Source organism: Sarcophilus harrisii, chromosome 4 (assembly GCF_902635505.1).
Source record: "Sarcophilus harrisii chromosome 4, mSarHar1.11, whole genome shotgun sequence".
In the NCBI taxonomy this organism is placed as follows: domain Eukaryota; kingdom Metazoa; phylum Chordata; class Mammalia; order Dasyuromorphia; family Dasyuridae; genus Sarcophilus; species Sarcophilus harrisii.
The window spans coordinates 157992646-158122897 of record NC_045429.1 but is presented as its reverse complement, the minus strand read 5'-3'; the positions used below and the strand labels follow the sequence as shown (position 1 = coordinate 158122897).

General features: G+C 34.9%; 1 protein-coding gene and 2 long non-coding RNA genes across 4 annotated transcripts; 1 reads left to right on the top strand and 2 right to left on the bottom strand.

Annotated features, from left to right (window-relative positions):
* Positions 1–13977: 13977 nt before the first annotated feature.
* LOC116423137 lies at positions 13978–65389 on the top strand. 2 transcript variants are annotated; one of them, XR_004233605.1, is made up of 3 exons: positions 13978–14120; positions 30215–30266; positions 65254–65389. It is a non-coding gene; the product is annotated as an uncharacterized LOC116423137 (long non-coding RNA). The 2 variants fall into 2 exon arrangements; XR_004233604.1 differs by lacking the exon at positions 65254–65389 and adding an exon at positions 30491–30559.
* On the bottom strand, positions 30445–32160 carry LOC116423136. Its single transcript, XR_004233603.1, has 2 exons — positions 32039–32160; positions 30445–30521 (listed from the first exon to the last, which is right to left on the bottom strand). It is a non-coding gene; the product is annotated as an uncharacterized LOC116423136 (long non-coding RNA).
* Positions 55447–86268, bottom strand: IFNGR1 (interferon gamma receptor 1). Its single transcript, XM_031964206.1, has 7 exons — positions 86084–86268; positions 75330–75444; positions 74425–74591; positions 62602–62810; positions 59642–59828; positions 58217–58347; positions 55447–57626 (listed from the first exon to the last, which is right to left on the bottom strand). The coding sequence occupies exons 1-7, from the start codon at positions 86187–86189 to the stop codon at positions 57057–57059; spliced, it is 1485 nt and encodes a 494-aa protein (XP_031820066.1). The 5' UTR covers positions 86190–86268; the 3' UTR covers positions 55447–57056.
* Positions 86269–130252: the final 43984 nt, after the last annotated feature.

The window sequence follows — 130252 nt, the reverse complement described above, 5'->3', positions numbered from 1 at the left end:
GGTGAACAATGAATGTAACAGGAAAAGGCTATACAATTTATATACAATTTATATACAAACTATACAATTTATAACTCTGTTACGATAAGTACCTTGTTACTGCTCGTTACTGTTAAAAGTTAATGTCAAACAGAAATGTTCAAATATGGTATATACATTAACCCTTGAATGTACACAGTGCCACCTGGAGACATCTGGTATTAATACAACACTAGCTTAATTTTGGTATTAATGTAACACTAGTTTAAAGAGTGTATAAAAGTATATAAACTCTGCCTTTGATATCAATGAACAGATTGCTCGATAGAATCCTGCCTGGCTCATGTGCTTCATGTCCACATTCATCCTATTCATTGGAGTTGGACTCTTATAAGCATCCTTTATTGCAGGCCCGTGTTTATCCTGGAAACCTGGCCAGTTCCTTGAGTAAACATAGTCCTCTTAAAGGAATGAACAGATATTCTCCTTGGTGGGCCTCTTGTGACAGAGCGTCCTGTACCTGGGAGACTGCTACACCTCAAGAGTCATGTATCAAATGAGAAAACTAAGCGTGATACCTTCTTTGTTCTCAGCCTATAAAGTCCCCTTAGTAGAAAGGGATTTTGAGGATTTAGCCTAGGAAGAATTGTACAGCTTGCCTAGCAGTTGGCTCCCACTCTAGACTCTGAATAGCTGTGACCATGAGTCCTCCCAGCCAGGGAATTCAGATGTCAGCACTTCCTTGGAATATTGATCATATAATATTGAATGCTGTTTGTTTGTTATTGTTATGGCAACCACTGTGTTTATTAATTATGTATTATTTTTATGTTTTGAGTTTCCTCTTCCCTTATGTCTTATTAAATCAAGGTTCTCAGCAGTAATAGATGGTACCCACCCTCTTTAAAACTATGCCTGCTGGGCCGGGAGATCATTATATACTTCAACAACAGTACTATATGATGACCAATTCTGATGGACCTGGCCATCCTCAGCAATGAGATGAAGCAAATCAGTTCCAATGGAGCAGTAATGAACTGAACCAGCTATGCCCAGCGAAAGAACTCTGGGAGATGACTAAGAACGATTACATTGAATTTCCAATCCCTATATTTTTGCCCACCTGCATTTTTGATTTCCTTCACAGGGTAATTGTACAATATTTCAGAGTCCGATTCTTTTTGTTTGGTCATGTATACTTATTGTGTATCTAATTTATATTTTAATATATTTAACATCTACCGGTCATCCTGCAATCTGGGGGAGGCGGTGGGGGGAAGGAGCAGAAATATTGGAATAAGAGATTTGGCAATTGTCAATGCTGTAAAGTTACCCATATAACTGTAAATAAAAGGCTATTAAAAAAAAAAAAAGACTATGCCTGCTGAAATGCAAATTCTGAACCTAGATTAATCTTACATAATCTTGAATGGCAAAACCTTCTGTTTACACATATTACTCACCTTTTTCATACATATGAAATGCTTCAGATTCTACAAAGGAAGATTCATTTTGTCCAATAGTAGCTTTAAATCTGGCCCAGCAAGCAACTTGTGGGATTTTGACGTGGTCAACTATGTTACAAATGTGATGAGAAATATTGGTGCAGACTTCATTTCATACTTCATATCTAGAAAGGAATAGAAAAAAACATGTTACATTCAGCTTATTAAAAAATTCAACCTCAAAAAGAAAGGAGCTCTTCAAAAAGAAAAAAAGCTTGAAAAATTTTATTTCATTAACCTAATGAAAGTTTTACTATAGAATCTAACCAAAGACATAATTATAAGTGTTTCTAATATCCATATAGAGTACAGGAATATGTTCTCCAGCATCATTAATTGGTTTCATGAAAAAAAACCTTTAGATGAAACAAGACTGGTGGGAGACAATGACAACCATAGGAACAATGTTATAGTGAACATGCTCCTGAGGAGGGCTTCTGAGGAGTGAAGAAAGAAAGCAAAGGGTCACAATAGAGCATGGGATTATATACTGATTGAGGGGCTGCAAATTTTAGGGGGGCTATATTAAGAGGAGAGTCTGGAGATCTACATAAAACTGACAGGAACAGAGGGAATGGAATAGTAGAGGCACTTCTGCTAAGGAACTACCACTACTAGTACATACTGGCATTTGCTTTACAATTTAAGATTTGAGAACAAAAGTGTCAAATTCTTGGTCCAGGCAAAGAGCCAGATTCTAATATAATTGGGAAATTTTTAAACAAAATAAATAAAAAAACACAACAGAGATAATGTTAATTTGTAAATTTTTATGTCACTATGAGGCCAGAGATTCTTTTGAGACCAAAGAATTAAAAAAAAAAAAAAAAAAACTGGTTAAAACAATAATACAGATACTTCCTCAACTGCACTGTGAAAGTAGGAGTTGGAGATGTTATCTGGTAATCCCAAAACACTTCAGGATTCAGATTATGAGATTTTATTTCAACATTAGTTGGTGTAGACACTGTAAGAGAGTCAGATATTTTAACTGAAAAATTAAGAAACTAATGCTAACAATTTAGCAAAATAAACATAATAGATTATAATATTCTTTTAAAAATTTATATTTTGTGCTTAAATAATCTGTATAAAACAATTCTCATTTTTCTTAAACCTCAGGTCAGCATGGAATTACAACTCAATTCCATATGATGATTTATAATTATGAGTCTGATGTCAATTTGAACTAATAAAATTTAGCAGTCATACATAAATAAGATAATTTTAGCATATGAAGTCCCAAAAGAATCATGAGATCATATATTTAGAGTTGGAAAGAATTTTAGTGATCATGTAATACTCCTTCTACAGAAAACAAAGACACTAAGAATTCACCAAATTCTATTTCTAAATCATTCTGTTCCTGAATATTTACAATCTTTAGTATGTGGCTAGAGAGTAGTTCATATGAAAATGACTAGGACTAAAACTCCAAAAGGGGTCAACATTATTTCATAGTAGCCATAAGTTAAAACAATTAATAGAAGTAGAGAAACTAAGAGTGAGAATGCTGATGGTACTACTTTACCTGCCCTGTCTAGACAGATCACATCTATACTGATGCAATTCGTTCTAGGGATCTCCATTTTATAAAGGACAGTAATAAAAAGGAATTTGTCTATCTACATAAAAAGGACCAGGATGATCTATTAAGATTAATTGGGATGATGAGAGAACTCAAGAATGCTTCACAGGAAAACTGATTCCAGAAATTCCAGAGTAAACATCTCTAAAAGATTTAAGCAGAATATAGTTTTTAGCTTCAAATATTTGAAGGATTATTATTCAGGAGGATTGGCATTTTTTTTTCCAATCCGTAAAATTATGGGACTCTAAATGATTCCTAAGGTTCTTTCTACTTCTTACACTTTAAGATTCTATTTTATGTTTTAATTTTGTCATATATATTAGTTTGTATGGGAGGATGAAATCTCATTATTTCAAGTAAATTTTCTTAAGTCCCCTGACTTTCTACTTAGTTAACCAATAAAATCTGCATCTATCTGAAGATGGATAATGTCTAAATATTTTTTGTATATTTCTATCTGTAAGTCCACACCTTCTACATAAACTTTTGTTTTTGGTGTGTGTGTGTGTGTGTGTGTGTGTGTGTGTGTGTGTAAATAACATTTTATTTTTTCCAACTACATATAAAGGTAGTTTTCAACATTCAATTTTATAAGATTTTGAGTTCCAAAATTTTCTCCCTCCCTTATTTCCTCCTTCTTCCCCAAGATGGCAAGTAATCTGCCATCTGATTATACACCTGATATAGATTATATACCACATTATACAACGTGGAAACCTATTTCCATAATTAGGTTGTTAAAGAAAAAACAGAAAAAGGAAATTTCACCAAAAAAAAATTGCTTCAATATGCATGCAGACACCATAGTTTTCTCACTGGCTACACATTTTCCATTATGAATCTTTTGGAATTGTCTTGGTTCATTTTATTTGCTGAGAAGACCTTAGTCATACTAGATCATCATAGTGTTACATAGTGTTGCTATGTACAAACCATGTTACCTTGGTTCTTCTCACTTTGCACAGCATCAATTCATGTTAAGTCTTTCCATCACCTAAATTGTATTACACCCTTTATTAATTATTGGTGCCTTCCATCTAGGGATGAGGAAAAAATAAACTGGGAATTCTGAGTCTTGACTTCTAGTTCTAATCACACTAGTATGTTACCTAAGTATTGTGACCTTACATAAGTCACTTACTATGATATTAATGATATTTGGTTCTTAAAGACAACCCTTTACAGGTAAATTAGCAAGTAAATAATCTCACTAGTTTTAGTTCTGGCTCATCCAGGTCTTTTGGCCCTGCTATTCTTTCCAATATGACCTCTGTTACTCAGATTTTTATAATTTTGTTCATGGTCTGTGTTTTCACTGTCCGAGGCAGAGATATGAATCATTTCTTTTTCTGAGATTAATTTATGTTCATGCAGGTTTTAGGATTAGTGAAAGAAGCTTAATGAATTAAAACATGAAATGTTTACTATGTGGCAGGCACACTGCTTAGACTATCTCAATCTCCACAAGCCTAATTCAAATAAGAGGAAAACAACATATATGGGGGAATAATGGCCAGGTAGGATGGTAAATTGAGTAAAAAATGTAACTGATTGACTTGTTTTTTTCCAAAAGCAATAGTAAACACTGGTCTACCATTTCCTAACTTCTTATATTCAACACTGTAGAGAATTTATTAAGAAGTTTATATGATATTGTATCCAAGATCTACTGTAACCTATTTAACATGTATAGGACTGCTTGCCATCTGGGGGAGAGGGTGAAGTGAGGGAGGGGAAAAATCGGAACAGAAGTGAGCGCAAGGGATAATGTTGCAAAAAATTACTCAGGCATGGGTTCTGTCAACAAAAAGTTACTTAAAAAAACAAAACAAAACAAAAATAAGTTTATATGAGGTGGTTTTTATATGGCAGAATGGATAGAGTATCGGCCCTAAGTTCAAACCCAGCCTCAGACATTTAACACTCCCTAGTTGTGTGACTCACCCTAAGTCATTAACCTCAATGAGCTGGGGGTGGAAAAGTGTATCAAAGTCATCTACTCTCCCAGAAAACGCCAGTAAGCTTTAAAAATGCTGCAATTAAAAAACAAGTCAGGATCCATGACTTCGGAAAACTATAAACGTATACTTCGGAAAAACAAAAAAATCTTTTTGCCAGTTCTCCAATCTTCCAGTTTACTGCAAACCATCGAAAAAGTTTAAAAAAAAAATGATTCCAAAGATTCTAATGCACACACACACATACATACAACACATCTTTCTAAGAAAGGTCAAGTGCACCTTCCATAAGTAATGGTCTCCTATCCCTCCACACCTTCAGTCCATCATACTTAAGTGTAATAACTTGCTGACAAGCAAAAACAGTCCTAACTTCCTCTTGTCCATTTCTGGGCAGCCCGCAGAAACTTCTTCCACCTTAGCTCCTACAGAGCACCTTCCTTCCCAAGATAATAACGGAGGACAACGTTCATCTCGCCCCCCAACATACCGGGCAGATCTTTTTTGTTCAGTTTTTTTTATTTTCGGGGGGGGGGCAGGGCATAGGGTGGCACGCATAAACAAAAACGAGGGAACCCCCAATTCTGGGAGACTTCCTCAAAGGAGACGGGCGCTCCATTCTCGCCGCATCTGGGACCACCCTCCTTTCCGGCCCTTTCCCCCTCCCGGGCCGCCTCTAATTTTTTTCCTATAGGGAAACACAAGCTTCCAAGAGAGAGGAAATGACTCGAGGCCACAGGGCCAGAAAATCCCAGCCTCCGAAAAAGGCTACCTGAGGGGGAGCGGGGCCCGGCCGAGAGGCGGTCCCCGGCCCCCGCTTTCCTAGCAACCAGCCGGCCACCGTCCCTCCCCGCGGGACCACACCCAGCGGCCCCGTTTAGGTCCCTACCTAGAGACGCTGCGGAATGCCGGGGTGGGGTCTCGGCGCAGCTCCCGCACACGAGGACAAAGAGCAGGAGGCGGGGGTCCGCCCCCGAGGCCCGGGAGGGCCTCATGCCTTTCTGCCTCCCTGCGGAGCCCAGCCGTAACCTCAGGCGCCGAGGGCCCCGGTCTCCGACCGGACATCAGCCCGGGCGCTAACCGCGGCAGCGGCAAGGACGGGGTTCCCCGACAGAAGCGCCCGGCCCAAACCACCAACCCCGGCCCGCGAGGCTTCGCGCACGTCACTTCCGGTCGCTTGCGGATTGGCGTGCTCGAGGAGGCGGGGGTGGGCGAAATACACAGCGAGCCACCAAATCGGACCTCTGGGCCGGCCTCGGCGCGATCTGGGAGACGGGCGAGAGGTCTGGGGGGTTTCTTTCCCCAGAGGGCGTGGCAGCCGCCGGCGCGGCTCTGACTCTGACTGCGTCCCTGGGCTGCGAACGGGCTCCTCCGCCTTTAGCGGTTAACCACGTGAGAAGGACCTTGGTCTCTGCTGGCTCCGCCCCCTTCCGTCTTCTCCCTCGCTTCTCGCCTCACCCCGGCTTTCTGGTCAGGTCACACCCAAACCGCTGCGTCTGAGAGCGCCTTTCTGCCCCCGGAATCCGCCGGTTCCTGGACGGACTCGCAGGCCCCGCCGCTTGTTCCAGAACCTCCTCCCTCTTGGGGACAAATGTCTCCGCCGCCGTCTCCTGTAATGCGGGATTAAGCGCTAGCCGGGCCTGCTTGTCTGGGGCCAGAACAATCGGGCCAGCGCGCACGTACGCCGGGAAGGTTTGTCCGGCTGCGGCCGCAGGCTTCCTCAGGTTTGCGAAGGAATCGGTAAAAGAATAATGCGCGTGTGTGTGCCTGCGCAATACTGGCACATACCTGCTTAGCTATCCGTGTGTGCGCGCGCCTCCATACATCCCTTACAGGTTTGGGGTGATCTGCATGACAGACACATAGCACACACACCTGTGTCTGTGCACGCAAAGATACCTCCATTTTTCCCTTCAAGGTGCGCAGCGATTGACACAGGACAGAGCCATAGTGTATATGCACAGGCAGAGAGAGATCCCTATATATTTATACTTATATGCATATATACACATACACATTCCTTCAAGGTTCGCAGCGATTGACACAGGACAGAGCCATAGTGTATATGCACAGGCAGAGATATATACCTATATATTTTTACTTATATGCATATATACACATACACACTCCTTCATGGTTTGGAGCGATTGACACAGTACAGAGCCATAGTGTATATGCACACGCAGAGATATCTACCTATATATTTATACTTATATGCATATATACACATACAAACTCCAAGGTTTGCAGCAATTGACACAGTAACAAAGCCATAGTGTATATGCACAGGCAGAGATATATACCTATATATTTATACTTATATGCATATATACACATACAAACTCCTTCAAGGTTCGCAGCGATTGACACAGTACAGAGCCATAGTGTATATACACAGGCAGAGATATATACCTATATATTTATACTTATATGCATATATACACATACAAATTCCAAGGTTTGCAGCGACTGACACAATACAGAGACATAGTATATATACACATGCAGAGATATATACCTATATATTTACATTTATATGCATATATACACATACACACTCCTTTAAGGTTCGCAGCGATTGACACAATACAGAGCCATAGTGTATACACACACGCAGATATCTACCTATATATTTATACTTATATGCATATATACACATACACACTCCTTCAAGGTTTGCAGCGATTGACACAGTACAGAGTCATAGTGTATATATACAGGCAAATATATACCTATATATTTATATTTATATGCATATATACACATACAAACTCCTTTAAGGTTTGCAGCGATTGACACAATACAGAGCCATAGTGTATATATACAGGCAGATATATACCTATATATTTATATTTATATGCATATATATACATACAAACTCCTTTAAGGTTTGCAGCGATTGACACAGTACAGAGCCATAGTGTATATACACTCACACACAGAGATATACCTATATATTTATATTTATATGCATATATACACATACAAACTCCTTTAAGGTTTGCAGCGATTGACAGTACAGAGCCATAGTGTATATACACTCACACACAGAGATATACCTATATATTTATATTTATATGCATATATATACATACAAACTCCTTTAAGGTTTGCAGCGATTGACACAAAACAGAGCCATAGTGTATATACACACACAGATATTTACCTATATATTTACATTTATATGCATATATACACATACAAACTCCTTTAAGGTTTGCAGCAATTGACATAAAAATAATACACACATATACACATGCACATACCTATATATACACAAAATGCATACGTTTATCCCTTTAAGATTTGCAAAGTGATAAATATAAAAATAATACAATAAACACAATGTGAATATATATATATATATATACATATATATAGTTTTATACCTTTACACATGCATACATTTATCCCTTTAAGATTTGCAAAGTGATTGACATAAGAATAATATATACACAGATACACATGGGTATATACATACATACATGTATCCCATGAAGATTTGCAACATTATCTACAAAAGATGAGAATAATTGTTACTCCTTTGTTTCTCAAGAGGATTAGTGGTATGATGAGTGCTGACTTGCTCATGAATAGGATTTAAAGGAGGCAGAGTTGCACAGAGCCATCAACCCAACTTTCTCTTCTTGGTCACTAAAATTCAGTGGCAAAGCAAGGATCTAGATGGAGGGCTGTTCAAGGCTATGGTTGAAGTGGATGACCTTGATATCTTCAATGTCTGACCAAGCTTTAAGTGCTCTGCAGCACCTGCCTCAGCTGTTAGGACTTCAGAACAAATTATTCTCATCTGTCCATCCAGCAAGAAAAGTCTTCATAGGCTTGGAGAAGTCATTCACTTAATTCATTGTGTGATTTGTGGTCTGTCCTGAAAACCATGTTCAGTAGTTTCTTGGAGCCATACAAACTTTCAAGTATTATATAAATACTATCTATTCTTATTGCATAGGGTTGTATGGGGTATTCTTTTAGGAATAGCACTCTGGCCACATCAAGGTAAAACCATCTCTGCGGATAAGCTAAACCAGGTTGAAACTAACCCACAGGCCTCAAAACCTTACCCTCCAGAAGTAGTTGATCCTCTTTGAAAAGCAATAACATATGATAATAGTATTTAAATAGGTTTTAAGCTTTATAAAACTATCTACATAGAATAATAATACTAGCATTTAAGCTTTAAGGTTTGCCAAGTGATCTAGGTAGGATAATAATAATATCTAGCTGGCTCTATAAGGTTTGCAAAGTGATTTACATAATAGCATTCATATGTGTTAAAGTTTACAAAGTGATTGATACATATGATAATTAGTAAACCTCTATTAAAGGCCTGCCCTGTGGCAAATGCTGTTATAAACAGTTATTAGCTGGTATTTATATGGAACACTAATAGCTGGTATTTATATAGTCTTATAAAGTTTGAAAAGCAATTTACATATGATAAAATTAATAGCACTTCTATAGGATTTAAGACTTACAAAGCAATCTACACACATTAATAATAATAGTTAGCATTTTTATATAGCACATTAAAGGTTGAAAAGCATTTATAATAAGATAATAGTCATCACAAATTATATACCTCCTATGTATCAGGTATGGTGCTAAGCTCTGGAGATACAAAAAGAGGCAAAAGACAATTCCTATCTTGAAAGACCTTACATTCTAATAGAGGAATCAACATATTTAACAAATATATTCAAAGTAGACTATATAAAGGATAAATAAATAATAAACCAGTTAGTATTTATAAATAGTATTGTTTCAAACTTTGCAGAACACTCTATATATTATCTTATTTGATTTTTGCAACAGCTGTCTAAAGTAGATCCTGTGAGTATCCACATCTTATAATTGAGGAAACTGAAATTCAAAGACATTAAGTGACTTGTCCAGGGTCACATAGCTAGTAATCATAGAAGGGAAAATTTTAACTCTGTGCCTAGTAAACTATGTGTAGCCTGGAGCAGCAGTAAAAAAGAAAGCCCATACTGATCAGATTGTAATAGAAACTGGCAGAAATGTTAAGCAACTCTCAGGACTACTGTTAGCCAGAAACTGGAAGATATTGTAGTAAAGAAACATATATAAAGAAACATTTATAATAACAAAGGGAAGTTGAAGGGCCAAGATGTGTTGAGGGAACTCATGTATATACTACTGGAAATAGAAAAATAAGATTGAAAGAAAAAAGTTCGCAGGAGAAGAACTGGCTATCACCTAATTCCCAAACAGTTCAATAGTGATACTTATAAAAACGGAAGGAAAAATAAATATCTAAAAAATTTGAAAGGATAATAAATCTCCTCAAATAGGTAGAGACTATGAAAGAGACAACTTTGGAATTCAGAAAAATTAAAATAGAAGAATTTTTGACAGAAGAGCAAGAAACAACACTAAAAGGATACATGACTTCCATACAACCCAATGTAATTGCTATTTAAGAAAAGATAAATAGATTTAATTTAAAAATCATAGCTCCCTACCCAGAAGCACTATATATATATATATATATATATATATATATATATATATATATATATAAATACTGACTACTATGATGCAAGAAAATTTATTGGAAGAAAACAGAGAACTTTTGAGTGTAGACAAGGTATTGATTGGTCAAATACATAGATTGTTTTTTTAAATTATTATAGCTTTTTATTTACAAGTTATGTGCATGGGTAATTTTACAGCATTCACAATTGCCAAACCTTTTATTCCAATTTTTCCCCTCCTTTCCCCCATCCCCTCCCCCAAATGGCAGGTTGACCAATACATGTTAAATATGTTAAAGTATAAATTAAATACAAAATAAGTGTACATGTCCAAACATGTTATTTTGCTGAAATACATATATTGTTAACAACGAAAGACCCAGTTGCTTGAAACTCTAAAGTATGAATCACAATTTCAATACCAAACAGTGAATTTTATCAGAACTTTTAACTGTGAAGATATATTCCCAGTTTGTTGCTTCCCTTCTAATCTTGTTTGCATTAGTTTTGTTTGTACAAAGGCTTTTTAATTTGATGTAATCAAAATTTTCTATTTTGTGATCAGTAATGGTCTCTAGTTCATCTTTGGTCACAAATTTCTTCCTCCTCCACAAGTCTGAGAGATAAACTATCCTATGTTCCTCTAATTTATTTATAATCTCATTCTTTATGCCTAAATCATGGACCCATTTTGATCTTGGTATACGGTGTTAAGTGTGGGTCCATGCCTAATTTCTGCCATACTAATTTCCAGTTATCCTAGCAGTTTTTGTCAAATAATGAATTCTTATCCCAAAAGTTAGGATCTTTAGGTTTGTCAAACACTACATTGTTATAGTTGACTATTCTGTCTTGTGAACCTAACCTGTTCTACTGATCAACTAATCCATTTCTTAGCCACTGCTGCTTTATAATATAGTTTTAGATCAGGTACAGCTAGGCCACCTTCATTTGATTTTTGTTTTTCATTAATTCCCTTGAGATTCTCGACCTTTTATTATTCCATATGAATTTTGTTGTTATTTTTTCTAGATCATTAAAATATTTTCTTGGAAGTCTGATTGGTATAGCACTAAATGAATAGATTAGTTTAGGGAGTATTGTCATGTTTATTATATTTGCTCGGCCTATCTAAGAGCACTTAATATTTTTCCAATTAATTTAAGTCTGACTTTATTTGTGTGGAAAGTTTTTTGTAATTTTACTCATACAATTCCTGACTTTGCTTTGGTAGATAGATTCCCAAATATTTTATGCTGTCAACAGTTATTTTGAATGGAATTTCTCTTTGTATCTCTTGCTGTTTAATTTTGTTGTAGAAGTGGGATTTAAACCCCAATTATTTGTCTTCAAAGTCATTGCTCTATCCATTGTGCTACTTTTTATTTCTTTTTCTGTTAACCTCCTATTATTTATTTAATCTTTCTTTATCACCATGTTTCTATTCTGCTTTTAAAAGATCACCTCTAAAGCTATAACATGAGTGTATAAGCTAGCTAGGAATAAGTCATTCTCAATGTAATGTCATTAAAGCAAATCAGATTTAGATAGGGAACCATCATCAGTGCCAGAATGAAGCCCTCATTAACAAAGCAAATAAGGATTTGTATATTTTTTACCTTGAGAAATTATCAATGCTAAACTAAAGTGCTTATGATTGAGGTCAAGGAGGCCCCAGAACAATGCCTGGATGAATTGAGTACATAAGGATAGCTATAAGATACTATATAACAAATAATACTATTAGAATTACTTCTACTAGAACTACTTCTACTGCTGCTGCTGCTACTGATGATGATGATGATCATGACTAGCATTTATGTTTGTGCTTTAAATTTATAAAATACTTTACATATGTTATATGAACTCATTTTATGCTCACAGCCCTGTGAATAGATGCTTTTAATTTTATAAATGAGAAAATTAAGGCACTTAATAAGGGGATTTCAGAATCCTTGGAATTGGAGGTTGTGCATTTGTGTGAAATGGTAAGATCAAGGATATGACCATATTTGTGTGTGGCTGAAGGCAGTGGGGGAAACAGACCATGTGAAATTAGTGAAGTGATGTTCTATGAAGTTACAGTGTTTGAGTAGTATCAAGCTTGAGTTTGAATTCTGTACTATGGGGGTAGGAGTTAAAAAGAAGAAAAAGACTATTGATGGATTCTATTTAAAACTGCACATGTAGCTAAGGAATACAGAATAAAAAACCACCTTATCTCCTGACCTGACCTCACTAAAACCTTACCCTAACTATCCCCAGGCTCCTTAGTTATCTTTTCTAAAAACTACATCCAGGTTTCTTCTCTATCTTCTTATCTGATTACATTACTGCAAGACACTTCATTAAAAGGTTTCTTCCCTTATGTATGCCTTGCTCTCTGCATGTAGGCTACTAGTTTGCTGACTGAAGCCCAACATTTCAGTATATAAAGCTCTCTCAACTTTTACTAATTACTGCTTTAGTTTTACCTTAATAAAATCTTTTGTGACTATCAGAAAATCTCTTTTGATTTCTTTCAAATCTACTACAAACCATGACTTTTGGATACACTATGAGTCAGGCACAGAACTGTTGAAAAAAAGATTTTGGTCAGTATACAATAGCTACTAGAATTTTGATTGGATTGTACATAGGAATTTCATGTATCTCAAAAGAGAGATTACTTAGTGATGGTAGAAGATAGAAAACCCGGAAGTTGTAATCAGAAGCAAAAAAGTATTCCAACTCCCACACCAACCAGAGCTGGACAGGGAGGTCATCAGAAGGAGGCAGATCTCCATAAGATGGAAAGAGTAGGAAAGGAAAAGAGTTAAAATAAAAGTAAGTTTGTTTCCTATGGAATAGGCATTCTAGAGAGCACAGTAGAAGGGGTGGGTAGCTTGGTTTGGGTTGAAAGGAATGGAAATAAGGAATCAGGGAGTGAGGAACTGAGAAAATGTTTTGAATGACATCTGAGTATGCAGAATCAGTGGACTGGGGAAGGTATGGAGGGAAAGGAGAGGCAGAGATCTCTCTGAGTCTTAGGTAATTAAAGCTAGAGACAGAATGATCTTTCTTCTTTTCCTTGGAAGGGGAGAATCTGGTTCTCTATGAAATGATGTTTCTCTTCTTCGAAAGGAAGTCAGGAGACTAGACTGGAAATCTGAATTGATGGAGACCTGACTTAATCAAATGACACTTCTCTTTTTTTTTTTTTTTTTAATAGCCTTTTATTTACAGGATATATACATGGGTAACTTTACAGCATTAACAATTGCCAAACCTCTTGTTCCAATTTTTCACCTCTTACCCCCCCACCCCCTCCCCTAGATGGCAGGATGACCAGTAGATGTTAAATATATTAAAATATAACTTAGATACACAATAAGTATACATGACCAAAACATTATTTTGCTGTACAAAAAGAATCAGACTCTGAATTATTGTACAATTAGCTTGTGAAGGAAATCAAAAATGCAGGTCAAATGACACTTCTCAACTTGCACCAAAGGCTGCAGACTGGTACCAGTGAAATGGCATTTCTCTTCTTCCTAATGGAGGCTAATTTAAATGTTCCCATCTGTTAAAGGTAAGTAGAGATTCAGTTAAGAATTAAAGTGTTAATTTATATTTTAATGTATTTAATATCTACTGGTCATCCTGCCATCTAGGGGAGGGGGTGGGGGGGGTAAGAGGTGAAAAATTGGAACAAGAGGTTTGGCAATTGTTAATGCTGTAAAGTTACCTATGTATATATCCTGTAAATAAAAGGCTATTAAATAATAAATAAATAAATAAATAAATAAAAGAATTAAAGTGTTGATATCTACTTAAAAGGATAAGAAAATAATATTATATAATTTGTGGATCCAGATATTTGAAATTTTTTAAAACTATGGATATATGTAAAATATGTGTTTTTGTACCCTTTTCTACCATATTTTAGAAGTATATGTGTGTGTATCTATATCTCCATTTTGATGATCTCTACCATAATAGTATCTAGATGGATGAATATCAAAGTTCCTGTTGTCCTTAAAGAGAAAGCAGGCATAGAAATCAGGAGTCACCTAACTGTTATGAAGCAAGTTCATTAACTAGGTTCCACTTCTTTGCCAAGAAGTTTTGGAGATTTCAACACTGACCTTTTTGCATGAAGACTAATTACAAGGGTTCTACAGAATTCACCAATCACATGCACCCTAGGGAACCAGCCTAAAGAAAATTAAATCCTTGGCAAATTGTAGAAAAGATTTTGAACTCTAAAACCGCCTCAGCACTGAACCTAAGGAAAATTTTGCCATTTGCTTCCACTTAGCATTAAGAACAATTAGATGACAGATTGACATATCATAGAACAAATGTTCAAAATTGTACTGCTGAGGTTTAGGCTACATCCGAACAGGAATCCTATTTATAGCAATTGATCATTTAGCCTCTTTTTGAAGACATCTAGAGATGAGGAATACTGTTATTTCCTGGCATTGCCCTTTCCATTTTGAGCCGACTCTCATAAGCATTTATTGAGCACTTATTTTGTACCAACTAGCATGTTTATAAGACCCCTAGGTGACACAGAAGTGAGAGTATTGAATTTGGAGTGAGAAAGATCTGAGTTCAAATGCAGCCTCTGACAGCAGTTATGTGATCCTGGAAATCACAAACTCTATCTGCCTCAGTTTCCTCAAGTGGAAAATGTGGAAAATAATAGTACTTCTTTCTAGGATTGTTATGAGGCTCAAATTAATTATTATTTGAAAGTGCTACATAAATGTTAGCTAGCTGGCTAACTAGGCATTGTGCTAAATGCTGGGAATACAAAGTAAAAAAAAAAGACAATCCCTACCAACAGGAATTTACATTCCAAGGGAGCAAAACAATAGAAAGATAGGGGGAGGTGGGAAGAGAGTAGGAGACAGGGCTCCTGTTAGGAAACTCTTCCTTGTATTAATCCAAATTTTGGAAACTTCCACCCATTGTTCTCAGATATACCCTTTGGGCTAGGGGAAATTTTCCAAGCAGCCTTTCAAATATTTAAAGATAACAATTTTGTTCTCTTCTTCAGGTCAAACATTCCTTCTTCTAGCATATTTTCTATTTCTCTTTGATTTTCTCACCAGCCTCTTTGATATACTTTTTTTTTTTTTTTTATCAATTTTTTTACCAATGTCTTTTCTAAAATATGGCATCTAGATTTGAATGCAGTATTTTGGATGTGGTCTGACATCAGCAATGTATAATAGATATATAGTATAGACTCTTTTTGTCTTTGACATTCTTAAGGCAATAAAAATTTAATTTCTTAATTTCTTCTATTTCTTTGAAATACTGACCCTCAGTGATTTGCACGAACAATTAAATAATAATTGTTGGTTGATCGTATTGGGTTTCAGCATCAATCATAGGAAAAAACATTAGAACATTAGTTTTTCTCCAACATAGTCTGTCTCCATAGTGTTATGCCACAGTTCTCAGTTTCTCTAATTATTCTGACCTGACTCAGTTTCTCTGCTTCTCAGTCCTACAAAACCTCCCCTCCCTCTTTATCAGAATATTTGATAAGGGTAAAAGATCTTATGTTTTAGAATATCAGAATGCCTCTCCCCATCCTAAGCTACCTGAATGTCAGATACCATCTTATCAAGATGCCTCTCCCCATGTCCTGGGTTCCTCCCCCCATCTCCAGTGGCTCACCCCACCCTGTCAGAGTCCTGTTTCCCATCTCAGCACCTGGACTCCACCCCTGCCTCAGTCTACCTCCCTGAGTCTGAGTCATGTGTATATATGTCATTGAGAACTCACATTGTTTGCTGGATTCTTGGAGACAATGGTCTCATTCAGCCCTGGAGCCAAACATGGATCCCTTTGGTCCCAGTAAATCTCTCCCATTTAATAAATTATTAAATACTCTCTAATCTCTATCTTGCTCAGTTTCTCCGGCATTACAATAGTCTAGAATATCCAGAATCCAAAGGAGGGTGAAAAAAAACAACCCAAACAGATCTATGAATGACTCTCATTGACCTTTTGCTCATTTCCAGTGCTAACCCTAGTTGCAATAGCTTGTCCAAGCCCCTGGCATCTTCCTGTGAGGAAATTGAAGATTTAGAATTTCCTCCTTTCTCTCCCTCCCCATCCCATGTTACCTCCTAATTTATGTTCAATCATCCCTCCCTCCCCATCCCATGTTACCTCCTAATTTATGTTCAATCTTATTATTTGCATTAACAACTCTTATTTCTTATGTTGTACACTAGTATTTCATAGTTAACTGGCTGAGAAATATTAGCAAGAACATACTGTCTCCCTAAATAAACTCTGACTTCCTGTTATGATGAAGTGGAAACCAGCCTCTTATCTTTGAAGGATGTTATGGTATGTACCTTTAAAAGTTTGAAAAGTGGTTTTGAACACGGAAATTGCGCTGGATTTTATTTTCATTCTTTTGTTTTTGTCAAATACCTAAGTCCTGTGAAGCCCCAAATTATTAAGTGTTTTCTTTATCTTTTTTTAATTAAAGACATACACATTACCGGATTGCACTCTAATTAGCAATACAAATTGTTCTCATTAGTCTTGATAGTTATAAGTATTCTTAAAATATTACTAACTCCAAAAATGAAGTTGGATCTACCAAGACTGTGCATGTGGTGTGTGTGTGTGTGTGTGTGTGTGTGTGTGTGTGTGTCCCCAGATAGTGGTAATGTCAGTGGCTTATTTCAGAGAAAGTAAACTGCAAAAAGATGCTGTACTTTGTGGTTTCTTTGCAGGTGCAAAGCAAGTATTATGCCACATAAAATATTTTGAGGAAATGACTAAGATGTATCCCACAGATGCAATTCATTAATTCAGAAATTCAGAATTTATTTTATATATGATGTCACGATTCCACATATAAACACACAGATGTTTATTTTATTCTAAACTTTATTCTAAAGTTAACAAAAGTGGTCTGATTCTTGGTGGATGGTTCTTTTGGAGTCACTAGATATTATAAGAGAAATCCTTTATCAGATATAGGATGAGATTCTGAAGCAGAGGGATTTTTAGCTGCCTAATCACAAATTGTAACAGATATATACATACACAAATAAACAAAATCTGGTATGTACAAAAAAGAGTCAAATTCTCAAGAGAGAGGTTTTTGTTTGTTTGTTTGTTTTTTTGCTGAGGCAATTGGGGTTAAGTGACTTGCCCAGGGTTACACATTCAGGAAGTGTTAAGTGTTTGAAGTCAAATTTGAACTCAGGTCCTCCTGACTTCAGGGCTATTTCTCTATCCAACTAGTTGCTCCCCTTTTTTTTTTTTGAGACCAAAACAATTATACATTGTTAGCTGAATTTTCGGTCACATTGTAATGCCGGAGAAACTGAGGCAAGATAGAGATTAGAGAGTATGTAATATTTTATTTGGATTTCTGAGAGGGAGAGCTTGTGCTGGGGGCGTCCCCAGGGCTGATGCCCAAAGATCCAGCAGAGAATGTGAGTTCTCAATGACTTATTCATACACAGTAGCTAAACAAAAGCAGGGGAGTGGAGTCCAGTCTCTGGTAAGCAGGAATCTCCAGGCAGGAACCATCAATCCGGTTCTGATAGGTTGGGGTTAGGACCATAAATTCTAACAAACTGGGAGTTAAGGATGTGTCCATTTTAGAGCCAGGAAGTTTGGAATCCCCCTTATCTTGAGTTTACACAATGACAATTTATAACCTCTGAATTATATCAGTCTAAATAAACCAGAGTGGGGGGTTTGCATCTAAGGGGATTGAGACAGAACAATTAAGGAAACTGAGGCAGGACAGTTTCCCTTAAGGCACAACAACATGAACAACAAGATGAAGAATTAAATATATTCAATTATGTCCATGATTTCTTGAACCTCTCCAAAACAGAAATTATGTACCAAAGATTGTTAATTGTCTTTACAAGCTAGAAAAAAACCAAACATTCATGAACTGACTCTCATTGATCTTAAGCTTGTTCAAAACCCTTTATCTTCACATGTTACACACAGTGCAGCTGTAGTAGCAGAACCAAACAGATAAACACAAATTGGGACTTGCAACAAAATCTAATCCCACGATTTGGTACCCCATTTCTCTTGCCAGTACCACAGATTGCACAATTCCAGATTAGCTTGCATAGGCAATGACAGACAGTCAGTATATCAGGCAGCAGCCCTTTAGCAATAAAAACCTGCTGAGAGTCACAACTTCATAGTACTTGTGGAAGCAGCTCGGTTGCTGGCATGCTGGAACAGATAATTCCATAGCACCAGTGTTGCAAAACTATAAACTTCAGGTTTGGGAGCCTATTACTTTATGATCTGAGCTCAGAGGGAGCAGGACAGGATAGCAGGATCAGGACACTTTGTGTGTGTGTGTGTGTGTGTGTGTGTGTGTGTGTGTGAAAAATAAGCACACATCCTGCTGGAACCATTCTAACTATTCCAAAATCACTTGGAACAAAGACATGGTGGTGAATCATGAATTGCCCAACATGGGAGGAGACTAAAATGCTTTGAGATCCAGCCTCCAAGTAGACAATAATTATAGGGGACAAAGTCAGAAAGGAAATAAGAGAAAATCAAGGAAGAAAAGACTGAAATCACCAAAGATCTCAGGAAGAGGAAAACTCAAAAACCTTAAATGTAAGCAGATAAATCAATAGGGAAAACATTTAGAGTGGAAAAAATGACTTTTAGATTTAGCAAATAAGTTCAGGGATCTATGAATAATTACTGTAAAATAATGAAAAATAATCCAACCTTATGAGTGAAAGGACCCTGTGGAATGTAAGAACATAGAATCACACTTTAGTGTTCCTGATTTAGCAATAGAGAAGAGCTTTTTATTTCAGCCTTTTTATATCTTACCCTCTTTCTGATAACTTATACATCAATCCTTTAAGCCATCCAAATTTTATCATTTCTATCATGACCCTCCTTTATTTACCCTGGATTATCTGGTATAATCCTTTTTTCTTCCTTGTTTTTTGTTTTCTTTGGTACCATTTCTATGTTCTTTATTAGCACATATAGAACTGTGATATTAGAATTCAAATTTGATGATTGTATTGTCTCTAGAAGTCAAGATAGATATTTGTTAAAAAAAATTGCAGATCTTTTCCATTTTTTCAAAGAAAATATAGCTTTAGAATATTATAATTATAAAAATTTTAAAATTATAAACTGTGTAAAATGTGTGTAAGTATGAAGTTTCTGTGAAATACACAGCAGGGAAAGAAATGTCTTCCTAGTTGTTTATTGAATCATGATGATGGTGACCAGTATTTTAATCTTCCCAATGAATCAATGACATTTTAATGGTGCAAATGTAATGCAACCTGCGTATACTCCTGAGGAAACTAGGATTCTTAAAAAAAAAGGCTTCATTAGTTAATGTCTTGTTGATTCTATCTCCACCTCATTTTTGGCATCAGGATCCTTTTCCTTGCACCAAGCTACCCACTCTAATTCAAGCCTTTATCACTAGTCTAATAAAATATCCTCCTATTTGATCATCTTGTATCTATCTCTTTCCAATCTGTTCATCTGAATAGATATTCCTAAAGTACATTTCTGATCATGTCACTTCTCTACTCCTAAAGGTTCTATGACTGTATTTTCTCCTGGATTGCTATTCTTTAGGTGTATAGAGTCTTTCATAATCTTGTTTTAGCCTCCCTACCTCTCTAGATTTCAGTCAAACTTTCCAAATTGTTTTTCCCTAAATACTACATTCTATCTGTCACATTTCCATTTATTTGCATAAATTGTTTCCCATGACTACTATGTACTCCTTACCTCTGCTTAGTTCCCCTACAGGGTCAGCTTCAATGACATTTTCCATGCAAGTTCCATACTGCTATCCCCTTACACTTCTCTTCTGCCTCCAGAAATGATTTTGTATTCACTTCATATAGATTTTACATTTCCTTACCTGTTTACATGTTGTTTCCCTTCTATAGAATGTATGCACATTAATACAAATCCATGGCATATAGTGGATATATATATATAGATATAGATATACATATATCTATATCTATATATATATATTTTTTCCTGAGGCAATTGGGATTAAATAACTTGCCCAGGATCATACAGCTAGTCAGTATTAAGTGTCCGAGGCTGGATTTGAACCTGACTTTAGGTACAGTGTTTTATCTGCTGTGCCCAATAGATACTTTTAAAAACTTATTGAGTGAATGAGACCATGTAAAACAGTGGACAAGGAACTGTAGTTGGAAACTGTTTTGTGTTCAAATCCTGCTTTTATTTTTATCAGCTTGGACAAACCTCTTAATCTTTCAATTTCTGCAAAATAGATGGGAAGGGTTAAGTGATCTCAGGTTTCTTCACACTCTAAATCATAATCGCGTGACTAATGCAGCAGACACTATAGGAACAGATTTCCTCACTCTGTACACAGTCACCAACTTGTAATATCCTTCCAAAATTGTTGAGAAGAATTTTATTGAATCATTAGTAAATTCGTTTGTCCCCACTCCAGTTTTGCTTTATATAATTTTAACTCTGTTCTTTCTGAGTAAGGGCAACAACTGATGAAAGTGTCAGGGGTTGATTTTTTAATCAAACTCCTATGCTTATTCTCTTTTAGGAATCTCACATTTTGGGGGATCATTTAAGCTTCTTTGATTTTTTTAAGCATATTTTTTGACTATATGAAAGAGGTGATTCTTTGCCTCAATTGCAACCAAGGCTTAATCATTGAATGGGTGCAACCTCAGTCAAACTAAAAGCCATTGAAGACCTTAGCTTAGAATGCAACAGTCTTCCACTGCATCCAAGGCCATCTCCAGTCATCCTGATCTCTCTCTCTCTGTCTTTCTGTCTGCCTGTCTGTCTCTCTCTGTCTCTCTGTTTCTCCCTCTCTATCTCTCTCTGCCTCTATCTCTGTCTGTTTCTGTCTATCTCTCTGTCTCTGTCTCTGTCTCTCTCTGCCCGTCTGTCTCTGGAGGAGAAAATGAGGGAGATGACCTTGCACAGCCCTCCCTCACTTAAATCCAGTTCACTTGCATGTCATGGCATCACCTCCCTGATGTCATGGCATCACCTCCCTGATGTCATGGTCCTCTTTGAGAACAGAGGACAAAACAGTAGCAAAGCAACAAGCATAAGCATTTAGAATGAGTCCAGACTTACAATTGGATGATCTTATATACTCATCAGAAAAATCTTTTGGTTCCAGTTTATTTTTAATTATTACTTTATTTTTATGTCTTTTTAAATTTTCTTTGGATTTAGGTAGACTTTAATAAGCACAAAAGCTGGTAGAATTTATAGGAACTTTGTAATATTTTGTTTGTATGTTAAATCTGTATTATTATGTATTTGGATGTGAGTACAAGCATTAGAAAGGCTGTAACTTGGGAAGTATACAAGAGCTCCAAGGACATTATGGAAATTCAGTGCATGTAACTGGGAAAAACCATTAAGAACTGTGACTAAAGGACAACTTCCAGAGTAATCCTAAATCATCAAGGAGGTATCTAGGACTGGTAATAAGGACTGATGCTCCTCAAAGCACTTCAGTTATATGTACTAGGACATCATCATCATCATCATCATAATTATCATCATCATTGTCATATTATCATCACCAACATAGTGCTAGTTATGCAAAGTTCATTTTGCATCAATTCATGGAATTCTTTCCACGTTTTTCTGAAGTCTGCTTGTCACTTCTTATAACACAATAATATCCCATAAATTATATATTATAGTTTCAGTTCCAGTTCTTCATTACCACAAAAAGAGCTGCTATAATTTTTTACACAAAGAACTCCTTTCATTCTTTTTTTGAAAACATGACAACATTTTGAAGACAAGATTTTTCAGAATAATGACAAACAACTCTTTCATATTTTCATTCCTATATTTTTAGCAATTAAGAGAAACATATATAAGGACAGACAAGTTATATTTTTGCATTTTGCTTGATTATTTCTTCCAGGCTTTTGTAATCACCATCTTTAAATCTGAGCAATTTTTAGGAATACCGCATTCCATCAATTTATGTGCTGTTGTCATTTCCGAGAGGATCATATTCTGTATCTTTGGAAAAAGAAAAGAAATGTTTATTAGTTCTCTAAATCCATATTTTTGGTGCCTTACACAGAAGATTCAAGAAAATTGTTCCTATTTTCTGCTCTTTGAGCTGCTAGTTCAGAGGCCAAATTTCTATTTATTTAAAAGAAACATCATGTAATAGGGAAGAGAGTATTTTCAAGTATAGTCCTTAGTCTATAAGTAACTCTATTACCATATCTTTCTTTTTCAATAATAAAAATTCTAAGTGGATGGCCTCAGAGTAATCTCCAGTGTTTTGTTTATTCATTCTTCCATCCATCAAAATTATTCATAATTTACTCTTTATTTATTAAATTCCTATTATTTTTGGTCTGTAAACCTAATTACCCAGGGCTTCCATTCCCTAAAACTAATTATTATTTAATTATTTTATAAGATTTAAAATACCCAGGATAAGATTAGAATGGCTGAGGGACTCTTTTATCTCTTTTCAACCATTTCCCCTTTAAGACCCAAATCTTGCTTGGCTATATTTTAAAAAATTGAATATTTGTTTCCAAAATATAAATTTTTATGGAAGTTCACACCCAAAGGCATTACCTCCCTGGAGGTTTGAAAACACTATTTCAAGGGAAATCAAAATTTCTCACTAAAGGCCTGGAAATATTTTACTTTGGATTGGGGCCCAGACTTTTGTTCTCATGGAATGCCCTAAATAGAAGAAAGTTGTGTTTTACTAATTCTAAAACAAAAGCAAGAATTAAAATTAGTCAAAAAGGAAAAGAAATTTAGAGAATCCATAAAATTCACAAATGGCTATTTGACCTAATTGGAAGGAGATTCTTGGCTTTTGATATAAATGGGCCCAGGGAGTGATTAACAAGAAATTCAATTTATTCCATCAAAACCAAAATTCAATCAAAACAATAACTTGTTATAGGATAAATAAGATTTAGAGAAGGGAATTTGAAATTATTATTCCAAAAACTTTAATAAGACAATAGAAAATAAGAAATTCACAAGAAATAAGACTTGTATTCCAATTAGAGGAAATTTGATAAGTTTAAGGGGTAAAGAGAAGGAAAGTATTTGAAGTTTTTGTTTCTTTACCTGAAAATCAAGTCAACTTCAAACCTTTAAAAGTACATAATATATCATAAATTTTAAAGGTTCCTTTATTTTATATTTAGCCATCCAACGATTGGGTTCTTGATCCCAAAAATTAATTTCTTGAAGAAAAAAAAGAAAATTAATATTAAGAAACAGTTTTTGGTCCATAATCTTCTTGGTAAATTAATAACCTTCCAGATTATCAAATTCTTAGAAAAGGTTCAAGGTTATTAGTAACACCCTTGTTTTTCTGAGAGCCTTTAGCCCTCAAATGTTTAAAATTTAGAGTAAAAGGGACCAAAAAAACAAATTAAATAAAATTTTGTTGTCAATTTTTAAATCAAAAATCATTTCTTTCCAAAATTGAGCCCAACCTTTTATTCCCTTTTTGGAAGGTTTTTTAAAATTTGTCTTTTTGCCAATTCCCTGTGTTTTTACAAATTGGAAAAAAGAGAAAGTAAAAGTTTTAGGCACATTTAAATGACTAATTAAGGGCTTGATTCTAGGCCAAATTTTAAAATATAAAAATTTTAATAAACCTCTTATCAGGCTATAGCTTCAAAGAAAAAAAATTATTCATTATTGAAGCTTATGAAACTTACCCAGATTAGGAATCTGTTTTTTTATACTCTCCAAAAAACTTTTAGTGAAATAATTTTGTTAAATAAAATTTTCTCATCTTTCAAACTGGTTGAGTTCACATTTTATTTAAAATGCCTAGCAAATATTAATTCTTTTTTTACCTGTTGACTTGTTTCAAATTTATTTAATTCTTTCTAAAAGTTATTACCATTTTGTATTTTATTCCAGTTCAGTGGATTTATTATCCATGTTTAAATGTTTAAAGACAAGAATTGGTTTGGGTTTGTTTTTGGGTTCGTTGTTTTAATTTAAATCCAATTTTTTTTTTGTGCCTTTTAGACAGGGGTTCAAGTGATTTAGGGATAATAGGGAAAATTGATTTAAATCCAGTTTGCCCTGAAACTAACTATCAGTATCCAAGCCTGAATTGTTCCTTTAATTGTCTTTAAGTTTCTGAAAATCCGAGATATTAATGTTGTGCCACAATCTTCTTTATTTCCTGACAGTTTCCTAATTGTCCCTGATGTTCTTATTGTTGACGATTTCAAGTTGCTTCATTCCTAATTTTGAAGTTTCCTAATTGTCCTCCTGAAGTTTCCCTAAAGTCCTCCTTTGGCCTGGAATTGTTTTCTGACTAAATCTGGCAAAATCCCTAATCCCTGTTCCAGATAAGGAAAACTTTATCTAGAATCACAGAATTTGGTGCTCTCCATTTGGAAATCCTAAATTATCAATTCTATTTGTCCCTACTTGTGAATGGATTTTAATTCCATGTTCCTACTCCAGTCACCTGGGAAACACAAGTAACTTACTTAACTATGGTTAAATTCTTTGTTCCAATTTAGGAATGGCCAACAAACAAAACTACTTGATAATAAGACTTTTAAGGAATTTATTTGGAGGTTAAAAGAACCGAATGAGCATTCCTTCTTTGGTTTCCAATTGAATTCTCATTCTAAGAAGGAGAGGGGAAAAACAACAATATATTGGCAAAGATGAAGTTTATGTTTTTTTTTCTTGATTGTCTTTTTCCTAAGTTTAATAGTAATTTTCAAAATTAATACTCTTAGGCATTCAGCCTAGATGATTTTTTTTTTTGGAAGGGTAAATTAGTTTCCCAATTCATAACCAAGGAAAATTGTTGTTATATTCCATAATCTTCTTGAGTGATAAAAATTCCTCAGATCTTTGTTGGGTTCAAAGACCTCAAGTATTGAGAGACCCTGTTTTCCAGAGCTAAGACCTGCGGATTTGGAAAGGGATAGAGAATTATTTGCCCAATTTATTTTGTTTTATTTTACAACTTTTAATTCCCTTTTTCATGCCTTATTTTTTTATAAATGATTTGGAATTTCATTTTTTCTCTGGCTATTTTAAAATGTAATTAATCAGTTTCCTCTTAATATTTGAGGAACATATTAAAAGTTTTGTTTGAGCCAAAGGAGAAAAGGAAAAAATAAAAAACATTTAGTTTCTCTATTATGTCCAGCTAAACAAATCCCTATTATTATATTTTAATCCTCAAAAAAAATTCCTGGGATTAGGAACGTTATCCCCATTTTACTTTTAGGTAAATTTTGTTATATTTCTCATCTTTAAACTGGAAATTTAACTTTCCTAATTCTAGTCCAATCTTTATTTCCACTGTTGTATTTTGTTTTATTTTTCTCAAAAGTTTATTTTCATTTTCTTCTCAATCTATTTTTACCAGTAGGAAAAGACAAAAGGTTTGTTGGATTGCCCAATTTTTAATCTATTGGTCTTTAGGCAGTTTGGACAGGGAAAGGATTGAACCAAAACCTGAATTCAAAAGCCCAGACCTACTTATATGATCCTGCCTTGCTGCCTTAATTCAGTTTTACGTGGAGAATGAAAAGAGAATGAATTCTTTTTCCAATTCTGAATCTTTAAGCTACTCTTTTTTGTTGCTATTTCCAAACCTGTCTTTTGTGTAGTTTAATTCCCTCCTTGATTCCTTAATTGTTTGGGCTTCCCAAAAACTGTGTCAAGATATAGGAGAAAACCCCTTTTCCAGACAATCCCTCAAATGTTTGTCCTCCTATCCAACAGAAATTTGGGTTGGCCTCTCCCCTTCTGTATTCTTTTATCAGCAACCCCATTTTTCCCTGAGGGATTGTAGTCCATTCCCATTCCACTCTAACTGAATGGAACCATACTTACTTTTCCCCATGGGTTATTAACTTCTTTCTGGTTCCAACAAGGATCCCAGAACACTTGCATTGTTCCATCTGAACCTGCGGGAACGGTTCAGATTGCAGATTTTCTTGGTTTCCAAACTCTTATTTTTTTTAAAAGGGAAAACAACGGCCTCACTGCAAAACCTTTCTTTTCATTTAGATTTTTAGGGTTTTCCCATTATTAAAATTTTCTTCTCTCTGTAAAATTAATAATTTTTTGCTTAATCCTTGAATTTTCTGGCCCAAGTTTGCCAAATGTTAATTCCATTAGAATTTGAATCAATTCCTAAATGTTTTTAAAGTATTTTAAATATTGTCTTTTATTGCTTAAAATTATTCTTTCTAAAGTTTCTGTTGGCCCTTGGATACAAGGAATAATTCTAGAGGGCTTGATGAAAAAATTAATTTTTGATTTTGGATTCAAAATTAATCTCTTTTTTAAAAGGTCTTTAAAAATAAAGAGGATTTCTAGTTGGAAATGTACAATTATTGTTTTCCTACCAAGAAAATTTAACCTTCTGGGGAAGGAAGAAGGGAAGGGAAGGAAGGAACTAAAAGAAATTTATGGTTGCAACCTTTTGCAACTGAGCAAGAAAAGCCCTACAAATTTTATTATTGTACAGAAATTAATCCAATTTCCCAAAGGAAATTTAAATGAGGGTACAGGCTTGTAAATACTTTAAGAATTTGTGGTTAGATTAGTTATTTTCTATCATTCACCATAGTTAGGCTCAGGAAGATAGGGGGACTTACTCCAACTATTTAAATGGGAAACCAAAAGGATTAAAGCAGGAGTTGGAATGATTCTAGCCTTTGAAGAGAGAGGCTTCTCTTAAACCATAGCTTTACATATAGAATTTATCTAGCTTTATCATTATTAAAATGAATAGAGTAATAGAAATACTTTCAATTTCATGAGTACAAGACACTTTTTTTGCTATTCACCTTCGGTTTCCCTCATCCTTTAAATGGCTTAAGGAAATGGTCAAAAATTAGGATCTTTCAAGAAACCTAAAGTCCTAAAGAGTTGGCCTAAGAGGTTATAACAACAAAATTTTTTAATTTTAAATTTTTTTTATAGCCCTTTTTCTGAGGTGGAATTTAATTAACAATTCCAAACTCTTATTAATTTCTTACCTCTTCCCCACCCCTCCCCAGATGTTAACCTTAATGTTTCATTAAATATAAATTGATTGCCAATGATAACTGCAAAACGGACCAAACCTAAAGAGGCTTTTGTTTGTTTTTGGTCCAACCATCTTGTTTAATTTTTAGTATAAACCTTCTTGTGCACACGGAAAAACACTTTCTCAAAATTAGGGTTCCTTATAACTTTTCTGTCCTGAAAAATTAAATAAACTTCTTAATTAAATTTTCTTCAACACAAATCTGGATTCCATTAATTGGGCTATTTATCTTTTTGAACTATTTTAAAATAACTTTAACTAATTTAAAATTATTCTTTTCTAAAGAAATATCTAGATTGGCCCTATAAACAAAAGGCTTTAGGGGCTATTAAAATTTTTTTTGTCATTCACAATTTGAGATTAAAAATTTTTTGAGAAAAGGCCTTTAAATAAGGAAAAATCCAACTGCCTGAGGTGAATTGGTATGAGAAACCGAAACAGTTTATATTCAGGACATGGGAGCTGGATTTTATGGAACATATTAAGGGAAAGTATTCTGATTTAATTTGGTAATTGAGAAGGTATTATTTGGGAACTTTCAAGAACAGTCAATAATTAGAAAGTAGGGAAAGGTATGAACACCAGTAATGGATAGATTACGAACACATCCCAAGAAAAATGGATATATGTGATTGCTGTAGTTCTAAGTTCTGTCCCAAAATATTTTGATCCTTCAAGGGGTTTCACTGATGTGTTTACTCCATACAATGAGGCAGATGGTAAACTTATCATATCTATTCATACTCTGCCTCCGTTGGCCCTGCCCTCTCATGGATTCTCCACTTGGGATCCACCCACTAAAGGTTAGAAAAATCACATGGATGTGAATGAATTCTATGAACTGTCTACCAGTTTTCTCTTTCTCATTATGTAACTGTTTCATCTCTTTTTTCTCTCCTGTTTATATATCTGACAGCATGATTTATTTTGCTTTCTGTGTAAATTTTCATTTAACATGTTAGCGCTCTCACCCCCATTGCATGTCCCTTTGTCTGTCCTCTGAGTGACTTGATTTTTAGTTTTTACAGACTGTTTTAGTTGATAAATTTTGATTTAACACAGCAGACAAATATAAATTTGCTATTTAAGCCCAGACAAGCCAGAAACTGGTCAGGTTCCATGAGCACATGGTGGGAGTTGGGACAACAACACACAGGTGTGTGTCTGGGCCTCTCCCCACAGGGACTAATTAAATGCTTTCTCTTTTTACCTGAAGATGTCTCGGATTAGTTAATTTGGAAAAGCGGGTCTTGTACCTGTCCCACACACTGAATCTGGGCAAACGATAAAAGGTTTTTGTATCCCAAGAAATGAAATTTGAACATAGTTGAATGCAGAGTCTTATTGGGCTATTCAACAGTTCTTAACCTGGGATTTATGACATTGTTTTATTAAAATTTTGATAACCATATTTCAACATATTTTAATGATCCTATGTATTTTATTTTATACATTTAAAAGCATTATTCTGAGTAGGAATCCATAGGCTTTACCAAAAGCCAAAGATATTTATGACACACAGAAAAGTTTTTGATTTCCTAAATTACAGGAAATGATGATAAACAATGAAGTTTTTTAAAATAGATCTTTGCCTTTTCTGAAACTGGATTGTTTTGCATTTATGGGTCTGAGGGTGAGAGGTAGAGTTAAAGGAGTTTCTAAATTTGAACCGCCTCTACAAGGCAGCCTGGAAGATGTCCATTACTTCCTAATCCCTAGGAGAATTTCCAAGTCACTGCTACTCCTCCTGTTTAATTCCTTTACTGCCAGTGAAAAAAGTGAAAGTTTACCAGGGGGTATATTCTAGTAAATGTTTAACAACAGGATCTCAGAAAAAGAAAAGCATATTGAACATACCTTTTAAGTTTAGCCTGTATCATTATCATTTTCCTTCATCACTTCCTTATATCTAGAAATCAATGAGACACTCAACCAAGCCTTGATTTATAATATTTGCTGATTTCTAAGGTATAAGTGCTCCCAATGAAAATTTAACAATCAGGTCTTATGGGTCAGTTTGAAGTTCTCATGCATTTCTGGTACAGGTCATTAAGACAAGTCCATTATCCTGTGAGGTACCAATAACTAATTGTATTTGTGTGAGATTTCCAGTAACTGTGAAGTTCACAAAGTTTGATCTCCTTGACAACAATCTGTGTTGTCAGGAAATAATAGCAATAAATGCTGACATTTGTTTAGGGCTTTGGGGTTTCATGACATGTTTTTCTTCTCTTCCTTATTTGGTCCTCACAATAATTCTGCGAAACAGGTAGTGTGAATATTATTACTTCTGTTTTACAGAGGGGGAAAGTAAGGCTCAGAGAGTGTTTTATCCAAGGTCACAGGGCAAGGGAATGACAAAGTTGAAATTTGAACTCTAGTCTTCTATGTTCAATGGTCTTCAATTGTATGATGGTACAATGTGACTCACAGAGTTTGCTGACTGACTTATGGTTAAGACTATAATCTCTAACTCTTTCTGACTTCGGTTTCATTTTACTTGGATTGAGGAAAATTCATCAAGTCTGGCCTTTTTTTTTTTTGTTTTGCAGATAAGAAACCCAGGACCCTGAGATAGCAAACATTTTGCCCACAATCATACAGGTAATAAATGATAAAGCTGAGATTTATATCCACACTCTCTCATCCATGCCCATCATTATTTCCTTGGCACTATAGAAAAGGAATTTCTTAGCCAGGCAAAAGTTAGATAGAGTACTTACATTTTGTATTGCACGAAATAGACTGTGTTACTGGGGTTGAAAGCACTTCCAGGATACCAGTGTAAAATACTCTGGAGATTAAGTGACTGAAATTCAACCTTCAAGGGACTCAGAGATTCCTGTACTGGTACGCTTCCTGGAACAAGAAGGAAAGGAAAAAAGCAGTAATAAGAGGTAAGCCAGAAATGGTTTATCTTTTTTTCAGTATATTTTTTTATTTTATATTTTCATATTTGTTTATATTTTATATATGTAAACGGAAACAAATAGACACTACTAAGTGTCTGAGGTCATGTTTGAACTCTAGCTGATTCTAGACCCAGCACTCATTTTTGTGCCATTTTATACATGAGATAATAAGCATAGAGAAGTCACTAGCATTAAGCATAATGAGCTGTTTCTAAATGGTGAATGAACATAATTGGTAAGAAGCTGAAAGTAACCTTACACTTGATCATTGTCTTTGGTTTTTACACCAAAGCTGCTCAAAGCAGATCTTTCATGATGGAGCCTTGAGCTGATGATATTCCCATCTGGAAAAAAATACTTAGTATCCCACTTTCCTCCTATTCACCTACTCCTCCCATTAGGATGCAAACTTCTTGAAGAATGGACTCTGTCATGATTTACTTTGCATATCTAATTTTTAACATGGTTCCTGGCACACAATAGGTGCTTAATAAATGTGTGGTTTTTTTAAACAAATTAATTAAATCCTGACATCTGTCAACAAAATATATCTCTATGGTTTTAACTCTTTGAGGAGGAGATAGAATAAATGTTGAAGGCAAATCCTCTTATATATAAACCCTTTGAGAATTACAAATTTTTAGGCTACATTATTCTTTGGCCTTCATTTTTCTACAATGCCTAAGATGTTGTTGTTACTGTTGTTGTTTAGTTATTTCAGTCACGTCTTACTCTTTTTGCCTGTGGTGTTTGATAAAAATGATCCTTTTTGTTTTTTATTGCTTCTTCCTTCATATTAAAAGATAACATAGCTCTTGGGAAAGAATCTGTGACCAAAACAAAGATTATTTTCTCACCTTGGTTCATCAAAGGATGAGAACTATTTATAACAATTAATAAGTCAAAAATTTCTCAGGAAATATCAGAGGTCATATCATGGAACCTTGAGGAACTGGGTAACCTAGAGGCAAAAGGTGCCTTGGTCTTTTAATATAACCTAAATAAATTATTTCTCTATCACAACTTGACCCTCTCCTTACTACACACTAGCACATCCCAATAAGATACTCTATAGACAGTTCTATAACTCCAGCAAAAAGACATAACTTAAAGCTTCCCCATACATTACTAACATTATAGTTCTACACTGTACTTACAGAAACACTTATGAAATTAGTTAAGTGAAAATGCTTTGAGAGAAGAAAAGTTCATTTTAAAATAAAAAATTACAAGACATCTAGATATAATCTGCTAGTTAATTTGTTAAATAAACATTTAGATATAACTTCCTATTTTGATTCATTTTAATTTGCTGCCTATCCTGAAACACATAAAGATGAAGAATAGACCATATAGAGATACAAAGAAAAGAGCTTGTACTGTTTCCAGAATATATTTAATGCTCAGTTTATGAAGAGAAAAAAGGATTACTTATAATAATTTTTTAAAAGTTAGAACACTTACCTCCTCCATGAAGCCAGAGGACTGTGATAAGGAAGCTTAGAAAGCAATGTTTAATCATCATGGTCAGACTATAAGAGAAACAAATAGTCCCTTCCATAAAAAAACACCTCTAACCCACTCACTCCAATTCCAGTTCCTTATATATATATAGGTTGAAAAGAGGAAGTGATACAAAAAGGAATTTTGTTTTAGATTCTTTCTTTTGTAAGTACTGACAAAAGAATTGGAAGGGTGGAGGCAGAGGAATGATCACTGACATTCTTTCTAGTTTGAAACCTCGTGATCTATGCTAGAAATATCACCTTTTTGTTCATCTGAGAAAACCCACCTGGGACGCACACCTGAATTAGTGTAAACTTTTCTAGAAAATAGCTGCTATTTTACTATTCTGCTTCAATCAAATAGCTGTGATTCTTTTGTTCATTTATTGCACTCTGGTGGCTTTGATCAAAGACTCTATATTAATCTTATAACTTCACCCTATCCGCGTTATAAACAAACTCTCTCTCATCATCTTCACCATAGCAATCTATACATTTGTATGTGTGTTTAGTCGTGTCTGACTCCTCTGGACCCCATTTGGAATATTCTTGGCAAAGATACTGGAATGGTTTGCCATTTCCTTTTCTAGCTCATTTTTACTGATGAGGAATTGAGGCAAACTGGGTGAAGTGACTTGCCCAAACTCACACAATTAGTAAGATTTTGAGGTTAGATTTGGATTCAGGAAGATACTTAGCTGTCCCAACCATCTGTATAGACTACTCTCAGCCCTGCCACTGCCACAAAGATCACAGTTTAGTCTCAAAGGTTTGCCTCCTAGAGCAAATATATGTAGAAAAGGACAGTTTCTCAGCAAGAGGATGTTTCAGGACAATAAATTTAGTTATAATGTGGAGGATAAATGAAACTTTAGGTAGCTAAATGTATAAAACATGATGAAGTAAGAACTATGGGGCTGTGTCTTTAGAATTGTGATTTCATTGGTGAAAGGAACTTCTGGTGAGGAAATTCCCTCAACCAATGAAGATCTGCATCTGTGATTTGTAGTCTTAGAGAGTTGTCTGGGACTCGAAAAAAAAAAAAAGTTATTTGCTCAGTAACGTGTCAGATACCGAATTTGAAAACAAGCAAGGAGTGTTCCCTAACCATGATTCCATGTTCTTTTGCAAGTTAAAGATAATGAGAACAAAAAATAATTGAGTGCCTGGAAGAATAATTGACAAACACAGGAAAATGCCTGTTTCAATGGTGGAAAGTTTCCTTTCGTAAGTCATACAAAGGACCAAGTCAGTGAGTAGATAACCCACAGAAGAATATCACCATTGAGAAAAATTGCAACAAAAAATAGTTAATTTTTTTTCAAAAATTACATATGGTTAATCTGAGAGTGTTATGCCAAAGTTCCCTTTTAATGGGATGACCCAGTTCCTCCAATTGTCCTATTTTGGTATTCTGCCTTAGGTTATAATGGTCTCCTCTTAATGTTTGAGATAAAGGTTTTATAGACATTCCTTAATATTTGATAAGATAAAGGTTTATCCATTTCAGATGTCATTAGAATATCAGTAATGTAATTGCCTTTGTTATTCCATAAATATCTTGCTGCTCCCATACTCAGGGCTAGACTCTTTGAGATGATAGTCTTGTCTAGCCCTGGAATCAACATGGATCCATTGATCCCAGTATTTCTCTCCATTTAATAAATTATTGAAATGATCTCTAATCTCTGGTCTCTAATCTCAGTTTCTTTGACATTACACTTGGAGGCCCAGCAGTGAGATAATTAGAAAAGGATTAGAGATGAGACTCTTGGGTGTTGGCTGGGAATCTGAATTCTTGGCCTGGAGAGGTTGAGTCCTCCTAGATTCCTTTCCAGAGCCTCAGGGAAAGAGAGCAATAGCCTGATGGTAGATAACCCCATTTTGGTGACAGGAGAGTAAGTTTGTCTGGGTACCTTTTGGGGTATGATGTGGTTATGTCTTAAGACTTGTTTTGTTTGTTTGGTTTGGTTGATTAGACTAACCGGACACGGATGCATGGTTGTCACTTTTGGGGTGCCCTTTTCTTGGGGTACCGGTTGGTTTGGTTGATTAGTGACTAACTGGACGCAGTTGTCACTTGGGGTGCCCTTTTCTTGAGGTACCAGTTGGTTTGGTTGATTAGTGTCTAACCAGATGCAATTGTCATTTGGGGGTGCCCTTTTGGGGGTACTTTTGGGGTGCCCTTTGCTATTGGTTGGTTTGGTTGATTAGTGACTAACTGGACATGGGTGCACAGTTGTCACTTTTGGGGTGCCCTTTTCTTGGGGTACCAGTTGGTTTGGTTGATGAGTGACTAAGTGGACGTGGTTGTCATTTGAGGTGCCCTTTTTGGGGTATCTGTTGGTTTGGTTGATTAGTGTCTAACCAGACGCAGTTGTCACTTTGGGGTGCCCTTTGGGGGTACTTTTGGAGTGCCCTTTTCTTGGGGTACCGGTTGGTTTGGTTGATTAGTGACTAACCAGACATAGTTGTCACTTGGGGTGCCCTTTTTGGGGGTGCCATTTGCTTGGTTGATGAGTGGCCTACTGGATGTGGGGGTCGCTACTGGAGTGTGAAATACGGAATTCTGGATAAGGTGAAAGACCTTTTCTTTCCTTATCTTGTGGTGGACACTGCAGGCATCAAGACTGCAGTCATTGTTTGGAGCTCTTAGGAGCTCTGGCACAATTCTTTAGGAATTGCTGAGGCTCTATCTCTAAAAAGAGATACAAGGGAGCCTGCAAAGATTGGGAAAACTAAGTTTTTACCTGTCTGACACTCTGCCCACCTCAAAAATCTTTTCCTGGAGCAGATGCTTTCCTTGAGGAAACACTTTTTGTCCAAACCCTTTTCCAGAGACAAAGGCCTGTCCTTTGCATTTCTAAGAGAGGTCCTCCCACTTCTTCCATTGAGTGGGAAGTATATACATTTGAAAATGGGACTCAGTTTCCCTGTTTGGGTCATCCTGTGTTAGTTAGAGTAATGCCGGCCCCTCTGGCTTTTGCATGGTCAGGGGGCTATCTACAAAGCCTGGGGGTTTGAAAAACGCCATTTGGTTTGGCTTTATTGGTAGTGTCCTACTGAATGTTGTAATTGGCAGTCTAAGTGTGATCAGCGTTCTGTATGTCTTGTATGTTATTAGACAGTGTAGTTGTGCTCTGTGTTCTATGTGATTTTGTGAAATTGTTTGTAATTTGTCTGTTTTGGTAACTTAAGAGCTCTGTTAAATTTAAAACAATGATCAAATTTGGAAATTGTTATTTCAATCTGAAACTCCAGCTGGTGAAAACATTTGATTAGGAATTTAAAGATGATTCTAAATTTGGGAAATGAATTGGTTTTCCTTAAGTATAAGATCTTAAAGGAACAATAGCTTGTTAAAGAAGTTCTGTTAACCTGCCTGAAAGAGGTCATGTGCCTCTAATTTTACCTGAAGTATGTAACAAGGACTTTTCTGAAAGGTTTCATCCCTGGCCAAACTGGGCTTAGGAGAAGTCCATTGGGAATGATGGCCACATGGGGCCAGAAGGAGAGAAAGAAACTATGTTGTTTTATTATTTGAAATGACATAGAAATGGATTATATCCAGCTCTGCTGGACATGTGGGTTTTATGGGATTGGGATTCCCCCACCCACCCATTGATTTCTGGTACTTTAAATGTTGGGTGGGGTAGGGATCTTTTATAAAGATTTAAACTTGCCCCCCACTGCTGCCACTAAAGCTACAGGAGCATTTATGAAGTTTAGTCCTACTTCGCTCCCCACCCTTGTCTCTTTGGAAGTGGAGTTGGGGGAAGAGTAGTCACATGGAATTCTATTCTCCCCCCTCCCTCTAAACTGTTCCAGACATTTTTTTTTTTTAAATCAAGTTGTAGCTACCTGGTTCTTGGTTAAAAAGCAGCAAACTGATAAGGTTACGGTAAATATCTGTTTAGGAATTGTTACTAGAGGTAAAATATCTTGAGTTTGTAGTTAATATGCACTGCATTTTTTCCCTCCTGTAACTGATTTCTATAATGGTCAATAAGAAATTGTTAATTCAATTATGTCATACCTTGCTGTTTCCATTCTGGTTATGTGTCCTCACTATATCCTAAACACTTCATCAAATAAGTATTTGGTCTGGTCATCTAGTGGTTACCAGATATTGTGTCTGGATATTCAAGTTTTTTAAGGTTTTTAACTAATGAAAGGCCACATCTTGTAGCAGTCCTTGTGGACCAGTCTTTGTATCTCAGACTGTTCTAACTTTTCTTTGTTAGATTTCTTTATATTTCTAGATATGGTCAAATTGCAGATATATTGACTTGCTTCTGGGAAATAGATCAAACCTTTTTTTGTCAGCACGCCACACTACAGACCCATCCCTCTCATGGACTGAGCATTGTCCCTGTTCAGCATGAAGAAGCAATTGACAGCCATTACCCACTTTTCCTGATGTAATTCAGACTGATAGGGGGGAGGGAAAGTGGTTGACTTGTTAGAATTTTCACTGTTTAAGGCTTGGGATGGAAATTGTTAAACTTGTGTAACTATTGTATCTCAATATGCTGTTATGCTTGAGGAACTTTTAGTCTGTTATGTATATGCATATGGGTATGATTTGTATGTGGGATGGTCATTTGATAATTCCTTTCCAAAAGAAAAAAAAGGGAGGAGAAGAAATAGGAAATTGGGAAAACTGGTATCTTGCTAGTTCAGATTTAATTGGAATTGGGAAAACTGGTATCTTGTAATTCAGATTTAATTGGAAGTCCTTTACCCTTGCTTAAATTAACTAGACTACGATTTGCTGGTTGTGCTTTTAACTTGAAACCCTTATCTGTTGAATGCCTGGCAGAATCAGTTTGGGGGATTATTTTTCAGAAACAACCAGAAATTGGATATCTGTCTTGAAACTGGCAGTCTCTCTGAGCTGTTTCTCCACTCCTGTTACCCCAGGTCTTTAATCAGTAGTTCAGTGTACTTAAAAGGACCTTGTTGATATTGAGGCCTCTAAAAGTTTGGGGTTGCCTACCTTGGTCTAACTGGTCATAATGTGCTCAGAAATCTGTATTCTAGTGGCAGCCCTGTTTGTTCCTCTGGGCAGGACAAGTGGAGCTGCTCCAAGTCTCACCCTCCTCCCCTGGAGTGGGCTCTCTGAATGGGCAACACAACTGCCTTGAGCCCTGCTGCTCTGTAAGCAGAGACCAAGTCATGCACAAATGACCACAGCTATCCATATGCTCCCCAATTGCAGAGGATCTGACAATTGATTGTCAGAAACAATTGAAATAAGGAACTTTGTGTATTGCTGATTAATTCTGGGGTTATGAGGGAGAGACTTGACCTTGCCATAAGTCCTTGCATTGGTCTAGCTTTATTTTGATTTTTATTTGGTCTATTTACTTCACATAGGGTTGTTCAAATTATGGTGCTAAGGCCTTCTACAGGAAGGATTAAAGATTTGTAGTTCAGAGAAAAAGGGGAATCTTTGCCAAAGTTTTTAAGGGATGACAGTTCTCCTTGTCCTATTTAGTTATTCTGCCTTGGGTTATAACTGTCCCCTCTTAATGTTTGAGATAACGGTTTTATAGACATTCCTTAATGTTTGGCAAGATAAAGGTTTATTCGTTTCAGATGTCATTAGAATATTAGTAATGTCATTGTTCTTGTTATTCCATAAATAGCTTGCTGCCCCAATACTCTGGGCTAGACTCTTTGAGATGATAATCTTGTCTAGCCCTGGGATCAACATGGATCAATATCAAAATCAAAAGATAGATTTAGTTGATCCATATAGACATAATTATCTTGTCCTTGTGGACCAGATACATAGACAACAAACATTTATTAAAGTAATTTGGAGAGAGAAAATACTAGTAACTGAAAGAAATAGGAAGGGTTTCAAGTAGAAGGTGGCACTTGAGCTGAATTTTGAATGAAACAAAAGATCCTGAGAGGTGGAGGTTAAAGAGGGAACCATGGGGATGAGCCAATGCAAAGACATACAAGGGAAATGGAGGGATGTGGTTTAGAAACAGTAAGAAGGCAATGTGGTTAGAAGAAAGGTTAGACTTTAGGAATGCTAAACAAGATTAGAAAGTTGGATTTTTAAGGAATTTTTAAATTGGGAACATTGGAATTTATTGAAGAGAGGAAAAAAAATGTATATTGGGTTGTTATAAAATTGGGTTGAAAAAGCACAGCTTGCTAATAAAAATAATTAGCTGACCATCACAGACATATAGATGTTGTTTAAACACTGTCTAATTGGACTTCAGGATCTTACTGTGTATCCTTTAGAATAAGATATAAGATGTCTTCCTTCCAGTTGAATCCAACTGATACATATTCTTCTTTGTAGATTTTCTTCCTCATACTCTCATCCATTGATCAATTCTTCTCATTTTCCAAATTTCCTATTACAAAAGGTAGAGATCAGTTTGGTTCCTAATAGCCCAAGAGTAGCTTCAAAGCAACAGTGGGGAGAAATCACAGAATGGCAGAATATGTCTTCTAGTCCCACTCCTTTATTTCATAGATGGGCAAACAGAGACTCAGACCTGGATAGGTAGGGAATAACAAAGACAACACAGAAACAAGATCTGATTCTAACTCCATTGCTCTTTGTACTAAACCATCCTTTCTCTCAAAAATTGAGCTTATCTTTATAACCTGTTCCTAATTAAACATCATGGGGTAGTGAGTATCATCACTTAAAGCTATTAGTATATTTGATAAATTCAAGTTGATGTAGTTTGGGAAAAGTTCTTTTTAAATCTTAACAGGCTAACTTGCACTCCATGTTTGGGGCTGGCCTTAAAAGTAACATAGCAGGTGTCCTGCCATTTATACATGAAATTTTGCCATTAGAGGTTCATTTCTTTGAATTGAGGTTTTGCTTCTCTTTATATCTTAAAAAAAGTCATTGGCAAAGGAAACATATTAAACCCTCTCATTCTATTATAACTGTGTTCTGTACAGTCACCAGTGACCTTCTAGTCACCATAATTAATGGTTTCAATCCTGATTTTTCTTGATTTCTTTACTGGTTCATATACATTCAACTCCGTACTACCAGATGTTCTCCTCTCTTTCAACTTCAGTGAAATCTTACTTTCAGAATTCCAAAGTAATTTGAAAATAATTTTTGAAGAAAAATTAAGCTATAAAACATGGTGACTACCAGGCATTGTAGATTCATCTCTGGCCTTATTCTCTGTTCTCTGTTTTGTTTGTCACCCAACTTTTCTCTTTTTTTTCTTCTCCTGGCTCTGTCTTTCCTCTCTCTCTGTTTCTCTCTATCCAACTTCCTCTAAACTCCTCTCCCCTCCCCACCTTGGCTGTGTATAGGTGTGTCATCCCTTGCTTTTTGTTTCTTATACTTGTATACTCAGGTTATTAATCTGTTTGCAAACCTAAGTTAACTAAAACCTATATAAGCTCTCTGCCTTAGTTTATCTGTACCCAGTGTTTTGGACAAAAGTCCCGTGAGGTCAGCTAGCTTAAACTCTCCACATTAAAGATTAAAAACCAATCTTGACTTGTCTCAGTTTCTCTAGTATTACAAAGTGAATTCCCTTTCAGTTCTAAAGTTTTAAGGTCCAAGTGTATGGATCTATGGTAGGGATTTTTGTTTTAAACACTTTTATTATTATTATATATTTATTATTACATGTGAAATAGTTTACATTTCTATGATGCTTAAAGGTTTGTAAAGAAATTTACATTCTGTATCACTTAATATAATTGTATTCTTCATTTTATTTGTGAGAATAATGTATATAATAACTTTAAACTCTATGTTTTGGTTATTATTTTCTTTATGTCCTCCATAGTTCCCTGATAGTATTCTTTCATTGTAAACTAATTGAGAGCTGGGAGGTGTTTTATTTTATTTTTTTTATAAAGTCAGTTCTAAGTGCCTTGCCCTTAACAGTTCTTGATAAATACTTTGTTGATTTGATAATTACAAAGGAGATACTCAGCAATACTTATTATTTAAAACAAGTTAAGTGAATAAATCTGAATACCACCTGTGACTAATTCGCTATGGTCAACCTTTAGAGATTCCACCAGTCCAATTCTAGCATTTACCTTTCTTCCTGTTTCTCAGAGGGTTTTACAGTCCACAGTCTCACAATTTCAGGAAGCAACATGCAAATGTCTTCTCTTTCATTTCCTTCTTCCTCAGTCCCCCTGCTTTGTTTTATAAGTTTCTTGTCAGCCCCTAGCCCTTTATCTCCTCTTTAGTTACCCTCCAGATTTTGATGAAAGAACCTACATACCGACTATGTCTGATAATAGATGTAATATTATACATCCATAGTCCTTTCAGGAAGGGAAGAAGGTATAATTAGTTCCTCAAATCTTCTCCAGTGGCTTGGAACTTTACAAATTTTACAAAGTTAGTTCTAATCCCAACTGTCCACCTTCTAGCTGCTAACCCTGAACAAATCAGATTTCTTAAGTTTCAGTTTTCCTATCACTAAAGTGAAAAGTTTGTATTTTACAATAAAGTTGATTGAACTTTATCACGGTTTTTAACTGTTGATCACATTCTTCAAATCAGAGACAGAGACCTAATTGACTACCAATCATAATGAATGCTGTGGTTTTAAAAATAAGGTTGAAACCAAGGTTTAAATCAAATAGAGTCTTGCAATGACTCAGACTTGGTGGATGGGAGCGTGTTAGACATGAGCTGAAGTTAGTGGGTTTTTTACTCTGGTTTTTACAGATTGCGTGAAAATAAATTTATTAAGCTTTTCGGGATTTTGTTGTCGGGGCCAAGGCTTCCATTGTTCTTCCTGTCCAGCTTTATTTCGGCATTCTCCACTGGAAATATCATTTCTACCTTCCCTCTACTATAACCTATGACTCAGGTACCTGAGTCTCTTTGGCTCTGATAGGTGAGTTTTTGCCTTATTTTGTTGGGCCTGGACCAAGGTCTGGAGACCACCTCCCACAGGTCTTCACACAATGCTGTACACTCTTATTTTTTATCTTCCTTTCATGTGTTTCTTTCTGGAATGAATTGTATACTCCTTCACAGGTAGAGCCAGTGCCTAGTACTATAATTGAGTAAGTAAATGCTTAATGAAAATCCTATTTCCCTGGGGGTGATAATGATGATTATATAGAAGTTTTTAGTGGAAAAGCATTTCACAGACATTATCTCTTTTGATCTTTACAACAACCCTATAAGGTAGGTAATACAAATATTATCTCTGTTTCTCTGTTTTTTTAGATGGAATAACCAAAGTTCTTAGAGATGGACTTACTCAGGGTTTCTCAGCTAGAAAGCAGAGGATCAATATTTGAACTTCTATCCCTTAATAAAATGGCAGGCCATTGAAGAAGTGATAAGAAAATATACCTCCTCTACCTCTGTTAGGAAGTGAGTGACTCTAGTGGAGAATATTGCATATATTGGTGATATTTTTGAGATGTTGGTTAGTTTTGGTGAAATACTTTTTTTCCTTCTTTCTTTTTTTAATCTTTGTTACAAGAGATGGCTCACTGGGAGAGGGGGATGTGAGGAGAGGATATATTTTAAATGAATTTAGTGTAAAAAGAAAATACATCAATAAAAATAAGACAAAAATTTAAAGTCTTGTTAATCTTGGTTATGGATGACTGATGACAAATGTATTTCTTCCTCTGCAAGAAGGTAATGAACTATGGATATGAAATAGGATTATATATTGTTAGACATGATCATGATATTGTATGCCAAGGTCACTTTTAATGGGGTGACCAGTTCCTCCATTTGTCCCATTTCTAATTCTGCCTTAGGTTAGACCTTCCTCTTAAAGTGAGATAAAAAGGTGTTATAGACATTCCTTAATGTCATTAGAATATCAGTAACCTCCATCTATGAGGTTATCCCCATCTAGATCTCTGCATTATGTCATTGTTCTTGTTATTTCATAAAAGGCTTGTTATCCTGATACTCGGGGCTAGACTCTTTGAGATGATAGTCTCCTCTACTGGATGATTGTCCTCATTTTCTCCATTCCAATAAATTATTGTTTTCTAATCTCTGTCTTGCTCAGTTTCTTTTGGCATTACATCATGTTTGCCTTGCCTTACATTTTGCTTGTTACAAAGGAAGGTTATATTAGAATTGTATTAAAAAGTTAAAATAATGTAAATACATTTTAAAAATGAAGTTTAAATGTTTAAATATATAAAGTTGACTGGATATTATTCTATCTTAAGAAAGTAGAACAATTGGTTAACTTCTTTTTTAAAATATCTGCATAATTCACCAATATAATCATTTTCCCAATTTTTTTTACATACAATAGTTGGAATTTTGGTGTTTGCAAGATCACAAAGAATACATCCACAAAATCCTTTATTGGGGTGTCTTTTTTCCCTTGACTTTGGGCAAATCTGCTGTAGAATGATGACCTTTAAGCAGTTCCTCTTCCTGGAAATAATTGGCAACAATTTCAAAAGTGTTTATGGGACTAAGTTGGGAAAAAAGGAACTTTAGAATCATACACAAATAATTATTTTAATCATTAGTCTCGCCACAAGTTTTTACATACTGCATGCAAAGCAGCCTATTATTTACAGCTTTCATCAAAAACTAAGCTAATTCTTTCATGTGGCAGATATACCCATTCAGATCACTATTAGCATTTCTTTATGTATTTGACAAATACAGAGAATCAGGGAAAAATTTACATGAACTGATGCAGAGTGAAATAAGCAGAGTGAAGAAAACAGTATATACTATATATTACACAATAATTACAACAATGTAAATAAAAGGAACCACAAACAGGAAAAAAATCATAAGTGAATGAATATAACAAAATTATAAAACATGACTCAAAAGAAACCCTCAAAATGAAAAGATTCTCCCAATCTGGGAACTTTCATGAAATTGGGAGGTCCACAAACATTTCTCATTGCATTTTGGGGGACATTATCAATGTATTCATTAATTGTGCTGATTTATTTCTGTCATTTCCTTTTGTTTTGTCTTAAAAATACTGTTGCTCATATGGGGTGACTCTCTGGGAAGGATACTGGGGATAACTATAAACAGAAGATATCAATAAAATTATTTCATTTTACATTTTTCAATCCTTCTGGCTGTAAGTTCACATGCTCTTCACCATCCTATCTTATTAATTTATAGAAAGACTTTAGACCCTTCTCCCCTCAAATCAGGAAGATTCTTCATTGTGCTAAAAAACTTGTTTTCAAAATTTTTAGTCTCAGGATTCCTTTAACCTCTTAGAAATTATTGAGAATCCCTCCCAAGCTTTTTTTTTTTTTTTTTTAATGTGGGCATTTTATCTCTTGATATTTATTCCTGAATACAAGGGGTGTATTTTATATTTATATTTATATTGTAGATAAGCTTTTCACTTGGAGAATTATTTTCCCTTCATGATTTTGTCTCTTAAAGAACAAGGGGAATTTTGACAGGGATAATAGAGCAGAGGATGTTCCAGGATGTGAGCTAAATTCTAGAGGTGATAAAATATGGAATGTAGAAGGGGCACAGAGAGTAGTCCCATTTGTCTTTTGTAGAAAATGTGAGAAGGGAATGATATGAGATAGTGTGGAAAAGGTTTTAAAGTGCCCAGATTGGAAGCCCTTGAATGAAAAATGAGGGAATGTGAACTTTAGTCTGAAAACAACAGAGAACCAAGGAAATATTCTGAGGAAAGGAAAGACAAAATTAGACGTGGGTATGAGGAATCAGTCACCCAACTGAGCAATAAATATTTATTAAAAAGTCTGCTTATATTATTAGATCCTGGACTAGGCACTGGGGACAGAAGAGAGATGTAAAACCAGTTGAAGTCTCTAAAAGTTTCCATACTAATAGAGGAGCCAATATGTAAATATGCATAATATGTGCAAATGCAAATGAATTTACTTTGTAAGTTGAATAGATAAAAGAGCTAAACGCTAACTATTTTGGAAGTTAAGAGACTAGGTGCTGAGGGAATCAGGACCTGCACATAGAGAAATGGTGATATTGAGTTGAGTTTTGAAGGAAATTAGAGATTCTAAAAATTGGAGGTGAGTAATGAGTACATTTCATGTATAGTGGACAGTCAAAAAAAAAAAAAAAAGTCAGGCAGTTTCCAGCCTGTGAAGAGATATAAAAGCTTTGATATTGGAGTTACTGAAGAGCTACTGGATCTTACTGGGAGGCTGGGGAGGGAAGAGGGTGATGATGATAGTTTATGCTTTAAAAAAATCACTTTGGTGGCTATGTGGAAGATGGATTGAAATGGGGAAAGACTTAGTTTAGGGAGACAAAATAAACTATTATGATAGTCCAGGCAAGAGCTTCTGAAATAAAATCATGAATATATGAGGGGTGAAGAGAGAAAATATTGAGATGCTTTGGAGATAGAAATGAAAAGATTTAGTAACTGATTCAATATTTGGACTGAATGAGAGTGAGGTTGCAAATCTGAGTGTCTAGAAAGACAGAGGGACTCTTCATAGTAGTTGAGATTTTTGGAAGAGGATTGGGGAAAGAGGGAGAGTAGTTCTGTTTGGGGTATGTTGAGCTTGTAATGCCTATGGAGACATCCAGTTTTAAACCTCATTTTCAGTTTGTGATGTGGGTCTGGAGCTTCTTAGAAACTATACTGGATACATAGATCTCAGAGGCGTTGGCAGAGAGGACCTAATGAAATTATCAAATGAGAATGTGGAGGGAGAAAAAAAGAAGATCCAGAACAGTCAGTTAATAATGGATAGAAAAGCAAAGAACTGAAGAAAGCAGTCCATGGTGAAACCAAGAATAATAAAAACCCTGAGAGAAAGGACTATCCAATAAGAAAGGGTACGGTAGTCAACAGTAGAGAATATTGCAGAGGATTCAAGAAAGATGAAGATTCAGAGATCAAACCTGTCAATTAAGGCATAATTATTTATATAGATTTAAATCCTCTTTCCCATTAGAATTTCCTATGTAAATCATAGAAATTATGGGAGGAAATAAATTGTTGGAAACTGTTTCAGAAACTGAATTTGGTTTCAGAATTCACAGTTAATCAGTAGCTCTATTGAATGGATGGGGAATCTTGTTTTCTTAAGAATTCTTCTTATACAAGCTTAGTTTATAAAACAAACAAAACTTATTTAAATTGCAAGGTCTGAGACTCATTTTCCATACCTGTTCAGTTTCTTTTAACTTTCAAAGAAGAGTTAAATAATTTGCATTGATGAGGATTGTTAATATTATATGGCACATTTAACTTATTTTTTAAATGTAAAAATACTGCTAAATGTCTATTGTAACACTTATGAAAAATATACTGGAATCCTCAGGAAAATAAATAATTTTGAGGTAAGGAAAGCACCTTTTTTGGACTTCTATGGACTATTCAAGTCTTTCCCAAACTATTTTATAACTTTTATGAGAAGTCTGCCACAATTTCCTCATTTTATATATATAAAGGTATTTTCCAGTTTTACTCAATGCCACTATTGGATATTGGTGGTATAAGTTTCACTGTAAATGTTCAGTGTTTAATAGGATCATATACATTCAAGGGTAATTGGCAATAAAACCCGGACAAGTCAATGAGTTAGTCCAGTTCTTTAATAGAAGGGTCAGATATTATCTTTATTATTACTGCACTATCTTCCTTTGAATCCATTGAAGGATTTTGTCCATCTCTCATCTCTCCACATGTGGGAAACTTATTATCGTGTTTATGGTACTTCCTAAATGGATTTTTCCAGTTGATAATGGTGCTTTTTTCTCCTTAGAAAGTCATGTATATGCTAAGTTCCTTGCATGTTTTGATTCTCTCCAACAGTCTTTCTGTCCTATTAGAAAGTTGATGGACTCAGAGTACAGCCTAAGTTACATATTTTTTGGAAATGGTCAATGAGGGAATTAATTTTGCTTGAAGAAATTAATCAAATTTGCTTAAATATATTTGTTACAAGGATTTTGTTTGTTTTTTTCTTTTACAAAAGTAGATAACCATCAGTTTAAAACATTTTATAGTTAAGAGAGAATTTGAGAAAAGGACTACAAATAAGGTCAGAGGACAGAAATAAGAGTTTTATTTTCTCTGGAGCAGATCACTAGCCCTACACTACATAATATTTGTTAAAATGACTAGAGACAAATATAGTCTAAGGAATTTAGATAATTTCCTTGATCCAAAAAGGCCTAATGGAACAAAGCATTAAAGTATGACATGGTAAGTCCTTTGAAGAAAGAATTATTGAGGCTTGTTAACTAGCTCATGGATCTAGCTTTTGTACTCCCTCTGTCCAGTTACAACTACCTAACACATAGCAAGCACGTAATAAATACTTTCTAAATGAATGAACTAACCTAAAGGTTCTCAAACTTACTGAAACTGTAGAAGAACATTCATTGAAAAAAAAAGTCAAACCTTGAATAAATTCTTATTCATCTATATATAATTTGATTCAGATCTGTGATTTCAATTATGTTGGGAGCCTTCCTCATAAGGAAACTCTTTCTACCAATATAGATCCACAATTGTTTTGCAACTTACCATCTTAGAGATCTGCCAAGCATCCAAGATAATTTTGTGATATAGTTATAATATATTACAGGGAAGTAGGATTTAACCTTTATCTCCAGGCTTTCTCTTTACCACATTGTTTGTTACTATGTGCAAAGATTATGAAATTAGTTGTAGAAGTGGAACTTTAGGGGCAGAGGAACACTTCATCTTAGAATTCATGTTAGAAGAGAGAAAAGCTGGACAGTCTAAGATATAGATATGCAAGGTCTCTAGCAATATCAATATGAATACATACATACACACATGTACACACACTTATACATGTATGCATATATCAACATTCAAGAAAAATTGATATATTTTTGTCACCAATAAATATTAAAGAGTAAGGGACATGAGATATTCATAATGATTTATTACAATGCTAGAATGATCTAGGATTCCTCTAGTGTGAGTATTCCCTCTTACAACCCACATCACAAACCCACAAGCAGATTGTTTTCCTAAATTCCTATGGATCCCAAACTCATCATCTCATGGCCAATCTGCTTGTGTAGTAAAGACCAGTGCTGGCTATATCATCAAAAGATAATACTTGAATCCCTAATAACTCTAATATTTAGGCCCCATGTAATTTTGGGCAAGCCTCTGTGCTTCTTTAAGGAATTAAACCAGATGAGCATTAGGTCTCTTCCAGTCTTGAATCTGATGAACCAATGGTGATGAGCCTTGAAATATCACAATACTAAAATAGTAGACTTTTATATTTTTCATATCTAACTAGTTAAAATAAGAAGGAAGTAAAAATATTAGGGCAGCTAGATGACACAATGGAAAGAGTTTTGGGTTTGGAGTCAGGAAGACCTGCATTCAAATTTAGTCTCAGATATCTACTAGGTGTGACCCCAAGCAAGTTACTTAAGCCTATTTACCTCAGTTTCTTTATTGGTAAAATGAGCTGGAAAAAGAAAATAACAAACCATTCTAGTATCTTTGTTAAGAAAGGGGATTACAAAGAGTTGGACATGACTAAAATGACGCAGTAGCAGTGACAAAATTAGAATAGTGAGACTGGAGGTAGAGGTTTAATAAAAGTTTTTTTTTTTAATCTTGTTTCTAAGATGGATCTTTAAAAAAGTAATATAATAAACAATCCATCTGTCTAGTCAATTTTTCTGTTTACTTTCCAGAGATTGCCATGACATCAGATACCTATTTTTAAATATAAAAATTATAGGCAATAAGCAGTAAGGATGATAAATTCTGCCAAATAGAGGTAAAATTCACATTAGAGGGATCATTGAAATGGGCTCAGAGAATGGGCTCAGACTGGGACATGTCTCAAAAAAAGTAAACTTTATTTAGAAGGACAGAACAGAGGCAACTAAGTGACATGGTAGATAGAAGTCTCATATGTATAATGTAAATAATAGCATGTATCTGACAGAATTGTTGTGATGATTAGATGAATTAATATTCAAAGTAATTTGCAAACCTTAAAGCACTACATAAATACTGTCATTATTGGACAAGTATGAATGGTAGTAAAAGAGCATTGATATTAAGAGGATATTGTGAGGCAATATAGGATCTCAAATGGGGAAGCATGGAAGAGAATTTTTGGATGAGGATCAATAGAGAGAGAAAACAAAAGTGATATTAGCGTCAAATTTGGCTTAGGAGTTTTCTTCCTAAACTTGAAGCCAAGAAGTGCTGGGTTCATCAAATCTTTTCTTTGTGCTTGCTGTGTGATCATGGGTGAGCCACTCAGCTTCTCAATGGACTAAGCAACACTTTAAAGATTATAAAGTATAGTTGCTAATTTGTATTGATAAATGGAGCTTTAATACTAGGGAATTCTCTATAATGATGGAAGTCATGAACCACATGTACATTATTAAAAAATTGATGAAGAGTGCAAGAATGAGATCATAAATCTGGCAGACAGTTATGTGCTATAGAAATGGAAGGGGACTCTGGTTTTCTACACATCTGCTAAAACTCTCCCTTTGTCAAAAGAATAGTCGACAAATCCTTGATGCCCCTTAATGCTAATTTTATCCTTAAAAAGCTAGAGAAAGAGACATGGGGAATGGAATCCTCAAGAAGAAGTAATCATTTCATCTTAGAATTCATAATAGAGAAGTAGAGAAAAGCTGGACAGAGTCTGCTGGATATGCTTTAGATTTGGGAAGAATGGATATCAAAAAGCTTAAAGTAAGGATAGGTAAGATTCAATGCTCTAAAATACTACAAAAGAAGTCAACCCAAAAGGATAGGAATACTAAAAATACAATTCTGAAGACAAATAAAACTGTTCCAATCAATTAAACATTTATGTTTAAATTAATCTTACTGATCTTTTACATCACTGAAATTTCTCCCTGTATTCTTTCCCCAACTCTTCTCAATGAACTATTTCATATAATAAAGAATATTTTTAAAGAGGAAGAAAAAACAATCAGCAGGATCTATCTAACCCTGAAAATATGTGCAATGTTTCACTCATTGCAAAAGATGGGGGGGAAGGGAACAGTTGTCGTCTCATATCTCTTCTTTGAGACCATACTTACTCATTGTTATTTTTGCAACACCTACTTTTGATTCTTTTGTGGTTGTTCTTTCCATTTTCATTGTTGTAATCATTGTGAATGTTGTTTTGTTCCCTCTGCTTCAGAATGCTATCTGTGCATTTAAGTCTTTCCATGTTTGTCTGTATTCTATATATTTGTCATTTCTTACAACAAAGTAATATTCCATCAGATTCTTTTATCACAATTTGTTTAATCTTTCCTCAATCAATGATCATCTACTTTGTTCCCAAATCTTTGCCATCACAAAAAGTGCTGCTAGAAATATTTTGATATGAATCATAGGGACTTGCTTTTAATTAATTACCTCCTTGGGATATATAAGTCTTATATTAGAATCTCTGGGTCAGAGAGAATGGATATTTCAATCATGTTATTTAGCAAGTACCTATCATTTTCTAGACATTATACCAGACACTAGTGATAACTGCATATTTTCTGTATACAAAAGCAAAACCGTTCCTATCCTCAAGGACTAAAAGGGGAAGACAATGTTTACATTCACAGGTATGTGCCAAACAACAACAACAAAAAATTGATTATTAAAGTAGCCTTGGAGGGTAAGGCACTTAGCAGCGGGAGGGGACCAGGAAAAGAATTTTTGAAGGAAGTACCAGAGGATGAGTTTTAAAGGGAACCTAGATTTTTAAGTGAGGAGAGAGAGATTATATTCTCTCTAAAATATTCTCTCTCCTCTCTCATATTCTCTCTAAAATATAGAGGTACACAGCCATATATTATGGAATTAAGCATAGGCAACTGAATACTGTGATTCTGAAAAGGATAGCATAACTCCAAGCCTATTGGATTGATCTGAATCACCTCATTATTTAAAAAATTCAAGTCCATCATAACTGATCATCACACAATCTTGCTGCTCTGTGTACAATGTTCTCTTGGTTCTACTCACTCCACTTAGCATCAGTTCATGTAAGTCTCTCCAGGCCTTTCTGAATTCATCCTACTGATCATTTTTTACATCCATCACATTCATACACTATAACTTATAGTTTCCCCAATTGATGGGTATCCACCCAATTTCCAGTTCCTTGTCATTACAAAAAGGGCTTCTACAAACAGTTTTGCACATGCAGGTCCTTTTCCCTTGTTTATGATCTCTTTGGGACACAGACTCAGTAGACACACTTCGGATCAAAGGGTACATACATGTCCTTTGAGCACACTATTTATCACTTTAAGGAAAACTCCATTTATTTCAATGTTCTTTAGTGAGGTTTTTTTTTTTTTAAATAGAAATGGGTGCTGTATTTTGTCAAAAACTTTCTCCACATCTTTTGAGATTATCATATGGTTTTAGTTAGTTTCGTTATTGATATGGCCAATTATGCCAATAGTTTTCTTTATACTGAACCAGTCCTGCATTCCTGGTATAAATTCCACTTGGTCATAGTGTATTATCTTGCTGATAAGTTGTCGTAATCTCTTTGCTAATATTTTATTTAAAACTTTTGCATCAATGTTCATTAGGGAGATTGGTCTGTGATTTTCTTTTTCTGTTTTGGCTCTTCTCAATTTAGGCTATCAGTATCATCTTTGTGTCATAAAAGGAATTTGGCAGGACTCTGTCTATTTTTCCCAAATAGTTCACATTGTATTGCAATTGTTCTTTAAATGTTTGGTAGAATTCACTTTTAAATCCATCTAGCCCTGGAGATTTTTTTTCTCAGGGAGTTCATTGATGGGTTTGTTCAATTTCTTTTTCTAAAATGGATTCTTTAGGTAATTTATTTCCTCTTCTGTTACTCTAGGCAATTTTCATTTTCAGAACTATTCATCCATTTCAATTAGATTGCCAGGTTTGTTAGCAATTGGCAAAATAGCTCCTAATTATTACTTTAATCTCTTCTATATGGGTGGTAAACTCATCCTTTTCATTTTTTTGATGCTGGTAATTTGGCTTTCTTCATTCCTTTTTGTAATCAAATTAATTAATTATCAATTTGTTGGTTTTTCCCCATAAAACCAACTCCTAGATTTATTAACTAGTTCAATAGTTTTCTTACTTTCTCCTTTGATTTTTCAGAATTTCTAATTTGATATTTAATTGGAGGCTTTAATTTCTGCTTTTTCTAGCTTTTTTTAGTTGCATCCCTAATCCATTGATCTCCTCTTTCTCTATTTTATTCATGAAGCTAATTAGAGATATAAAATTTCTTCGAAGAATTGCTTGAGTTGTATCCGATAACTTCTGGTGTGTTGTCTCAAATTATTGCCATTCTCTTGGGTGAAATTATTGTTTCTATGATTTGTTTGACCCACCCATTCTTTTTAATTAAATTATTTAATTTCTAATTGGATTTTTCGTCTAACTTTCCCTGACCCTTTGATTGAATGTAATTTTTATTACATCATGGGCTGAGAACATTTACTATTTCTGCTTCCCTGCATTTAATTGTTAAGTTTTTATGTCCTATTATATGGTCAATTTTTGTGTGCCATGTACAGCTGAGAAAAAGATATATTTCTAAATATTCCTATTCAATTTTCTCCAGAGATTTATTATATCTTAAGTTTTCCAAGATCCTGTTAACCTCCCTTGTTTCTTTTGATTAGATTTATCTAATTCTGAAAGGGGGAGTTTATGGTCTCCCACCAATATGGTTTTGCTGCCTATTTTTTCCTGTAATTGACTTAATGTCTACTCTGAGAATTTGTATGTTGTATCACTTGGTGCACATACATTTAGCATCAATATCACTTCATTGTTCATGGTGCCCTTGAACAAGTTGTGGTTTCCTTCCTAATCTCTTTTTTTGCTTTTGCTTTTTCTAAGATCAGAATTGCTTCCTCTCCCTTTTTTGCTTCGGCTGAAGCATCATAAATTGTTTCAGCCTTTTATCCTTACTCTGTATCTGTTTCAAATGTGTTTCTTGTAAACACCATATTATAGAATTCTTCTTTTTAATCCACTCTGTTATCCACTTTAATTTTATGGGAGAGTTCATCTCATTTATATTCAGTTATGATTACCAACTGTGTATTTTCCTCCAACTTATTTTTTCCCCTTTATATACTTTTGTTCTCTTTCTACCCAGTCCCTTCACAGTATTGTATTGCTTCTGACTTATCCTGCTCTCAATCTGCCCTTCTGTCTATTAATCCTCTTCTCTTCTCTTGTCCCTTTCTGCTAATATTTTTGCCCTCCCTCTTATCCAACTCCTTTTCTTTCCCCTTTCTCCTCCTTCATTATAGGGTAAAATAAATTTCTATACCCAACTGAATGAATATGTTATTCCTTCTTTGAGCCAAAACTAATGCAATTAACCTTTACATAGAGCTAATCCTCTTCCCTTCTTCCCCCTACTATAAGTCTTTTGTGCCGGAATCATCATGTGATCTATTTTATCCCAGAAAGGTAGGATTAATAATGGGGAGAGAAATTCATTTTAGAAATGAGTGAAAAAAAAAAAAAAAAAAAAAAAAAGCCAATGAATAAGCCTGGTTGACCAGGAGAAGAGAGAAAAGGCAGAATCTACTTGACTAAAATGAAAAAAAGGAGGTGAATTATATAACCAGATAAAAGTAATAGAGATCAGAGATAAGAGAATGGGTACATGGCCACCTTAAAAAAGATTAAAGTAAAGTAATTAAACATACTGTGTTTATAGCAGAGGGAAAAAAATTAGTAACTAAAATACTTCAAATATTAGAGACAGATGGAAGAAAATATAAACCTAACTTTCTAGAGTTTTAAAAAGAGTAAATGGATTAAATAATGCAATTAAATGAAAAAGTCAGATTGAATAAGAAAACAAAACCTTATAATCTAGGAGATACTTATTATGCCTAGTAGAAATACAACAAAGATATACACAAAATAAAATTGAATGGAAAATATAATTTGCTATATATCAAGTAAAGTTTAAAAAGCTAGAATTGGACTCATACTACTTAATAAAACAAAATCAAACATTAATTTTTTTTAAATAAGCAAGGAAATGATATTATATTTTAGACAATAAACTGTGGTGGGTAAGAGATGAAAAAACCAAGGAAACAAAGTTTCTCTTATTAAACAGTGCATGATAATTGCCCAAAATATTAGGACCAGTTGTTTTCCTCAACTTTGGCATTGGATTCATAATATAGGGTGACACAGATTTTTATACATTAAAAAAATTGAATAGAACCAACTAATTAAATGAAACAATTAACCAGGAGACATTAATTTTGGTTATAAATGAAGGAAAGATTAGGGACTTTCCAAATTGAGAGGGAGAGTGAACAGGTGCAATTCCTTAAAATCCAAAAGGGTAATTTTACTGCCCTTTCAAGAATCGTGAATAATCAAAAGAACACTGATCAATATGGGACCAATTTTCAGATAAAACATATAGGCTGCTTGAGAGGTATATTTGCTTTATTTTGTTTTTTAATTTCAATATTTAATTTTTCCAAATATGTGCAAAGATAGTTTTAACCATTCAGTTTTGTAAGACTTTGTGTTTCAATTTTTTTTCCTTTTCCCCTTCCCCAAGATAGCAACTAATCTGATGTCAGTTAAACATGTGCAATTCTTTTAAACATATTTCCTTATTTTGGAAGAAAAATCTGAACAAAATGGAAAAAACCCTGAGAAAGAAAACAAAAAAAGAGATGTTTCAATCCACATTTAGCCTCCATAGATCTCTTTGGATACAGATGACATTTTGCATCCCAAGTCTACTGGAATTGTCTTAGATCACCATATTGCTGAGAAGAGCCAAGTCTATCAAAGCTGATCACCACATAATTTTGTTTTTACTGTGTACAATGTTCTCTTGCTTCTGCACATTGAGATGTATATTTGTGAGAAAACCTGTATTAATCTTTGAATCTGACTAGGTTTCTAGTGAATATAAACTCAGTTCTTGGTTAAAGGTCTACTAGCAGTAGTTACAGGTGGTACAACTTCCCAACCAAGCTTTGAACCAAGTAGGTTAAAACAATATAATGAGGTTTTCTCCCAAGTCCAACAACCGAATAGTTTTCTCACAAGATTTCACCCAAAATTCGAGAGAAAGGGAAATGTGCCAGCTCCAGAATTGAGTCACAAGATGGGAGTCAGTTTGGTTCACTCAATTTCCATAATTAAGCACCAAACTGCTGTCCTAATCCCCTCAATTCTTTCAAAATTACAAATAGCAATACTCTTTATGATACTTCAAATAATTTGGTTTCCAAATGTATAAAGGTAACAAATTACCTGAACTACAGAAGACAAAGACAGTAATGCAATAATGATAGAAGACTTCAATATCTTTCTCTCAGTTGTTCTTAAGTCTAAGAAAAAAAAAAGAAAAGATGGAACTGAACAAATCAGTGGAGCAATTAAAGTTAAAAGACTTACAATGTCTTCTAACTGGGACAGCAAAAGAATGCGCATATTATGCATATGCAGTACAATATGAAAATCTTACAAAAACTGTACATTATAGCAGAGATATTACAAACTAATGAAAAAGCACAAATAGTTAATACATTCTTTACAGACAATAAAAAGTTTTAAAATGCAATAAAATAGTAATAGGTTCAGGGACCACAAATAACAGCTATGCTCCCAAGTGAAAACTAAACAATGAAATCCTAAATAACAACGTAAAATATTCTTATAATTTAAAAGAGGCACGATGAAAAAGAAAATGAAGTCTCAGAGTAGTACAGATAAGAAATGAAATGTGTGAACTGAGTTTCCTTGATAAATAGAAGATTTTTAAAGTTCATGGCTTTGCCTTTCAGAGGGGAGTAATAAATCAATCAATAAACATTTAATAAGCCCTTATTATTAGTTCCAGGCCCTGTGGTTAAGTGTGGGGGACACAAAGAGAAGCTCATAATGTAAAAGGGGGAGACAACAAATGTATACACAGCAAGCTACATACATGATAAATAGTAAATAATAGGGAAAGCTCTAGAATTAACAGTAGTTGGGAAAGGTTTCCTGAAAAAGATGGGATTTTATACTATCCACATCCAGAGAAAAAATTATGGAATCTGAATGCAAACCAAAGCATACTATTTTCACTTTTTTTGTTTTTGCTTTCTTGTGGATATTCACTTTTTTATGATTCTGATTTCTTTTTTCATAAGAAATATGCCTAATATGATTGCAGAGGTATAATTTTTATTCAATTGCTTGCTGTTGCGAAAAGAGGGAGAAAAAATAGAAATCAAAATCTTACAAAAGTAAATTCAATAGAACTTGAAGTAAAGCAAAAAGAGCAGAAGCCTGAGGTACTGGTTCTGGCTCTATCAGAAACTGTTTAAACAAGTCAACTGATTTACCTGAACCCTCAATTTTTTCATCCAAAATCAAATGCTTGGACTTAATACTTCTTTGGTTTCTTTTTACTTCTGAAATCCAAAAAGTCCTCCTATCTTAGCACCAAGCATCAGAAGACCTAAGAACTTCTCACTTCTTATTTACTTCATATAACAGAATCCTGACACAATAGATGAAATAAATAAAAGAGGAAAAATATATTAAATGACATAATTGGTGAATGAAATATAGTTATATGACAAAATCAAACAAGTGCACTGATATGGATGACTGAGTGAACTGTGTTAGTCCTGGAAGAGCTGAATTCACACAATCTTGGGGGAGTCACAAGTCACTTGATAGCCTGACCTTTGACTCACAATGGGGGTAGGGAAATGATGATTGTGTGAACTAGACAATCCTGTTACAACAGCTCATATGACTGGGTTTTGTCATTAATGCATAATTTAGTTGAATGAACCCTGAAAATAAATCAATACACTTTAAACTGGACATATTATATCTGTTTCTACTTTTAAGAAAAAGTAATCAATAAAAATAAAAGAACTATAGAATAGTTTAAGAGAACAAAAGTTCTTTAGTTTTCAAGGCCAAAAGTGATGTCTTATAAGCTGTGGTAGAGAGCTTCTAATTCTCACTACTGGAGGAGGCCAAGGTTGATTGAGCACCCAAGTTCACGAGTTCTAAACTGTAGGGAGGCATAATCCAGTTGACTGATCACACTAATATAGTAAATCTCTGAGATTGTGGGCCACCAGGCTGAAAGAAGGGCCAACTAACTGATCAGAAAAAGGTCAGAAAGAGAAAAAGTTTCTGTGCTCATTAGCAATGGGATCAGGCCTAAGAGCTTGTATTGCACTTCTAGCATAGGTGAGATGGGAAGATCCTTCCCAAATCTCTACAACTGTAATTAAAATTTTGGTTTCCAAACACATACTATAATTTACAAATCTTACAATGATAAACAACATTCTTGTTAATAAGCTACAATTGATTACCCACATAATTTTACACACCACTTTTTGTTTTTTTAAAATCATCCAAAATCCCGAGTTGACTTCTGCCATCTTGGTTACTTTTGATTGTTCTTAGTCTCACATAGCACTCATAATGTAACTACATCCTTTTTTTTTTTTTTGAGGAGTATATGGTAAAGAGAAAGGTAAAAGATCCAAGTAAGTTAAATGAATTATTTTATTCAGTTAAAAAAAAACAAAACTTGTATTAGCTTTAATGATTACCCATAATGAGTACCCAATACTCAAAGCCACATCTTTGTGTTCCAACAGTAGTTAACTATATCCAAGCACAGATACATATTCATCCATGAACTGAGTTCACATTTAAGATGCCAAATAGTTAAATTCACATAAGCTGTATGAATTATAGACATTTTAGTTCTCACTTCCGTATCTTCAACATGATACAGATTTAAAGTATTATACAAAGGGGCCTGAGAAATCAAGCCCAAATCTATTCTATACAAGAGGAAATAGAAGTCCAGAGACATGAAGTGGTTTGCTCAATATCACACAAAGCAAGGATCTGAAATCAGGAATTCTGATTCAAAATCCAGACACAGTATCACTCATGTTGTCTGAAAAGTCAACTTTTTTGCTTTGTTTTAGCTGAATGCTATGAAATTTCCACGAATGGTTCTGAGGGTCGATAGCCAATCAAAGATTCTTTATCACTGGAATCCGTAAGCATATCTACTAAAACATGAGGTTTATCATAGCCATAAGATGTGTTAACCTTTGGAATAATGCTGTCTTGAATGTCAGCTTTTATTTCAGGGTCACTTTGTGGAAGTTCTGGATCAGATTTGAAGTTGCATGATTCTACACGCCTATTCTCAGAATCATCTGTGGGAAGGCAAAAGTTTGAAATGAGACTGCCAGATTCAAGTTGGTTACTGTTAGAATGAAAATAATTCTTCTTCACTGTTGGACTCTGATTTCTATCAGAAATCTTTTCAGTAATATTTTCTTCAACAGTCATTTCTTCTGTAATGCTTGATATTTCTTGGAAGTGTTCTAATTTTTCTCTATTGTCTTCAGAATTACTATTACTTGGAGTCAAATCATTAATAGTATTTTCCTCATTTTCTGCAACTGGTAAATGTGATGTTTCAAGAACAGAAATATATCTTGATTCATTATTCACTTCTAAAATGTTGTGTGGAAAATTTCTTATTACAGAGACCTAAAGGAGGAAAAAATAAGTTTGTTAGATTAAAAACAAATTCAAGCCTCCTATTCACAAATTAGAGCAATTTAAGGCTAATGAAATAAGATCAACTCAAATCCTAGCCAAATTGTTACTTTAAGATGAACTATGAGTGGAATAAAGGTAAACAGTTTAATTTTATTATTCAGAATCATACTCACTACCATTGACTACTTAAACCATTATACAAGCCACTTAGAAATTCCATCCAGGAATTTTATTGTTCCTATATTCTAATCATATGCTTACTTATGCTGCTCATAGAGCAAACATGGAAGGGAACCTTAAGATCTAGATGGGCTTGTATCAAGCCTTAGTATGGTAGGCCTGGCTCAGTCCTTGCTTTATAAATTACATATTCTTAAGGTGGTCTTATGTAGCTTCACTATAAACTGGACTCTTTAGTCACATGATGACACACCTAGCCATAAACTCTGTGTCTAATAAAATTATTCCATCACTTCCAATCAAACACATGAGGAAAAGTAATGAATAAAATTATTATAAACTTCAAGCTTAACATATATTAAAGTTAATGGAAAAATATTTAAATCTAAATGAGTTACCAATGACTTGGGCAAAATGAGATTGCTTTTCTGAAACACCTTTGTCTTGCAAACCCAGTAAGTTATAATGAGTAATACAAATATAACAAGGGTGAAGCATACAACAGTAATTAGGATGGGCAGAGAAGAATCTAAAAAAAGAGAAAAGAAACACCATTAATATGAAGACAGTACATAGGTACTTATACCTATTTTATTTAAGTAATTTATAAGAATTGTTTAAGATTATTTCTTAATATAGTAAAATTTCAGTAATTACAATAACATTCAGAACATGGTGGGAGCAGTTAAGTGAAAATTCTTTGGAAGGGTGAAGAAAAACCCAGAACTGGGAATTTAGACTCCTGGGTGTTAGTTGTTGTCATGAATCCTGTGATCTTGGGCAACTTAGTTCTACTCTTGATCTTCTTAAAATTGTATTGATTTTTGTTTTGCAACCCCTTTTTTAATAAAATGTAATAACAAATTATACATTTTATATCCAGTAATGTTCTCTATCTCTTATATGGTCACAAATTCTTCCTTTTTCCATATATGTGACAGGTATTACTTCTTGATCTCTAAATCTACTTATGGTGTCACCTTTTATACTTAAACCATGTGATCATTTTAAACTTTTTTTTTAATATATGCTGTAAGGCGTTGGTCTATACTTAATTCCTGACATCTGTAAAAAAATGGATTTTATAAATCTAAGACAGAGTTTTATTCTACATGGAGAATTTAAGTAAGAAAATAAGAGAAGAATTACACAGTATCAGAAGGTAGAAGGGTTGTAATCTGAATTAATGAAGGAATATCCATACCAACAAAATTAAAGATTCATATGAAGGCATTCAGTGAATTTTTATGAGGTACAGTATGTAAAGTTCTGGTAGTATTTATATTTTCCCATTTTAAAAAATTAGAATAAATTTCAGAGGTTATTCATAAAATTCTTTCATTTATATTTAATCACTGTGTATGTATATGTGTGTCTGTGTTTAAATGAAGTTAAACGTTCTATGTTTTACAGAGATTTTAGATATATCCTGTTACTAATTAAAGGGATGATAAATTTCTGATATACTTGTCTGATACATAAAGTCTAAGTAATCTGAAAAGATACCTTATGAAACTTTCAGGAAGAAGAAACAAAGTGTTCTCAGTAGAGAAATTTAACTCCTCATTTTGGCCCTGTGGTCTGAATAAATTCCCTAAAACAGTACTTTTTTCTTAAGTATTCCAGTTAAACTTTGTTTTACTATTTTTTATGGTCTGAGGGACATTTTCTGAATTTTTCCATGAGATAAAATTATTCAATAGTTAAGCATCTCAAAATACAGTTTACCTAAATTAGATCACATGTTTAAAACTCTTCTATAATTGTTAAGTTTTAACACTTAGGATTACTGGTAACATTAACAAAGAACAACAAAATATTACCTTCTTTTGTATTAGGTGAAATTGTAATACACTGTTCTTCTGATCCCTCAGATTTAATTGTGAAAGAAGTTTTCAGAGAAAATCTTTTAGCAGAAACACAGTACTCAGAATTAAATGAAGTTGCTCGTTCAATTAATTGGCACTGAGTGTCATTGCAAGATTGAGGATCGGTTTCTTTCTCAGTGATCTGCATAAAAGTTATTAAAATGAATAAAACATTAAGTATTTTAAATAGTCATTATTTCAATCTAGAAACACTCCAGAAAGAACATATGTATAATATTTACTAAACCTGACTAATTTAATAATTAAGATTGTAGATGACAAAATAGGAGGAGTGACAACTAAGTGTATAATATGATTCAATATAGAAAAGTAGGAATGCTGTGCTATTAACTGAATGTTCAGCAAAAAGAAAGATTGTTTTGTACAACCTCTTGGGCTAAGAATAGCTTTTACATTTTCCAATACAACAAAACTTTAGAATCCTTGGAAACATCCAGTGAAGATGACATGGAACCATTAACATCTATTATGAGTCTAGTTATTCAATCAGCCCCAAATCCATCTAACTGCTTTATCACTTAGTGAGCATATGGTTTGTTCAGTATAAATCATATTTTGAAATGTTTAATTAAAATCTTTGTACACTCTATCTACAGAATTCCCAGCCTGATTACCTCAAAAAAGAAATGATGGCACTGCTATCAATCAATATGTGCCACAAGTTCAAAGATTGATTTAATGGGACAGACAACAGACAGTTCTCAATTTACCTGAGGACAGTTACAAACACCTCAATGTAAAGCAATTTCTATATAGTGCGAGTTTGCTTACCAATGTGGGAAAAAGAGAGAAATACAGATGGGATCTCATGTATTGGTAGGGGACCAATACATGGCTCAAGGATATAGGACAGAGAAGTGAAAAAGGGAGGAGGACCATGCAGGGGCTGGGACCAGCCACATGGCGGGGGGTGGGGGGGGTTGCTAGAACCATGAGGAAGAATAGCAGATATGGACAGGAGAGAACAAGTGACATGCAGGGATCAGACACAGACAGGCAGTACCCAAATACAGACAAACCAAAGACCAAAATGCGGAACCTAGACACAAGCTGAATGGAGATGGGCAAAGTTCTACTCTTTGTGCCAGAGGTGTCAACTCAAGTGCCCAATCTGGCAGAGGTGGCAGTCTGTGAGTCTGTTCTGCTTTCACTTGGAGAGTAATTTCTTTTGGGGGAAGGGTAGGAAGGTGGGGGTTGGAGGGTACGAGACCACACAGGTATAAATAAAGAGAGGAGAGTATTGTACTGTTCAGTAAAGTTAACAGTAAACTTAAAGTAAAGTGGTTTTTCTTTTTGGAATTGTGTGCATATGTACAGTGGTGAATCTTAGCAAGAAAAAAAGACTACCACTTTCCCAGAGATTTTGAGGAAAACCATGTGATTTTTGAGATGAAGAAAATGGGAGGAGCCAATACAAATAATTTTAATTGCTCAATGAAGAGCAAAGTCCTTAGCTGAGAGAGGGGATATAGGGAAAGCATGAGAAGGTTGAGAATAATAAAAAAGACAATCTTTTCTTGGTTCTTTGTATTCACCACTTCCTTTTCGGGATAACCATTTATTTAACAATCAATTTTATAATTTTCCTAGGAAATGAAGTCAAATTTATGGTCTGTACATAATCTAAAGATGCTTCCTTTAAAAAAAGGAGGGGAGATATTTATTTATTTTAGTGCTAGAATATTTCCATGATCTTTCAGTTATCACCAACAGTGCCAACTATCTTATCTGTCAGTTCTTTTACTACTTGAAGATGTAATCTAACTGAACCAAATTTCTTAAATTTATCAAGGGCAACAATGTACTCTCTTATTATTTTAGGTATCAACTTTCTGTAGCCATTATTTTCAGTCATTTTGAATGCAAAGGTCATTGTATTTGGCAGTGAAATAGAATTAAGCATTTCTGCCTTCTCTTTATGGTCAATTATCATCTCATGTACCTCAAATATAATGATTCCTTTGTCAGTAATGATGAAAATAAATGAGAAATCTGGGGAATTTTGTTCTATTTTAACAAGTTTGTTCTTTGTATGTACCTACTATCCTCCTTCCAGGTACTTCTATGAATATTGGGATTCTTTTGAGGTATGGGTAACATTAACTATCCTGAGATCTTCTAGTTCTCAAATTCTGTTATGTGGGTTTTATGCTAAACTTTACAACTTACTTTCACCTCTAATGTTTTCCACTGTTTTCTAAAGTAGTAGTACTAAATCTTTTACTATTACACGGTGACAGGATCACAATTTTAAAAGCTGGAAGTGATTTTAGAGTTATCTGGGTTAACTCATTTTTATGAAAGAGGAAAAGAAAACTCAGAAAGATAAGATAATTTTATGTTTTTAAGGAAATATCACCTTGTGCTGCCATTTCTTTCTGTTTGGTAAAGTGCTCAAATACATATTGACTAAAACAGTTACTAGGCCTTTTTGATTTTTCTCCTTGTGAGAATTTATCCTGTTAGTAAAATTTTTATTAAGCAATGGTAACAATCGAGGCAGCTAGGTGGCACAGTGGATAGAGCCCCAGCCTTGAAGTCAGGAGGACCCGAGTTCAAATCTGGTCTCAGACACTTAATACGTTCTAGCTGTGTGACCCTGGGAAAGTCATTTAACCCCAATTGCCTCAGCAAAAAGGAAAAAAAAAAAAAAAAGAAATGGTAACTATCAAAGTCAAAATATTATTTGTGGATAGTATGTATCTAATGGGACAAAGTAAATATTTCATTGAACTTCCACAGTTTAAGATGTTGATTAATTCAAATATAATTTCCCCTCCACAAAATTCATACTGTTTTTACCTTTTCTGCCTTATGTGAAGATATTCAGAATATTTAACCAATAACTACTGTATACTATATTCAGAACATAACTTGAAAAAGGCAAAACATACCTTCCTTCCATCTATCTTCAAATACACCTTGTATGTTAATGTGCTACAATAGTCATCATCATCATCATCATCATCATCATCATCTTCATAATAATAATCACATACAGTTCCTTTCTTTTCTCCTTCAACAATTACTAGAGGATGGTCAATATCAATGATAACTTTGTGATTTTTCTCTTGAATCTTCAGTGTAGGTGGTCCTATTTTTCCTGAAATAAGCAGCAATATTTTATGCATATAAGCTTAATACGATAAATATTTATTAAGCTCATAATATATATCAGATGCTGTGCTAAATACTGGGGATACAAATAAGAAAGACTTCCTGACCTTACAATTTAATAGAATAAGACAATATGTTAAAGGAGTGGGAAGGAAGGGGTCTCAATGGGGATGGGGAGGGAGAATCACATTTCTTGGACTTGAGATCAAACAGATCTAGGAAAGTGGAAAGTTACCTACAAAGTCCAATCCTCAGTCCACTATAAAGTAAAGTTTTGAAAGGCATAGAATCTATCCTTTACCAAAGTAGGCCAATACTTAGATAATATTGCAAAGTTTTTTTTTTAAATCATACTATTAGATATTCAAAAAAGACTTTATGATTTTTTTTTATAATCGAACATTTAACAAAATTCACTTAGAAAATTCCAATTTAATTCCTTTTTATCCTCAGTGTAGGAAAGTTGATCATGACCCTTTATACCACTAAAATTATTAGTTAGTAAATTGATCTTCAGTTTCCATATATACTCATACAAATCTAGTCTTTTAAGGTTATCACACTAATTATTTCTGGACTCCTTGATCAATTAAAAAACCAAAAACATAATCCTAGCATTAAAAGAAAACTCAGAAGCCATCCACAAGTCACAGCTGTGCAAGAATTCCCTCTGAAATAGCGCTGAAAATTAGTAGTTATATAATCTCTGCTTGATGATCTTCAAGGAAAGATAAGTAAGCCTCCAGAACTATCCAAAACAGTTCATCCCATTTTGGATAATTCTAATTGTTTTTCATGATAGTGAGCTGTGTTTATACTTGTCTACAAATTGTCTTTTGCTCCTTTGTCTATTCTCTGAAGCCAGAAAAAAGTATAACTTCTTTTCCAGATTAGAATGTGAACTTCTTTAAGTTAGGAAATGGTTTTGCCTTTCTTTATATTGCCATCACTTAGCCCAGTGCCTAGCATATAATAAATGCTTACTGATTCTCACTGGAACACTCCAAATCTTTGCAAATCATTTTAATTTTAGAGCTATGTTAATTTAAAAAGAAAAATCACCAGATAATATTTGTTAAATTCATAGCTCAGTGCTTGACACATAGTAGGTATTATGTAAACACCAGCTATTATTATAGTCATGTTTAAAGCAATTAACATTATTACTATAATACTTATATATTTATTAGCACAACAACAAACATTTACCTGTAACCTATGATATACTAGGCACTGGGCTAAGTACTTTACCAACAACAATAAATAGCATTTACAGAATGCTATGTACCAGGCACTGAGCTATGTGTTTTATCAAAAGGATATCATTTAAATCTCACAACAATTTGGTGAGATAAATACTGTTATTATCTTCATTTTAGCTGAAGAAACTGAAGCAAACAGAGATTAAAAGGAAAATCTTGCCTATGATCAAGGCAGTAAATGTTTGGGGCTGTATCTACACTTAGGTTTTCTTGATTCAAGGCCCAGCACTTAACTCAACTATTTCAACTAGATGCCTTCTACTATGGAATTTACCAGTGTAATTTACAGGATTGATTCATGATCCCATTTTTTATTTTTGCAAAAGGTTGTTTGACCTATCAGTAACTTTGTTTCCTCAGACTTGTTAAAAAACAATTCACTTGAATGTCATGACATCGTCTCCCTGATGCCATGGTATTCTTCAAGAATGAAGGACAAACATCAGACTGTGAACAGAGCTACCCCATTTGGGGGGCAAGTAGAACTGGTCATTCGACAAAACAGCACACTTGCTCTTTTCTTTTCCTTTCTTCCTTCTTTTCCCTTACTTCTGTCAACCTAGAGTATCATATCCTTACCTAAGTACACTACCCAAAGGAATAGAATTTTTTGTTATGGCTGAAATCTCCTAAAATGTCTTGGGGTTTGCATGCTACATATTTCTTGTAAGGACTATGTCTTAATCCAAATCATTCTAGCTCTCACAGACCCCAGGCCAAGCCCTAATGGATCACAGCTAGGATGATGGATTCAAGAGTGAATGTAAATAGCAACTGTTTTCTATTTTGGCCAAAATCCCTGAGGGCCTTCCCTTCCTAGACAAAATTTTTTTTGACTAAGTAAAAGGCCATTCTTTGCTTCGATTCTGACTTATATTTAATCACTGAAGGAATGTGAGGATTGTGGGAAGGTAGTAGAAGATTTCCAAGTTCCAGATTTTCCCCACAAACAAAATAAAATTGTGCCTCAGGTCAAATAGAGATCTGTGGAAAACAAATAAAGACTTGGGGCAGAAAAAGGATCCTCCAGGTACAACCCTAGGACTGAGGTTTAATCTGAGTTAAGTATAAATACTACTAAGCTAACTCTGTTGTAACAGTACTAAAGGCTAAGTGGGGTCAGAGAAAGGAAGCTTCAGCCCCATTGATCAAATTTTCATCTCCTAGTCAGCATGGAGAATGGGGATCTAAATTGGAGAAGCCTGAAGAAAGCTCTGCTGATAAGGAATGCCAGATCCTAACTGTGCTGCTGATACAGCTGTCCTGGGCAAGAAGGAAAACAAAACGGGACACTGCCTGATGAATAGACAAGGTTTCCTTTTATTACATACATATACATATGGTTATAATGAGTGTAAGAAATTAGAAACCATAGATGGATAAGCCTAAAATTGCATATTTTAAATATTTAGGCATTCTCTGAAATGTGTTTAAACTTGCTGGTAATAAGAGAAGCATTACCTGTGAATACTTCTCTCTAGCAATCTTTATGCCATGCTTCCACACTTGTGATTCAGTCTTTAGCCTCCACCATGGGGACCCATACTCCTGACTGGTGAGAATTCTTCCTAACAGGTGTAATCTAGAACAATAATGCTGCTGTTCTCCTGTCACTGATATTCTATTCCATCTTGTATGTACCTTTTCATTACTGCTTTCCAAATGTCATTCTGAACGGCAATCAAAAAATGTATCTTGTCATTTCTTGAAAAGACTTGTCTATCAGACATCCTATAGCTCTATTCATTATCCCTGTTCAAAATGCTCTCTTTGACCATTAGTTGTCATTGTGTTGACATCTCTTACTATGATGTAAGTTCTTTTAAAGTGGAGAGGAGAGTATTTATTTTTTCATCATTGACACATGGTAAAAGCTTAATAAATTTTTTTATTCATTCATAAATAAACATAAAGATATTTAAGAATCTGTGAGGAATGCTAGTGAGTAAGGAATCTTTTTTTTTTTTAATTAGAGCTTTTTATTTACAAAGCATAGGCATGGGTAATTTTTCCAACACTGACCCTTGCATAACCTTTTGTTGCAAATTTTCCCCTTCTTCCCCCCACCCCCTTCTCCTATCTGGCAGGTAGTCCAATACATGTTAAATATGTTTGAAATACATGTTAGATCCAATATATGTATACATAGTATACAGTTATCTAGTTGTGCAAGAAAAATCAGATTAAGAAGCAAGAAAAGAAAAACTGAGAAAAAACCCCAAAATGCAAGCAAATAATGAGAGAGAGAGAGAGAGAGAGAGAGAGAGAGAGAATGCCATGTTCTGTTGCACCCTCTGTTCCCATGATTCTCTCTCTGGGATGGTTCTCTTCATAACTGCATAATTGGAACTAATTTGAATCATCTCATTGTTGAAGAGAGCCACATCTATCAGAATTGATTGTCTTATAGTCTTGTTATTGCCTTGTAGAATGATCTCCTGTTTCTGCTTATTTCACTTTGCATCCATTCACGTAGGTCTCTCCAAGCCTCTCTGATATCACCCTGCTGGTTGTTTCTTACAGAACAATAGTTTTCCATATAGTACTCATATACCACAATTTATTCAGTCATTCTCCAATTGATGGGCATCCACTCAGTTTCCAGTTTCTTGCCACTACAAAAAGGGCTGCCACAAAAATTTTTGCACATGTGAGTCCCTTTCCCTCTTTTAAGATCTCTTTGGGATATAATCCCAGTAGAAACACTGCTGGATCAAAGGGTAGGCACAGTTTTGATAACTTTTTGAGCATAGTTCCAAACTGCTCTCTAGAATGGTTGGATCCATTCACAGTTACACCAACAATGGATCAGTGTTCCAGTTTTCCCACATCCTCTCCAACATTTGTCATTATCTTTTCCTGTCATCTTAGCTAATTCAACAGGTGTGTAGTGATATCTCAGAGTTGTCTTAATTTACATTTCTCTTATCAATAGTGATTTGGAGCAACTCCATGTGGCTACAGTTTTAATTTCTTCAACTGAAAATTGTCTGTTTATATCTTTTGACCATTTATCAATTGGTGAATGGCTTGAACTATTAGAAATTTGAGTCAATTCTCTATATAGTTTAGAAATGAGGTCTTTCTCAGATCCTTTCGATGTAAAAATGTCTTCCCAGTTCATTAATTCCTTTCTAATCTTGTCTGCAACAGTTTTGTTTATACAAAATTTAATATAAATTATCTATTTTATGATCAATAATGATCTCTAGTTCTTCTTTCCTCCTCCACAAATCTGAGAGGTAAACTATCGTATGTTTTAGTAATTTTTTAAAAGTATCATTCTTTATGTCTAGATCATGAACCCATTTTGACCTTATCTTGGTATGTGGTAGTAGGTATGGGTCTATGCCTACTTTCTGCCAAACTAGTTTCCAATTTTCCCAGCAGTTTTTGTCAAATAGTGAATTTTTAATCTCAAAACGTGGGGCCTTTGTGTTTGTCAAATAGTAGATTATTAAATAGTCATTGGCTATTTTTTTTCCGTGAGTCTCACCTAGTCCACTGATCAACTATGCTGTTTCTTAGCCAGTACCAAATGGTTTTGATGATCGCTATTTTGTGATAGAATTTTAGTACAGGTAAGCCACCTTCATTTGCTTTTCTCTTCGTTAATTTATTTGAAATTCTCGACCTTTTGTTCTTCCAGATGAATTTTGTGTTATTTTTTCTAGTTCAGTAAAATAGTTTCTTGGGAGTTTGACTGATATAGTACTAAATAGATTAGTTTAGGGAGTACTGCCATTTTTATTATATTTGCTCGACCTATCCACAAGCACTTGATATTTTTCCAATTGCTTAGATCGGACTTTATTTGTGTGGAAAGTATTTTGTAGTTTTGCTTATATAGTTCTTGACTTTCCCTTGGCATATAAATTCCCAAATATTTTATATTATCAACAGTCACTTTAAATGGAATTTCTTGTATCTCTTCCTTTAGAATTTTGTTAGTGATGTATACGAATGCTGATGATTTATGTGGATTTATTTTGTATCTTGCAACTTTGCTAAAGTTGTGGATTATTTCCAGTAGCTTTTTAGTTGATTCTCTGGGGTTCTCTAAGTATGCCATCATATCATCTACAAAGAGTGAAAATTTGATTTCCTCATTAACTACTCTAATTCCTTTAATCTCTTTTTCTTTTCTCATTGCCAAGGCTAGCATTTCTAATACAACATTGAATAGCAATGGTGATAGTGGGCAACCTTGTTTCACTCCTGATCTTACTGGGAATGGTTCCAGTTTATCCCCATTACATATGATGTTTACTGATGATTTTAAATAGATGCTACTGACTATTTTAAGGAAAAGTCCATTTATTCCTATACTCTCTAATGTTTTTAATAGGAATGGGTGTTGGATTTGATCAAATGCTTTTTCTGCATGTATTGAGATGATCATATGGTTTTTATTAATTTGGTTATTGATACAGTCAATTATACTCATAGTTTTCCTAATACTGAATCAACCCTGCATTCCTGATATAAATCCTACTTGGTCGTGGTATGTTATCCTGGGGATGATTATCTGTAATCTCTTTCCTAATATTTTGTTTAAGATTTTTGCATCAATATTCGTTAAGGAGATTGGTCTATAATTTTCTTTCTCTGTTTTCATCCTACCTGGTTTAGGTATCAGTACCATGTCTGTGTCATAAAAAGAATTTGGTAGGAGTCCTTTGTACCCTATATTTTCAAATAGTTTGTATAGTATTGGAGTTAATTTTTCTTTAAATGTTTGGTAGAATTCACATGTAAATCCATCCAGTCTTGGGGATTTTTTCTTAGGCAGTTGATTAATAGCTTGTTCTATTTCTTTTTCTAAAATAGAACTATTTAAGTAATTTACTTCCTTTCCTGTTAATCTGGGGAATTTTTATTTTTGTAGGTATTCCTCCATTTCACAAGTAACTCCTGATTATTGCTCTAGTTCCCTCTTCATTGGTGGATAGTTCTCCCTTTTCATTTTTGAAACTAACAATTTGATTTTCCTCTTTCCTTTTTCTAATCAAATTAATGAAAGGCTTATCTATTTTGTTTTTTTCATAAGACCAACTCTTAGTTTCATTCATTAATTCAATAATTTTTGTAGTTTCAATTTTATTGATATCTCAAATTTTTAGAATTTCAAGCTTGGTATTTGATTGGGGGTTTTAATTTGTTCTTTTTCTAGCTTTTCTAGTTGCAAGCCCAATTTTAAAAATTGATTTTTTCTTTCTCTATTTTGGGCAAGTAAGCCTCTAGGGATATAAAATTTCCCCTTATTACCTCTTCGGCTGCATCCCACAAATTTTAGTACATTGTCTCATTATTTCATTCTCTTGGATGAAAATATTGTGTCTATGATTTGCTGTTTTACCCATTCATTCTTTAAGATAAGATTACTTAGTTTCCAATTTCTTTTTGGTCTATTTTTCCCTGGCCTTTTATTGAATTTAATTTTCACTTGCATCATGATGTGAAAAAAATCCATTTACTATTTCTGCCTTTCTGCATTTGATTTTGAGGTCTTTATGTCCTAATATATGGCCAATTTTTGTATAGGTTCCATGAACTGCTGAGAAGAAAGTGTACTCCTTTCTGTCTCCATTCAGTTTTCTCCAAAGATCTATCATATCTAGTTTTTCTAGTATTCTGTTTACCTCTTTAACTTCTTTCCTATTTATTTTGTGGTTTGATTGATCTAGTTCTCAGAGAGCAAGGTAGAGCTCTTCCACTATTATGGTTTTGCTAGCTATTTCTTTTTGCAACTCTCTTAACTTCTCCTTTAGGTATTTAGATGCTATACCACTTGGTGAATATATGTTTAATGTTGATATTGCTTCATTATCTATGGTACCCTTTAGCAAGATATAGTTTCCTTCATTATCTCTTTTAATCAAATCAATTTTTGCTTTTGCTTGATCTGAGATGAATATGGCTACCTCTGCTTTTTTTACTTCACCTGAAGCATAACAGATTCTACTCCAGTCTTTTATCTTTACTTGCATCACCCTGTTTTAAATGCATTTCTTGTAAACAACATATTGTAGGATTCTGGCTTTTCCTTCAGCCTGCTATCAACTTATGTTTTATGGGAGAGTTCAACCCACTCACATTTACAGTTAAAAATACTAATTTTATATTTCCTGTCATCTTATTAACTCCAAATTATACTTTTCTCTTTCCTTTTCTCCTTTCCCTCCTCCCCAGTATTTTACTTATGAGCACTACTTGCCTCAAGTAGACCCTCTCCCTATTTTATACTTCCCCCCTACTATTTCTTCTTTTTCTTTCTATTTAGCCTACTTCTTCCCTTTTCCCCTTACACCCAAACTTCCCACTTGTTGTTAAGATGAGAGTTGTTTCTTGGTGAAATCAAATATAGCTGATATTCTTTCTTTGGGCCAAATCTGATGAGACTAAGAGTCACAAAATATTCATCATCCTCCCTTTTTTCCCTCAATTAAAATGCTTTCTTTGCTTCTTCCTGACACGTAATTTCCCTCATTTTATCTCCACTTTTCCCCCTTTCTTATCTGTTAAAAATCCCCTTTCCATCTCGTTTGTTTTTTTATAAGAGTAAAATCAGATTATACATGTATTCTCTATGTATATTCATAACAGAAATACAGTTCTCAAGAGTTTTTTTTCTTTTTAACCTTTTTATGTTTTTCATGAGTTCTATATTTAGACGTCAATTTTTTTGTTTAGCCCTGTCCTTTTCATCAAAAATACATGGAATTTACTAGTTTCATTGAATGTCCATCTTCCTCCCTGAAAGAAAATGCTCAATTTAGCAGGGTAATTTATTCTTGGCTGCATTCCAACATCCTTCACCTTTCAGCATATCAGATTCCAGGCCCTTTGATCCTTTAAAGTGGAAGCTGCTAGGTCCTGAGTAATCCTTATTGTGGCTCTTCAGTATCTGAATCATTTCTTTTTGGCTGCTTGTAATATTTTTTCATTGGTCTGATAGTTCTCAAACTAAACAGTATATTCCTTGGGGTTTTAGTTTCCTCTTTCAGGAGGTGTCTGGTGAATTCTTTCAATAGTCATTTTACCTTTTCTTTTTATGGCATATGGGCAGTACTCTTTGATGATTTCCTGAAAGATAGTGTCTAGGCTCTTTTTTTCATCATGTTTCTCAGGGAGTCCAATAATCCTTAGATTTTCTCTCTGAGATCTAGTTTCCAGGTTGGTTGCTTTTCCAATTAGGTTTTTTGCATTTTTTTTTCAATTTTTTCATTTTTTGGGGGGTTTGCTTAACTGATTCTTGTTGTCTTATTAAGTCATTCATTTGTTCAATTCTGAATTTTAGTGTTATTTTCTTCATTTACATTTTTACTTCTTTTTATATTTGTCCAATTGAATTTTTAAATGAATTGTCTTGTTCTATGGAATTTTTTTCCAATTCACAAATTCTGTTTTTTAAGGAGTTATTTTATTTTTCCATTTCACAAATTTTGTTTTTTAAGATGTTATTTTCTTTTTTCTGTTTCACAAATTCTGTTTTTTAAGGAGATAATTTTCTTTTTATAATTCACACATTCTGTTTTTCTGGGAGTTGCTTTCTTTTCCCATTTTATCAAATCTATCTTTTAATGAGTTACATGCTTTTTCCATTTCATTAAGTCTATTATGTGTTGCCTCTTCCAAGCTCTCTTGCAAAGCTTTCATTTCCTTTCCCCATTTTTCACTAGCTCTCTTTTAAGATCCTTTTAAATTTCTTTTAGGAGAGCCTTGTGTGATGAGGACCAGGATCACCTTTTGAGGCTTCATCTGGAGACAATCTGCCTTTAGATGCCCAGGCTTTGAAATCTGTTATTTTCTTTCACCATAAAAGCTGTCAATCATTAGAGACCTCTTTACTTTTTTTTTTTTTTTACTATATATATTTTTAAGTTCAGGTCTGCCTTTAGAGTAAGGGAGGTTTTCCAAGCAGCTGCAGCTGCACTGATTTACTCCTGGTATTGGACGGGGCCAGGTCCCCTGAGATTCTGGCATTTTGGGGTTCACTACTGATCTTTTGTGTTTATGTTGGATGTTTTATAACTTCTCTGCTGATCGACTGGCTTGCAACCAGGGCAGAGGGGCCAACACTGTTGTAGATTCCTATGGATTCCTCCCAGTGGAGATTCTCTGCCATGTGGAGTCTGCAATGCCCTGGGGCTCTGTGCTGTCTGCACTTGTGTTTGTACTCAGCAGCTTGTGCTTTGCTGCCTCCCTCCTGTTTTCAGAGTGAAACAGACCTTTTCTGGTGTGTTTCCTCCTATAAATTCTCTGCCACACAGAGACTGCACGGCCCCATGCAGACAGTCCCACTCTGCACTGTCTGTGCTGGCCTTTGTACTCAGCTGATTGCGCCCTGGCTGCCTCCCTGCCGTTTCCAATTGAAACAGACTTTTTCTGGCGATCTTTGAAATTATCTTCTGCTGATAATTTGGTGCCCTCCCAGTATTTGTGGGTTATGCTGGTCCAGAGCTAATTCAGAGGCTGGATTTTATAATTAGTGTGAGGGTTATGGAGATCAGAGAGAAATATGAGTCGTCTCTGCCATCTTGGCTCCGCCCCTGGAAGTCCATGAGTAAGGACTAGTAAGTGAGTCTCGGCCATGTCTTTTGGGTAACTTTTTGCTGAGAACATGAGAACGTTCTTGCAGTTATCTTACAGAATTCCAGAAAACCACAAAGAAGTTTAAAGGCCACTCTTCAGATGCATTAATTAATTAATGAGCATCTTACAGGGCCAGTATTGAATAAGTCCATATACAAGAAGATTCTGGTCCAGGTATTACTTGAGACCTGCTCTCTGTATAGGCACACAGTTCGAAACTTAACATCTCCCTTAACAATGAATGAAAGACATTCTGAAGATAAATTTAGGATAATCTTGGTGAACAATGAATGTAACAGGAAAAGGCTATACAATTTATATACAATTTATATACAAACTATACAATTTATAACTCTGTTACGATAAGTACCTTGTTACTGCTTGTTACTGTTAAAAGTTAATGTCAAACAGAAATGTTCAAATATGGTACATACATTAACCCTTGAATGTACACAGTGCCACCTGGAGACATCTGGTATTAATGCAATACTAGCTTAATTCTGGTATTAATGTAACATAGTTTAAAGAGTATATAAAAGTATATAAACTCTGCCTTTGATATCAATGAACAGATTGCTCGATAGAATCCTGCCTGGCTCATGTGCTTCATGTCCACATTCATCCTATTCATTGGAGTTGGACTCCTATAAGCATCCTTTATTGCAGGCCCGTGTTTATCCTGGAAACCTGGCCAGTTCCTTGAGTAAACATAGTCCTCTTAAAGGAATGAACAGATATTCTCCTTGGTGGGCCTCTTGTGATCTAGAGCGTCCTGTACCTGGGAGATTGCTATACCTCAAGAGTCATGTATCAAATGAGAAAACTAAGCGTGATACCTTCTTTATTCTCAGCCTATAAAGTCCCCTTAGTAGAAAGGGATTTTGAGGATTTAGCCTAGGAAGAATTGTACAGCTTGCCTAGCAGTTGGCTCCCACTCTAGACTCTGAATAGCTGTGACCATGAGTCCTCCCAGCCAGGGAATTCAGATGTCAGCGCTTCCTTGGAATATTGATCATATATATTGAATGCTGTTTGTTTGTTATTGTTATGGCAACCACTGTGTTTATTAATTATGTATTATTTTTATGCTTTGAGTTTCCTCTTCCCTTATGTCTTATTAAATCAAGGTTCTCAGCAGTAATAGATGGTACCCACCCTCTTTAAAATTATGCCTGCTGGGCCAGGAGATTATTATATACTTCAACAACAGTACCATATGATGACCAATTCTGATGGACCTGGCCATACTCAGCAATGAGATGAACCAAATCAGTTCCAATGGAGCAGTAATGAACTGAACCAGCTACGCCCAGTGAAAGAACTCTGGGAGATGACTAAGAACCATTATATTGAATTTCCAATCCCTATATTTTTGCCCACCTGCATTTTTGATTTTCTTCACACGCTAATTGTACAATATTTCAGAGTCCGATTCTTTTTGTACAGCAAAATAACAGTTTGGTTATGTATATTTATTGTGTACCTAATTTATATTTTAATATATTTAACATCTACTGGTCATCCTGCCATCTGGGGGAGGCGGTGGGGGGAAGGAAGAGAAAAATTGGAACAAGAGGTTTGGCAATTGTTAATGCTGTAAAGTTACCCATACATATAACTTTAAATAAAAGGCTATTTAAAAGAAAAAAAAAAGAGTATGCCTGCTGAAATGCAAATTCTGAACCTAGATTAATCTTACATAATCTTGAATGTCAAAACCTTCTGTTTACACATATTACTCACCTTTTTCATACATATGAAATGCTTCAGATTCTACAAAGGAAGATTCATTTTGTCCAATAGTAGCTTTAACTCTGGCCCAGTAAGCAACTTGTGGGTTTTTGACATGGTCAAATATGTTACAAATGTGATGAGAAATATTGGTGCAGACTTCATTCCACACTTCATATCTGGAAAGGAAAAGAAAAAAACATGTTACACTCAGATTATTAAAAAATTCAACCTCAAAAAGAAAGGAGCTCTTCAAAAAGAAAAAAAGCTTCAAAAATTTTATTTCATTAACCTAATGAAAGTTTTAAGATAGAATCTAACTAAAGACATAATTATAAGTGTTTCTAATATCCATATAGAGTACAGGAATATGTTCTCCAGTATCATTAATTGGTTCCATTGAAAAAAAAAAACCTTTAGATGAAACAAGACTGTTGGGAGACAATGACAACCATAGGAACAATGTTATAGTGAACATGCTCCTGAGGAGGGCTTCTGAGGAGTGAAGAAAGAAAGCAAAGGGTCACAATAGAGCATGGGATTATATACTGATTGAGGGGCTGCAAATTTTAGGGGGGCTATATTAAGAGGAGAGTCTGGAGATCTACATAAAACTGACAGGAACAGAGGGAATGGAATAGTAGAGGCACTTCTGCTAAGGAACTACCACTACTAGTACATACTGGCATTTGCTTTACAATTTAAGATTTGAGAACAAAAGTATCAAATTCTTGGTCCAGGCAAAGAGCCAGATTCTAATATAATTGGGAAATTTTTAAACAAAATAAATAAAAAAACACAACAGAGATAATGTTAATTTGTAATTTTCTATGTCATTATGAGGCCAATCAGAGATTCTTTTGAGACCAAAGAATTAAAAAAAAAAAAAAAAAACTGGTTAAAACAATAATACTTACGGATACTTCCTCAACTGCACTGTGAAAGTAGGAGTTGGAGATGTTATCTGGTAATCCCAAAACACTTCAGGATTCAGATTATAAGATTTTATTTCAACATTAGTTGGTGCAGACACTGTAAGAGATTCAGATACTTTAAATGAAAAATTAAGAAACTAATGCTAACAATTTAGCAAAATAAACATAATAGATTATAATATTCTTTTAAAAATTTATATTTTGTTCTTAAATAATCTGTATAAAACAATTCTCATTTATCTTAAACCTCATGTCAGTATGGAATTACAACTCAATTCCATATGATGATTTATAATTATGAGTCTGATATCAATTTGAACTAAATAAAATTTATCAGTCATATATCAATAAGATAATTTTAGCATATGAAGTCCCAATAGAATCATGAGATCATATATTTAGAGTTGGAAGGAATTTTAGTGATCATGTAACACACTCCTTCTACAGAAAACAAAGACACTAAGAATTCACCAAATTCTATTTCTAAATCATTCTGTTCCTGAATATTTACAATCTTTAGTTTGTGGCTAGAGAGTAGTTCATATGAAAATGACTAGGACTAAAACTCCAAAAGGGGTCAACATTATTTCATAGTAGCCATAAGTCAAAACAATTAATAGAAGTAGAGAAACTAAGAATGAGAATGCTGATGGTACCAGTTTACCTGCCCTAGCTAGACAGATCACATCTATATTGATGCAATTCGTTCTAGGGGTCTCCATTTTATAAGGGACAGTAATAAAATGGAATTTGTCTATCTACATAAAAAGGACCAGGATGATCTATTAAGATTAATTGGGATGATGAGAGAACTCAAGAATGCTTCACAGGAAAACTGATTCCAGAAATTCCAGAGTAAACATCTCTAGAAGATTTAAGCAGAATATAGTTTTTAGCTTCAAATATTTGAAGGATTATTATTCAGGAGGATTGGCATTTTTTTTTCCATCCATAAAATTATGGGACTCTAAATGATTCCTAAGGTTCTTTCTACTTCTTACACTTTAAGATTCTATTTTATGTTTTAATTTTGTCATATATATTAGTTTGTATGGGAGGATGAAATCTCATTATTTCAAGTAAATTTTCTTGAAGTCCCCTGACTTTCTACTTAGTTAACCAACAAAATTTGCATCTTTCTGAAGATGGATAATGTCTAAATATTTTCTGTATATTTCTATCTGCAAGTCCACACCTTCTACATAAACTTTTGTTTTTTTGTTTTTTGGTGTGTGTGTGTGTGTGTGTGTGTGTGTGTGTGTGTATGTGTGTGTGTATGTCAATAACATTTTATTTTTTCCAACTACATATAAAGGTAGTTTTCAACATTCAATTTTACAAGATTTTGAGTTCCAAAATTTTCTCCCTCCCTTATTTCCTCCTTCTTCCCCAAGATGGCAAGTAATCTGCCATCTGATTATACACCTGATATAGATTATATACCACGTTATACAATGTGGAAACCTATTTCCATAATTAGGATGTTAAAGAAAAAACAGAAAAAGGAAATTTCACCAAAAAAAAAAATTGCTTCAATATGCATGTAGACACCATAGTTTTTCTCACTGGCTACAGATTTTCCATTATGAATCTTTTGGAATTGTCTTGGTTCATTTTATTTGCTGAGAAGACCTAAGTCATACTAGATCATCATAGTGTTACATAGTGTTGCTATGTACAAACCATGTTACCTTGGTTCTTCTCACTTTGCACAACATCAATTCATGTTAAGTCTTTCCATCACCTAAATTTTATTACACCCTTTATTAATTATTGGTGCCTTCCATCTAGGGATGAGGAAAAAATAAACTGGGAATTCTGAGTCTTGACTTCTAGTTCTAAACACACTAGTATGTTACCTAAGTATTGTGACCTTACATAAGTCACTTACTATGATATTAATGATATTTGGTTCTTAAAGACAACCCTTTACAGGTAAATTAGCAAGTAAATAATCTCACTAGTTTTAGTTCTGGCTCATCCAGGTCTTTTGGCCCTGCTATTTTTTCCAATATGACCTCTGTTACTCAGATTTTTATAATTTTGTTCATGGTCTGTGTTTTTACTGTCCGAGGCAGAGATATGAATCATTTCTTTTCCTCAGATTAATTTATGTTTATGCAGGTTTTAGGATTAGTGAAAGAAGCTTAATGAATTAAAACATGAAATGTTTACTATGTGGCAGGCACACTGCTTAAACTATCTCAATCTCCACAAGCCTAATTCAAATAAGAGGAAAACAACATATATGGGGGGAATTATGGCCAGGTAGGATGGTAAATTGAGTAAAAAAGGTAACTGATTGACATGTTTTTTTCCAAAAGCAATAGTAAACACTGGTCTACCATTTCCAGAGCAAAAGGTAAAAAGGAGGAAGCATGTCAGGAACAGGAGAAGTTGGAGTTAATTAGCTGTGTGAATTCTGACCAATGTGCATTACTTTAAGGCAAGGGTCCTCAAACTGTGGCCCACAGGCCAGATGCAGCAGCTGAGGACATTTATCCCCCCCCTCACCCAGGGCTATGAAGTTTCTTTATTTAAAGGCCCACAAAACAAAATTTTTGTTTTTACTATAGTCCGGCCCTCCAACAGTCTGAGGGACAGTGAACTGGCCCTCTATTTAAAAAGTCTGAGGACCCCTGCTCTAAGGCAAGATATGGGAGGCTGCAGCTGTAATCACTTAGTTCAGCATGGCATGAAAATGGCAATGAAGCCTGGGAAACTGAATAAGGAGGAAAGTGCTAGGGCTGGCCTGATGTAACCCTCATTCAAAAGTGCATTTTGAGTCAGTGAATATAAGTACATAAATGCTAAATACAGGACAGAAATTAAATGAGAGTTTTAAAAAAATTAACAAGGGAGGATACTGTAAGTAAATGAGACAGACTGTATAAAATCATGAAAATGGAAATGCAATGCTGATTTCAGGGAATAGGCATATCATTTTAACCAGATCATAAAGTGTGAAGAGAAAACTGTAAAATATGTCAGAAAATGTATACTAAGTTATGACTGACTTGAATCAGAATTGTTACTACCTATAACTTACTTTTTTGAACATTGAAATGTGTATCCTCCTTTAATTTTTTTTTCTGTTAAAGCACAGCAGTTTCTTAGAAACCTTAGCTTCCTTCACATCTCAAATAAGGTTCTCTCTCTTGTTGACAGAATGAATAAATCACAGATTTCTATGTAAAGTGCACATAAAGGTGGGCAATTATCATAACTATAATTACAGGTAAGCTTTCCTGATTCCACAAATTAATAATTTTTTTAAAAAATAAAAACCTTTTAATTTTTCAAAATATATGCAAAGATATTTTTCAACATTCACCCTTACAGAAGTTCGTGTTCAAATTTTTTCTCCCTTCTTCCCCTCCTCTCCAAGAGAATAAGTAATCCAATCTAGGTTAAATATGTGCAATTCTTCTAAATATATTTCCACATTTGTCAAGTTGCACAATAAAAATCAGGTCAAAAGGGGAAAAAAAAAACTACACAAAAAACCAGTAAACAACAATGAAAAAGGTGAAAATACATAGTGTTTTTTCCAACCCTGAATTATATCACTTCTGTATTTAAATGCTGTACTTTGCACTTCTTCCAGAAAGGAAGAAGCAGTTGGCCACTGGGACTTCTTCCAGCCCTTGTAACTAACACTCTATCATACCATTAACACTATTCATCCCTACCCTAGCTTAGTCACCAACTCCCAGATTCTATTGGGGATCTGATATATTATATTTTATTACAATAAGACGTTCCTCCTACCCCCAAAAAAGTTGGAAAAATAGCTGAAGTAATCACAAATATTTAGCTATCTTTACTGGCCAAGGCAACTATGAAGACACTAAGGGATCAATTCTAAAGATATTTAAAAAGATAAAAGAATAAGAAAGGCTTGAGGAAAAAAATTCACTCACCTCTATATTACAAATAAGGCAGCTGAGAAAAGATCAGCTACCAAACTAAATTCCTACTGTTCCATTTCCAAAAGAATCTGAGAATAATCAAGTCATGTTGAAGGCATCTTTCAATAAAGGTAGCAAATAGGCAGGATTTAAAAATTACTTTCCATAAATGACATTTATAATCTGTATTTATAACTGTAAAGAAATGATATTTCACTATACTTGCTTGTTGACTACAACAAAAGCATTTGGTTTTCATTCAGTTAATTACCAGAAATGTGGCAACCAAATCCAGAGTAAGTAAATAATAATATTGTAATAAATAAGTAAATTACAATAAACAAACAAATAAATAAATAATACTGCAAACAATGGGGGATAAGGGGAAGGAGAGTTCAAGGACCAAAGAACCATACTCAAGTTCATATAAAACTTAGGATCAGTTTTCAAAGAGAGATCTTGGGTATAATTTCCCTAAGGGTAAAATGTAAAGGCTTATAACTTCAAATAACTTGCTCTGCAAAACTGAGTATTAATTCTACAGAAGAAAAAAAAAAAATAAACTTCAAGGATTCCAAGACAAAATACCAAAGGTAAGAAAAATTCTAAAATGCAAAGAGGGAAGAAAACCCCAGAAAAGTGCATAAATGCACATGAACAAATAGAAAGGGCTAAATAATAATTAAATGCCTATACTTTAATGAGATATGGAAGAAAATTATCTAAACATGGATGGAATAGTGAGAGCAAACAAGCAGGTATCTTTCAGACCTCAATCTTATTTGAACTAAACTAAGGATAATTAATATTAACTGGGGGGAAAAATCTTTGAGATTTAATTTTCTCTGATGATGATATCAATTCAAAGATAAGGAATGGATTCAAATTTACATAATAAAAAGTCATTCTCAAATTGATATATGGTTTAAGATCAGGGCAGATAAACAGACACTTACTAGCAATGTGACCCTTAACTGGTTTGCCTTAATCCACAAGAGAAGGAAGTAACAACTACTCTATTATTTTTGGCAAGAAAACCTGGTGGACAACACTGACCTGTTGTAGTTTACCGAGTCATGAAAAGTTGAACCACAACCAAGAATTTGAGCAGGTACTTCCTAAGAGAATATACTCTGGCTATCTAGAGATTATATGAATAAAATGCTCCAAAGCACTACTAATTAGAAAAATCTAAATTAAAGCAATTCTGATTTACCTCACTCTCTCAGACTGGATGGCACAACTGCTGGAAGGACTAGAGGAAAAAAGACACACTGGTGGATTGTTGGTGGACTTGTGAATGGATATAACCATTCTGAAAAGCATTTTGGAATTATACACAAAAAAATTACTAAACAATAATAACCTTTGAGCCAGTTATATCACTGCTGAGCCTATATCTAAAAATATCAAAGAGAAGAAAAGAACCTCTGTGTACAAAAATATTTTAAATTAGTTTTTGTGGTGGCAAAAAAAAAAAAAAAAAAAAAAGAGGGATGTTCAACAATTGAAGAATGGTTAAAAATATTGTGGGACATGAATGTGTAGTAGTACTTTACTGTAAGAAATTAGGAACTAGATGATTTTATAAATTAATGAAGAAAAAATAAGCAAAACCAGGAGAATAATTTATACAATAATAAAATAAAAAAATCCAATTTTGAAACCTTTCAGAATTATGACAATACAGTGTCCATTCATGACTCTAGAAACTGATGATGAAATAAATATTCTTTCATTACAGAAAGATTTTAGGGCAAGATGAAAAATCTGTTTTGGGGTATAGCCATTAGAGGACTCTGTTTTGTTTGAATACACAATGTTTGTAACAAATGTTCTTTTTTTTTTTTTAATGAATAGGGTTTGGCATGTATACAAAATATATTTCTGTTCAATTTTTTAAAAAAGAGAGTCCTACGTGTGTAATGATGCATGAATTTTCAGTTGATGTCATTTACTCAAATATTTAACTTTGTTACAAGGGATATATCTTGTGAAATGGGGGTAATCTGTAAAATGTATGTAACAAAAGCTATCAATAAAACTATAAGTTTAAAAAAGGAATGTGAACAAAAATACAATTTGATGCAGAAATACATCAAACTGAATAAGACTATTTCTCAGGAAAGAGAAAAGCAGGGAAGAACAAAGCAAAACAAACTTCAATTTTGAAAGTTTTTTTTTTCAGAAGATGTGATTAAAAGAAAAAGTATAAAACAAAGATTGTGGTCTGAGCTTGATGCAAAAAGGTATAGAAGAGTAGGGACAAACCACTTTGATTACAGAACTTTTGACGATATCTTCTTTTCCTATCCTTTTCTTTGTAAAGAAGAGAAGATGGAAAAGGTATAAATTTATGATGGAAGAAAAAATAATTAACAATCATAACAATGAATATGAATAAATCAACTAACAAATGGAAGAGTTTAGCAGAATGTATTAGAAAGACATAAAGAAATATTAATTCTTTATACACATGCTTGCTATTTCATTTAAATACTTAAAGGAAGTTAGTCCAGTTACAACAATAAAGTAAAATTATAATCAATATATAATTAGATTGCAGATTTAGTGTCATGTCAAAGGTCTAAAATGTTACTCTACATAACTAGAATTTTGTTATCAAAGAGACTATCAAGGGAATTAATGAAAAAACAATAATAGTTAACATTTATATATTGTCTGCTATGTACCAGGCACAGTGTTAAGTGGTTTACAAATACCTCATTTAGTCCTTATCAAAACCTTAGGAGGTAGGTGCTATTTTTATTTCCATTTACAGATGAGGAAACTGAGGCAAACAAGATTTTAGTAAATTGCCCAGAGTCATTCAGCAGTAAGATCATAAGATCACGTTTGAATTTCAGTCTATCTGACTCTAGACCTAGTGCTTTAACCATGGATCAACCAAACTAAAAGAAAGGAAGGAGGTCTAACAATATCTGACCTCACCTTGGTAGTTGAAAAATAACTAAATATATAAGGTGGCTGGTTTGTTTGGGGTCTTTTTGGAAGGGATGGTTATTATTTTAATATAATGTATCAAAAGTCATTCCAATAGCTATTTTTTTGCATTTGAGCTGGTTCATTCTTCAGTTTCTTCATGATGGGGTTCAAAGAGCTTTTACATTAATAAATTCATTTCATTTTCTGCTATTGTTAAAAAATTAACCTGAAATTATATGAAAAAAATTATTAAAAATGCAAAATGTGACAGAAACCTTTGTCTCTAAGGTAGAAAGAGTATATATCAAGTAATGTCTCTTGTTATTTAACAACTGCATTATTCTAAGATGTCACTGGTTTCATGGCTAATCTTCTATACCTGTTTTATTTCCAATAAAAAAAAGAGGGTAAGGAATATATGACATCTCAAGTTAATACAAAAGATCTTTGCATGAAAAAAGTGAAATCAAAATCCAGCAAAATACACTGTCAAATAACTGGGTTAAAATTGAGTAGTAATATGAACAAAAACAAAAATTAAGGAAAAATTTTTGAAAGTAAATTTAAGATATCTTCCAGGGTATAAGAATATGCTGTAGACAAAAGGGGATAAGATGACAGAGCTGGGGAAGATAGAGGGGAAAGGGAGGATAAGACTAATATAATAAATATGGCTCTAATAAATGAGTTATAGAATAGAGAAAATACTTGATTCTTTGAAAACTTACAATAAAGTTATAAACTTGGAATATAACCACTAGGTGCCACTAGTATACAAGACACAACCCCATCTCTACTTCATCTCAGCTACAGATAGGAATGTTCATAATCTTGATCTAGTTGTGTTTCATAAAAATGCCACTTCCTTATTAAAAAACTCAAATTCTTTTTTTAAAAAAATAGATTTTTACTGATCTTTAGTTTTTATATTATCTAGATTTTTCCCCTGTATCTTTACTGTTCCCTAAGAGAAAGCACTGGAAAAAAAAAATAGAGATCTTTAAAAAAAAAATCAACATGTCAATATGTCTAAAAGATCTGACATTATGTGATATATTCCACAAAAGTGGCTGTAAACTGTGTTGATTGTTCCACTATAAATTTGTTTTTTTAATTTCAAAGGGCCTCTCAATATATCAAAGCAATTCTATTCCTCTTTGATTTGCTATCTCTCACCCCATCTGCTCTTCCAAATCACTTTTCTTTTCAAGTCTTTTCTAGCACTCCCTTCCACTACCTTCTGAGTACTTTTGAGTATAATGTTCTAAGGTTAGGCTATCTGCTGCACAAGCTCCCCTTTTCATCCACACCATACATAGGTCCACCTTTTACTCTTAAGTCTTATTACCTCTTTCCATTAGATTGCAAATTCCTTTAGAGCAGACTATTCCATTTTAAAATGAAAAGAAAAGTGCTTATTTCATTGACGAATACCTAGAAGGAGCTTAATGAATACTTGATTGCATTTTCTAACTCTACAGTATTTTGCATATGTCCTCCTCCAATCCACTCACATCCTCTGCCCTAATTTGAGTCTTATCTCTTTTTATCTTGTTGTTTAATTGTTAAAGTCCTATTCAACACTGTGACCCCTTGGCAAAGATATGTGTATATATAGATATTTATTGTTTTTCTTACCATCACCAAAAGATATATTTTATATAAATACATAAAATATATGCATTGCTTGAATTCCCTATTAGATTGCAAATTTCTTGAGTTCAGGTACTGTTGGAATTTAAAAAAAATTTTTTTCCCATCCCTAGCACTCTGATTAAGTGCATACTAAGTAGCCCCCTTACTACGAATTCCTCTAAATTGGTGTCTTAGTTTTGCACATCAAATAGCATGTAAAAGGTTTTTCTTATCCAATAAACATTTATTAAATAACTACTTATACAAGAATGTGCTGTCTCCTTAACCAAATATAAAGTCAATTCTTTCCACTAAGCTAATCCAATAGTTCATCTCTACCTACAGTTCAACAAATTTTTAACCTGGAAGTTTCCTTCCTCTCAAGACTGTCCAGGGTCACAGATTTCCAGCTGGAAATTATATTAGATCACTTCCATGAGCTAATTCAGTCCCCTTATTTTACTGATGAAAACAGGAGACCAGATAAAGTAAATAAATGGCTTATAAAGTTTCACATGTAGTAATTGACAGGAGCAGAATTTGTACTTGAGTACTCCGAGTTTCAAGTTCAATATTCTTTGTACTTGCCACACATTCCCTTCCTCTTCACACACAGAATTATAAACTTCCCTACCAGCTAGATATTCCTCAAAACTTTTTCCATTTTCCTACTCCTTGTTAGAATGAGAAAACAATTCAACAAAAGTCCATCTACAAGCATCCAAACAATTCAAGAAGAATCACAAACATTCTTGGCTCAACACTTTTTACTTAAAACTTCAGTATTTCCTACTCCTCCCCCATTTGAAGACTTTTAACTTTAATGGTAAGCTAATCATTTTTTAAATTATTATACCAACTTATTTTGTAATACCTATATCTCACATTTGGGAAACCCAAATCTGATGATGGAAATCACAGCACTGAAAAGGGAAAGACGAGAAAAACTTCTGACCTGTCAAAGGAGGAAGAAGTTTTAAGGAGTCAGTCCCCCTTCCTAACTTCTTGTAATCAACACTGTAGAGAATTTATTAAGAAGTTTATATGATATTGTATCCAAGATCTACTGTAACCTATTTAACATGTATAGGACTGCTTGCCATCTGGGGGAGAGGGTGAAGTGAGGGAGGGGAAAAATCGGAACAGAAGTGAGCGCAAGGGATAATGTTGCAAAAAATTACTCAGGCATGGGTTCTGTCAACAAAAAGTTACTTAAAAAAACAAAACAAAACAAAAATAAGTTTATATGAGGTGGTTTTTATATGGCAGAATGGATAGAGTATCGGCCCTAAGTTCAAACCCAGCCTCAGACATTTAACACTCCCTAGTTGTGTGACTCTCCCTAAGTCATTAACCTCAATGAGCTGGGGGTGGAAAAGTGTATCAAAGTCATCTACTCTCCCAGAAAACGCCAGTAAGCTTTAAAAATGCTGCAATTAAAAAACAAGTCAGGATCCATGACTTCGGAAAACTATAAACGTATACTTCGGAAAAACAAAAAAATCTTTTTGCCAGTTCTCCAATCTTCCAGTTTACTGCAAACCATCGAAAAAGTTTAAAAAAAAAAATGATTCCAAAGATTCTAATGCACACACACACATACATACAACACATCTTTCTAAGAAAGGTCAAGTGCACCTTCCATAAGTAATGGTCTCCTATCCCTCCACACCTTCAGTCCATCATACTTAAGTGTAATAACTTGCTGACAAGCAAAAACAGTCCTAACTTCCTCTTGTCCATTTCTGGGCAGCCCGCAGAAACTTCTTCCACCTTAGCTCCTACAGAGCACCTTCCTTCCCAAGATAATAACGGAGGACAACGTTCATCTCGCCCCCCAACATACCGGGCAGATCTTTTTTGTTCAGTTTTTTTTATTTTCGGGGGGGGGCAGGGCATAGGGTGGCACGCATAAACAAAAACGAGGGAACCCCCAATTCTGGGAGACTTCCTCAAAGGAGACGGGCGCTCCATTCTCGCCGCATCTGGGACCACCCTCCTTTCCGGCCCTTTCCCCCTCCCGGGCCGCCTCTAATTTTTTTCCTATAGGGAAACACAAGCTTCCAAGAGAGAGGAAATGACTCGAGGCCACAGGGCCAGAAAATCCCAGCCTCCGAAAAAGGCTACCTGAGGGGGAGCGGGGCCCGGCCGAGAGGCGGTCCCCGGCCCCCGCTTTCCTAGCAACCAGCCGGCCACCGTCCCTCCCCGCGGGACCACACCCAGCGGCCCCGTTTAGGTCCCTACCTAGAGACGCTGCGGAATGCCGGGGTGGGGTCTCGGCGCAGCTCCCGCACACGAGGACAAAGAGCAGGAGGCGGGGGTCCGCCCCCGAGGCCCGGGAGGGCCTCATGCCTTTCTGCCTCCCTGCGGAGCCCAGCCGTAACCTCAGGCGCCGAAGGCCCCGGTCTCCGACCGGACATCAGCCCGGGCGCTAACCGCGGCAGCGGCAAGAACGGGGTTCCCCGACAGAAGCGCCCGGCCCAAACCACCAACCCCGGCCCGCGAGGCTTCGCGCACGTCACTTCCGGTCGCTTGCGGATTGGCGTGCTCGAGGAGGCGGGGGTGGGCGAAATACACAGCGAGCCACCAAATCGGACCTCTGGGCCGGCCTCGGCGCGATCTGGGAGACGGGCGAGAGGTCTGGGGGGTTTCTTTCCCCAGAGGGCGTGGCAGCCGCCGGCGCGGCTCTGACTCTGACTGCGTCCCTGGGCTGCGAACGGGCTCCTCCGCCTTTAGCGGTTAACCACGTGAGAAGGACCTTGGTCTCTGCTGGCTCCGCCCCCTTCCGTCTTCTCCCTCGCTTCTCGCCTCACCCCGGCTTTCTGGTCAGGTCACACCCAAACCGCTGCGTCTGAGAGCGCCTTTCTGCCCCCGGAATCCGCCGGTTCCTGGACGGACTCGCAGGCCCCGCCGCTTGTTCCAGAACCTCCTCCCTCTTGGGGACAAATGTCTCCGCCGCCGTCTCCTGTAATGCGGGATTAAGCGCTAGCCGGGCCTGCTTGTCTGGGGCCAGAACAATCGGGCCAGCGCGCACGTACGCCGGGAAGGTTTGTCCGGCTGCGGCCGCAGGCTTCCTCAGGTTTGCGAAGGAATCGGTAAAAGAATAATGCGCGTGTGTGTGCCTGCGCAATACTGGCACATACCTGCTTAGCTATCCGTGTGTGCGCGCGCCTCCATACATCCCTTACAGGTTTGGGGTGATCTGCATAACAGACACATAGCACACACACCCGTGTCTGTGCACGCAAAGATACCTCCATTTTTCCCTTCAAGGTGCGCAGCGATTGACACAGGACAGAGCCATAGTGTATATGCACAGGCAGAGAGAGATCCCTATATATTTATACTTATATGCATATATACACAGACACACTCCTTCAAGGTTCGCAGCGATTGACACAGGACAGAGCCATAGTGTATATGCACAGGCAGAGAGAGATCCCTATATATTTATACTTATATGCATATATACACAGACACACTCCTTCAAGGTGCGCAGCGATTGACACAGGACAGAGCCATAGTGTATATGCACAGGCAGAGAGAGATCCCTATATATTTATACTTATATGCATATATACACAGACACACTCCTTCAAGGTTTGCAAAGTGATTGACATAAGAATAATACACACATAGACACATGCACATACACACAATACATGCATTTATCCCTTTAAGATTTGCAAAGTGATAAACAAAAAAAAATACAATAAACACAATGTGAATATATATACATATACTATACTTACATACCTAATCACATGCACACCTATATACTTTTGTCCCTTTAAGGTTTGCAAAGTGATTGACATAAGAATAATACACACATATACACATGCACATACCTATATACACACACACAATGCATACATTTATCCCTTTAAGATTTGCAAAGTGATAAACATAAAAATGATACAATATACACATTGTGAATATATATATATACATATATATACTTATACACATGCACACTATCATACTTTTGTCCCTTTAAGGTTTGCAGTGATTGACATAAGAATCATACACACATATCCACATGCACATACCTATATATACACACAGTGCATACATTTATCCCTTCAAGATTTGCAAAGTGATAAACAGAAAAATAAAACAATAAACACAATGTGAATATATATATATATATACTTATATACCTATACACATGCAATACATACTTTTGTCCCTTTAAGGTTTGCAGTGATTGACATATGGATAATACATATACACATGCACATACCTATATATACATACAGTGCATAATTTATCCCTTTAAGATTTGCAAAACATAAAAATAATACAATAAACACAATGTGAATATATATATACATATATATATATATACTTATATACCTATACACATACACACATACATACATTTATCCCTTTAAGATTTGCAAAGTGATTGACATAAGAATAATATATACACAGATACACATGGGTATATACATACATACATGTATCCCATGAAGATTTGCAACGTTGTCTACAAAAGATGAGAATAATTGTTACTCCTTTGTTTCTCAAGAGGACTATGGTATGATGAGGGCTGACTTGCTCATGAATAGGATTTAAAGGAGGCAGAGTTGCACAGAGTCATCAACCCAACTCTCTCTTCTTGGTCACTAAAATTCAGTGGCAAAGCAAGGATCTAGATCGAGGGCTGTTCAAGGCTATGGTTGAAGTAGATGACCTTGATATCTTCAATGTCTGACCAAGCTTTAAGTGCTCTGCAGCACCTGCCTCAGCTGTAAGGACTTCAGAACAAATTATTCTCATCTGTCCATTCCAGCAAGAAAAGTCTTCATAGGCTTGGAGAAGTCATTCACTTAATTCATTGTGTGATTTGTGGTCTGTCCTGAAAACCATGTTCAATAGTTTCTTGGAGCCATACAAACTTTCAAGTATTATATAAATACTATCTATTCTTATTGCATAGGGTTGTATGGGGTATTCTTTTAGGAATAGCACTCTGGCCACATCAAGGTAAAACCATCTCTGCGGATAAGCTAAACCAGGTTGAAACTAACCCACAGGCCTCAAAACCTTACCCTCCAGAAGTAGTTGATCCTTTTTGAAAAGCAATAACATATGATAATAGTATTTAAATAGGTTTTAAGCTTTATAAAACTATCTACATAGAATAATAATACTAGCATTTAAGCTTTAAGGTTTGCCAAGTGATCTAGGTAGGATAATAATAATACCTAGCTGGCTCTATAAGGTTTGCAAAGTGATTTACATAATAGCATTCATATGTGTTAAAGTTTACAAAGTGATTGATACATATGATAATTAGTAAACCTCTATTAAAGGCCTGCCCTGTGGCAAATGCTGTTATAAACAGTTATTAGCTGGTATTTATATAGTCTTATAAAGTTTGAAAAGCAATTTACATATGATAAAATTAATAGCACTTCTATAGGATTTAAGGCTTACAAAGCAATCTACACAGATTAATAATAATAGCTAGCATTTTTATATAGCACATTAAAGGTTGAAAAGCATTTATAATAAGATAATAGTCATCACAAATTATATGCCTCCTATGTATCAGGCATGGTGCTAAGCTCTGGAGATACAAAAAGAGGCAAAAGACAATTCCTATCTTGAAAGACCTTATATTCTAATAGAGGAATCAACATATTTAACAAATATATTCAAAGCAGACTACATTAAGGATAAATAAATAATAAACCAGTTAGTATTTATAAATAATATTGTTTCAAACTTTGCAGAACACTCTATATATTATCTTATTTGATTTTTGCAACAGCTGTCTAAAATAGATCTTGTGAGTATCCACATTTTATAAATTGAGGAAACTGAAATTCAGACTTACGGGACTTGTCCAGGGTCACATAGCTAGTAATCATAGAAGGGAAGATTTTAACTCTGTGCTTAGTAAACTAAGGGTAGCCTGGAGCAGCAGTAAAAAAGGAAGCCCATACTGATCAGATTGTAATGGAAACTGGCAGAAATGTTAAGCAACTCTCAGGACTACTGTTAGCCAGAAACTGGAAGATATTTTAGTAAAGAAACATGTAACATGAAGGGACTGGGTACAATTCACTTTTCTGGTCTTTTGCCTCTATTTAAGGAGAATGTAAGCATCTGGGACACACACTTAAAGATAGTTACTCTATCAATTCCTATTATAAGAACTCAGACCAACAAGACTTCAAAAGTGAATGGGACTGATTGGATGAAGTTTTTTCAGTTTGAGACTAATTCACATGATCCCTATTCCCAGAGCCAGAAGATCAAGTCTTAGATCCTGGGTTGCAGGAAGTCACATGGTCTCTAAAAGTCAGACCCTTAGGAAGGTACAGGAAGTGATGTGACCCACAGAAATCAGATAACATTGGTGACCATTGGTCAAGGATGGTTACGTTCTTTTAGTTTATCCAAGGAAAAGGCTTGGGTTTTTACCTATTTAACCTAGTGTTCTACTTCCTGCTGGTCAGGTCAAGCACATGGCTGGAGCTGGGATACCTCCTGGGTGTGTCTGGGCCTCTCCCTGCTGGGACTAAATAAATGCTTTCTCTTTGTACCTGAGGATGTCTCTGATTAGTTAATTTGGGAAAGGGTCTAGCACCCATCCCAATTGAGAGTTGTTTTATTTAAAAAATAAGGACATAGAAAAAAGTTTATATGTAGGCTTATAGTGAGTCAAGAGACATCCCCTCCCTTTTCCTACCTATCTGGTACTAAGGGTCCTTGTGACTTACAGTTATAGTTTTGGTGAGACCCAAAAAACATCAGAGGTTGTGCTTCATGTCATCACTTCAGCGCCTTGAACAATGTTGATTTTTCACCAGAAGCTGTCATGTCTGTATCTGTTTCTGACAGGTTTCTTGAACTATTACTGTCATTGTCTTCCACCTTCTTCCACTGTTCCCCCAATTTGACTGTGACTCCTAATATGGTAGATGTACATGCATGTTTTTAGGAGGAGACTTAAAACTTATGGCTTGTCTCCTTACCCAGGGAAATCCTGAATTTTGCTTTCATCAATACCATTTGCTTTCTTTAAAAGGTCCCTCAACTGGAGTGTAAGCACTAAGGCTAAGAGGACAAGTTTAAGCCAATTAAAAACCAATTATAGACTCTTTGCTGCCTACTCCCACTTCTTTCTCTTTGACAAAAACAAAAAAAAAAAAAAAAATCGGGGATGCTAGAAGTACATTGTTTCCTTTTTCTTGTCATGACCAGTTCTTGGCAGTGACTCAAAGGACTAGTGAAGGATCAGTAAGGTTCTCATCTCTATGTTGGTGCATGTGGTTCCTTGCTGTATCCATCTTTTCTTCCCTCTTCTGTGGCTCCTTGTCAAGGCACGTCTTCCTTGTTTTTTGCTTATTTTTCCTGAGATTACAAGATGCAAAAGCCTAAAGTCTACATACATTTCCCATAGTTTTTCCTGACATTGTCTTGCAGTCTTCCTGATATGCTTACTTTCCCTGTGCATCTCTATTAGCATTTTAGCTTTTTTACTGGCTACCAAGATCATGTGATTCCCTTCAGTGGATCTCTTTAGATCTCTCTTTTGAAGTTTTGCATATTTTCTCATGTCATGAAATAGATCCCTTCCTTACATAGACCTGAGGAACACTCAGTGAACCATGAAAAAATGTGTTGTTTGTATGACTGCTCTATCAGTGTCTTGTTATTCTAACCTCTTTGGCATTTTTTTTTTCTCCAGGATAGTCATGACTACTGTTCATTTCAGTTTCTTTCATAGATTCTTTTAAGAGCTAAAGAGATGCTGGAGCTGGATAGTTATTTAGATTCTAGGATGCTTCTCTGAAGAACTCCAAAATCTGGTGGGAGAGTGGTAGAGCCAATGGGGCCTGATGCTTAAAGTAGAAGCCTGTGATACATGGTAAAGGGGTATTCCTTTCCTTTACTTCAAATCTGCTATCTATCTATTTTCTTATAATCACAGAGCTATAAAATATTTAATAATCGACAATTATATAGTATTTTAAAGTTTTCAGTGGTTTTTACACTTGAGCCTTTCAATAACCTTTTGAGATAATTATATTGTTTCCATTTTACAGATGAGGAAACTAAAACATAGAAAGAGGTAGAGTCAAGATGACTGAGTAGAAAAATATTCAGCTAAGTTCTCGCAACATTTGTTTTCAAAAATTTTAAAATAATGTCTCATATAGAATTCTGAAATGATAGAGTCAACAAACTGTCAAAGTGAGACATTCTTCTAGCCCAAGACAACATAAGGGATCAGAAGGAGAAATCTATGACATGGGGAAGATTGGCCTGGAGTCTCCATAGATAAAACACCAGTGGTGGGACAAAAATTGTAGTGAGCAAAGCAGCAGCAGCTAGATATAGTAAGAAAACCTGAAACTAGACAGAGTTCCCAACTATGTTAGCACCGAACATAGAACCAAATGCTATTTGACAACTCCATTGCCTATATTCAATTCTGGGTCACAGTTCAAAGGTAGCGCGAAACACTTTCATTCAAGAGAAAGTGGAAGCCCTAGAGAGCAATATCATTTCTGGGAGGGTCCAAGGAATTCAAGGGAAGAGGGTCTCTGAGGAATAATACCAGTTGCAATCTGAAGGGATTAGTGCCATTCTTGAGTGAGAACTAGAATGCAGATAAAGAGAGTAGTAACCAAATTTTTCCTCTTATCACATCATCTTGGAAGCACCAAAAACTCCAAAACCCCACAGGATTATCTCTAAAAACAACAGCATGAAAGAGCCTGAAGTTTGATTTAGAATCCCTTGCCAAACCCCAATACATAAAACATTAACATAAAATGCCAAATTAAGAAATAGGGTGGGAAAATGAGTAAACAACAGAAAAAGAACCTCACCATAAAAAATTACTATGGTTACAGGAAAGATCAAGACACAAACTTAGACGACAAAGAAGTCGATATAATTATAATCAAATCCTCAAAGAAAAATGTGAATCAAACATAAGCCCAACAAATTCCTGGAAGAGCTATTTTTTTTTTAAATCAAATAAGAATGATAAAAAAAGACTTGGTAAAGCAAAAGATGAAAATTATGAAAAGACAATTAACAGCTTGGTAAATGAGGCAAAGAAATACTGAAGAAAGTAAATACCTTAAAAAACAGAGTTGGCTAAATGGAAAAAAGACATACAAAAGTTCACTAATGCTTCTTTAAAAATAGGTATGAAAGCTCACTTTACTCAGAAATCAGAGTTGCATGAGTGAAAATTATTAAGTCTGTGAGACATCTAGAAATAATTAAAGTTCAAAGAATAAGAAAAATAGAAGATGGAAAATATTGAATTAGAAAAAAGAACTATCCTGGAAAATAAATTGATGAGGTATAATTAAAGAATTATTGGATTAGCTGAAAAATAAAGATCCTGTACATATTTCTTTTGTTAAATAATAGATTTTTATTATCAAAATATATGCAAAGTTAATTTTCAACATTCACCCTTGTAAAACCTTATGTTCCAAATTTTTCTCCCTCCTTTCCCCTCACTCCCCTAGATAGAAAGCAATCCAATATATGTTAAACACTAGACTTCATATTTCAAAAAACTATAAAGTAAAACTGCCTCCATATCTTACAACCCTGGGGTAAAATAGAACTTAAATGAATACACTGATCACCTCCTGAAAGAGATCCCAATTTAAGAACTTCCAAGAATATTATAACTAAATTACAATACTCCAAAGGAAAAAAGGGGAAAAAAATAAAACTTCAAGCAGCCAGAAAGAAACTATCTAAATACCATGGAGCCACAGAATTTAGTAGTTACTACAATAAAAAAGTTGTCTTGGAATATGAGTTGGGGTTACAAACAAAAATAACCTTCTCAGCTAAACTGAGTATAAGCTTTCAAAGGATGAATAATTAATGAAATAAAGGATTTTCAAGGATTCTTGATTTAAAGGCCAAAGCTGAGTAGACAACCTGATTTTCAAATGCAAGAATCAAGAAAAGCATAAAAAGATAAATAGGAAAGAGAAATCATAAGGTGAAATGTATATCTATATGGGAAAATGATACATGTATCTTCTAAGAATTTTATCATTTTTAGGGCAGTTAGAAGAATTCTACATTGAAAAGCTATGGGGGATGAGTCAGTTATGTTGAGATCATAAAAAATTGATATATAAGAAGAGGGAAGAACTGGGGAAAAAAGGGAAGAAAGAGTAAATAAGGGAGAAATTATCTTTATATAAGAGAAAATATAAAATCCATCTTACCTGACAACAAAGAGGGGAAGGGGATAAGAGAAAGACATGGGAGTAATAAAAGAGAGGACAAATAAAGAAGTCAGAAGTAAAATAGAATTTATAGAATGGACAGGAAAAAAGTAGGATGAAAAATGAAATAATTATAATATGAAATGAATGGAGAACAATTTAAGAATAATTACAACAGAATCAAAAATATTTAAAGGCAATTAAAAGAACACAAGCGTAAATATGAAGTTGAAATTATTAACTTAATGAATAAAAGGATGAATCATGATCTAATAAAGCAAAAAATGAATTAAAAGATAAGCAATGAAATATATTTTCAAAATTAAAAAAGATCTACAGACAAAAAACATAATATGCATCAAGTAGTTAAATGAAGTAATTAGAAAAACTATTAGTGGTAGACTTCAACTTTCCCGTATCCATACTAGATAAATCTAATCATAGAACAAAGAAAGAAGTCAAGGAGATGAATAGATTCTTAGAACAGTTCGATATGATATACTTCTGGAGAAAACTGGATGAGAATAGAAAGGAAGATAACCTTTTTTTCTCAGCTATACATGATACCTTCATAAAAATTGACCATATATTAGGACAGAAAAATCTCAAAGAAAAAAAAAACATTAAATATACTTTTCTCAGTCCATTATACAGTAAATATTACAAGAAATGGCAAATACTGGAGTTAATGTAAAAAAAATTGGCACACTAATAAACTGTTTCTGGAGATATGAACTAGTCCAATCATTCTGGAAAACAGTCTGGAGTGCACTACTAGGTCTATATCTCAAAAGAGGTCAAAGAAAAGGGAAAGAACCTATTTTACAAAAATATTTTAGCAGCTCTCTTTGCGGCAAAGAATTGTAAATCTAAGGGAGGATCATCAATGGATATGACTAAAAATTTGTGGTGTATGATTTCTATGAAACACTATTGTGCTGTAAGAAATAATGAGCAAGATGGTTTCACAAAAATATGGGAAGGTTTATATGAACTTATACAAAGTAAATTAAGTGGAATCAGGAGAACATTGTATACAGTAATAGCAATATTGTAAGAAGGATCAATGGTGAAAGACTTAGCCACTCTGATCAGGACAATGATCCTAAGATATTAACAAAGGATCCATGATGAAAAAATGCTTTCCATCTTCAGAGAGAGAATTGATAAACTCTTTATGCAGATTAAAGTACACTTCTTGTTAGTTTATTTTTATTTTACTTTGTATTTTCTTTAGAAGCTTGGTTAACATGGAAATATGTTTCACCTGATCTGCTAACATATATAATCAAAATCAAATTGCTTGCTTTTCCAGGGAGAAGGAAAAATCAGGAGAGAGGCAGAGAAATTGGAACTCAGAATTTTGAAAAATGACTGTTAAAAATATTTTTACATGTAATTGGGAAATATTTAACAAAATAAATAAAAATAATTTTAAAAACCCTGTATTTGGAGTCTGAAAGTACCTTGTTCCATCATTCTGTTATGTCTGACTCTTTGAGATCACATGGATCATAGCATTCCAATATTGTGCTTAGAGTTTTCTTGTTAAAGATACTTTAGTGGTTTGTCCATTCCATTTCCAGTAGATTAAGGCAAACAGACATTAAGTAACTTGCTCAAGTCATAGAGCTAGTAAATATGTGAAATCAGTTTTGAACTCAAGTCTTCTTGATTACATGGCCAGTGCTCTATGCACTGAATTACTTAGCTGCCTTTTTCAACGGGTATAGAGGCAATTTAATTCAGTGCTCTTATTTTATGGATGAGGAAACTGAGGTGGAATGAATTACCCCACAGTGTTAGAGGTGAACTTTGACCCAAGTTTACTTACTTCTTAGTCCAACAATTGATCAATGGGAAATGATTATAAATTCATGATATATGATTTCTATGAAACACTATTGTGCTATAAGAAATAATAACCTCCCTTTTGATATATTTTTCCAATTACATGTAAAAACAGTTTTTAACATTCATTTTTAAAAATTTTGAATTTCAAATTATTTTCCTCCTTATCTTTATACCCCCTCATTGAGAAGGCAAACAATTTGATATAGATTATACATATACAGTCATACAAAATATATTTAGATATGAGACAAGTGAGAAAAGAAAACAAAATAAAAAAATACAAAACAAAATAGCAAAAAAAAAAGGTTGTTTTTTTTTTTTAAAGGATATTTTGATTTGCATTCAGACTCCATTAGTTCTTTCTCTGAAGGTAAATAGCATTTTTCATAGTAAGTTCTTCAAGATTATCTTGTATCATTGTATGCTATATCTTGTTCCTTTTGAACAGAATCATAAAATCTTAATATTGTAAGGAGATCCAGGTTATAAGTCTTAATTTATGATTCTTGTCATTAATATCCTGAGAAGTACTCATCCATTCCTTACTTAAAATACCTACAATGATGCAGGAATGCATGCTTTATGAGACAATTCATTCCATTTTTGGTGAATATGTGTTTGTTAGGAAATATGTTCTTATATTGAGTTGAAATTTATTGACTGTCTTGTCACATCTGCTGATTGCTCCTGATTCTACTCTAGAATTAATCAAAACAAATCTAATCTGTTTTTCATGTCAAGCTTTCAAAACCAACCCTTTGTCCAGATTCTTACACTCTGGGTTTACATGAAAGAGGCCAAGTCTTAGGCAACTGCCTCTCAGTACAACTTTTTGGCTTATATTATTTCTACTTGGAATTTCTTGTGACAATCAGAGAATGTAATTCTCATGTCTGGGTCTCTTTAGTTCTAAATAAAGCTGTCCTCTTCCTCTTGTTCCCAGATGAGCAATCAGAGATAAGTATTTTCTTTTTAAATTATAAGCATAGGACTTTACATTTATTTCTACTAAATTTCATCTTGTTAGCTTTATGTTTTTCATTACTAAAATTTCCAGCTCTTAAGGGATATTAATCTTCTTGACCTTACTCTTTTAAAATGAAGTAGTAGAAGAAGCATGATGTCACTGAAAGATCGCTGTACTTTAAGGATTTGAATCTGGAGAATTTCTCTGAGCATATTTCCTCATATGTAAAATGGGAAAATAAAATAGTATATGTTCTATCTCACAGTTGTGAGAAAAACACTTTTTAAACTTTAAAAAATTAAAAAAATGTAAGTTATCTTCAATTATCTATCCTTTATTCCATCTCATGAATATGTCCTTTAAACATGTAATTTTGTTGTTATTTTGGACAGTTCTTTTTTTTCCTCAGTGGAATAAATTTTGACTTTATCAAAGGAGTTTAATTCTTATAAGCTTTTTAACTCTTTTCTCCTTCCTTCCTCCTGCTCCAATAAACTTTTGTTTTTAGAATCTTAGACAAAGAGGTCCTACCTTTCCTCTCACTGAAATTTTAAAGTGTATTTTATATATCACTTCTCTTCTATATCACAATATAAGATGATAAAACTACTGTTTACCTAGGTAATTTCTTTTTCACTTTGAATTCCTTATTTCTATAAATCAGATATAAGCCATTTTCTTTTACAATTTCCTTCACCTTTTATAACTGAATCTTTAGGAAGGTAAAAGATAACAATCTCCCTGCTTTTAGTTAGCCCCATATTTGAATACCCCATTTCAATTATGTCCTGTTAATATGTTTATTTTATCTATAGTTACTAATCTGCTGTATTATACTCCAGCTGATCTGGAGTATAATAATTCACTTATAAATGCCTTAAGATTTGCAAAATATCTTCCTATCAACCCTGTGGTGATAAGGAGAAAAATGTAATTTCTCTTTTAAAGGTGAGAAAACAAAAAGTGACCTCACTTAGCTAATAAAGTGTTCCTTTCCACATTCATCACAAACTTGAGCCCGTTTTGCAGAAAACTACACCTCCATTTGAAAGTAAGCTACTCCACTATCTCTTAAAACACTATGCACTGAAACTTAATGGTTTTATAATATTTAATTTCATGAATTGGCTTATATTCTTATTCTTTCTAAGAAAAGGAAAAGAGATTTTAGGAATGATAAGGACTAAAAAGAATTGCCAGTTTACCAAAGTGGAATTAGAAACGGTAAATTAGGTCAGAATCTAGAGTCTGAAAAAAACCAAACCAAAACAAAAAACCAAAACCCAGTAGTGATGAATTTCCTTTTTAGAAAGTGTTAAGTTCACTTCAGTGCTTAATTATCACTTCTAAAGCTTGTTTTCAACTTATGTGGTTTGAGACTTATATGTGTGACTGTATCAGCAGTGGAAAGGAAGAAGAATGTGGTGAGCTCTGAATTTATGGGGATAGTGGTTTAGCTGCAAAATTCTCTATGTAACTAAATATGTTTTACAGCATGAGAATGTTTCAACAAGGAAAGGGTAACCAAACAACTTTTATAAAAGGGTGTAGTTCAGAGTTAATCATCAGTAGACTACTTCTTATTTGTAGACTTGTGGAAAGGTAAATAAAGATATGTAAGATTGGCAATTCCAAGTTAGGTGGCAGCTGAGTACTCAATGGATAGAGAGAGTTTGTCTTGGAGTCAGGAAGACCTGAGTTCAAAACTAGACTCAGACACACAAGCTGTGTGACTCTGGGAAAGTCACTCGATTTCTGTTTGTCTTAATCCATAGAAGGAAATAGCAAACCACTTTAGTATCTTTGCCAAGAAAATTCCATGGACAATACTGTATGCATAGGATCATGAAAAGTCATACACAACTGAATGATTAAACAATAGCAATAACAAAGGTAATACCATAAATTATGGTATGGTAAATTATGGTATGGTAATATAAATCCCTAAATAAATAATATGAAATAATAAAATATTAAGTAATGTACATTAAATATATTAATAAATATAAAATAATATGTAATGAAAATATGAATTATATGAATATGAATTCTTGAATGTCTTAAGAAAGTTGTACTTGGCATCCAAAAGATGCAATATACTGGCTCTCCTGACCAATTTTCTCATTTCTTTTCAGAAATTTTCTAGTCTATCAGGCTAGAAATTTTAAGGTCAAAGATGATGTTTCCTTTTGTATTCTCTCTATATAATCTCTGTCCAAAACTTGCCTCAAAATATTTTTGGGCTCCTTCCCCTCCAGCTTATTATTGACACATATCACTTGATTCTCTATTTTAAAAACGCTAATAGCTTTTTTTCCCTTAATATGTTTCTTTTTTCACCCTAAACCCCAATTCTTTTTCACATATTATGGCCAAACTGTAACCAAAGAAATTCCCATCACAAATTAAAATATCTTATAATTGGAAGAGACCATGAGGATCCTCTAGTCAAACTTGTACTGGATCAATAATCTTCATTATCACATCTATTGCAAGTATTTATCCAGCCTTAGCTTGAAGAACTGTAGGTATTGGGATCTGCTATCTCTTAAAGTAACTTATTCCACTCCAGGACTACTTAGGGGGAAAAAAGCATTTCTGTGAACACCAGAAAATGAGTGTGAGATGAAAAAAAAATATTAGGACAAAGGAGATTTTATAGAAGAGAAGGTCCTGGGAGCACAGTGAAAGAAAGGAGAAGAGCCTGAGGAGGAGTAGGACTAAGTTACATTGACATTATATAATGGAAAAGGTTGAAGGGGAAAGGGGAGTATAACCTTGTGTTAGGACCTAGGTAGATTTCATAATTTCCTATAGCTCTAGTTTATTGCCTTCATCCAGTTGTCACCTGGGAACACCAGTATTTGGTATTCACAGGATAGTTTTATTTATAAATTACAGGAAATAGAAATGACTTGTATTCAAATCTATAGATAATCAAAAGAATTCTCTCCATATATGAGATATTGAAATAAAATTGAGATCTACTAGATCTTCTAGCAGAAGAAACTGTTATTGTGCCATTCTTCAATCTGGTTTTTTTTTAGGGGCTATATCTGAGGGGAACTTATCTTCTAAGCTCCAAATTCTGAGGGACCAAGCTGCTTTATCTCAGGCATTTTCTGCTCTATGACTAGGTGTATGTCACTCTAGTACCACTTTTCCTTTTCACTCTACAGCAATCCTCTTCTTAATTTTACAATTATAATCAAATCAACACTATTATTGCCTCTGTTTAGGCATGTTACTCAATTGCCATTTAAGTTACTCAACTTACCATTCTTGTGACTTCCCTGAATAAAATACTTTTTTTTTTTCTGGATAAATTCTCTTCTCCCCCTACCCCATGTGTTTTCTCCTCAGTAAACTCTTTGAAGGTAGAGGCTGTCTAACTTTTGTATTTGTATACATAGCACATAGTATAGTGCTTGCAATATAATAAATGCCTAAATGCCTTTTCATTCCCATATCTTCCATGCTTTTTAAAATATATATTTAAATTGTGCATATATGTATCCTATAATGGTATGTGATCTCTAAGAGAATGTGGCTTTTTTATTTGTTATTTTTATATTTTCATCACAATGTTTGTCACATTACCAAACTGACAAACACTTGTCAGTTGGTTGATTCATAATTTCTTTCAGTGCAGTAATATTCTGTTTCATTCAGATATCATTCTTTTTCATGGAAGCTCTTACTAGAAGATCATTGAAACTAGAGCAAGATATGAATTTGGGAGGATTTAGACTTTTTCACCATTACCCAGCTATATCACTAAGATAGTAACTAAAGACAGTGACTCCATCAGGAGCTGGATGATAGACTTATTCAGTGTTTTACATTTCATTCCTGAGCCTCTCAGGAAAGCCACTCCAGCACAAGAACTTCAGGATTTGTGATTTGTCCCTCTAAGTTTGAATCCATTTTCCTTTGTACTAGTAAGAGAGTGTGTCTTAGATATTTCAGAGTAATGTATATATTGTACTAATTATACTGCTACATGAAATAGCTTTCTCTAATGCTAATTAAGTTTGACTGGCAAATTCAAGCTCATGCCTACCTCTAAAATTCAATGATTTTCTCATTCTCTTGTTTTAACATCTACAGTCATTATTGCCTTATGCAATACAAACTGCTTATTTTATCATTCAAGGCCTCCCATCTTTCTTTCTCCTACTTTCCCTACATTTGCTACCCAACCCAAGCGTCCACCTTCATTTGACTGGTGTTCTTAATGCCCCTTGCACAATACTATCATTTCCTTCCCTATGCTTTCATTAACAGATTTTGATAGAAGCCTAGATTCTTGTTCTCTTTCTCTTTGCCAAACTACAAATGATAATTTAATCACATAGGGGAGGTGGGGGTTATAGAAAGAACTCTATCACCTCTGAACTCCTTTTCAATACCAAAATTATGTGAGTATTTCTTTCTTTAAGAAATAATTGCCTGAAGTCATGAACACAATTACAAAACTCTTTCCAAACAAAGTCAGATCTAATCAATTGGAAAAGATATTATTTTACAGAGCTAGAAAAAATAATAAATTTCACCTGGAAAACTAAAAGGTCAAGAATATCAAGGAAATTAATGAAAAAAAATGCAAATGAAAGTGGCCTAGCTGTATCAGACCTAAAACTATATTATAAAGCAAGTGGTCAAAACCATTTGGTACTACTTATGAAAAAGAGTGATAGATTAGTAGAATAAGTTAGGTTCACAAGACACAATAATCAATGACTATAGTAATCTAATATCTGATAAACCCAAAGACCCCTAACTTCTGGAATAAGACCTCACTATTCAACAAAATTTATGGGAAAATTGGAAATTAATATGTGTAGAAACTAGGCATTGGCCAAACCTAATAGCCAATACCAAGACAGGACGGAAATGGGTTCATGATTTAGACATAGTGATACTATAAGTAAATTGGAAGAACAAAAAATAGTCTACTTCTCAGATGTGAGGAGAAGGAAGGAATTTGTGGCCAAAGAAAAAGTAGAGTACATTATGGAATACAAAACGGATAATTTTGATTATATTAAGTTAATAATTTTTGTACAAACAAAACCAATGCAGACAAGATTAAAAGGGAAGCAATAAACTGGGGGGAAAATTTTACATTCAGTGTTACCCTTTGGTAAGGTCTTGAAGAACTAAACTAGCTTCAACCAGAAGTGATCCAGACTCTTCTCTTAATATCAGTTTGTCATGTTTTATTAAAGGCAGAATGAGTATAAAGAAACAAGCACTGGATTTAGAGTATGAGCCCTCATATATCATTTGTTGCTCTGTTGGACCTTCAGTGAGTAAATAATTTATCTTTATATGCTACACTTTCTTTATAAAATATTAAAAAAAAAACAAAAAAAATATATACAGATTTTTCTTGTACTTACCTTGTCTTAGTCATTATCCCTTCATTCCAGAGCAGAGCTCTAGTTAAAATATCTTACAACAGAATTAGACCTGCCTTTTGCCTAAGATCTCTCTAAAAAGATACTTCTAGAATGGTACTCAGTGTAAAATAATTTTGATTACATGAATTTGAATAGCTTCCGAACAAACAAAATTAATGCATCTAGGATAAGAAGTAAAGTTGTTAAAAGGGAGAAAAATCTTTCAATCAGACTTCTTAGATAAAGGTCTAATATTTAAAATATACAGACCAGTAACAGAAATATATAACCAAAAGCCATTGCCATACATAAGCAGTTGAAGGATATGAATAACTTCTTAACAGAATAATTGCAAATTATTTACAATCATATGACAGTATGCTCAGAATCACTAATAAAAGAAATGTAAATTAAAGCAACCCTGAAGTCTTTCCTCACAATGAGTAAATGTTGAAAGACTGGAATAATCAATGTTGGAGGGGTCCTGGGAAGATAGGCATACTCGTGTATTGTTGATAGAGGTGTCAATAAGCAATTTTGGCAGCAATTTGGAATTATGCAAATAAAGTGACTAAAATATCCATATTCTTTTGCACAAAAATTCCATTATATCTCAGGGAGGACATTGATAAAAAGAAAGAGAAATAAAAAGAGAGAGTTTTAAGATTATCAGAGAGGAGATAATTTGTGATGGGAGGTAATATATCAGGGTAGCAAATGCTTAGTTTTGAAAAGGAAAGTTAACTACTCTAAGACAGAAGCAAAGGAGAAAGTAGAGAGATTTGGAGATTCTTAAAGGACCATTGCAGAATCATAGATTAAAGTGTTAGACCTAGATCCAGGAAGATTTGTTTTTAAATGTAGGTCACATAACCTGTAATGCCTCAGCTTTGTTTTCTGTAAAATGGAGTACTACTTATGGTCCTTGCATGCCCTAGAAATTTTAGCTGTGATTGTAGGAGAGGAAGAGGATCTGGATATCATGAAACTTCACAGGGATAGGGACTGGACCTGTTATTTTACCAAGACAGGAAATTCTCTGGTGAAGAAATTCTTTATACCATTCACATTGGCATCATTTCTGCAATTTATTGTCCCAAGAACTGTCTAAAGTACAAGAATGATAAATGACTTGTGGATTTGAACCCATTTCCCTCCCTGGTTTTGAGTCTGATTCCATCTCTAACATCAATGGGTTCCAAGCAGCTGGCAAAACTCCCGAGTCCTCGATCAGATAAGAATGTATGTAGCTGAGAAATGTTTAACAAAATAAATAAAAATATAATTCAACATAGATGTTAATTTGTGGCTTCCTAAATCAATGCAAGCTGCAAGGATTAATTTCTATTTGAGGTTGACATTACTGCCCTTCTCTACAATACTTCATTAAACTTCAACCATTTTAGAAACAAATTCATACAAACCATTGCTGCAATGTATCTGTTTTGGTCCTTGTTTCAGTGTTTCAAAATCACTTACTTCTCTATTTGGCTTAAAGTACTATGGGACCTTTTTTATTTTATTCTAGGTTTAGCACAATGCAAAAGGAAATTCTAGAGATTGTATAGGAGTTAGTTCCTTGCCTCATTAAAAGAAAAAATGAAAACTTTCCTAGCGCTTTCTTGTCTATTTTTTAAGAAGCAAGAATGAAAGTCATCTTTTCTGGGGCAGGGTTGTGGAGGGGCAGTTTATTCCAGGGTAATGTTTCTAGGACTCAACCAGTACTCAGAATTTGCTTGTCTTAGGGAAGATTTTGCAAATTGGTTTTTAGTTCTTTACATAAATTATTTGGCAAGTTACTTCCTAACTGATGCTATACCAGTTTTGTAGAACTCACTGCCCTCCTATGGAAAAGTATTGAGGGAAGTTAATAATAAAAAACAATATAATGATAATGATGATGATGATGATGATGAAAACTAACATTTCTTTAGCACTTAAGGATTGTAATGCACTGATATATGATCTTATTTGATTCTTGAAATCATATGAGGTAGGTATGGTTATTATGCCCATGAGGGAAGAGACATTACAAGAGGTTAGATAACTTGCTAGTAAAACTGAACTAAGTCTTCATGACTTCAGGCTCAGTATTCTGACCACTATGATGCTAGCTGAGAGTATGCTCAAAGAAAGTTAGAAAGAGGGAGGGACCTAGTAGAAACTTGCTTCTGATGCTTACTAACTGTATGACAGTTTCATCATCTGTCTAATGAGTGGTTGGATTAGATGGTCTTCAAGATCTTTTTCAGATCAGAATCTATGATCTATGATCATATGCTTACTTATGCCAATTCTTAATTTTCTCATTTCTTCTGTTTGTTTATAATTTGTAATTTTTATCTTAAATATATTTTATTTCATTAAATATTTTCCAATTATATGTAACATTTTAAAACATTTTTCTTTTTAAAAATTTTATTCCAAATCTCTCATTTCTATTACCTTCCCATCCATTGAAAAGGCAAACAATGTGATGTGTATTCCACTGACTTTAAAAATGTTTTTAACCAGAAAGTACCTGTCTTCCTCCTTAAAGGAAGGAAAATATGTAGGAAGTTCGATGCAGTAAATAAGAATGCAAGGAATAATTAATTTTTTTTTAGTAATGGGATAAGAAAAGATTGTTAAGTACCCCATTTTCTTTTTCATAGACAGCAATTCACTTTTTGTTTCCTATTTCTTGCTCTAAGTTGCTAGAAGGAAGGGTTCACAGATATATCTGATTGCTACTTTTTATGGTTTGTTTATTTTCTATGGAATTTGGACCTAAGTGGCTAGTTAGATTTCATGGCATTAATGATTCAAGGAAAATACATAAACTTTAGTTATGGATATGTAGAACAGGACTGAGTCCACTTTGAAGATCTTATATGAATGAGTATCAAGAAGGAAAAATTTTTGGATTTGATCAGCTGTTTATCCCCTCTGGGCTGAGACCTGAAGCTGTAAATCCTTGCTGAATATTTGTTTACATATCTTTATTTATTATTTGTATTTAGTAAAATTATTATTGTTATTGTTATTATTATCTTAATTGATTCAGTCTTTCAAAATCTGGAAATTATTTGGGGTGTGTCACCCACCTGGCTTAAATTATTTGACACAGTCTGCCGACAGGTGAGAATAATGGACTTGTGCTTACTAGCAAGTAAAGGAAGATATATTGGAGGTGATTCTCATTAGTGGGATGACCTGACATTAGTCCCTGTTATAATAGTGTGCCTTGTTTAGGTTAGTCCCTATTTTGTTTTTTGTTTTTTTAGTTTGTTTTTTTTTATTTATTTTATTTGAAAAAAAAACAGTAAGAAAAAAACAGAAAAAGAATTTGAAACAAAATAAAGCAAAACAAAAGAGAATATTGTCATGTGCCTAGCAGAACATTAGGGAGACTCAAAATGTGTAACAAAAAATTACCAGATCAAGAAAGCATATATATATATACACATACACACACACACACACACATATATATATATATATATAATATATATATATATTAGTGGAAGATATTATATTCATTAATGTCCCTTTTTCTTTAGTTCCTTGTAAATTGTTCTTTGGTTCTCCACTGCACATCTTATCTACATTTTCTTCTCCCCCCCTTTGATTCTCCCCACCTCCAAGCAAGCTACAGTTAAGAAAAAACATCATTTAATTATGCATATGTATATATATATATATATATACATACAACACTCACACACATACATATCCCATACATACTTTCTATTCCCTGCTGACTCTTTAATTAAATTTTGCTCCATAACTTGCCTTGCAATTACTTAACCTCTCCGGACTCAAGAATCTCTCACCCTTTGCTTCCCTATCTACCCATCCCTCCTTCTTTCTTTATAGATTTTGGAGGGTACTATACCCTTCATGATATATATGTAGTGTGGCCTATTGAACTCATTCCATTTTTGCTGGATATGAGATTTTTGGCCTCAAGCCTAGTTCTTTTGATTATCAGTAAATATGATTCCAAGACCTGGGGTCTTTTATTGTAGCTATGGCTAAGTCTTGTACAATTCTAATTATAACTCCAGTGTATTTAAATTATTTTTTCTTCTTTCTTGCAAAACTTTTTCTTTGATCTGGGGTTTTCAAAATTTGACAATAATATTCCTGTGTGTTTTCCACAAAGGCTGTCTTTGAAGTGGTGATTGGTTGATTTTTCTATTTCTACTTTCTCCTTATGTTCTATCATTCCAGGACAATTTTCTTGCATTATTTCCTGTATTATTGTGTCAAAATTCTCTTTTTGGTCACAACTTTCTGTCAGTTCAACTATTCTTATGTTTTCTCCTCTTGATCTGTTCTTCAGATCTGTTGTTTTTCTTATATGATGTTTCATATTCTGTTCTATTTTCTCATTATTTATAATCTGTTATTTTTTGGTCTCTCATAACTTCACTGGCTTCCCCTTGTCCAAATCTAGAAAAATTTAGGAAAAGGATGGAGATTGAAATAATCAAAGCTCCTCCTTTGCTGGTTCTCTCATTTATATTGGTCCTAGCCTTAACCCATTCCAGAGTAGAAATGAGATAATATAACAAGAACGACTTTCAAGATTTGTTCTGATAGGTTATGGTGAAGTGTGGGAATTTAAGGGATATTCTGGAAAGAAATAAACTGCTCATAGGCTAAACATTTCCAGAAGATGGTTGGGGAGAGGCTTTAGAAGCTTGGTTAGTTCATTTTTAGCAAGGGAGATAAATACTGGTTTGCTTCCTGAAGCTGAATTCCATAAATTGGGGCAATTATCTGAAGACTCTCTGTTGCAAGGGTGTTTTGTAGTGAGTTAGGAGGCCTTGTTTAAAGCTGGTATTTATAGCTTGGTACCTTACAAATATTCTCATTTTATCCTCACATCAATCTTGAGAGATAGGTGCTATTTTCCTCATTTTATAGATAAGGGAGCTGAGGCAGACTGAAGTTATTTGACTTGTCCAGAATCACATACATGTGTCTGATGCTGAATTTGAACTCAGGTCTTGCTGACTCCAGGCCATTTTTCCTTCACATCACACCACCTAGTGGAATAGGAGTTGTGAATCTGGTTATTTAAGCAAGGTATTGATTAGAAGGATATTGCAAGTATTTTAGAGATGAGAAATTCTTCAAGTCCTTCTGGCTCTTGTGGCCAGCTTTCTTTTCCTACTTGCTTTTCTCTTTAGACAATCTTTGATTGGCTCCACTGTGATCCTGTGACTAGTTGATCTGGTGACATCATAGCTATTCAGACTTTTGGGAGTTGTAGCTTTGATTGTAGTTCCTTGTCCTGTTCCATTTGTTAGATGTATGTTTTATATGCTATTCCCCCTGTGTTTGATTTTGATCACTTGATTTTGTGGTGATGGGGGAAATAGAAGAATCACAATAATTTCATAACATATTGAGAGGTTAATGACAAGGAGATCCCCCAACCACTTGGTGGTCTAATAATGGAAACTCTTCAACTACTCTATCCTGTAACTAGGTAATGTAGTGTGTAGAATGCTAGGGTGATGAAAACTTGAGTTCAAATGTGGCTTTAGATACTTAACAATCTGTGTGACTCTAGGCAAGGCACATAACCTCCATCTGTCTTTGTTTCTGCAACTGTAAAGAAGGAATAATAATAGCATCTATCTCACAAGGTTGTTATGAAATGTAGTTAATATTTGTAAAGCACTTGAAACAGAGCTTGGCATATGGTATGTATTTAATAAATGCCAGCTATTACTATTATTACTGTTGAAGGAGAAGTAATATATAGCAAGTTGTAAAAACACAGTGAAACAGATATTTGGTGACCTCCCATTGTGTTCTTGAGAGGGGAATGTTTTCTTATTCCAGTAATAAATTCTTCCAGTTATGTTCCAAAAACTCCCTTTATCTCTGTTGAATGATTTCCCCTTTCTCTGCTCCTCTCTCTTCTGTGAAATCCCTTACTTTTCTGTCCTAATTTGCCACAGAATACTGCTGTATTATCAAGTCAGGTCCGAAACTTTATAAAAATCAAATCTATATCCTAGGAAGTTTCAGCCACTAGCAGTGGACAATCTCTTAGCTCACAAATATATTTCTTTGCTTTCAATTTGGTTTATTTTTTTTTTAATTAGCAGTCATTAGACCCCTATTCATAGGTATGCTTCTTTCCCAAGGATTCCATTTTTCTCAGTCAAAAGAATTCTCCACAATTTCTAGAGTAGGGCGTCTTATTCATTTTCCACTTATTCCTCCTTATTCTTTTTTCACTTGCAACCAATTTTTGTCCAAGAAATTCTTACTTGACCCCAGGTATGAAGGTATATAAAATAAGTCTACAAATCAAACATTTACTGATACCAAATCATAATTTCACAATGCCCACATTCAGTTACATAAATATATGGAGTTGGGAGATACAAGTTTAAGTTGGGAGGCACAGTTTAAGAAGCTAGAGTCTAGAGTAGAGTAATCAGACCCTTTGTAACACGTAAATGTGCCTGTGGCAAATAGAGATTAAGTGATTTGCCCAAAAGTGACTTGCTCAGTGTCCTTCTTTCTCAAAGAGGACCATGACATCAGGGAGGTGATGCCCTGACATGCAAGTGAATTGGATTTAAGTGAGAGAGGCTAGGCAAGGTCACCTGCCTCATTTTCCACCCAGAACTATCTTGGTTCAGTGGCCAGGTATAGATCAGGGTTACTGGAGATGGCCCTGGATACAGTGGGAGACCTTGACCTTTTAAAGCTAAGGACTTCAACAGGTCTCAGTTTGACTGAGGCTGAACCCATTCAATTATTAAGACTAGGTAGCAATTGAGGCAAATGGCCAAGATCAACTAGCCTAGGGAGTGCCTAAAATTGAATTTAAATGTTTCTCTAGCATTTTATCCACTTTGCCATGTAGCTGCCCTAATTTAAAATTTGAATTAAATTGATTGATTTTTTAAAAAAGAATATAAATCAGGAAAATCTGTTAAGTTTGAACTATTTTAAAGAATATGCAAGGGAGTCCAGTAAATTGCTAATATGGAATCATTATTTTTCCACTTATTCTAATATTTAGCAAGGCATAGAAGTGACCAAAGTTTAGTTTGCTAGAGCAAAAAGAAAAATCTGATCATTTCTGTCAAAGTGGGAAGTCTTAATTTATGAATTAAACAATGGACTCATTTTTATAGATGAGTAATTCCCGAGGCCAGTCTAGCTAAACCTTAAGAGGGTTATTGACCAGAGTGAACTCTGTATGACCTGAGTGAGCCCTGTAAAATTATGTAAAATCACCAAAACCCATGTCTCCTTTGATTTGCAAACCCAAATAGTCTCACATCCTCTCAGAGCAAGATAAGCTTTCTTGGGGGAAATCAACCCCAGGCAACATTTCACATTTACCTGAGATTTCCCTTAGATTCAAACATAAAATGGGTCTTCAAAAAATGACTTTTTGCAGATCAAGTCTCCCTTGAGAATGACTTGTCCACCAAGAGAATCCTTCTTGGTGTTTCTTTTAACAATAAAGCTTTTTTACTATAGCCTCTGGGTTTAAAACCAATTCCTTCCCTCAGAACTTGAGCTCTAGAGAGAAGGAACCCCATCCATTCCTGCCTAACCTCTTCATCGGTACCCTCATCCCTCATCATTATCACTGGAAAATTGATAGAATTTTATACACACATACACAAATACCCAGAAATGTATAGATCTACCTATATATCTATTCACAATAGTCACAAGCTCTGCTAAGGCAAGGAGGTTTTGTGTTCTTCATCAATGGGAGTCAAAATTACATATCTGAAGTCAAAGATCCCTATACTTGAATTACTGGCATTTTCATTGGGATAACTTAAACATCAAAGTCCCAAAGAGTGGATGAGAGAGATTTCATACAAACACACCTTTTAAATTTCCCAGATCATATAAATTCTCTGAAGCTAATTGAAGAAAAGATTTAAATCCACTTTGAAAAGCCTGGGAAAAAAAAGAAAAGAAAGATAATCTGAAAAGAAAATATTTGTGGCATATATTTTAGTGATTATGTAGCTGTCTTTATGAATTAATTTTCTATATGTTTAACTCCTTGCAAGGAAAGTGCAAAATTTATGTAGATGTTATTATTTTATAATTTGATTTTTATTATGGGTAAGGGCAGATTTTTTTCAATCATTGAAACATGTTTGAAATTAAGTCAACAAGAACTAGGAAATGATACACATATATAGTTAGAATTTTAAATACAAACAATAATACTTCTGACTTACAAAGTATTATCAATATTTAATATATCATATACTTTAGCTGATATAAGTTGTTCAGAAAATCATCAAGAAGAAGAAATCTCTAATTCAAGGCCTTGTTCTTTTTCTTGCCCCTATAGACATAGACCCAGAGTTTGTCATTTATATCATTTTGGGGGAGGGGGTGTGTACTTGTTTACAAACTTCATCAGAAATCACTTCTTGTTATTTTTTTTTTCTCACAACATTCTAACTCAACTAATGTTCTGCCTCCAAGAAGTTGAAAGGATTGAGGATAATAAAACTCCTAAATTTTAGTAAAAAAATAAACTACAAAATTGGAGCAATGTTGAGAGTAAGTATTCAAATATTCTTTCAAACATTTATTCCAGCAAGTGAAACTGATGAGGGCAAGAGTACCAAAGAAGAGGCTAGGCAGGAATGGGTGAGGTTCCGTGTTCTCCAAGGTTTGAGTTTGCAGCAAAGGAATTTCGCTAAACTCAAAGGCTATGATAAAAAGCTTTTAATGTTAAAGAAACACCAAGAGAGACTTTCTTGGCAGGCATATTATTCTCAAGAGAGAAGTGATCTGCAAAGAGACATTTCCTGAAGACCCATTTTATGCATGAGTCCAAGAATTGCAATCCTCCAAGCATTTATGCAGGATCATTGGGTTTGTACATCAAAGGAGACATTTTCTGAAGACTCATTTTATGCATGAGTCTAAGAGAATCCTGTCTGCACAAGATGCAAGACTATTTGGGTTTGTATAACTTTTTGTTGGTGATTTTACATAACTTTACAGGGCTGTCTCAGGTCAAGCAGTTTTACTCTCATCATCATCTTCCCCCTCAAGCAATAAGCACAAATTCTTTTGGGAAAAGGGTTGAAAGTCTCAGGTCTTCTGTAACTACTTCCTGCTGAAAAAGGCCATAGAGCTGACCCTAATGGGGTTATGCTTGGAGGAGAGAAACAAGATCTGATAGCAGCAGCTGCAGCATCCAGTGGATGTGGAATTTGCCCATCAGTTGTCTCATGATCCCCAGGTCGCAGGAAAAGTTGGAACTTTGCAGCTTGTAGCCTCAAGGAAACAAATCTCATGAGCAATCTGAAAATGCAGGGGCCAAAGATGAGCAAAAGGATAATAATCAGAAGAGGAGTTTGTATGGGGGCCAATAGGGACCAGATCCAGGAATTCCACCCAGAGGAGGACTGGGGAGGCGTGAAAAATTGCTCATGGATGTCTTGCATCCAGTCAGCCTTCTGTAAGATTCTCTCAGTGCACAGCTCAACTTTCCTGGAGTTGTTAATGTACAAGAGGTGTTGACCAGAGCGCAGACACCTCCGCTAGAGGCAAGGAGATAATCTAAGGCCATGCCATTCCAGCCCCTTTCTTCAAGTACCACAGAACATTTCCCCCAAATCTCCAGCTTTGTCTCCTCAGAGGGATGGGGGCTGTATCTGGGGCACTGGCATTGTGTACACTGAAAGGGGTAATCAAGTAGCATAGGGTGCAAGACCTGTGGTGTTTGAAAGGAGTCAGGCACCAGGTGGAGAGAATCTCACTGGAGGAGGGTCCCAGTCAGAGGCATAAGCCCCTTAGAGGCTCTGGAGGAGGATGGGGAACTTACTTTGCAGAGGAAAGCTTATCCCTTAGGTGCACAGATGGTACCTGAGGTCAGGTTCTGAAGCAGTCTCCTGGTTGCTCAGCCCCATGCATGAGTATAGTCGCAAAGCATTCTATCGATTGGAATGTTAAGTGCCTTGGCTACCACTAGGGTTACCAGAGAAATGAAGCTGCCTGTTATCACTCTGTAAAAAGCTGGGCAAGCCAAAATGCGGTATGAGCCAAAATGCTCTTTCAACAGGCACTTAGTCACTTCCTGAGCCTTCTCAGTTTTGGAAGGGAAGGCTTCTACCCAGTTAGTGAATGTGTCACTAAACACCAGAGGCAACTTAAAACTCCTACAGGGGGGCGTATGCTGAAGTCTAGTTGCTGCCAATCCTCACCAGGGTATGAGTCTCTCCTCTGGACTGGCTTGGGGGGGGGGGGAGCTTAACAGCTCTCTCAGGATTCCCCTGGGCACAAACTGGGCAGGCCCGGCAGACCTGCCTGATTGTTTCTCCCAGCTTGTGGCCAGTGAAAACGGGTGGGGAGAGCATTTCTTCCCAGGGATATGGCCTGGTGCAGACCAGAGATCAGTTTGCACTGACTTGCCTCAGGACTAAGAGGTGGTCTGGGGGCCTTTGAAACCAACCAGAGAGAGAAAGGCTGTACCCCCGTTCCCCTGCAAGAGCTTTTTCCTGTGAACTATAGGAAGGAAGAAAAGACTCAGGCAGTTGGGGTATTAAAGGTGCCACAGTCAGTGGTGAAAGGTCAGCAGCTTTAGCAACTGAATCTGCCAGCCTGTTTCCCCTAGCCTGAAGCGAATCTCCCCTCTGGTGCCCTTTACAGAATATGACCAAGACCACTCTGGGTTCACGAACAGCTTGCAAGAGATGCAGAATTTCTCCTGCATGTTTAATGGGAAAGTTCTTTGCTGTCAACAAGCCTCTTTCTTTTCAAATAGCTCCATGAGCATGCAAAATATGAAAAGTATATTTGGAGTCAGTGTAGATGTTGACTCTCATCCTCTTCTCCAATTCTAAAGCCCTGGTTAGGACTATGAGCTCAGCCTTCTCAGCAGAAGTCCCAGGAGGGAATGACAGCCTCCAGAGTGCTATGAAGAGACACCACTGAATAGCCTGCTTTTCTTTCCCTATTCCTAAGAAAACTAGAACCACTCCCCAGCTGGGTTCTCTAGGGGGATTTCCCCTAAGTCAGACCTGTTGGAGGAGACAGAATTTATAACTTCCTTGTAAGTATGGATGATCTTTTCTGGTTGAGAGATGTCAGGGAGAAGAGTGGCAGGATTTAAAGTGTGACACACTTGGAGAGATAAGTCAGGGGTATCTAGCAGGAGGGCTTGGTACCTAGTGAGCCCTCCCAATCAAGAGCCACTGATGCCCTTTTGCTTCTAGAATGCTTTGGACGCTGTGGGGTGGGGGGTTAGAACCTCTAATGACTGACCCAGGGTCAATTTGGAGGTTTCCTCAATTAACAGGGCTATGGCAGCCACTGCTTTGATACAAGAAGGCCATCCTAGGGAAATCAAGTCCAGCTTCTTTGAGAAATAAGCCACGGGCCTGGGATCAGGTCCTAGAGGCTGAGTGAGGACTCCCAATGCCTGTCCACGCCTCTGATCCATATACAGGGTCAAAGGTTTCTTTAAGTCAGGGAGGGCAAGGGCAAGGGCAGAGGTCAGTTTGGCTTTCAGGGTCTTAAAAGCCTTAACCTATCAGGTCCCCATTCAAGAGGAAGGTTATTGGGACCTTGAATAGAATCATAAAAGGACTTGGAAATAACCCCAAAGGTGACTTCCAATAACTGAGTCATGGGAGTCTGGGGCCCTAGAGCCAATTTCTGTAGCTTCCATCTTATATCTGAGGAAGATTGATAAAATGCATGCCAAGGACAGTGGTCCCCTCTGGAGAAGTGGGGCCCAGATTAGTGTATTTCCTAATAGCTTCTATGAGGGGACCCTGGAAGAGAGCAGGGTTTTCCTCAGTTGCTTGGGTGATCTTTCTAAGCTTATCATAATTCACCTGCTTTTTAATCCCCTTTTTAATGTCCTCAATGAGGCAGGTCAGGAGATGATCCTTCTTCTCTCTATCCCTGCTCTCGTCCTGATAGTTCTACCTAGGGTCTGAGATGGGCACGGCTATGGCCCTTGCTTGATATCCAACAGGATATCATCTCCACTTTTGTCATCTCCAAACTTTTGAGCCAGATCCCAGATCCTCCTTTTCTCCTCTATGGTTATACCTATGTTATACCTCTATGGTATAACAAGAAGAGATAATGATATTAATATCTCCCCAGGACAGATAGTACTGGAAGGAAATGGCTTTAAACCCCTCAGTATACTTGGTGGGATCCTCAGAGTATTTGCCCAGTTTCTCCTTAATTTGGGAAAAATCCAATATGGAGAAGGGCATCTGTACTCTAAGAGTTCCTCGTCCCCCCAACCCCAGGGGTCAGCCACTTCCCTCAAGGGACAGAGTTTAGAGGAAGTAGCCAAATCAAGGTCCTGAGCAGCAGCTCTGGTGGAATCAGGCTCGTGGGAAGGAGTAAGAGAAGGATAGATGCTTGGGGGCCTCAGAAGGAGGCAGGAGGGAGCATGGTGAGGATTCAGAAGTGCCACTTCTCATCCGAGAAGGACTAAGAAGTGGGTAGTCCCAGAGTCCGGCTCTGGGGAAGAGGGGAGTTGGATAGCCTGGGATCCGAGGTCCCCTTTCTGATAAGGGGGTGGCTCTGGAGGAGATTTGGGAGTGTCCTGCTGAGGGCTGCAGGGGGGGGGATGCTCCTTGCGCCCCCAAGGGAGTGGAAAAGAAAGGGTCATTCAGGGGAGCAGTGTCTATCTCCAGTTCCCCCCGCAGTAAAGTTAATTAGCAACATTCTGCAATTTAACCTTAATTTAGGATCCTGAGACAGACTCATGAAGGCTTGAACATAGGGAACCTTGGTCCATCTACCCTGTCTCCTGCAAAATAAGTCCAGTTCCCTGATAGTAGTGAAATTGATTGGGCCATTCCATTTGTGCCACAAGCCCCAAGCTTTTCCAGTTCTATAGCTCTTGTCTGCTCTAGGCGTCTCCAGAGAGACAGAAAGCTGTGACAAAAGCTCTCCTCGATAAGAGGGCTATTTGTCGCTCCACAGTAGTTTGTCTGTCCAAGCGTCCTCGGAGAGACAAATCTGCATGAGTGCAAGGCTCCAGACCAGCTCCATGTGTGTGCCTAGGGAAGTCGAGTTGTCCCCCACTATAGAAGGGTGATATGGTGGACTTATTTCAGTCGAAAAAACCCTCGCGGATGAAAGTCTTGTGGAAGGGCCACCAAATGATGAGGGCAAGGGTACAGAAGAAGAGGTTAGGCAGAAATGGGTGACATTCTGTGTTCTCCAAGGCACAAGGCCTTTAGTGAAGGAATTTCACTAAACTCAAAGGCTATAGTAAAAAGCTTTTATTGTTAAAGAAACACCAAGAGAGACTTTCTTGGTGGGCATGTCATTCTCAAGAGAGAAGTGATTTGCAAAAAGACATTTTCTGAAGACCCATTATATGCATGAGTCCGAGAATTGACATCTTTTCAGACTTCCTCCAAGCTTATTCAAGACCATTTGGGTTTGTATAACAAAGGAGACATTTTCTGAAGACCCATTTTATGCATGAGTCTAAGAGAATCCTGTCTCCAGAGGAAAGCAAGACCATTTGGGTTTGTATATACATTTTGTTGGTGATTTTACATAACTTTACAGGGCTGTCTCAGATCCAGCAGAGTTTTACTCTCATCAAAACTGTTTACATATTAAGACACTTTATTTCCAATATATTGAAGAAGTCACATTAGGGTACAATAGCAACTGCAAAGTACAAAGGGTAATGAAATCATGGTTCAACTCTCACCTAAGAAGACTTTTACATCACTATCCAGTTTGGATGATCCTAGGCCATATATGGCCAGTTTAAAATACAAAGACATTTCATTCCACAGGATATGATCTGACATATATTTCCAATATATGATGAATTCTCCCACACCAAAACAGAGTTTGACTTACTTTATAAAGTAGTATTAGAAGAAAAAAGTTATTTTTATATGCTAAGAAATATGTAAAGTCATTATCACTTCCTCAAAACTTTTTGAGATGATTTCTCTAGGGATAAACTAAAGCAGAAGAAATGACTAAACAAACTGTGGTTTTGAATGAACTGCTTGTACTTTGCCAAAAAAATTTTTTTTTCTTTTTTAAAAAAAAAAGGAAGTCAAACAAAAGAGCATATTCTTTAAAAAAAAAAAAAGCCTTATGATTTTTATTGTTTAGATGAATTAAAGCTAAGATATGTTATTAAATTATTTTTTTCAGATTACCATAATATGAAGAAAGGTGATTTAGGAATTTGAATTGTCAGGCCTTTGACACCAGTGGTTTCAAATTACTTCAACTCTATCGCCAGAAAATTTTCTCAAAATGTTAAGTTGCAGAGCAGATACAAATCTACATTAGTAGAGGGAGTTTCTTCTTCTTCACTTTGCTTTTGGAAACAAAACAAAAAAATGTCCAGAAATGAAAGATTAACGTGAGCATTTTTGCAGGTTAAAAAATTCCCCAAATGTGCTATTATCATGTGCTGATTATTGCTCTATTGGGAAATGGAAGAAATATATTTTTATTTTTTTTTTTTGGTAACATGGCTAATATGAAAATCTATTTTGTATGATTTCACATGTATAATTTATATCACATTGCTTGCTTTCTCATTGGGTGAGGGAAGAGCCGGAAGGAAGAACAGAACTCATAATAAAAATATTAAAAATAAATAATAATTATTTTTAAAAAAGGAAGTATAGGAAAAAAATACACAAACCTTCATTCATTATTACTAAAAATAACATTTCTTTCCTTGTGTAAAAGGTATTCTATAGAACAGGATTCATGGTAGTGATTTCCTAACTTTAGGGAGCAATTTGCATTACTTATTTTCCAGTTCTCTCCCTTGAGTCCTATACGAAGCATGAAGTTTTTTTTTTCTATTTACCAAGTTCAGGTTGGTTTGAGAGTTTAATTTATAATAATTGAGATAATTTGAGACATATATCCTAGGTGTTATTAAGGTAGGATTGGAAATCACTGGCATTTGATCACAACTTAGGTTTTTAATCGATTAAAAATAATTTTCTTGTTAGGGAATTCTATGATCAAGCTATTTCTGGTTTGTTTAGCAACACTTTTTTTTCTCTGAGTGTAAAATATTAAGACAAAAAGGTAAACTTTGGGCTTGGCAGAAAGCTGTGGATCTTGGTGGCTAGTGTGAGGAGCACAGTCTATGGATTGATTCTAGTTAAAGGTAAGCTATCTCTCAGTCTTCGACCTGAGGTAGGAAACAGGGCTCAATGGAAAGAGACTGGACAGGAGTCAGGAGACTGGGCAGGTTCTAGTATTGATTGCCAAACTATTTGTTGCATGAGATCTTCTAAAAGTCACTTCTCCTTTTCTTGACCTCAGTGTCATCATCTCAATTTAAAAAAAATAGAAAAATGGTCTAAATAAGCTTGAAGGTTCCATTTCTCCTAAGATTTTATGTTTGCCAATGAGTTAAAATATAATAAATCAGACTTGCAGAAGAGTACAAAATATTTCTCATTCTCACATTTTCTCCCTAGAGTGTACCTATACTAAGAAGTTCTATAAAGCGGAACATATAAATAAAAACTAATTTAAAAATTTGTTTAAAAAGATGATATTTTAGTTGGGACTTGAGAGAAGCTGGCAGGTAAAGAGGAATGAGAGAATTCTAGACTTGGGAAAGCCAGTGAAAATATATAAATTTGGGAAATAGTGAATCTTGTCTATGGAATAGGAAGGAAGCCAATTTCACTGGAGCATAAAGAACAAGGTGTAAGAAGACTGCAAAGGTAGAAAAGGATCAGGTTATAAAGGACTTTGAATGACAATTAGAAAATTTCATATTCTATCTTGGAATATTTAATTGTGTCTTTATGTTGTACCAGATAATAGAATGTGGCACTTAGGAATACGGGAAGTTGTTGTTGTTGTTGTTTTGGATTGTACAAAAGATTTTCTGGTACAAATGGCTAATGAGAGAACTCCTTGTATTTACATAGATCCTGAACTTCTACAGTGTTCAATCTCAGAGAGTTTTGGGAGGCTCCAAGTGGTTAAATGTCTTGTCCAATATCAGTATGTATGAATGGCAGGACAGAAGTCCAGGTCTTTTTGATGTACATATCAGCAGTCTGTCTCCCAAACCATATTGCCTTACTAAAAAGACTATATAGTAATCAAAAATAAAATAAAATAAATCCCTATATAGCTTTTTTATATTTAAGTCAGTTTCCCTTTGATATTTATACTTTTAAGGAGGGTTCTAAGGGTCAACTACAACCCTCAAGCCTGCCCTGGAATAGATTTATCCTGTGTTCAGGTCATATCCTGTGGAATGAAATGTCTTTGTATTTTAAACTGGCCATATATGGCCTAGGATCAGCCAAAGTGGATAGTGATGTAAAAGTCTTAGGTGAGAGTTGAACCATGATTTCATTACTCTTTGTACTTTGCAGTTGCTATTGTACCCTAATGTGACTTCTTCAAGTTCTAAATAAAGAAAGTGGAAAATTACTTTTTGCTTCAAAAGTATTATATGGCAAATTGTCTTCTGGAAAGTTTTAAGAATTAGACACATCATTTGTAAAAAGTTAGTTTCTTCAGGTAACTTTCTCTAGTCTTATTCTATACCTAATCAAAGCAGATTTTAATTTTTTACAGTAGAGGGATAAAAGTATACATTTGAATGTATTATATTAAGCACTACTTAATGTTCAATATGTGTATTTGGTTCAATATTGTCAAGTGGGAGGTCAGGCTTCCCCGGAACTGAATCCAGATCTGCTAAAGCTCAAAGAGTCAGGGCCTTTTCTGGGTGGAGGCCTTTCTAGGGCACTAAGCAAACTTTAAAATTTATGTATCCCCTATTTTTTTTTTTTTTTGGTTAATTACTGGTAAATTTGGGATATAGCTAAAACACACATTAAAAAAAGAAGTAAAGTAAAGAGGTAACTTTACAGCCCCAGTACAAATATACTTCATCAGCTACTGAAAGCAAACCTTTCTGATCTTGGTTTGGTGGGATGCAACTCCCATGATCCTTTACCTGTTTCTGGCCCCTTGTTAGGTTAATTAAATGGCTTCCTACTGCTTCTAGGAGAAAATACAGCACTTTCAAGGACAAAAAAGTAAATTGTTCCAGTTGTCATTGGTCTTCATTGAGAACAAAGAACAACAGCGCAGGTCCTTCATAAACTGGCCCAGATTGATTTAATATTACCTAAAGTAATTTTCCTAAAGTCCAGGTCTGAGTATATTATCCTTTTACTCAATATACTGCAGTAACTCACTACTACCTCTAGGACCAAATACAAAACCTTTTGTTTGTCTTTTAAAGCCCATCACAAACTTGCCCTTTTTTCTCTTTCTAGTCATCTTCTACTTAATAGCCCTCCTTTTTTTAATTCCAGGGACTTTGGCCTTCGTGCTCTTCTTTAAACAAGACACTGCATTTCCCTTCTCCATGCATTTTGTCTGACTGTGACCCATACCTAGAATTCTCTCCCATTTTTTCTATCTCCTGGCTTCCTACAAATCTAGTTAAAATCCCACCTTATTCAAGAACCCTTTCCCTGTGTAAGGAATCCTAGTGAATAAGAAATCTTAAGTAAGTCTCAGCCATGTCATTTTGTGTAACTTTTTGCTAAGAACATGAGAACATACTTCCAGCTATCTGATAGAATTCAAGGAAAGCATAAAGAAGTTTAAAGGCACTCTTCTGGTACATTAATTCATTAATGAGTATTCTTTATTGCAGGTCTGTGTTTACCCTGGAAACCTGGACAGTTTCTTGAGTAAACACAGTTGTCTTAAATGAATGAACAAATATTCTCCTTGGTGAGCCTCTTGTATCCTGTACCTGGGAGGATGCTATGTTTCAAGAGTCATAAATTAAATGAGAATACTTAGCACAGTGCCTTCTTATTTCTTACCCTATAAAAATCCCTTAGTAGAAAGGAACTTTGAGGATTTGAGCTAGGAAGTCTTATACAAACTTGTGTAGTAATGACTTCCACTCTGAATAGCTGTGACCATGAATCTTCCTAGCTAAGGAATTCAGATGTGGTGCTTCCTTGGAGTAGTGATGATGTATATTGTATGTTGTTTGTTTGTTTGTTATAGTGGCCACTGTGTATTACTTGTGTGCTATGATTTTCCTCTTCCCTTATGTCTTATTTAATTCAGTAATTAATAATTACAGCAGTAATAAACTTGTCCCCACCCTCTTTAAGACTATGTCTATTGAAATGGGAATTCTGAATCTAGATTAATTCTACATCCTGTCCCTACTAACTTCCTTAAGGTTAATTCAAATTTATCTTGTATTTATCTTGTTTGTACATATGTGCATACATGTTCACATGTGGTTCTTCCCTTTAACCCCCCCTTAGAATATAACTTTCCTGACAGTAGAGACTGTTTCTGCCTTTCTATCTCCAGTATTTAGCACAGCATTTAGCACATAGTAAGCATTTCATGAATGTTTATTGATTGACTGAACTATAAAAGGATGCATGGAAGGTAAAAATGTTCCAAAGTAATACCAGAAAACTAAAATATTTAAATCTTCTTCTCATTCCCCACCTCCCCTAGTATACGATATGTAAGATTTCAGCCAAGAACTAGAAACCTCATAAGGTTGTTGTTATGAGATCCTGCTAGTTGCTGCCCCAGTTGTTTTGAAATAGCCTTCTGACATTAGGCATAAAGCTTCTGGGACGATATAAATTTGCTCTGTTGATCCTTGCTTTCTAGAACTGGCCTCATAGTGCCCTAATTTTCAAGTATAAGTGCAACTGTCAGCTTAAATTCTTGTCTGGATACTCAGTGTGTCAGTAAATGTTGGGAGCCACAATCTCTAAGCTGATTAGCAAAGCCACAACACTGAGATAAAATGTGCACAGCACTCATGCAGGAACAACATTTCCTTTACAATTCTCATTAGTGACTATTTCCTATATTATTTATAATTGGCTTGATTACAGCACTAAACATTATCTAAAAAAATCTGGTAACAAGGGGAATTTGGGTAAGTTAACTAGAAATGATTCCACATGCATTTTTTGTCCTGATAAAACTAATCTCTCACTGAGACAAATGATGAATGCATTCCAAAAGTATGACGTATTCCAAATCCCAGTAGAGGATTACCTAGTTAAAGTACAACAAGGGCTCCATTACCATATACAGGAATTTATTGAATACCATTGTTTCTATAGGAGAGAATCCAAAGGTCTAGGCCACAGTGGTGGTTATTAACTTGGGGTCAGAAAAGATCAGTTTGCCTAGGAGTCAGTAAATGGTTAAAACATAGCTGAAATTGCCCTAAATGCCTATGTACATGGTTCCAAGTCAGGGAAATAGAGGAATCAAACAAGTCATAGGATCAACAAAGAAGACATAAGTAAACTAACAAAATTCACTGACATTTAACCTTGTATAACATTTACTTTTCATTATTAGCTTCATGTAATGTAATCAATAATTAACATTTTACCATAAAAAACTTACTCAAATACTAAATGTCAAATGTAATAACATATAAAGGTCAATCAGACACATATCTGAAGACTATGCTGACCTAAAGAAATATATATGATCATGATATAGTATAAAAAATAAAGCCTGAAGGAGCCTAAGAGAAGTGGGAGCATCACTTCCATCAGTTCCTCACTCAAACTGCCCCACAACTCCTGTCTTCCTTTGACACAGACCCTATTCCTCTTGCTCAGCTCCCTGGATCCCCTGCAGAGACTGGACCCCCTGCTAGTAAAGACTTGTGGCTCATCCATAGATGATTGGAGAAAATCACTTTATATAAAACAATGAAAATCAGTTCCATACAAAGCTTAATTACAAGCAATGGGGAAAAGGAGGAAGAGGAGAGATAAAAAGGAGCCTCAGCATACAAGTCAGATAAACACACTAATACAGAGTAATTATCATGCAAAAGCTGTGCAGCAATGAGGAGCAAAGAGACAGGGGTTAGTTTAGCAGGAAGTGGGTGTTTCAGTGAGAAGGGATGTTCATGCTGGAGGAAGGATATGCTCCAGAAGGAAAGGATACTCATGCTGGAGGGGAGGGTGTGCTTCAGAATACTCTTCTGAAATTGGAACTCTTATTCTTTGATTTTGGATAAACCTTCCTGGAGCTGGCTCTTAATAGGAACTATCATGGTGTCCAAAGATCATCAGACTAAATCTTATGATACTTGTGTTTCCAAAACCCAGGTATGGAACTTCCTTTGCCCTTCCTCTTCTGCCTTTCTCTCTCTATTTATTTTTAGAGAAAAGACTTTTGTGCCCAAGTCAAAGTGGGCTAGAATCTTGGCTCAGGTCAATCCTGTCCACATTCAATTTACTCTGGATAAACTGGCCATCCATATCCCCTAACTCAAGGAGGATGAAGATGCCCAGCCTTGGGAACATATATAACAAATATATAATAACAAAGGGAAGTTGAAGGGCGAACATGTTTTGAGGGAACTCATGTATATACTACTGGAAATAGAAAAATAAGATTGAAAGAAAAAAGTTCGCAGGAGAAGAGCTGGCTATCACCTAATTCCCAAACAGTTCAATAGTGATACTTGTAAAAACAGAAGGAAAAATAAATATCTAAAAAATTTGAAAGGATAATAAATCTCCTCAAATAGGTAAAGACTATGAAAGAGACAACTTTGGAATTCAGAAAAATTAAAATAGAAGAATTTTTGACAGAAGAGCAAGAAACAACACTAAAAGGATACATGACTTCCATACAAACCAATGTAATTGCTATTTAAGAAAAGATAGATTTAATTTAAAAATTATAGCTCCCTACCCAGAAGCACAATATATATATATATATATATATATATATTTATTTTAAAATCCTGACTACTATGATGCAAGAAAATTTAAAGCAAGAAATTACAGAGAACTTTTGAGTGTAGACAAGGTATTGATTGGTCAAATACATAGATTGTTTTTTTAAAGAAAAAATCATTTTTCTTTTTTTAAATTATTATAGCTTTTTATTTACAAGTTATGTACATGGGTAATTTTACAGCATTGACAATTGCCAAACCTTTTGTTCCAATTTTCCCCTCCTTTCCCCCATCCCCACCCCCAAATGGCAGGTTGACCAATACATGTTAAATATGTTAAAGTATAAATTAAATACAAAATAAGTGTACATGTCCAAACATGTTATTTTGCTGAAATACATATATTGTTAACAAAGAAAGACCCAGTTGCTTGAAACTCTAAGGTATGAATCACAATTTCAATACCAAATGGTGAATTTTGCAAATAGCCAGGGAAAAGGCATAATCATAAGATATAAATTTTCATACATATGAGAATTGGCTTTACTTATTTATCCATATTGATTATGGGGGTTTGTTTTTCTTTTTTTTATCATTTGAAGGTATGTGGGAGGAAGAAACATTTTTTGTTGTTGGGGTAATTTTTGACTCTTTGTCACCCAATTTGAGGTTTTCTTGGCAAAGATATTGGTATGGTTTGCCTTTTTTTCCAGCCTTTTTTTTTTTTTTTTTTTTAATAAATGGAAAACTGAGATAGTCATGATTAAGTGACTTACCCAGGGTCACATAGCTAGTAAGTGACAAAGATGGATTTGAACTCATAAACCTGAGTCTTCCTGGTTTTAAACCCAGTACTCTATTCCACAGTACTAAACCTAGCTGCCCCACAAGTTCTGGTTAATATAAAAAGTAAGATATAAGTAAAATAAAAGTTACATTAAAAAGTCAATAAAAAAGAAATAAATGAAATCAAATCTTTAAATTGAATTGAAAAAACCCAACCCAATAAAATGAAGGAAATGACAGATTTGATAAGAAAAATAAAACCCAACAAGTTATTGCGTATAAGAAATATACTTTAGAAATAAAGGCACATACAACATGAAATGAGAGACAAAATTTAATGTGCATGAAGTAAATGTTAAAAAGTAGTTTCAATCATGGTATCAGATAAGCAAAACATAAAAAGAAAGATTCAAAAGAGATTTAAAAAGAGATAAATAGGGAAATTTCATTGTGCTTAAAGGTGCCATCAACAATAAAACAATTCTAATACTAAACATGGAAATTCATAATGGAAAAGAGATATAAATCATAAAACGATGTGGTAATGTGAAAATTATAGGTACTTCAATGTTTCTCTCTCAGAACTGGATAAATGAAACAGAAACAAAAATGGAGAACTGGAAAAATATTTTGGAAAAAATAGATCTTAAAATCTTATGGAATCTTCTGAATGGAAGCAATGAGGAACACACACACACACACGTTTGCTTACAGAAGTGTAGAAAAGTCAGTAATAGAAAACACATACTTAACAAATTAATGCAATGCAAACATAATGTCCAATAAACATTTATTGAAAACCTACTATGTGCCAGACTCTGTGGATATAGGAGATATAATTAATAAAAGGTAACTTTCTTGCCTTTTAGAAGCTTGCAATTTAATAGAGGGAGACAAAACACACAAAAAAGAGGAAAATGGAATGGAGTTGAAGGAAACACCAGAGAACACTCAACATGTGGGCATCTTGTTCTGTGGACTTGAAAGTGGGCATGGGATACAAAGTGGAATGAACTGAGAGTCCAATTTATTCCCTCTGTAAAGATATTGCAAGGGACTTAACACTTCACCTTTTAATCATTCAATCAGAGAGGAGAGGAGGTTTAGTGAGATGGTGTCAACTCTGTAACTGATGCAAATCAAACAGTGATTTTTATTTAACATTTAATGTTAATTCACATTTAATTCAGGAAAAATGGAAAAAATAGAGTTCAACGGGGACTAAATATCTTCAGAATTATGAGTTAGTCAAAGAACCAGTTATGGAAATAATTATTGTGTGAAAGGAAAGAAAAATTAAGACGAGAAATCTCATGTTATTTCTCCAGGTCTCCTGCCTAGTTTCCAATCTTTCTAAAGAGAAGGGAAAATGCCATTTCATTATATACTTCTCCTATCTTTGAGGTGAAGGAAGATTCCATCAAGCCAAGTCTTCTCTCTGGTCTCTTGCTTCCATTGAAAAGAGAAAAAATAGTATTTCATTGGTTGCCAGACAACTCCCTTCCAGGGAAGAAAAGAAAGGCCATTCCATAATTTTGAACTCTTAGCTGTCATTCAAGACCCCATTTTTCATTCCCTACTGCCTTGTCCTTGATTCCCATTCACAGTATCTCACTCTAGAGCCACCCATCCCTTCCATTATGTTCTTTGGAATGGTACCTCCATTCATTTTAAATCTTTTCTATTCTCACTCTTTCCATCTTTGGCTTTCATCAAGATCTGGCTCTGTCCTTAGTTACAGTTTATCTGATCTTTCTTTCTTGCACCAACTGCTGGGAAGAAACTTTCTCTCATTTCCCCTAATTCACTAACCAGTTGAGATCAGAGAGTTGGAATACTCCTTGCTTCTCTATTGCCATGTCCAGGTTCTCTTTCTACTACCATTACTTAGTAACTTCTCCTCCTGTGATGTTCACTGAATTCATATTTACCCACAAATCAAGTTCCTGGCAGCTATTGTTTACTGACCTTCGGGACATTCATTTCTTTCTCCTACACTTTCAGTGCACACCTGACAGTATTTCTTCTGCTCACATCACTCAGATTCCTTCTACTACAAGCTTCTCCTTGTCTCTTGTTTCACAAGGCAGCCCGCTTGCTAAGGCAAACATGTACAAGTAATTCCCTTTTTACCTCATTTACCTTCAATTTTTTTTTTTTTTTTTTTTTTTTTACATTTTGGTTGCTTCTCTACTGCCTACAAACATTCCCTTGCCTCCCCTATCTTTCCTCCCTTTTGTGGCTTAGGTTATCTATAATTGGTGCTTCAACTTCCTTTCCTCTCACTCTCTTCCTAATGCTTTACAATTTAATTTCTGATATCATCATTGAACCAGAACTGTTCTCTCCAAACTTACTCCTTTAATTGCCAAAACTAATGACCTTTTCTTAAAACATTTCTGTAGCCTTTAACATTGTCAATCACCCTCTTCTCTTTGATACTTTCTTCTCTCTGGATTTTCATGACATTATTCTCTCCTCTTTATCCCCTTAATCACTCCTTAGTCTCTTTTGTTGCAATTTCACCCAGATTATAACTTTGAACTGTGGATGTTCTTCTGTCCTGAGTCCTTTTTCTCTTTCCCTTTTCATCCCCTGGCTTTAATGATAATCTCTGTAGTTATGATTCTCAAATCTTCTTATCTAGCCCTAATTTCTCTTCTGACCTCCAGTCCAGTATCCTTCCCTTTCTGTCCCCTGATATTGCCATCTTCCTGTTGCTGGCTCTTATCCCTCACATCTGGACTATTTCAACAGCCTATTTTATTTTGGTCTCTTGCCACATATTTCCCCTTTCTAGTCCATCTCCTAATTAACTTTCAAAGTTATTTTTTCCAAAGTGCAGTTCTGCCCTTATTGATGCCCCCCTCAGTAAACTCTAGTGTTTTTTTTTAAACAACCTCAAATTCTGTTTGACATTCAAAGTCTTTAGTAATTTGCATCTCCCATTCCACAATGTACTCCATGATCCAGTGAAATACTGTTTCTTGAAATAAATATTATCTAAATAATATCTTATCCTTCATTCTCAAAGAGAACTAGTGATATCAGGAAGGTGATATCTTGATTTGCAAGTGAAGTGGATTTAATTGAGGCAGAGCTAGGCAAAGTCATCAGCCCCACACTCTCCTCCAGAGTCATCTAAGTCCAGTGGCAAGATTTAGATCAAAGTAAAAGAAGGTGGCTCCCAGTGCAGTGGGAGAGCTTGAGTTTTTTAAGGTAATGTCTTTCTCAGGTCTCACTTTAATCACTCATCCAGTGATTAAAGCTAGGTAAGAAATGAGGCAAAAAATGGACTCTTTTAACTTACTCCCCTTCTCACAACTCCTCCCCCAATCTAACTGGGAGGGGAAAACCCTCAAGGTTTCTGGCCAGAACAGAAACAATTCTTTCTGAGACTACAAAATTCAAATAATGACCATCTGAGGCTTGGATTGTGACATCATTATGCTTAACATATTTCCTTGGTTGCATCCTCTGTCTGGAATGTTCTTATCTTCACTTTCTGGCTTACTTCAATGGTCAACTTGAATATTCTTTTCTTCAGGAAGTCTTTCCCTAAAGTCTTCCCTCTGTGGAGTGTTTCAAATTTATCTTGTGTATTACCTTTTTTGTGTACTTTTTTGCATGTTATCCCCTTCCATTCCCCCAATTTAGATTATGAGCTCCGTAAGATCTGGAAGTGTCTTGGCTTTTCTTTGTATCACTGGCACTTATTTCAGGCTTAATAAAGGTTTATTTACAGACTGATGATATAGCAATATTTGGGGATCTATCAAATGCTTCCTTGGAGAAAAAAAATTATATTTTTAAAAACTTACATTTAAAAAAGTGAAAAAGAAATAATTAATGAACTCAGTAAGCAATTAAGAAAAACCTTAGAGTTAGGAAATTCACAAAGACAAATATAAACAAAAGTAAGAAACTTTAAAATGAGGGAAAAAATTAACATTTTTATAAATAGTGAAAATGAAAAACAAAAGGAAAAATCTTAAAAACAAAAACAAAAAAACAAAATTAGTAATTTTGTAGCCAGTTAAATTGAAAGATGCACAGAGAGAAGAATAGAACACAGAGAGAGGCAGAGACAGTCAAAAGGATGGAAATATTTTTAAGCACCCTACTATGTGTCAGGCATGGTACTAATTGTCTTATTTGATTCTCACAGCAACTCTAGGAGGTAAATTCTACTATTATCCCCATATTATACTTGAGGCCACTGAGGCAGATTGAGATTGACTTGCTTATGACCACACAATTAGTAAATGTAGTCAGATAGGAATTCAGGGATTCTAGGAATTCAGGCTAGATGTTACAGCTCATCCACCAGTGGGTTTTCCAGGAAACCAGATCAGCGGAAGGCAGCACTTTGGGATTTGGAATTCAATTCAGTGTATGGATTGGGTTAAATCATGAGCCCAATTTTTTCCTTTAACTCTATTTTGACAAAGCAAATAGTGGGCTAAAATCATGCCTTTAGTTCAAGGCAATTTCCTCACATGTAGACTTTCAGGAAGTTGTTTAAAAAAACAACAACATCATAAGACACATGTTTGTATTCCCATTACAGTGTGCACTACTTTCTAGCAATAAAAATTGATACTGATCCTGGGGAAAGGATACTGGTTTTCTGTCTTCTCTTCCCTTTTTAGATAAGCTTTTTAGTGCTATTCTTTACAATGAAAACAACAATTAATTTCAATATTTTTATTATATTGTATTGGGTAATTATCTGTTAATGTTTCACAAGAGACACATGTTTTTGGTTCATAATTTCTGACCATTTCTTTTAAGAAACACCCCCTGTATTAACTACTTTGATACACTAGGTGTCAGTGCAACATAGCAACCCTTTTTTACGCTGGACTCTTGTACTTATACAATTCTATGATCATTCTTTAAAAGTATGACGTTAATTTGGTTATTTCCGCTCTAGTTTGGTTAAATTCATTAATTCATTAGAAATGAATATTTTCAGAAATAAACTTCTGTTAAGGTTCAAAGAATAAGTATGATGATGAAAGACAGAAATAGGGATAAAGAGATATTCATTCTTTACATTTTTAGAGTTATCTTATAAAATTGACATTTGCAATCATCCAAATTGTTTCACATTTGATGTTAAATGGCACAAACCATAAATATCTAAAATGGTTGTTTTCTCCTTTCCCATTTAATATTTTGACTTTTCAGAAATTCAAGAGGTAAGTGTTTTGTAGCCAACAAAGTCACCAAATAATTGAGGGCTAGGGCAGTTTCTTTCTTTGTTTTTAAAACACAGACATTGAGTTTGAGAGTTAGATTATACTTTAGATGTGAAATTCTAATGTTTTTGATAATTTCAGCAGAAAGTCAATAAACATTTAACATGGGATAGAAATAATGAGTCATTAGATAAAAATGACCATGTTCTTATAACTCATATCTTGAAAGTGACAAAATAATTAAATTTCATAACTTAGAAAACTTTGGACACATACATATAGTAATGGTGTGATGAAGAAATGAATAGCTTATTTTAACATTTAGATTTCCAGTATGAAGTGATTGAGTTAAAAATCTATTTTATTTTTCATAAATTCAGGAAACTTTTCCTTTATCAATGTGTTCAAAATGAATTTGGATTGCAAACATGCACACTCGTAACTTTTTTTTCTAATACAGTTAGATTAATTAAGATAAGTACTAGATGATGCAAAATGAAAAAAAAAAAGTTAAACAAGTCCCCCTCCCCACACACACTCTTCCCTTCCCCCCACCCCAGCCAGGGAATTTAAGAATTGACTTGAAATTACATTGCTAATAGGCAAGGTCTACAGTTCCTGGGTGAAATGCAGATTTCTGGTTATCATAGCTCTTTCAATCAAAAGATTCACATTGCCTTAATTATCTGATGGCTTGGTACTAATATGTTAGAGGCTTAAATTATCCAGTGGTTTTTTCATTCTACCTTAAATCCTATAGTTAAAAGTCTTAATTCAGCTGACTTCCATTTATGAGTGGAGTTATACAGATTGGGTGGAACTTAATAGTTTAATAGTGATATTCTTAGTAAGATTGTTCATTGCAAGATGGGTCTTGTAGCCAATCTATATTTTTTCAGGCAGCAAAAGCAAGCATAATAATAATAATTCATTCTTAGAAAAACAATTTCCATCCTCCAAAATGAATATTTAAAAAATTCTTTTAAAAATTGTGACCTAGAATTGATCCTTAGGAAACCAGTTTGCCAAGAAATCATGAGAAAAAATGTAGAGCATAGAATTATTCTGTAGAAGAATTTTGTATGCTGTTTAAATGTCAATTTTCAAAAAAACAGCTCTTATCTAAAAATGACTATATGATCAGAAAATGCTGTGACACACATGCTATATTTAATGTGTACATGATACTCCTCTCCCAGGAGTTTCCCATAATTTTTGTGAATGC

Coding starts and splice junctions, on each gene's coding strand:
- IFNGR1 (XM_031964206.1), bottom strand. CDS start 86,189: ATGAGGCCCTCCCGGGCCTCGGGGGCGGACCCCCGCCTCCTGCTCTTT. Junction 75,445..86,083: donor GCATTCCGCAGCGTCTCTAG/GTAGGGACCTAA, acceptor AATCTCTTACAG/TGTCTGCACCAACTAATGTT. Junction 62,811..74,424: donor ATTTCATATGTATGAAAAAG/GTGAGTAATATG, acceptor TGCTTATTTCAG/GAAAAATAGGACCACCTACA.